Here is a 143,450-nt window from a genome sequence, read left to right as displayed (position 1 = left end):
TGTGAAAAAAGCACAGATCCTAAAAAAATATTGCGTGGCTTACGGCCCGATCCCAAAGTCAGGGAATTTTCTGCTTTTCAACATTTAATCAAGAGAGTGAATGTAAAACTGTGAACATTACTACCAGTGTTGCCACCTGGCAACCTAAACATACCTGTGCAAGTTCATGCAACTTAGTGCAAGGCTCTGTTTTCAGTGTACACTTTTTCGCACATATGTACGTAAAACCTACATAGTGCACAACTTGTCACACAGAATACAAACAACGTTGTGCACCACTTTGTAGTTTTATAACACAGTGTACCTGCTACAGAAAGTGCAAAAGTTGCAAGGCCAAAATCAGCAAGACTCGTTTTGATTTGTGATTCTGAGAACAACACAAAAACAACATAAATAATTCATTAAAGCCCTTGAGTTTAATTACTGAAGAAAATTTGTTCAGGAGAGAACGATCCTCACACGGCCAAGGTCCGTGTTTATCGGAAAATAGTAGGACCAGAGCTACTCAGGAAACTGTCGAACGCGTCTTATCAATAAAAGGCATATACCTAACTTAAATTAAATTCCTATATTAGTTAATTATTTAAAATAAAAACATCTAACAAGAATTTAAAGTAAATTATCCAAATCCTAGTGTAATCAAAAAAATTGTTATGCAATAAGCAAATCTCGACATGCCAGCAAGTGTTTAAGCCCTTGGAAGTGTTTTCCCCAATTTATATCTACCCACAGTCTTTCTTAATTTATAAACAATATTACAGCCAAAAATAAAACATATTGAATGCGCTTTCAACGTTGGATATGGTGGGTAAGTGATCGGCTCCGGTCGTTATGCTACACGTTTTGATTGACTGTATACAATAATATTCCAATAATCTTTATATTATAAAAAGAAATCCCCCATGACTAAAATACTTGGTCAGTGATTAAATTAAATTTAATACTTGAAATTAATATTTTAATTCTAATTAGCTTGCTTTGATTTAAATATACCTCCTAAATATGAGCTTAGCGAAAACTTTATATGATACCCAACTTTGTAACTTTAATGGTCACCTTTGTTAGTATTTATTTATTTATTTATTTATTTATTCTCAGGTTATAAGGCAGTTGAGAAATTGCCTATAACCTATTATTGCAGCTATAGCTACTGTGGCCTTAAGCTACGTTTGTTATATTACAATTTACATTTTTACATTTAGACTATGTCTAGGTTTTAAATTGCATGGTATAATTTAATTGCCTTTAGAAAATTCATGGAAGCTTTGATATTTAGGGTGTTGGGGGTAAGGAGTTCAGATGGGTTTGAGGGTAGGAACTTGTTTCTTTCCGATAGAAAGAGAGGACATTCTAGAAGAATGTGTTTGATTGTGATCGTTGTGTTGCAGCGCTCACATTGCGGGGCTGCTTGTTTGTTTATTATGTGTTCGTGCGTGAGCTTGTAGTGTCCCAGCCTTAGTCTTGAAAACTTAACCAAGTCTTGGCGGTTAAAGTTGTTTTCTTTTATGTTGTAATTTTTTAAGGATAGTTTGTTGGGGTTGATAAGTTTATAGTGGTCTGAAGTGTTTTCCCATAGGGATGCGAATTGTTTTTTGAATTTTTGTTTGATGAATAGTTGTGTGTCCTTGTAGTTGTAATTGTTTTCGTAGAAGTGTGGAAATAAGTGAGCTTCCTTCGCAGCTGCGTCAGCTGTGTCGTTTCCAGTTATGTTTGTGTGTCCTGGGATCCACAATAATTTTATATACGATTGATTGCTGTTGAGGGTATCTCTAATTCGAGCGGTATAGAAGGATTGATTGCTTATGTTGGCTATTGATTGCAGTGACGATAGTGAGTCCGAGCAAATGATGAATCTCTTCTTTTGTGATACAGCGTATTCGCACGCTGCATAAATAGCTGCCACTTCTGCCGTGAAGATAGAGCTATATGCTGGTAGGAGTGCTGTTTTAATGATGCGTGTGTCTGTAGTGATGCTATAAGATACTCCGTGCCCGGACTTGGATCCATCTGTGTATATGAATGCGTAGTTATTGTAGTGTTCTTTAAGGGAGCGGAATTTTGTTTGGAACACAGTTGCTGGAGTGTTCGATTTGGTTGTGTAATGTAATGTTAAGTCTATTTTATCTTCAGAGAAGGACCATGGTGGACTTTTCTGTTTCCTTAATTTGGCTGAAGTGCTGTTGATTCCATTTTTGATAACGAATTCTGACGCTTTATGTATGATTGAAAGGATTCTGGGTTTTCTTTTAGCGTTCTTTATCTTTTGAAGGACAGTTTGAAGTGGCGTATTTTTGGCGAATGAGAAAACCTTACAAACCCTTGCAGTGGTCAGCTCAAGTCTAATCTCGATAGGCGTAATCTCGGCTTCAAATAAAAGGTTATTGATAGTATTACTTTTCATACATTAACCATTTCATAAACATGAGTTGCTAAATTTTTTCCAATGGAAGCTTGCATCAATGAAGATGATTAGGAGTTAGGCGTGTGTCGAAGCTCATTTAGGCAGGACCCTTCTTTTCAGGTGTTCTCTCCCTCTTTACCCCATTCTTAGTTTTGTCCCCCTGCAGTTAACCTCATAGTCAATTCGCAGGCGAATTTAAATACGAATGTTTTATATACATATGCGAGCAAGTAGCTCTGTGCATCAAATTGGAAACTCACTCCCTTTACCGACAAAAACTAAAGCCGGAACCAGTGCGTGCCCCACTTAAAGATACACCCAATATCTTTCGTTGCTGTTTAAATCATTCCTGATATGCTACAACTTTTACTTAATTTACGTTCGCAAGAAATAAAAGAAAAAAATTATGTTGTGAGGAAAAATGAGGAAAATCGTTCCAACATTTATACTTGAACTTTAAGCATAACAAAGCTAGTGTTTTCCAAATTATTACTCTAGTATTTTGAAATTAGGTTTCTGCAGAAAATTGAAACCACTTCATATGCAATTTTTGCTTAACATTTTTGACACTTAACGTGTTAAAGTCCAAGCTAGAGCCATGTTGATTTTAACATTTTACGCCATTAGAGCTATAAAACAGAAGGGGGAGTTTTCCTTTTAACACCCACGTTTACAGAAAATACCGAATAAAGGGGGAATTTCCCATGTTTATCACTTACATTTAAAGAGAAAATCATGTTTAATTGTAACATAACAGTAAGGATAACAGGATACGCTTACATTTTAAGAGAAATCAGTGTTAAGTTGTAACACATGTTTCCGACAGCAAGGATAACGACATTGAAAAACACGACAGCCGACTGTTAGAACTTAACATTGGCTAGATGCTCACTGCTAGTGCTAGCCTACCACTTTGTGGAGCTATCTTAAAGTTTCCTTTAATCGTAAAATGTGGGAGCATCTTGCGTGATTTTTATGGGCCAATTAGTGCACAAGTTTATTTATTACTGGATAATAATAGGCTACATAACCTGTGAACAAATTGCCCTATCAAGTGCATTTTGTCCCACATGTGAGCCAAGAATCACTGGCGCCTGATGTATGCAGCCTTTACGCCCTTTGCCATTTGTTAGCAATTAAATGTATTCACTTGACGAAGCAATTTTCCATTCACAGTTTCCAAAAGGCGGTGCTTGCAAAGGTTTCCTTTAACAATGAAAAGACTTGGCCAAGTTTTTATATGACCAACAATGCCACCAACTAAAAGTCAGCGGCTTCAGTGAGAAAGGCGCTTAAAATTCTATAGGAATGAAATATATAGCCTTGGATTTTTAAAAGTTTTCAAAAAGTATAAAAATTACGCTCTTTTTTTTGTCAATTAATTTTGTCAATTAAAAGAATCGCTTGAAAAATATGTCTTTAACTTATTAAGTGAACTTGAATTTCTCGCTAACACTTTGAAGGTTCACGAAGGGCGTCTTCTTCGGCAGTTTATGTACGAAAGGACCCGAACTGTCATCCTCACTCTAATCATGTGGCTCCTGAACTCTCAGGAAAGAACTGTAGCTAATCGATATAGATACGGATTAACAGACAGGTATGAAGCTGGTTATTTAAAGAAGGTACCTTCCTTGAAAGTCGCCTTTTAAAGCTAAGAGGTAGTAGGAATGGGTTAAGAGGCAGCTGATTGTATATAACATTTGGCAAGGTCAGCTCGTTTTAAATGTTTCCTTATAAAGCTAACAAGTATTAGAAATCAACCAGATATTTAATATTCCAAGTAATCCGTTCAACCCTTTCATATCTGTTTGTATATGTAAATATGGATGAATCAAAGACCAGGGAGTCCTTTCCTAAGCTCATTATTAATAGGAACTGTTTGGAAATACAATATCAAAGTAAATGTAATATCAGATGTTATATCAAAAATACTATGTCCGTTTAAGCCAAAGACCTTAAAGACGTAAATCAAATTTAATATTCCAAAGGAAATCGTTCCTCGCTTGCTTTTCTTCATCCAACTGATTCCTGTGGCAACCGACACTTTATGAAGTATTTATCTTACTTTACCCAATGCCCAATGTGTTTGTTCTCATTCATGTTTCCCAGCTTGTTTACACTTTTCTCCCCGCTCAACTGTCACCCAAGCTCGAGCTGAAACTCAAACTCAAACATAAGCCAACACCTCACCACCTTGGACTCGACTTGCCATTTAAGTGCCATATAAATTCATTTTCCCCGCACACAGAGAGTCGTCGTGTCTTTGCACCTAGTTTTTATGCATTTTCCCTGGCATTTCCGCTGCGAATGCATTTTAAAGGACCTGCACGCATCCCCTTGTGGTCCTCGTTGGCCCCCATAAGTATGCAATAATTTCGACTTGGCTTAGGCAGGCGACTCCTGGCAATTGTTGCTCCTTTCTGGCCCTGAGTTATGTGGCCACGACGGACGGACTCTGCGACACTCTGTAAATTATCCTGGAGCCGGTGTCCTGGGGGCGGCACAAGATGCAATGGCCGCTTAATTGCTGTCCCGATGCCATTAGACCGATAAGACACAAAAATGACCGGAAAAACGATGTCCGGAAGCGATCGATGCCAAGTAGGTTGGCTAAGAATGCGGCTCAAAGGAGGATACTGTTTTCAGTCAGCCACTTGAAATATAGATTGCTTGTCCGCCATTGGGCAAAAAAATAAGGTAATTTAGTTTGGCTATTAAAAGATTTTTAGGATTATTCCTGCAAACATCGTTTTTTATACAGCTTATTAAATTTTTGTGTTGTTTATTAATGCCATAAGATCGTATTGTTAGATTGTAAATCTGCCAATCTAAAATCGATCCCATAAAGTAGCAGATTTTTGCCCCCTGCCGAGATATCCTTTGTTTAGTGAGAGCTCTTCAATGGCCCCTGGCTTGCCTCCTTCCTGTTGCCAAACTGCAGCTGTGTTTACCTTGAAATTTTGGTTTTCAATAATATTTGGCTTCAGCTTTTGTGTGTGCGTGTGTGTGTGTGTGCTAGTCTACATGTCTTTTGCAAAAATAGCAAATGCATAAATGTGGTTACGCAGCGGAAAAGGGAAAAGCCAAGCAGGAGAAAGGAAAAGAAAAGCGAGGCCCTGCGGAAAATCAGGGGGGGGGGGGGGGGTTGTGGTGCAGGTTCGGCGGTGTTAGCGTTATCTGTGCAGCGACAGCCATATTTACCTGCCAACCTAAAAAAAAATATATATATGTGGGCATGATAGCTACTTGAGTTCAACGGCAGAATTTCTTGCATTTATTTTGTCTGTGTTTGTCTGTGCTTAGGGAACTGGCTCGTGTGTGCGGGTTCCGCAACCAAATTCACCTTTATGCCACTTCAAAAATGCGGGGTAATCGAAAAAAGGGAAGCGTACGGAAAATGCTCTAATATAGTAGAAAGTTGCAGGAACCACACGGGCCTGGCTCTGAAGCACATAAAGTTACCGCTTAAAAAATAAACTAAAAATTTATCCAGCTATTAAATTCGAGCACTAAACTTCTATGATTTAAATCTACCGAAATTCTCATTTATTTCTCACCGCAACAAATGTTTTTGTAGCTTTTCATGCAGACCATAACAACCCCTATACCAACTGCCAAAACAATTTATTATATTTGCCTTTCCTCTTTTTTGGCAGGAAACTTAATGTTTAATGTGCCAAAGGATTTAAAGTAAGTGGAAGAAGAGAAAGTAAACAAAGTTATGCCTTTAAAGAAACACTTTAAGGGCTCATGGAAACCGGACTACTTCCAGAATCAGTTTACCAAGTTTAACTAACACCAATTTTGATCTCTCTTTTCCCGAGGTCCTTCTGTAAGCCAAATTGAATGGTCTTCCAATTATCGGCTTTTGCTTACAGATTGGAGCTGTTTACTTTCCCCACCCACATGCGACACCTTTTTCCCTTGGTCCCCGGTTCCCTTGGAGCTCCATTAGTTGAGCCTGTTGGCTGTTTTGGCTGCATTCGGCGCTTCCTGCCGAAATGCCACATTAGCTGATGTTGTTGCGATTCGTATCCTTGTCCCGGTTGGTCTACTCAACCCAATTCCACTCTATTTTGGGTACACTGTTGCAAAACGTTTGAGGATCTTAAAATTACAGCATAAAATTATTTTATTGAAATATGATAAATACAAGTCGAGTTTTTATGTGAAAAAGTTTTAATACCCATTACTTAAAATGGGTATATTGTATTTGTTGGAAAGTATGTAAAAGGTTGAAGTAAGAGAATAGTATATATAAAGTATAGATATTCTTTATCAGGATCACATGATCTAACCTTGTCCGTACGCCCGTCTGTCCGTATAAACGCTGTTATCTCGGAAACTAAACTACACAGTTTGGATTATGCAAGCAGATTCTAGAGATTCTTGTGCAGCGCATTTAATTTTGCTTGTCAATACGTACCGAAACGCCCAAAGCTGTTAGGATTGGACCCTATGTTAATAAGTTTCTAGTGGATGTCCGATTTCCAGCGATCCTTTATAATTATTTTATTATTATTTTTTTTAAATCTAAATATTTTTAGCCCAAGACTAACTATTGTTTTTATAAAAAAATGGTGACTAATCAAATATGGTTGAAAACAGTATTTTAAGTAAACTATTTCACATACAATTTGACATCCAATGATAAGGATTTGAGGATTTATTTATAAACAAATAAGTCATTTATCATGGCACCCCCATTTATGATTATTATAAGGGGAAAACAGCTCAAAGTATATAGCTTATCTGTTATTTTCACGGATTCGCTTTGATGCTGGGAAAACTTTTTGTGGTGTACTCTTCTCACTTTTGCACCCGTCTTCACTTTTCTGAAGCATTCGGAGTTTTAAGCGTTTGTCTGCGTGTCTGTTTCAGCTATTTTTATACGATTTGCTATTTTTTCCGGACTTTTGTTTGCCATTGTTGCTGCCCCCCATCAAGATCTAACCCCATACCGACCTCTCCGTTCCGCCGAGAGCATCACCTTATTTTTTGCCCCTCACTTCGCATAAAACTGACGCCAAATTTCTTTGGCGTCAACCAATGCACAGGACTCTCCGCACACCCACACATTCGTAGTAGTAGTTGTGGTGGTGGTAGTAACCAGGAATCAGAAAAATGCAAAAAAATAAAGAAAATTGTTGGTTTAGTTGGTGGCTCTGACTTTTCGCGTTGTGTCTCTAACTTTTTTTTTTCATAGTTCGATTTTTCAGGTTTCATGGTGTGTGTGTGCAGGATAAAAAAAATATCCAAAAATAATAAATGCGTTTGCCCATATGTGTGTGCTGTGTGCAGTTTGTCAGTTTTACTGGAACTTCTTTGCCTTATAAATATACGTATGCATGTGCATTTGTCCCTTTTCCACCTGCGTGTGGTGGCAACAAAAGTTTTGCCTTGCATATTGGTAATTTATTAGCATAAAATGGCAGCAACGCGTAAATAATGCACAAACATTTTGTTGTTTTTCTAACATTTAGCTAGCATTTTGGTAACCTCGAGGTAGCTCCGGCCCTCAATAACATTTGATTGCATACCCAAAAACTATGTATGCACATACATATTTTTGTTTATAGATGGATTTTATTGGTTTTGCCGGCTCTGGCTCCCAACTGAGCATAAAATTCATTTCCGCCACATTTCCACGTCGCTCACTTGTCAACGGACCTGTACGAACCCGATTCTGGATGGTTTTTCTTTTGGGTCTCCGATTTTTAACACAACTTCATTACAACCACAACGCCACGCCACGCCCACTCCGCCCGAGCAGCGCCCACAATTTTCCATTGTGAAGTTCAATATTTCCGCTTAAAGTGTGACATTTTATTCGACTTTCGGGCTGAAGACTCTTTCCGGGTCGGGTTTTCGACACTGGGTTCGGTCGAGTGATTTCTCCTCGCCATATCGCCATTGACATATGACAAGTTTGTTTTTCTCCAGCCAGTTGCACCATGGCTTAAAGTTAGTTATGACTTCCTGGGGCAGTAGGTAAATATTTGTATTTTCATAGGATTCGAATCAGATTCCTAAAATTACTCTGTCGAGAGACCAGTTTAAATCAGTGAGGATTTCTGTGTGTGTTCACATATACTGGTGCATATTTGTTCAGTTGTGCAAAAAATACAGTGAATGCCTGGTTTTAATAAATATTAAATTTGTCACGAAGTGCCTAGTGGATGAATTAGGAATAAAAAAGAAGCTCTGCCAAAAATATATAGTTTTACGACCCCAAAAAGTAAACAAGTTGTTTGCTTGCCTAATTTTATGAAACTAGAAATATTAAACAGAAAAATTATTCCAACAAACTGGACAAATAAGCACTTTACATGTTTATATTCGTACAAATGGTTTAAAGTGTGGCTGGTAATGTATATTGTTGTTTTGTTGATTTCTAAATATGTTTGTATGCTTTTGGATGGTTTTATTTAGTAAAGAAGATCGAATATCAATTATACGGAGTTGCTAAATTATTAAAATAATTTTACCTCAAAGCACACAAATTCCTGAATTTAATATTACATTTTTAAACAATCTTTACAAAGCAAGCAAAGTAAGTTACCATCCCTGCGCTGCTGCAGGGTTTTCTTTGCTTTTTTTTTGGCCAGAAGGTTCTCTTGTGACACCCCCACATCACAGGCATTATGCAATGAAAATATAAAATGCATAAATATCCTTGGGCGGCTAAAAAAAAATCTTAAAAAAATGTTGGCCATAAAGTGGGTCGCATGTCATTCACTTGCAGATGGTGCCTTCTGGCCCAAAGACACTTTGACATGCATGATAAGGCCAATAGTGGTTGGAACTCCAGGCTCGTTGCAAGCAGAGACAATGATGCTAGTGCCTTTAGAATCCCAGAAATGAAATTCAACTAAATCAGCGAACCGAATCGAAAGCCGAATTTGTTGTTAATCAGACAAATGACTGGGAGACAAACGGCGCTAGGAGCGACGACCTTAATTTGGCGGCTCTGCATACCTTTTGGCCATAAATAATTAGTCATTTGGGCTGCGGCACACTTAACAGGCCATTTGCATGCAGCGAAAAAAGGGGAAGCACACAAAGCACACACACACACACACACAAGCACACAGACTGGAGAGCATACACATTCCATACACACACAATGTCACTCAGGATATGGGAGCAAACATGTAGCCTACTTAATGGCGCCAAATGTTCGTTAAATGGTTCGCCGTTGCGGTAGTCGAATTGTTTTAATTGAAATGGAAAACGCGTAAATTTAAGTGAAATGCTTATGTGCCCATGCTCTGTTTGTAACAATGTTTGTTTTTCTATTTGCATTCAAATTCACTTTGCAACAAACACACCCAAACACAGACACTCCAAATTGCCATGGACACTAAAAATGGACAAAAGAGCTGGATGCTGGGCTAAAAAAGGGGGGGTGGCAAAGGGGGGCAAGTGTTTATTAACTTTGGCTGTTTGATCCACTTTGCTGCCTGGCAGTTGTTCTCTGTTGTCTGTTGTCTGTTCCCGGCTCCCAAGGATGATGCCCATGTGGCGGGACAGGATGCTGTTGGATGGTGTTGGCCATACACAAAAAGTGCTCCTCCATACAAACGGTCCTACAAACGCACCAAATGAACGAGCCAGCAGCGAGTAAATGAATGAATGCAGTGCAGGGGCGGCTAAAAAGGGGTTACCAAGGGGGTCACACAGAAAGCGGATAATTCAAATGTAATTTACAAAAGCACTCGTTTGATTTGTTACTTGTGCCGTCCTCAACCGAACCCATCCTCATCACCCATCGCCTTTTCCAGCTGCATCTGCATCCGACTGGGTTTGGGTTTGGGATCCACATCCACTGACTACTACTGGCAAAAGGAGCAGTTGTTGCCTGGTGGTTCAGTAAATTAGTTGGTCCTGGCTTTTGGCTAGGGGGTGAAGCCAAAGAAATGAGGGAGAGATCTGGCTAACAAGCACAAAAACACCAAAACCGAATGCCCAAATAAAAACAGAAAGCACTAAAAACCAAAGGAAATACTGCCCTCTGGCTGGTTGAAACTTGGATACCCATGCCTCCGGCATTAAACGGGTAATTGTTAGCCAGTTTGGAAAGAAGTCGAGCTGCAAAACTGTTTATTCTATTTAAATGATTCGAATAGTTTTCCAACTTCTTTTATTTGAAAACATACAAAAGTTGTAAAGTGATTGAAAGAGCAATGATACCCCAGTTGAGCACTATCTTTTTGAAGGTAAAAAAGGCGCTTCATCACTCCCCTTTTATTTATTTTTAACCCCTCCGTTCGGTTGCAATGGATAAACAAATACTTGACCAGAGCATTCAATCTTTGTTTGGCATTCTATTATTTGAATTAAATTATCTAACTAATTGGATCCGGTCGTCCAACGGTGAAATTCAACTAATTAGCCGCACACGAATTATAACAACATTTATGCCAGATATATTCCCGCTGATATATCCATGGATCCCCAAAGTCAGAGCCATCGCATCCCTGACACGCCCGCCTTTAATTGCTGTCAGATTAAATTAATGCAAAGACAAATGGAGATAGTATATCAATGGACGGTATAACTGGCTGTAGATGGAACTTTAGTTGGGTTCCCAGGCGGAGCTCCGGGACCTTTAGCTCCAGCATACCCCTAACATACCCCCCAAAGATTTGGGACCAAAGTTGGGTAAACCTTTTGGCCAAGTGACACGTACAACAAATTAACTAAATTAATGCAATTTGTTATTCCCAATAGAAACGAAATGAAAGATAACTACACCCAGACTGAGATTAATGCGGCTGGGGATGAGCAGTTAGAGTGTTAAAGAATGATGTTGCATGAGTTTAATTTTGATCCATAAATTGATGAAAATTGTGATTAATGAAATACAACCGAAAGGAAGTAATTGGCAGCTCAAACAATTGATTTAATAATTATCATTTTTATAATTTCTCTGCTTGCAAACTCTTTGTTAAATGTTGGTTATGCATTTATTATATCTTATTCACACTTTAGTTATATATTATAATTAAGCACAAGTATGTTTCAGCAAAGTGCCACACCACCTTTAACGTTATTAATACTTACCAACAAATTTTACAAATTGGGTCATGGTCATTCATTAAGAAACCATGACCAAATATTGTAATCGCCGGTAGGTTGCGCTCTTTAGCTTAGTACCGTGTATCTGATAGTCGAGGCACTCTACCTTGCTTCATAATAATAATTTTTAAATATCTTTAATATTAAATAAGCTCAAGCAACACAAATAGTGAGAAATTAAATGAACATCCAATAAAGTTCAATATTAAGTGGTTCTCGGCATCTTTAAAAGGAAAAACAGGGATAATTAAAAGAATCAACTTTATTAAAGATTTCAAATTTTTTCCCTCTTCCCCAAGTTTAAAAGATTCCTGCAACTCGGCAATTTAACTTTCTCTGCTTAGTATTTACCTGTGGACGAAGGGGTCCCTTTTGATTAGTATGCGTCAAACCACTTTTCCCATCGCCAAGTCTAGTGACTTTGAAATTAATTGAATATTTACTCACAAAATTGGTTTTGGCTCTCAGGGGGAACCATAAAGGTTTTTTATTTCAGCAAATACTCTGGCGCTGGCATCTTAAAACTTGGCCAAAACCTCAGCACGTAATTCAAGTTGAAATTTGATCCATTGCCGGATGCTGAAACTCGGCAAGGACTTAACATGAATGAAATTTGATTTGTCCAAGATTCCCCAATTACACAACTCGCTGGGGAATTGTCTGGAACATTGTTAACCGGCAATTTGGGGGCCATAAATGTGACAAGTTGCTATATATATTTGTAGACACAAAATCAAGTGCCAAATTGGGGAATTTGATTCATTTGTCATTTATTTAAATTCTCCACAATTTGCCAGCTAATTTTATTGTCACACACGAATGTGGGCCATATTCCGGTTGCTATTGGCATTGGGTCGATTGTTATGTCTGACAGCGACAAATGTCAGAATGCCAAATCACGGAGCATATACCGAAAAATAAGGGAAAAAATGCTGAAGGCAAACAATTTGTTTTATTTGCATTTTACACATTCCCATGCGATACCGGCCGAGAGCCTAAAAATATGCTTTCCCATAAACGCCTGTTGTTGCTGTTGGCCGACAAAAGGAAAAGTGCCGCGTATGCAAACACACATATGTTTGGAAAACAAAAGAGCAGAGGCAAAGGAAAGCGTTGAAAAATACTTTTTTGCCTAGCCATTTTAATCCACTTTTCAAAATTTATTATGCAGAAACGTTCGAAAATTTCCCGCCAAACTTTTCCACTAAAAAGGGACCGAAAATCGTCTCTTTTGGGTTTTTCCGATTTCTGTTTTTTTTTTTTGGGGGGCAGCGGCGGCAGACTAGAGAGCTGTCCACATGTTTTGGGGGTCATAAATCTGCAATTACCAGTCATGCCGGTCCAGCACCATTGTCCTGCAATGGCCAACGCATTTCGCAGGACGCCGCCAACTTGCCGGGCCGAAAAGTTGAAATATTCGCTTGATGAATCGCTTTTTGCCATCGGTATGATTTTCGAATTAAATCCGCAACTTAAAGCGGCACCGATGTGACATCTAAATTATGCTTAGACTCTCTGTTTGCCTGCAATTTGATTGGAGGGTCCCGGTTCCCTCCGGGAAAGTTACCCAGTTAGTTTGCCGGCCGGGGCCGAAAAATAAATAAACAAAACAAAACAGTTGAAAAGAAGAAACTTGAAGTTGACTAGTTTCCCTGGCCTCTCGGGCACTTTTCCCCTGCTGCCCTCCTGTCTTTATTTCGTCATGGATTTTCTTTCTCTCTCTCTCTGTCGCCATCTCTGTCTCTGTCTCTGTTTTTTTATTTTTTTAGCCGGTAATTTTTGCCATTTTCTTGGCCGAGTCCTGGCTGCTCGACTAACTTGTATGCGTTCATGCTTGGCAGCCAATTCAAGTCGTGTCATTTTGTTGAGTTTGTGTTGAGAGTTCGTTGAGATACCCATACCCCGTATATCTGGCATTTTCATACCCACCTCCTCATTTCCACAGCTTTCACCGCTTGTAATTCAAATGTCAGTCAGTCAGTCGGTTCTTCGTTGGCTCAGTCGGCACGTCAATGTGGGCCAAAGTTGCTGCCAACAGCTCCCCCAACCACTTGAGCCTTGGCAACACAGAGTCTCTGGTTGCTTTACCTTTTACCTTTGCCATCTTTACCATCTCCACATTCAGGATCTGGATCTCCCAGACAGGTGTTGTCTCATTTGTACCATTGCATGTGCGTGTGCGGTCTCCTAGTTTTTCCTCGACTTTTCCGTCTATCCAGTTTGCGGCTAGCAGGTTGAAACCGTATGCTCGTTCGGAGCTCTCTTACGTTTGCCTTGCGTGAGCCTGGGAAAAATAAATTATTTATTGAACTCGGTTCGTCAGGCACACGAAAATACCAAACACAATAAACTACATACATGGATAAATTGATTCTTGTTTAGTTTCTGGGTAATCAACTGAAATCTTTTGCAGCCATCGATCAAAGAGCAGAAAGCACTTTGCAAAAGTTGCATTTTAAACTCTATGGAAAATTCTTTTGGCCAGTGATTCAAATTATTTGTTTATTTAAAATACTATATATATTTTAAAGCATTATTGAAACGAAAGTGTCATTAAATATTATTTTAAATCAACTGAACAACAACTTAAAGATTTTCAAACTCATTCAATCTTTCTTTCTTCTTTTTGCAGGTGAAAAACTTTAGCAGACCACGAAAAAATCAGACAGCTAATAGTTTTATATCACGGTTTGTTTGAAAGAATCAGGGACCGTAAATAAAAGTTGTTTGTGATTTTTATTTGGTAGGACTGCGATTTCTATCTTTAAACGTCAGACATAACGCTCTATTTACTCTTGTCCACAGCGAATAAATAATTCAGCAAATTGGGAAAACAAATACACGTTTGATTACTCTTGTATACAAAGGGTACAAAAATTGGGTAATTGGTTAAAAAATAAATTTAAAATCCTATGGACCTTTTAAAAAAAACTCCAGCAACCACAAATATTCATTATACCCGGTACTCGCAGACTAAAAGGGTATATTAGATTCGTCGGAAAGTATCAAACAGGTAGAAGGAAAAGTTTCCAACCCTATAAAGTATATATATTCTTTATCAGGATCACTAGCCGACGCGATCTAGGCATGTCCGTCTATCCGTACGAAAGCTGAGAGCTCGGAAATTATAAGAGCTAGAATGTTGGGATTAGGCATGCAAATTCTTGGGCTTCCTGCGCAGCGCTGAGTGTAACGGCCATTCTAACACCCATAACGCAAAATCTGTCTGTCTGGCAACCCCATTTTGTAATATTCTGTAAAAGTGAAAGTGGGATTCTTATTATCAATACCCATCTACATGGTTTAAATATGAACACTCATTAAAAAGTTATAAGCAAATAGAGGAATAGACGCTAGGTGGCGTGTTAGTGTGGTGTGTAATCTTGGAAACAGCCGATTTGCTGCATGCATATCTCAATCTCCCTCGCACTGCCTTTAGCTGAGTAACGGTTGTCTCACTATCGAGGTCAACGACTTTAGCGTTGTCTCTTCTTTTTATTTTCTGCAAAAGTTCTTGTAAATATTTTGTAAAATAAATGCCTGGCGTACTGTTTAATTTATATTTTCTTGTTTTCTTTTGATAGTGTTAAATATTTCAAAGGTTTTAAGGCATATTAATTTGGGCAGCTTTAAGGCTGTAAACACAGCCGCATGGAAAAGGAAAAATTCACACTTTTATTTTGTGCTTTATGTCTTTCTAAATATTGTGGTAGAAACGACTGGCTTAAACTTTATCCCCCTTTTTTATGTTTTTTGACACAGGGTTATTTCAGGGTAAATATTTCAAAGGTTTTGGGGCATATTAACTTAATAGAGCGGCTTTGAGGCTGCAAACTCAGCCGCATAAAAACACTCTTAAATATTTACCGCACTAGTTTTTGACTTTCCATCACGAGTGAATTCATGGCGTTGTCAACTGGCTAAAATATTCGCCGGCATTGTGGCGTCCTGCCATTGTTCGTCCGATTCGTCCTTGCGTATTTGCACGCCGCCGGCTGAAGTTCGCACTCCGCACGCAGGACTCTTGGACTAAAGGACTCCAGGACTTGGGGACTCCACAACTCACGGCTTATGAATTTCGGGCCTTAGGAGCATCAGCTTCAGTTCCAACTTGGCGCGAATAAATTTCATGAGCTGGCCAGAACTGGAGACTGGAGACTGGAGAAGGGTGAGGGGTGAGGGGTGAGGGGTGGGAAGGTCGTGGTATCTCGGTGCCATAAAACGCTGGCTAAGTGTAGCTCAAAACGGGTTAAATTGCAATTACGTGCCGGCCACTTGCCCCAGAGCATTACTGGGCCGCAACATGTTGATTGTCTGGGCGCCGGAAGGGTTGAGCCGAGGTCGCCTGGTGGTTGACTGGGTGGTCCTGGTCCTGGCCTGGCTGCACCTAACTACGTGTTTTCTACCTTGGACTCTGACTGGGCATAAATTCAGCTGGAACCAGAGGAGCAGGATGGCCGGAGACGTGCCGGTTATCTACGACCCTGCTGCGTCTGCGGGTCTACAAAGTTTTTAATTAAAAAATGCAGCCAAGTATTTTTTGTAATTTTTTGTATTTCTGTTTTGCCTGCGACGGCAAATTGAAAGGAAGCGTAAATAGGCGTATATACATATTCGTAAAATCGATTCCTATTGCCAAATCAATCTGCATATTAACAAAAGTGCACATCTCATTCCTCTCTTCCCGATTCTGATAAATATGTACATAACTTAGGAGGAGCCTGCCCAGCCTGTTCCTGTCGTTTCTCTGTGCGAAAGTTTTTGGTCACGGCTCTTGCACTTTGGCAGCTTTTTTAGGCAGCCTTCGACTTGCCGTCCCCCAAAGGGAAAATTGAAAAACTAATTTTCAACAACAAAATCAAAGCAAAAAGCATCTGTGAAAGGAAAAATTCGGTTTGCATAAAATTACCATAATACAATTTCGATAATTTCCACAAACTACGCAGTTGACAGGGCGAGGCGGATGCGGATGAAACTTGAGTCGAGTTGAGCTGCAACTTGACTCGACTTGACTACTGCCTGACATTTCCTCCGAGGAGTCATGAAGGTCCTGCCGCCGCCGGGAAAACAGTGTGAGTAGAGCAACAACGTGTTAACAAGTATTTGCCCTGGCTTGACAATTTTTGGCACCTAGTGGAAGTCAGTGTGACAGCGGCAGCGACGGTGACAGCGTGAGGGGCCATCAATCATGGTCCACCATCGTGCGGCCTGACATGCGGGTTAAGACCACGTTAAACCGTAGTGGGTTCAAGGCTGACGACGTGACGTGAAGGTCAAACTGAGATTTATGAGGGGATTTACTGCAACCCGGAATAAGTTTAAATTACCGTATTCATCTAAAGAGATTTATATGTAATTTAAAAACAATATATTCTTTCAGAAAGTTATGTTAAAATATGTATAAGAATGCCACAAGCAAGAGGGACAAGCGTCTATGAGATTACCCTACACTCAGAAAAATTGAGATCGGAAAAAAGTCAAGATCAAACCTTCTCTGCATTTTGACATCGTACTTTTTCGAGAAAAAGAATTCTTGATACTAAGACGAGCATGTTTTGTGAGATGCAGCGACTTTGAAATAGAGATCAAAAGAATAGTTTTGAGATCATTTATTTTCCTGAGTATAAATGAATGAGTATGGCATGAGTCCAACGTGTGTTTCTATAATCATATAAACCTAAAAAATTAATATCCTATAATTATAATCTAGAAAAATCAAATGCTTTTAACAATATTTAATCATAAAATATGTTTATAAAACTAGACTAGATAAGAAACACATAATAATTTATTAACTAAAGAATGTATCTTTCGAGATTAAAACAGATCTACACACTAAGAATATGTAGATCAATTAAAAACAAATAAAATAAAAAAAGCTTTTTAACTGGTACGAGTATTTTTCTAGAAACTCAAATTTTCTTATTTTGCTTTAAAATTTTAAACATCTTTACGAAAATAGCAAATAATTACAATTAAATGTGTTTAGGAGAGAAGGAAACTCAAATCACTTTACATCAAAAAGTGTTTTTACAACCAATGTCCTCCTATAAAGAATTCGCGGTTAAATAAATTGTGATCGTTCTGTCGAATTTGCCTAACACTGCTTCTTGGTAAATGGGGAAAGTAAAAATTTGAAATGATAGTTGCAATTAATTTTAAACTATTTAAACTTCACAAAATTGATACCAGTACTAGTACAATAAAAAGGTACATAAGATTCGAAATAGCCATGTCCTTCTGTCCGTCCGTATGAACGCTGAGACATCGAAAACTATTAAATGTTGGGATTAGGAATACAGATCCTACACAGAGAAAACCGAAAAAATACCCTTTTGATATTGTCTCCTCAATTTTCACATATCCTTTTACTCATATAGAAATTATCAATTGTATTAATATGATACGAATCATGTGAATTACAAGTGTTGATATCCGAATCATAGTGACATGAATACTTGACAAATTTAAAGTTTTTACATCAAAAGTAACATCGAAACGTCTTCCAAAAAAGTATGACTGTGAATTATTTTTTTTTGTATTTGGTATAATATTAAAAATGTCTTTGGACGGTGAATTCTGTGTCTGAAATAAAACGAAAAATTTTCATATAAAAGTGAAACATTTTACTGTATTTGGGGAAAAGTATGTAACAGGTCGAAGGAAGCGTTTCCGACCCAATAAATTATATATATTCTTTATCAGAACCACTAGCCGAGTCGATCGATCCATGTCCGTCTGTAGGAGTGAAAGCTGCGATCTCTGAAACCTTAAGTGCTAGAGAGTTGGGATTTCAGATTTAGATTACTTGGTTTCGTACGCAGCCCAATTTTTTCACTCCTATGTGCAAAGCCCACTCTAATGCCCACAAGCCGACTACGGTTTTAGTGCTAGAAAAAAAAAATCCTAATTTATATTGGTTTCGTCACGCCCTCTATAACGCCCACAAGCCAGCCAAAAAAAATCACTGTTTTGATTCCTAGAAAAAATTTTAACTGTGTTGGTCTTGTCAATACCTTCGTTGTTATACCCGTTACTCGTTGAGGTAAAGTGTATACTAGATTTGTCGGAAAGTATGTGACAGGTGTGGGGAGAAAGCTGTTCATAAATTATGAAGTTTATATGTTCTTGATCAGGATCACTAGCCGAGTTATGTCCGTCTAGCCATGTCCGTCTGTTTGTCCGTCCGTATGAACGCTAAGATCTCGGAAACTATAAAAGCTAGAAAGTTAAGATTTGGCCAAGTTTGTTTGAACAGGGTGCCAAGCCCCAATCCGTCCACAATTTTCATGCTAGATACAACATTTTAACATATTTATAACCATATGTATTTTGAGATCACGGGTAGGCGGCGCATTTCAATCTCGCTTTGCTGCTTGCATATCTCTATTTCCCTTTGGTCCCATTAGCTGAGTAACGGCTATCTGATGGTCGAGCTACTCGACTATAGCGTTTATCCTTGAATTATCCTTGAATATAGAGATCCGGTCCGGCTAGTTCCGACAAATACAAGTATACTACCTGAAAAGAATTGAGACTTTTGGGAAAGTTTTTTTTTTAGCTTTAAAACTTAGAGACTAGCTTGCGTAGAAACGGACAGACGGTGGGATAGACGGACGGTCAAACGGACTGACGGACAGACAGATGGATAGACGAACATGGCTAGATCGACTTCTCTAGTGATGCTGATCAAAATATATATACTTTATGGGGTCGAAAACGTATCTTTAACTACGATGCAAACTTCTAACAAGGGTATAAAAAACTAAATTTATTTTTGAATTTTGAACTATATAGCCCATAAGATTCTTTAGTTTTGATATATCATTCAAAAACATCTCTTAAAGATTAAAACGTAGTGGCGATCGCACCTGATGCGTACAAAAGTTACCAAATCAACTTTTTTGACAAAAAAATAATTTTAAATTCGACTAAATAAATACAGTATCTTGAATTTATTCATTCCCCTCGCTAAAAAAGAAAAAAAAAAGAAACGCTAGCGGTAGAGGTACTACTGACATTGCCAAAGCCAGTTTAAATTAGTTTAAAATAACAATGGGATTTAAACAACTCTCACCATTTAGGCAGGTATTGATCAATAAAATCAATTTCAATTTAAACGGAAAAAATTTTTAAAAATGTGGGCTCCAATAGACCTTAGCGTTATGGGTGTTTCGCGCTGCCCCTAGAATCTGTATGCTTAATCAGAATATTTTAGCTTTTATAGTTATGATATCTAAGCGTTCAAACGGATTAATAGACAGATGGTCAGACGGAAATGGCTAGATCGATTCGGCTGGCTAGATCAAAAATATATATATACATAACAAGGTCGGCAATGCTTCCTTCTGCCTGTTACATACTTTCCGACGAACACAATAAACCCCTTTACTCTACCAGTAAAGGGTATAAAAATGACGCATGTTTGTTTTGCTCAGTTTAGATCATCCTTTAAAATGTTTTTACAATGTGAAGCAAAGCTTGCGGAAAAAGATTTAAGAAAACTAAGAGGAAAACAAGAAAAATGAACTGTCGTGCAGGACAGGACACTAATCACAAACTTTTAGAAAATAAACATTATTATTACACATCGTCCGTATATACTCGTATTTTGTGGCAGCCAACCGCCCGTGCAGGGAGTCACAATCTTTCGGATTTATTCGCTTTATCTCGGGTATCATCACACCTCACTGATATGTCACACCATATCACATTATATCGTGGGCGTATCTGCAGCCCAAGTGTTTATCCAAGAAGATGTCGTTGTGTTTTTTGTGCGAAGAGCGACGGCGAAGACTGAAAACCACAGGGCTGACAAACTTTAGCTTATGCACAATTCAGATTGCATTGTCAGCAATTTTTCCATTTTTGACTTTTTCCACATGCCAACTTTTCTACGAGCTATTGTTTTTCAACCATTCTTTCTGTTTTTTCTGCCTTACGCGTTTCTCCCGCACCACGCAGACATGACAAATGATGTCAGCGCTCGTGCATAGTTTTCCGGAAAGGAAAGCAGGAACTGGAAAAAGGGGGAGGGGGGGATTTCGAGTACGGCGGAGAGGGGTCCTGACAGTGTTGAAAAATGTACGCTACAAAATCAACACAAACATTTGCAGCGGCACCAAGTTGGCCGCACTCGGGCGTGACATGTCTCGCTAAAAGTTTTTCCAATGCAAAGAATCCCAGTGGAAAAGTCCGGACTTAAGGGTGAAACTTTGGAATCCATATGAGAGGGCATTGATTATCATAATTGAAATAAGCTGAGCTCAGAAAGTCAAATACCAACTAATGTGGGAAGTCAAAGGGATCAGTATGAAAGGGCAAACATTGAGGGAAACACTAAATCCTGAAAGGCTTTGGGCGCAGAGCATTATAATACTTTTCTTGTATTCTAACAAATATTTGGGCATTTATTTAAAAAGCGCCTTGACTTAATTTTAAAGTGAGATTCAAATTTGTGAAACTAATTTTTAATGGGCGAAGACTTTAAGGCCTTATGACATTTGCTTTATTTTCCCCTAACTGAAAAAAGCCTAACCAAAATGTATGAATTTTATATATAAAATAATTTTTAGATTTCCAAACCTTCTAAATAAAAACCTGCCAGTCAAAAATCAAGCAAGTGTCATAAGGCTATTAATACTGTTGTGACTTCTTATGAATCCTAGCATTTTATGGCAATGTAGGGTGAGAGAACCTCCGGCAAGGAACTCCTACCGAATTTTAATGAACTTTCGGTTGAAAGCCATTGCTGTAGCCATCAATTTTGGCAAATAACTTAAGATAAGTGGAAAGGTGCTTTTAGTTTAACCTGGCAAAATACACGAATTTCCATTTTATAAATATTTTTGTTCAAACACACAAGCCGAAACGAGCTTTCTAAGACAACACAAATGAATTCAAAATATCCCTGAGACATATTCATCGCCCAGGACTGCGAGAAATCTCAGTGGCTCAAGCAATCGTAGTTGCTCTTTGCCGTTGCGCATCTTAAATGTAATTTGCATTTGAGGCAAGGCAGGACTGGGGAAGGCAAGGCAAAGCTAGGACACCCGAACCCTTTGGATTAAGGACTCAAACTCAATGCTCTCTCCCCTGGCTAATTATATTTGTCTGTCTGCCGGGGACGTCGTCCAAAATCTGAGTGTTGTGGCCTGCTGCGCTTAATTTGAGTAGCCGCAAAACGATTTCGAAAGCGCTTAAATTGTAATTAAGTTTTGACATCATTGACCAGAACTCCGATTAACAGCCATGACGGGTGCCGTGCAGCGGAGGACCTGTGAATGATTATCTGGTTTGGAAGTCTGGCTGCCGCTCTGCAAGAAGATTTTAACAAGCATAAAGTTTCGCCGGGAAAAGCCTTTCCCCACACACAGTTTGTCTTCACTTTGTTCAACTATTTACGCTCCGCGGCAGATGTGTGTCAATAAGCCGCGCTCAATGCTGGCCCAGGCGTTTTAAAACTTTCATCTCGAGTGGCACTCATCTCCATTTGAGCCATAAAGCTAAGTAACTTAGGCACAATGCAGTTGCAATGTGGCCCCGGTGCACGCGGGGAAAGTTGCGATAAAGGCGAGTCAGAGCGTCTGATGCGGGCAATTGGCCAAGTTATCATAGAAATGAGTTATTTGTTAGATCCATCATCCTGAATGCATAAAGCCGAGAACACAGACATCCCATCCACTTCCACAAAGAAGCGACGACTGACCGCGTCCACATAATCAAAAAGCAAATTGCATGGCACGAAAAAATAAACATAAATTTCATCTGCAGACTATAAAGCAGCTAAAAAGCGAGGAGAACAAATACCGAGAAGGTCCAGTTGAGAAGCGTTTGGGCGGAAACCAGAAAACTTGTTAACAAAATTGCTCCGAGTTCATTGACAGTTGATTGCGATGCAAGTGCAAGTTTCGGCATTCAGACTGCACTGTACAAATTGGGTTTACATTCTCAGAGACTAAGTAAAAAATCGAATAACTTAAATGGTTACTCGCGCTTCATATTCAGCTTTTGTGCACTCGAGCATTTTTCTTTTGATTTCTTTAGCGATGGTAAAACCTTTTAGCTCAACACATTGACTTTTCTTTATTTTCAAAGTTTTCGCCAGCTCTTTTCAATCAGCTTCTAAAATATTTATGGTAGCCTTTGACATTTTTTTCGGTAATAGAGAAATGTCGAAAGTTGTGCGGCATTCTTTTTGTTACGTGTGCGAGTGTTTTTCTCGATCATATGGCTGGAAGCCACATAACATTTTCGTCCTGCCTTCCGGTTTGTTTAAAAACCGTAGTCTACTTAAAAGGGCACCGGTCGCGCCAGCCAAACGAAATTCATTATCAAAAATGGCTCGAGGCAGCTGGTCAACAAACGACGGGGTTTCTAGGGTCGAGGAGGGTCTACTGCCCACCTTTAAGTTGAGACCCTCGGCTAATGAATGTGTAAGGGGCGGTGCGGCGGAAGAAGTGACGCGGGTCGCCACCGAAATGTCAACTGGCGCATGCCTTTTGGCCAAGTAATTATGTTTGATGACCCGACGGTCGCTTGCCTGTCTCCATCTCCTTCTCCATCCATCCATCCCCCTCTAACTCACTTATCCCCACTTTTCTAGCCGGGCAATGGAGCATAAAGAAAGTCACCAGAAGCAGCAGCGGCAGCGGCAAGATTATAATGCAAATGTTGAATAGCTTGGCCATCTATTTTGGCCAAAGTAATAGGACGAACTTTGCAATCAGTTCATAGTTTGGATTGCTTAATTTGTTGGCTTATCGTTTTGCCATCGGAATAAAGTTAATGCTGAATTTTATTGTTTGTTTAATTTGGCGTTTAATTACAACCATCTGTCATTTTCTGCACAGGTTTCGTAAGCCTGGGCGAACAGTATTTAATTAGGTTTTTAAGGAAATTATTAAATAGTCCTAGAAAAGAGAAAAATTGTTGGGGATGTCACAGATATAATCGATGAGTTGGCTATTGTCAGCACAATTGATTGTTTTTGGCAGTGCCAAAAAATGTCTTTTTGGTTTTTCAGTTTTCGTGCTTAAGAAGCTCTTTACAGTTTAAATGGAATGTGACAGGAATGCAATTTTTCATAAAGAATTTCAGTTCAAGAACGAAAATAAATTTTTTTTTTAGGAATTCCCTTTCTGTCATATTTATTTTGCATTGTGATTAGGCCTCAACTGTGCTTAGAGTTTGGAAGAATTTATTTTTATTGCTAAGAGGTTAAAATGCTTGATAGAATATTAGAAATTAAAGAAATACGATTATGAAAAAAATTAAAACTAAAGTAATCACAGCCTTCTTTAATTCACATATTTTTCCCCGCTCATAAATCTAAAAATATGGTAAATATAAAACAGAGCTGAGTATTTTATCTTATCGCAAATAATATTTTAGAAGTTGAGCTGATTTACATGAAACAGCAGAGAGTATTCATATGCATTTATCAAAATATTTAACCAGGCCAATGAAACCCCCAATGGAATGTGGGAGTACTTATGGTTTTTCTAAGTTGTACATTTAAGCTAACCTGTCTGGGAATTATAATTATAAAAAGTTTATAAACGGATATATTAAACCTGTGAAAAGCCATTTAAAAGGCTGTTTCTGCAAATTGAGGTCGTGTGTCCGGATGTGCTGTCCCCGACAGAATATGTTGGCCGATAAAAGGTGTAATTATAATTTGAAGAGGGGATTAGTCTAATCTTACCTTAACGGAAGCCTATATAAAGAATGTAACTAACTCTTTAAAAAAAGAACAATACTGCTTCCATTCCCAGTTTCATTCGGACTTTTTAAAGTCCTATGGGCTGTAGGAAAAGTGCTAGAAAAAATGACTGCCAGCGAAATTCGAAAGTATAGTAAGTCCTTTTCTTCATTGATAACTTTCACTTTCGTTTCTTTATCTTCACTCTCTGTTTTTATACTTCCAGTTTGGGTGATAACAGTTATATGAATTCTCACAACTTCTGTGTGTCTGTTAAAAACTCAGCAATGTCGTGGGCCAAGTTGTAATCTGCGGTTTATTCAGTATTTTTGTTTATAAAGGTCTAAATGAATCATCACAAAATCAAGAAATATATTTAAAAACTAATCTAAAACAAAAAGATTTTAAAACACTTTCACTCGTCAGAGCAGTAACAGGTTGTTTGAATTACATGTTAATGTTAACAAGGAAACTGTTTGGTATCTTTTTAAAAATAAATATTAAAATAGAGGGAATTTTTCGTTGTTGGTGTGTTTTATAAATAAATGTATTAAATATAGAGACTTAAAGAAAACCACAATAAATCCCAAAAACCATAGAAAAATCATCGAAATAAAATCGAAATCATAGCAAACTCAGTGACATAAAGGAAAATGTAGGGAGCTCTCCGCCATAGTAAAAACTCAAAAACATAGAAAAAATCTACATAGAAATTTCATTGACTAGCAAACATCGCAGAAAATATAGACACATTATCGAAACAGAAAATAAATAGAAATAATATTGATGTCAAAGGAAAACATAGAATGAGTAAAGTTTACTTATTTATTTACATACTGCTTGCTTAAAGTTAAAACTAAATTTACATTGGGGTGAATTCCGTTGTAGACAGGGCGAAAAGAACGATACGAAGCGAATTAGAACTAGACCAGACTGAGTTCGGGGCGAATTGAAGGACGGCGGCCCTGGCAGCTGAACAAGCGAAGAAACTGGTTTTAAAAGTTATGAAAAGGATTTAATTCAATTTTGACTTTATAAAATTTGGAAAATTGTCTTAATGTTACAAAAAAAATGGACAACTTATTTTTTAATTCCGCGGGTTATAGGGTATCTTACTTCTGAAACGGTATCTAATAACTCTAGTTATGAAATCTAAAAGTTCCCATTCTAAAACCAAAAATTGAACATAAAAACGGGTACAATTTTGACCGTCGATAAAAGAAAATTTTTAATGTAAATTACGCACATTTGTTTACTCGCATTCCAAAGCTTGTCATGACTTATCTTAAATTTGACAACATAGAGGAGCAGAAAATGAACAAAATAAAAAGGATTTAATGCTAAAAAAAAATCCAATAAAATATCCTCATGAAATCGCTTTAAGCCGAAATTAAAGCATATAGTGGACAATATTTTCGAAGATAAAAATATTACTACCTTTTATTATTATTATTATTATTATTATTTTTTAGGGGCGGTTTTCCATTAGAGAAATTGTGAAAAACTAAGAAAATTTAACTTTGCCGTCAGATTTAAAAGGCATGGTCAACGGTTCAAGATAGGGACTACTTTTTTGCAATGCCGTTATGTATTGAGAGTGTGCTTCCGCGAAAATTTTTAAGACAAGTCGAATTATGTCGGCCAAATAATTCAATATTTCGGCTAACGTCGGTTTTTTGTGTTCTTAGCTATATTGCGGATCCTGTAGGTGATGACACAAAAGTTTGTATGAAACTTTTACTCAGAAGGCTCCAATTATCATGGAAAAGTAGAAATAGCTTCTGAAAATTTAACAAAGTTTGTGGTGGTGTGGTATTAGAGATTTCAACCACAAACTCAATCCACGTCCAAAACAGGGTCCAATAACTCATGTTATGGAATCTAGAAATGCCGATATAGTGCCGAAATACGATAATTTTAAACATGAAAAAGGTATAAAACTTAACCCTCGGTTAAAAAAAAGTTTTTATGTAGATTTATAGAGAATTCGACTACAAACTCATTGCGGTATCCCACGCTCAAATCAGGTCCAATACTCTAGTTATGAAATCTAGAAGTTTAGGGTTCCCATTACGGAAAAATCGAACATGGAAATGGGTTTAAATTTGACCCTCGCTTAAAAGAAAAGTTTTAATGTAGATTAACAGAGAACTTAACCACAAACTCATAGAGGTATCCCACGCTTAAATCAGGGTCCAATAACTCTAGTTACGGAATCTAGAATTGCAGTTTTGGGTTCCCATTCTAAAAGTCATTGGAATTACGGAGAAATCCATCATGCAAATGGGTTAAAATTTCACCTTTAAACGAAAATGTGGTTTATTAGAGAATTCATGGAAGTAAGCTTAAATTTTACCCTCGTTAAAAAAAAATTGAATGTACAACATTAGAGAATTCAAATTCAAACTCATTGAGAAACCCCACTTTCAAATTGGGATCCAATAACTGAAGTTATGAAACCAGGAAATTCTGTCTTGGCTCCCCATTTTCATTTGACAAAATCGAACATAAAAATGTGCTTAAAAATTAAACCTTCGCCTTAAAGAATATTTTGAATGTAGATTACTAGAGAGTCCAGAAACTGATGGAGGTATTCCACATCCAAACCAAGTTATAAAATATAGAAATGCCTTTTCGGGTTCCCATTACGAGGACCGTTGGAAATACGGAAAAATAGAACAAGACCTATGCAGGTCGTTTTCATGTTATTCTTCTACAAACAGAGATTTCTTGATTTCGTAATATTCGTAATTCTGAAATATTTAAAAAGTTATATATACCGAAGTAGAAGAAAATATGATGAAAATCAAGGAAGAACGCTATAGTCGAGTACCTCGACTATCAGATACCCGTTACTCAGCTAAAGGGACCAAAGGGAAATAGAGATATGCAAGCAGCAAAGCGAGATTAAAATACGCCACCTACCGGCGGTAGACAGATTTAAGCGTTATGGGCATGGCAATTTTTTTTTGATCAATCGATAGGTATACATTTACGTTTTAGTTTTAGTTTTTGTGAAATCAAGCAATAACGACCCTTAACGAAGTAAAACAAGAAGAAACGCTTTAGTCCAATGAAGCGACTATCAGATACCTGTTACCCTGTTCCAAAAACACCGATGCAAGAGAACTAGGGGGACTAAAAATTTAATAATTTTTAGAACATCTATATCTTAAGCTGTAGCAGTAGAATCGTTTCTTTTGTATTTATTTACCTTAAGCCTCCTCTTTCAAAATAAATTATTTTAAAGACACATTTTTCTATATTTCTTTAAAATAAAAACAATTGCTTTTTTTGTATACCCGTTACTCGTATAGTAAAGGGCTGTATAAGATTTGTCGAAAATAAAGTAAAAGGTATATATTTCCGACCCTATAAAGTATATATTCTTGATCAGGGTCACTAGCCGAGTTGAATTAGCCATGTCCGTCTGTCTGTCCGTCCATATGAAGGCTTAGATCTAGTTAAGCAAATAAAGTGTGCCATCTTGGAAACAGTATTTAATAGTCGATGACTTCTTTGTTTATGATATCGATTTATTTCTAGCATGCCCTCTGATTTCTTCTGCGAACTCACGCTGCAGCAAGTTTCTGCGTCGTTTAAAAACACGAAAAATAGTGACGGTTCTAAAATTAAGCAAGAAAATAAGCAAATTATTAAAGCTTCTACAAATATGAGCATTTTCTATTCTAGCGTTCCGAATAATTATACCCGTTACTCGTAGAGTAAAAGGGTATACTAGATTCGTCGGAAAGTATGTAACAGGCAGAAGGAAGCGTTTCCGACCCCATAAAGTATATATATTCTTGATCAGGATCACTAGCCGAGTCGATCTAGCCATGTCCGTCTGTCCGTCTGTCTGTCCGGATGAACGCTGAGATCTCGGAAACTATGAGAGCTAGGCTATTGAGATTTGGCGTACAGATTCCTGAGCTTCCTACGCAGCGCAAGTTTGTTTCAGTAGACTGCCACGCCCACTCTAACGCCCACAAACCGCCCAAAACTGTAACTCCAACAGTTTTGATGCTAGATAAAAAATTTTAACTGAAATGTATTGTTCTCATCAATACCTATCGATTGACCTAAAAAAAAGTTTGCCACGCCCACTTAAACGCCCACAAACCGCGAAAACCTGTGACGCCCACAATTTGCATGCTACATAAAAAATTTTAACTGAAATGTATTGGTGTCGTCAATACCTATCGATTTATCCAAAAATAAATTTGCCACGCCCACTCTAACGCCCATAACGCTTAAATCTGTCTACCGCCGGTAGGTGGCGCATTTTAATCTCGCTTTGCTGCTTGCATGTCTCCATTTAGCTGAGTAACGGGTATCTGATAGTCGAGGTACTCGACTATAGCGTTCTTCCTTGTTACATTTTACTTTTTAGTATGTAAGATATTTTTTCTTCACAAAAGTTGATATGAAAACTTTTGTATGTTGACAATCGCACCGTCACTATTTTTTAACTCCCTAAGACGTGTTATTGCTTGATATCAGAAGTTTTTAAAAAGACAATTGATTTCTTGAGTAATTGGTTTGCTTCAAATTAAATTACGATGGTGGAATTCGTTACTACGTGGACCATTAACATAAATTGGTGGCATCGTCATTAGAGGCCGCTTTTGGTACTCGACATGTCGAATATAAGCATGCGCCCTCTGTTGGCGGTACATTGTCATTTCGCCCAAAATCCAAGCCTAGACGCAAACCATTTTTTAAAATTTGTCAGAAATTAAAAGAATCAGGCGCCACTGAAATGTTAAGATGTATCAAAATCTAACAGAAATGTTAGACAAATCTTAACATTTCTGTTTGAAAACGTTGCATCCTAACATTTAATGGAAGAGGAAGAACACTTTGCGCCTTTATTCAAAATTATTGACTTCTTTTAGCCTTGTAAAAGTGACAGAGAAGGACGAAAAGGGATAAAAGAATAATAGTAAAAAATAATCCTTTTTTAAAAGTATTATACAGGTAGCCGATTGCATTTCTATTTTTTGGTATTATTTTGAAACCCATTTCCCATTGCATCCAAATCTAAAGAAAAGGTTATAAATAGTTATAAATATTATATTTAACTCAAAACACAAATCAAGATTCCCAGCCGAAAAGAAATCCATATAGCCAACTAAGTAGGATGTTTTCGTAGTGCTTAGTTTTTTTTTGGATTGTCTAGGCCTAAATGTTGTTGGAATTATTTCTGTTGTTGCAGTTGTCGTCGTGATGTCGCTATCTTTGCGCGCACAATTAAATTTTTGTGAAATTAATGGAAGTCCTTCAAAATCTTCTGTAAATTCGAGACAGCATTTTTTTCTTAACAACTTTTTCGTTAGAAATTCCCACACAAGACTATTGTTAAAAAAGTAGTTTCGTGAATAAAACTGCGATAGTCAACACCATTGTGACTACTTGTGTTTATTTTCATAGCGTTTATTTAACTTTCAACTGAATGACCGATCAATACTTCACAATATTTTAATATCCATTTACGACCTTTTGATCGACATTTTTGTCACATAAATAAACATAATATCTCAGATAATAGGTGGCATCTCTTAATATGTCATTCTAACTTTACTCCCAAATATATACTTAAATAATAGGGTAGTTAAAAAACATAGCTACGGAGTTTTTCAATCGGAATATCAACGTCATATTAAATAAGTGCAGACATACACGAAACAATTTAAAAAGGTCATATTGATACAAAGAAGTTTACTATTTGAAAGTATCAGTATGATGCTAATGAATATATATTTTTTACCTCCGCAGCTTTTATTTCCCACTACCTTATTATTAAAGGATTTTCTTTTAGGTATAGGTATATGTGTGCATGTCAATTTTACTAAACGTCAAACGAAACGATATGCATTTAATATTTAACTATGATAATAAATATGTATATTCCAATTTTTCGATTTCGTGTATATGAGCCTAATTAAATATATATATTTTGCCTTTATGGTTGCTTACCGATTTTTTTTTTAATTTAGTGACAAAATTTGTCACGAATCAATCAGATCCATATAAATTAATATTTTCTTTAGAGTAGTCCTTATGTTACTTTAGTGCCCTTGTAAATATATAGAAAAGTTCTGAGGTTTATCTTAAAAGCAGTAACATGTCAAAATGAAGCCAGGTGACATTTTGCAAGGCAAATTAATTCATAAATAATTCAACTTGTTTTTATATACACAAAGACTGTGAAATAGGTTTGAGGGAGTATTTATACATGCGTGATGTAAATACAGAATTCCGTATGTGTCTTAGGAACAATGACTTTGTTTACTTTTGTAGTTGATTCTATCTAGGGATTGATTAATGGGCTTATCAACATTAAGTAACATTGGTGCATTGGTTAGGTGACCTTTTATTCTTCCAAAGCAAATTGGAATTTCTAAAAACATTCCGCAAAATAAAACAAATAAATCGTATAAGCACACAAATCGAATGTATTTCTCATCTTTGCCGAATTGGGCTGTGTCTTTTACAATATATGTATGTAATAGGTTTCAATATAACTTTATTTATTTCAGTATTTCTATATCGTCTTCATTAGTTGCATTGTATTTAGCTGATTTATTTGTAGGTTTAAATAACTTGAAGTTTATTTATGTTTTTGTTTCATTTTCTTTTTGTTTATTTTTAAATAATATTTTTAATTTAAGTATAATACATTTTGTACACATTTAAAAATTAAATTAAATAATAAAAGATTTGATATAAAACGGTGTACCGCACACTGACACTGACAAAATAATAATTGGATCTAAGACATAGTGTTTCCTACATATCAACATTTATAAATCTGAATTTTATCATTATTCTTAGTGGGATCAATCAACAAGTAGTGGAAGGGGCATTACCAAAGTATAATACAGATGTTGCATTTAAGATTAAAGGGTGCCATTTTTTCTCTTTGTTTTATGGTGGACTTTCGTGGGTAACTTGGTAGCTTGGTCAATTCATGGGTGACTAAGGGATCTTAACCTGTATCAGTCTAGACACTAAAAACGGCCTTTAAATATACGAAAAATGATTGAAGTACAATCAAGTCTTTTGAAAGTTACAAGTCGTAGAACGTTAACTCCTTAATTTCAATTTTTACAAGACCCCTCTAAGACTGATATTCGGTATAAGATCTCTTATGATCTAATGATTTCTGATACTCGAAGCACTTTAAGTTTTGGCCTAGTGCTAAGCGCCATTTATGGGTTTCTTTACTGTACTTGATGCGTTTTGCGTGTAAGTAACTGTATTTCAGGTTTCCTATATGCATATTTCAACATTAGTTATGTTTGCGTTAAGTATCTCCGTCAACCTCCATCCCATCCAGCCATCCATCCATCTTAGTTCCAATTTCTGTGTTTGGCCTGATCCTGCCCCTTTTAACTAAGTTACGTTTTTTTCAAGCGAACCACACTTTGTCCCCCTGGTGACCCCGGATTCGCTGCCTAGAGCTGCACCTGGAATGTCTGCGCCGGCGCCTTGGGCGGTGAGATGAACGGATTGGTGCTGTGCCTGGCAAGAGGCGATCGGGCGGTGCTCGAAACCGGCAAGTCCGGCGACAATTGCTTGGCCGCCGCCACATTGGCCACCCACTCAGCGTCGAATGGATCGTCTGGGCCACCTCCTGCACCTACGACTCCGGTTCCACTGGCCATCGTCTGAGCTCGACCAACGTTGGCCAGATAAGTGGGCCGCTTCGGAGCAGCCGGTGAGGTACTGCGCACTACATGTCCCAACCACTGCTCGGCATTTGGCAGCTCCGTTGTGGTTTCGATGCTCTGCTCCGATCGCGTGGGCGACTGCGAGTGGAGCGTCTGATAAGTGGGCGTGGTGCTGGCCACCCGCGGCGTCACCTGCGCCGTTGGCGTGGCGCTGTACGAGATTACATGCTGCACCTGCTTCTCGGCGGCAATGATGTTCTGATTAATGCTGCGATTGTTGTTGAAGTTCAGATCCTCGCCGGCTGCCAACAGGGCGTCCGTTTGGGTCAACAGGGAGAGACCCTGGCTGAGTTCCTGGCACAGTTGGCTCACGGAATCGGCGGCATTAGCAGCTGCCGACGACGGATCCGCGCCAGCTGACTTGGCCGGCGAGACCTCGGCAATGGGCGAAACACTGCGCAGAGGCGTCTGCAGCGGATTACCAGCGGCGGCGGCCAGGAATGCCCTTTGTCGGTCGGCGTTGGACGGAAGATCGTTGACACGCAGTGACATCTGGCGCTTGAACGGCGACTGGCTGCCAATGGTGCTCAAGCGGAAGGAGCTCTGGCGCTCCAGCATGTTGGGCGTGGCATGGGGCCGTTCGATGGCGAAGGGATTGTAAGGCTTGACGGTGGCCGCCGGAGGACCCGGCATTGCTGATCCCGGCCCATCCACGCTCCGCTCATTTGTGCCCACCGTGGCCATGGCCAGACGCTCCGTCAGCGTCTGCTGGCGGAAGGATCCGGTCCTCGTGAACGTCGAGTTCTTCGTGTCGAAGGTCATCGTCACGCCGCACTCCTTGTCGCGTCGCTGCTTCCGCTCCAGACAAACGGCAAAGGCACAGCCCACGGCATGGGACAACCGCTCGCCGGAGTCCTTGCAGGCCAGGAAGCCGTGGCACATCCAACGCCGAGTGGTTCCATCACGGCAAATGTAGCTGAAGCCACGCTCGTGGTTGCGATCCGGTGCACAGAAGCTGACCTTCTCGATGGTCTGGTCCACAATCAGGCCCTTGGTCTCGTCATCCACGACTCGCAGGCCGTCTCCACTGACATGGAGTAATCCGCGGACAGGACGACGACGGGATTGCTAAAAATGGGAGTAAATATTTAGTAAATGATGTCATTTAAACGGGATTTTTAAGAAGGACTTGGAGACACTGAAGTGCGCGGATTATCTTCAAGGGTAAAGAATTAAAATATAATTTTTTTAACATATAAAATACTATAAGGGTTTGATTAACATCATGGTATAACATTTTTTAAATACCAACGTATTAGGTTAAACAAAAAAATCTTTAAAAAAGTCATAAAATCCTTTTATCCTTCTGTATCTCTATGACCTCCTTTACTACATATGTATATGATTTTGAATACTTACCCTCAGGACCTTTAGGGCCTCCTCGCAGACCTGCATGCCGCGCGACTCGAAGACCTCGACACATCCCAGATACTTAACGGAGAAGGAGCAGGTGGCCGATCTTACGGCCTCCTCATCCGCCTGCCACTGATGCGGCTTCGAAGACTCGGGAACACGATCCTTGCGACGCCTGAAGGAATCGCGAAAGGAGCGACGCAGACGATCCATTTTCTTCGGCGATTTCTTGCTAAACCGGAAGGAAGCGGATTTCTATGGGAAACAGGATAAGTTAACATTATAAGAAATTAGTTATGTAAGCTATATTTAATTAATTCAGCGAGCGAGATCGAAACAAGTGCGAGTTCTAGCAGTTCAACCCTCTTTGGAAGTGGAACTGGGGATCATATCGAACTGGAGTTTAGAAAGAAACCTACCCCATTTTTAACGTCACCGAATTTTCCGCGTGTGAAGCCGCGCTCGAGTGGTTCGTGCGTGTGTGACGAGGAGTTTCCCATGCCTGTTCGCTAGCCTCTCCTCTCGCTCGCACTCACAGTACTCCTTCCTTTCGGGGCGTGAGTAAATTGTCGTGAATAACCGTTACACCTAACAGCGTTGCCAGATGTCTGAGGGCTTTTCTTATATCAATTTATTGATCCGTTTATTGGCTCGTTGGACTGCGCAAATTCATTTGTTCATTGAATTTGAGTTACTGATTTTGATTAAATTAAATTGATGGGCGATCTGGAAAATGTTTAAAGAGTGTTGGGGTTATAGTTTTGGGGGGGTACGAGGCGTTATCAGTGCCTGACGTCTCCAATATGCGTGAGTCACACACCCTCTTTATCGCTATCGACACATTAAAGCACTTTGGTTTATCGGCTTTTGAGTTTGATTCAACGCCCCCTTTCGTTTGTCATTGAGTGGAGATCAAATGTGTTTTTCGGATAGATGGTACATGATTTTTTCCCCCTACCAGCTATGATCCGCTAAAAGCTTTTCGGTACGAGAGATACCGATACCAAACCTCCACGGCTTGGCCCGAACTAGAACTGAAGTCAAGAGGAGCAATTAATGCCAACGGCCTCCAGTCGCTTATCGCCCTCGTGGGCGGCGGGGCAGTGGGCGTGGCGACCAGTCGGGTGTCTCACGTAATTGTTTACACACATTTAATATTTCATTCTCATCTTTTTTTTATTTTTTAGCATTTATTTGCTTTGACTTCGCCCGAGGCTTTTGTTTTCCCAGCGCTGCGGCGACAAGTTCTGACATTTTTGTGACTTTATCACATGCCTCGTATTGCGGTAAACTGTTGATAAACTAAGCGTCCGTAATAATCGCAAAATCATAACAAAACTTTGTATATTTTCTTTGGTTTTCACAAAAAAACAATGTGTCCGATTTGTAGTCATTTGACTCGGCTGGAGATCTACAAACGCACATTGTACGGTGATATTTTTGGGCCTCTACCAGTATTATTTTATTTTTTATAAATATACTCAAGTGGGCACCAGATAAACCCACTCATATATCAAAACCTAACGTGTTTTTTTTCAAATATTATCTAATATTTATGTGAATTAAATAAGGGTAATCTGTTGGCTGTCCCCTGGCTGTTTGCATGTCTAGGTCTCTGAGAATCTGAAAACCAAAGTCGTCATATTAAAAGGCCTCCACCTCAGTCTTCCCACCACTGCATTTTCCCAAAGCTTTTCCACGTTTCAACCAGATATCTCACGTTCTTCGACCATTAGCCTTTTCATGTTAATTGACCAGCCCCAGCTAATTGGGCTTATTTGTCCAACTTGTTTCGAGCAATAAATGTTGAACACAGAATTGTGAAGTTCCATTCTTAAATCCAATGCAACTTGGGGAAGAGACTTTCTTTCTGGGCACTTAAGCCGTTAACTGTAAATGTTACGAAACCAGTTTTTAAACATTTGATTTACTCCCGAAGGCCAGAAGTTCGGTTCTTGGTTACTTGGCTTACCAAAAAAGCAGGCAAGGGCGATCCCACAATTGGTAGCTTTGCTTTGACTTTGGTTTGAAATTTGGCTTTTGGTTTTCTGGCTTCATTAGAAGGCGTTCGAAGAAGGGCGTTGACTCTGTGGGATGCTGTTTGACTGCATTTTTCCCATCCCAGCTAATCGAATTGTTAGCAAGAAAAGTGGGTCAGGGGTTTATTAGAAAATCCGATGGTGGGGGGTTAGGAATGAGATACACAAGCTCTAGGCTTATGGCTTAAAAGTTTTCAGAGTGGGTGCACTTGCTAAGAGGGCAACCAATAGCAATAAAAAATAAATAAATTCAAAAACCAGAGGGCGACATCTTGGCGACTGGTCTGAAGGACATTTATTTAAATGGGCTCGAATTGGCAACGGATAATATTCTTTTAGTAAACCAGTTGAGATTCCAGTCAAGGAACACATTAGTTATAAGCAATGACTATTATAGTAAATATTAGCCCATAAATTCCACCAAATGCCTCTTGAAAATATTTAACCAGCCACTTTAAAGACCCATAAAAAAAGAACTTAACTTTGGCGAAAGTTTTATATCTATGATTCATGGCTTAAACATGCCATAGACAGAAGGGCAGAAATAACCAAAATAAAAACCAAATCACGCACTAAAAGTAAACATGATTTCAGAAATGACAACAATCGGTTATGGCTTATTGAAGAAGAAGGGTTTCGAGATCGGGGTGTGGGGCCGCCAACCGGAAGGGTTCATTCAACCAATAACGCAGACACGAAACAGGTTCCAGCCGTAAAATCTGTGTACGTGTTTGCCAGAGAATCAGATCCGACTGCAGTTTGCTTTGATAAAAATGAAAAAATAATATAAAATATGGGGAGCGAGAGATATTTCTTCTTTATCAATGTTTGCCTGATACGAACATATTTATTTTCTCTTTTGTGATATGGTAATTAATATGGGGCGCTAGATCGGGGTATTTTCCATGACTAAAGCAAACAAAAAATCACTGGCCTCTGGGTAAGTAATTTCAAACAAATCATATCGATGGAAGATTACTTCTTTGAAAAGTAACCGACTTTGCTGAGGGCTTAATTCAAAAAGTCGATGAATAATTACACCCGTCGCAAATTAAATTTCGTCTGCCACTTCGTTGACCCTTGACCATTCTTGTGGGTCTGGTTCAGCATGATCCACCCTAATTAATTCATTAAACTCTTTCACAGCTGCCCAGTGGACCACAGACACCATCATTATAAATCATACGCCACATGGACGTCGCTCCACTGGGTGACGAAATGCCGTGCTAGAACATGGCGATTTTTTCCAGTTCGTTTTTAATTTAGCATTAAACAATTAACCCTGGCATGACAAAACAAGCGCAGTCAATGACACTTTTATACATCGGATCGGTGTATATCTATATGGGCGAGAACATATAGAAATTTGTATTGCATAACCACAATCAAGCCTCGATGTAGAGTGGGAGCACATTCAGTGTAATTAAATTTTACAGTGCCCTCAAAAGGCCATCGACACTTGTTGCATTCTGTTCGAAATGCCGATGACTTCTCCAACAGTCTAGCCTTTCAGTGTGTGTGACACCTCGGAAATCCCATTACGAAAGTTTCATCCTTTCATCCAACAGAAAGAACACCCTCAACACCCCCAATCCCATTACCCATCATCGATAGTTCCATATTTCTATGCCAAAATGTAGGCTAGACTTGCATTTCCATCACTCATATGGATTGTGCTTTCAGGATATGGATGGTGGCAGTCATATGTTGTATATGGTTGATGGGGGAGTCGTTATGACGAGAGATTGCATCGAAATGACGGCTGGGGACGAGCTTGCCTTAAAATAATAATTGGATTTTTCATTCGTAGTTGGCTTTCCGGGGGAAAATTGCACACTGTGGGAAGACCTCGGAAAAATCCATTTAAATGTAGGCTTACTCCAACTTCCATTGCAATTGGTTATGCTTTTCTAGTTAAATTTAAATATATATTTATTTTCACCTCCGACTGCAGTAAATTCTAAACCTTTTCTCATCAGTTAACCTCACTTTTAGGTATTCATTCAATGGTTTCCCTGAGTTAAGAACACCAATGTGAAAACTAGCATTACAAAATGCATTTTATAAGAGTTCACACGCTGCAGTAATGGTCAGAAAAGGATACACGTTTTATGGCTTCCTTTTTTTTTGCTAGTACTTGATATAAAGTTATAATTATTCCCGCCATACGCTTCTGTCTGTCTGCTGTCCTTCTTCTTTTTTTTTGGCTGGGCTAGGGGTCTTATCAACCACCACACCGCTGCCATCGAGTTCCTCTGCCCCTCGATCCTCTCCGCATCCTCGTCCTTCGAGGGTTGCCCTTCAGTGCTGGAATTTATAATTTTTAATGCTCTTCCTTGTGTCGGTGGTCGTGGGAACTTTTCGCTTTTTTGTAAAATAAATTTGAAATATATCAGCCAACGTTTTGTGTGAATATTTAGTGAAGCAATTAAACGTTGTGTGCCTGTGTTTGTTTGGGTATTTTACATTTTTTATGGCTAGTGGGAGCCCAACGATAATGACTCCAATTAGGCAGCATAATAAGGTGCAATGAAGCATGACTTCAAGGATTTTTTAACCGGAAATGAGGGATATTGTTTATCCAGGGAGATTTTTGAAGGATTTTTGAAATATTTATGATTAACCTGGGAAATAATTAAAAATATGAATATGTTAATTTTAAACATTTATATCACTAGTTCAGCTGAATTTGTTTTTCCAAAGAATGTTTATACCGAACTCTTTTCCTGGCAATAAAATTTGTCGCATCAGGGCCCATAAATAACTGCCTAACCCCTTTGAAGCCACATAAGCTAATTCCACATAAGTTAATTCTAAATAGTATCCAGAGCCCCCAGCTAACCAACGGAGGAGAAAAGTGCAGAGGTATTAAGTCAGGCCAACATCTGGGCAAACCAAAAAGTTCGCTGGATAATAAATCTTCAGAGAAAACAGCTAACTCCCGCTACGCTTTGCTTTTCCCTCTATCAGTGTTGGTTACTTTAAAGGAAGTGCGCAAAGAATTCGCAACCAAAAAAGCCAAAAAGAAAAAGGTTTAACGTAAATAATGAGACAGCAACAAAAGATCTCACAGCATCTGGCAAAGACTTGTGGAATATTAAGGGAAGCATGCGATTTTTTTTTCCGATGACGCAATTTAACTGTTCAAACACAGCTACTTCTTCTTATAGTAAATCCAAAACAATGACAATGGGAATAGAAGCCGAGAAAGGGTAGAAAATAATTGCCACGAAAAAGAGTTTCTTGAACTCCGTGGGATTTCGCATAAAGAATCCTTCGATCCTTAGAATCCTGAATCGCTCGCTTGGGTTACTTCATGCACGGATGCTTAGGAATTTCACACGCTGACCCAAATGCACCCCCAAAACGGCTAAAACGCCAGGATTGGGGGGAGGGAATACCTATGCACCCACAGGGGTGTCGGGCGCAGGGGTTTTGTCACTAAGGGAATGCATTATACGAGTGGGTATTGTTGAAACGGCGCATAATTATTAGCTGTCAATTGGGCGTTGATCTGACCATTATGTGCCTGCCATGTATGGTATACCTGGTTCTATTTGGGAATACACGCGGAATACACAGGGGGTGTGGGAAAAGCTAGGTGTGAGAATTAAAATAGAGGACTAGGGTTGCTGGGAAGATGCGAAAATAATGAAAAGTGCAGCACGCTGAAACGCATCTTATAAAGAGACCTTGAATTTTTAATATTAATATTAATATTTAGGGGTTTGAAAATATAAATTGAGAGAAGTCGGAACGGTTCATTAATAAAGCAAAAGGCCTTCTTTCTGAGAACTATACAGTTATTAAAAATAGTATGTTACTAGAACTGTTCAATACTTGAATACCCTTACAGTTTGGTTGAATGTTGTAATATTACCATGTTATTTGTATTAGTTTATGCAGATGTATCCTTAAAACCGAGCAACTGAGTAAAATATCCCGAAAAAACATCCAGATCCTAACTGTCCCACCACATCCTTTAACAAAACAAACTCCAATACGTGTATTTCCAGCAGAAAACACTTGAGAGAAACCTCAAAAACCCGACGAACGGAAGTAGAAATGCAGGCACGGAAAAATGAAAACAATAGGCACGCCTGCGAGCCATACACATGTGAATGTTGTGAGTGCAGAGGTATATGGATGGTACATATACCACATATACCTTATAAGAAGTGTTCTGTCCTGGCGAACACGAGACATGCAAACGGGGAAAACGTTTTCAGCGGGTCACAATACGAAAAACATCGGAATTGTTTGCATCTGTCGTTTGAAACGAATGCAGCCGCTGCCAGCAGTTGTTGTTCGACTTCCCGTCTCTTTTCCTCTTTCTTTCACCAGGATCCTGCCATATGTTCAGTGCACGTGGCTAAGGATTCTCGAAGGATTCTCCCGAGTCCTGCGCAGTTAAGTGGGGAATCGCTCTCACACATGCCGCCGTCTGTTCTCGACATAGTAACTTCGATTTGCCACGATATTCAGGTAGACGGATTCTTTTGGTTCGTGTCTCAACAGGATGATCACAGATCCTTGTTATCCTTTGTTTTTGCATCTGCTGGTTAATTACGTTCAATCTCTTTTCTTTTCGTATCTGTAAGATACTTTTCTGCGAACTTGTCTTACGAGTCTTGTTTACACTCATTATGCAAATGAATATTGCGATGACTCAACTTGCTTTGGCATACTTAACACAAGTTGTACGAAATTTTTGGAGAACCTGTTTCTGAGCGGGACAGCTCGTTAATGCCATTAAAATATGCCATTGAATAGACCCGGGAAAAACAAAAAGAAATTTTCAACAACCAATCATTTATCCAAAGCACATTTACTATTATGCATTCATAACTCATAATGCGAGGGAAAACAAGAGAGGGAAAATCACTGGGGATTTCCAAGAACTACTTTGATATGCACAAGAATTTGTAATGCGTTGAAAACAAATTCCACAGGCAACAACTTCCACTTGAAATTTCATTTGAATTTATTCAATGCTCATACTGAATTTATAATGACCCTTGAAACTGGATACAAACGCTTAAATATGGCAGAAAAATATTAAGTTACGAAACAAGCGTCATAGGCTGGTTTTTTGAGGCACAATATTTTTTTGAGCACCTATCCTACTGCTGATCTCCAGAAAACCTCGTGTAATCAAAGTATACAAGATGTAATATTTCTCCTGCTCAGACAGAAGCAAACGAAAGACTGGCTAAAGAGCTCTTTTATCTGACAGTTTTAATATGGGAAAGGGATTTTTCAAAATGTGACTATGCGATAAGACAGAATTTGTTTGCTTATAAGTTTCGTGGAAAGCTACGTGACATCACCAGCAACTATGTTTAGATAACTGCCAGGTTTAGATGATTATCCAACCGATTTATGGCGCTAAAGGTCGTCAAATAACGACTTTTTGGCATTAAAAAGTCAACCAAGCATGGCGATTTTCCAAACTACTATCTACTACTACTATTTTCCCATGTCATTCTCTGCTCTGATTGCGATAGTTGGTTGGTTGTTAGGAGGCAAATCAATTTTATGGCCCACAGTAGTGTGTAACCACGTTAGTTTTCCCTGTTCCATTTGTCAACGCTTTGCTGTTGATTCCCGGTAAATAGACATCATAACAGCTGTTGGCCAATTGCTTTAGCAATTTCCGGGTGCCAGCGCCCAAAAGTAGGCAGTGCAAACACCCAACGAGAATAATCGATAAGAAACTAAACAAACAATCCATATACTCTCGCCAAAAGAAGCCATCCTAGTGTTGTGTGGGCGAAGTAACATCGGGGCAAATATTACCCTATTTCCTCATTAAGCCAGCTGAACAGGTGTGCCAACTGTATTCGGGGATATGAAAGAATTTGGCGTAGGTAAATAAACATTCTATTTAGGTATTGCGATGGCACGATAGAAGGGTATAACAAAGATAAAGTAATTACATTTGCGAGAGCTTATACTGACCTAAAATAAGATGGCTTTTCCGGAAAATCAATAGACTATATTTGGACTACACGAAAATCAGTGCTTCCTAATTATCACATATATAAACTTGTAAATTCCCTTAAACCTAATCAAACATTATGGCCTAACTACTTGTAAAAGTTTGTCAAATTTGTTATAACATCACTTACAGCTATTAATAAACTTTGATCAAGGGTTGACAGAATGATTATTAATTAAATGGCGTACTGAAACTGATAAATAAGTTTAATCCCTCGACAAAGCTGAGCCAACTGACAGACCGGAAATTGAACTTATACCTCGGTGGTTATAAAAAAAAGAGGAAAGGAGTATGAAATCTCGTAATCATATTCAGCAATGCCCTTTGACATTCCAAAGGCCCTGCGGTTTTGGCCAACTAACCGAACCAAAAGCCAAGGCCAAGTTATTACCAACTTGGCGTGTCGATTTAGTCGGGACTCTCGAGAGGCGAGAAAACTTTTTGGCATTAATGCGAAGTATTTGCTGTTCAGGTTCACGGCTAGTTAGCTATTGGCAGGCCAAGAAAATGTCAAGAATGAATACTTAAAAGTTGGCAAACTTCCAATACCCTTTGAAGTTCATAATCGCAATTTGTTGCCTACTTTCAGGGCAATTGCCAATGGTCCTCAAGAAAGAAAGATAGAAGAACCCCCGTGTCTGCCAAAGCACTTTAATTGCGAAATTTCGCTATAAAAATGTGCCTGATAATCGCAGCCGCATTTAAGTATCAACTTAATGACAAAACGTTTACATGCATAATTATCCAATTTTTTGCATTTTTAATTTCCTGCCTTAGATGCAAAGTGTCTGGGCCCCCAATGGAGGATAGAAAGAAGGAGGGTCCCCCAGTCCAGAGCCAAGTTAATGGCCCAGAAGTTGCAACTAGCTGGCAACCATGACTTGGACTTGCTCTTGGACTTGTTCCCGTGTTCTTGACTTCTCTTTGTTGGCTAGCTGCCTGCCTGCCTGCTGCTGTTGTTAATCATCTGCGTGGCTGCATAAAAATAGAAAGGAAATTCCATGAAATTAAAGTTTTATGCAGCCGCAGCAGCAGCAGATCAAGTTGAAGTTGAAGTTGAGGTCTCTCTTCGAAACTGGGGTCTTTGGGATGGAGCTTGGAGCTTGGAGAGCTGACTGGGGTCTTAGCCAAACGTTTAGCGAAAGCCGCGTCTCGAAGAATGCAGTCGGCTCGGCATAATCGAAAGGCATGTGAGAAAAGTTGGACTCGGCTGGCAGCCAGCCACCAAACCGGTTCAGCTCGACTCCATCCCAAAGTTGGCTTAACTCAGGTCCAACTGCACCCAGGTAACATTATGTTCTTACTTTTTGCCTTGGCTTGTTACCAGTTTTTTTTGTTGTGCTGGCTTTTCTTGGAATGTTTCTGAATGGTTTTTGCTGGAGCTTTTGCTCGAAGTTTTTAATAACTGCTGAGATTTATAATCTGCTCAGGCTGAGGCGGCTGAGGTAGCAAAAATGCAGCATAAATCAGGAAGCCCTTTTCTTAGTTGAAACCTCAAGATCTCGAAGAACATTCCATGTAAATCAACTCCCTCTGCATAATTATGCAAAGCAAAAGTATCTCATAGTTTGCGGCTGAAAAAAACTGTCTTCTGGCGAAAGCCGGGGCCAAGTTGGCATTTAATTACATTGTAATTATAATATATTTTCACCCACTCTCAGTTGGTTCCGTTCTCACCCGCCCCCAAAACCAATTCATTACTCATTTCAATGGGAAATTTTCCCCATTTTCCATTTTCCACTTTTCTTTTTTTTTTTGTTTGTTATCATAGTAATTTATGCAGTTGACAGTCAAATAATTTGGCACACAGCATACATTAAAATAAAATACCTTTACAAAAGAGCTGGGGAAACGTTTGTGGTAAGAATTCCACTTCGGAAAGTCATTGGATTTTCAAAAGTATTTTAAGCTTTGGGACGATATTCCAAATATATATTCCCAAAAAAATCAAAATGAGCAATAATTTAACACTATCAGTTTTTAATTTGTATTCAGTTTTAGTCATGCCAAATGATTCATCGTCACAGACGTGAGAGACTGGAGACGAGTAGAATCCAGTCAATCGTAACTTTTTGTATACAATATACTATATGCGTTCATGTGATGTAGCCAAAAGCAGCTAATTGCAAATTGTATCTATTTATTTCCTTTGTTAACCCTCTCAAGTGCAAAATGCAAAGATTTATTGACTTTTTAGCTGAGTAAATTATTCTAAATTGCTGGTAACTCCATGATTATTATCTGTAAATGCTGTGAGAGGTTTTTTAGTACATGTTTGCTCAATACAAAAAAAAACCAAAAAACTTTTATGGAATTTGAGTTATCTATGTCAGTTTGAACAGCTGTAAACCATATTCTGTACAATGGTGTTAAACTAATGCATATTGAGGACGTCAGAAACTGAAAGTTTTACAAAAAGTGTATTTAATGTTTTTACAAATGTCAAAGCAGCAACAACAACACAGCCATGGAAGAACTATATGCAAATCTGATTTTGCACAACAAAAAACTCGTTTTGACTTGGCCTAAGCTTCAAAGCTTAAATCAAGCTCAACTTGGGCTGTTGTTACTGGTTTTTGTGTTTAAACATTTACCATTTATATATCGGGATCGGATTGTGTTGAGTGGTTTTCGGGTATATCCCAAAGCGGAGATTTGTTGTCAGTCTGTTTTTGTTTTGGTCATATTTGTATGTATAATTAATAAATAAATCCGGTTCGGGCCTTATATAATTTTCTTGCTCATTCAGTGGATTTTTGCCAACGTTTCGGTTTTAACGATTTCTTGATTCCAAGAACACCGCACAAGAACAGCACACAGCACACGGAATTTGGGGAAAATCGCGAAAAAACCGAAAAAAGTGACAGCGGTATACCGATAAAAACGATCCCCCAAAAAGACCCCGGTAAATGGTGGATGGACGTATGGATGGTGGTTGGGATCGGTTCGGCCCAAAGAACTAATTAAGTTAACGTTACTACTGTTGTAACCCCCCCGGTATTGGAAAAGGTTTCTCTGTCTTCACGCGGACATTTGGACAACCGACGACGACAGTGGCCAAAATCGAATGGAAGCGGAGGGAAAACGGAACGCGTTTGTCCGGCAAGCGGTAAGCGGTTAGCTCGATTCGACGACTCAAATTGCTCTACTGTACTGGGCTGACTGGCGGCTCACCCGCTCAGCGATGTTCGAGTGAGCAGAGTGAGCGTGCAAAGAGCGGAAGAGAGCGACAGCTGTTACAGGGGTGCTTGACTGTGTGTGTGTGCACTGGGAAAAAATCTGCACAAAAGTTGATGTTGAATTGGTTGCCCTATAAACTGATGTGATGATCTCCGATTCACAGCTCCTCTTTGGACCTACAGTGGTCCTCGTTTAATCCAAAATGCCAATTATGATTATGTTAATCAGTGCATGAGGTCCTAAAATCCTTTCTTGGTTACGGTCACGGTTATGGTCACGGAAAAATAAATGTCCCCACTCATTGGTAAAGTAAACGGAAATGTGGTATTCAAAAAGTATGCAACAAAAAATTTGTTTTAAAAACTCTCACAACTAGTCCTGTATCCCCCCGCACCTTATCATCTATTTATCAAAAAGTATGCAAAATGAAATTTGTTTTGAAAACCCCCACAACTAGACCTGTATCCCCCGCACCCTATCATATATTAATAAAATTTTTGAAAACGTATTTTTCATATTTCAACAGAGTATTACTTTACCTTGAATTTATTTTGTTCAAAGTCCTGAAATCATCCTCTTTAAAATACTAAATAATCTAAAAACCGTTGTATTTATTGCAGTGTAAGAGTACGTTTGTGGATTTGCTCAGTTCCATTGTGTTTGTTTATTACCAACAACGACGTCGACCGTTCTGCTTCTTCCATCTCACCTCCGCTCTGCTGTATTTGTATTTGTTGTGATAATGATAAAACGTAGCTTGTAGGTTTTCTAGAGTGGGAGCGAGACAGTCAGAGTGGAAAGAGCGAGAGAGGGTTAAAATGTATCTAGGCTAGGTACAATCTCAGATGCGCTGCATTTTGAAGATCGGGGCATGGGCATGGCTTAAAAGATATGCGGTCAGGCTTAGTATAGGAGTGTTCTAGAAAAACACGAGCCTACTTCCATTCTTTAAGTCTGGGGATTTCCCGAAAGGGCAAGCGTTAGAGATTACTGAGCTAGGCGGCTTAGAATGGATTTGTAATTATGTTCTAATAGCTTAACCAAACGGATTTATCACAAGAAGATGCCCAGATGTACCGCCTTAAAAGTAATGTAACAAAAATCTTTGAAAAAATGTTCAATTACATAAATCGTGGAGTTTTAAAATATGTTGAGTGGAAAATATTTAATTTATTTTCAGATTTGCGAAAAATTGAAATGTAGAACTAGTTTTTATTTTTAAAGAATTTAATTATATATTAATATGATTACATAAATAACATTCATGACTCATAACAATTTTGTAAAATAAAAATCCCAATTTTTTTTAGTTTTTTTATTATTTTACAAGTAAGATTGTGGTTATATTTCGTAATTGCCTCACTAATATTTAAGTCATTAAAATGCTTGATTTTCTATAACAAAGTTTCAAATCAAACATATGGATTTAAAAACATATTTTTTGCAAAATCTAAACTTCAGATACCCCAATCGAGCGATAGAAGGGCACTCAAAACCAGTTGTTGGTTTCGTTGGTTCTGCAGCTGCCAGTTTTTTCACATGGAGAATGGAGAGCGAGTGGCCGTTCAGAAGTGATTATGGCGCTCAAGAGAGTCATTAAAGAGAGTTACCACCAAATAACCGAAGTTGAACTCAACGCAAATGATGGCCAAGTGGTTATGAAATGCCAACGGACAAAAGGAAAATAAATGAAAAGAATAAAAAACTGATTAACCGAACAGTAATCAAGGCTCGGTAATCAATGTATTGAACTTATCGATTTGAATTAGTTGCCCAACCTAAATTCCGTGACAACAATGGCAAAATGATCGATCGAAATGCGAGAGCGGAAAGCGGAGACTCGAAGAGCAAGAGGCAAGGTCGTTGTTTGCTCACTAAGAGAAAAAATTCCGGCCTAAGAGAAGATTAGATAAATCCAAATGACAGATAAATTTCCATGTGTGTGCGTGAGAGAGAAGTAAATAGAAAATAAGACAGTTTTCAGTACTGAAACGTGCGAAAAATGGCAATGCAGCAGCGGCTTTAATCCAGGTAGCACATAAAATCAGGTAGTAAAAAAAATGCTATCAAGACTATTGGGAGCAAACCATTGCTACCCACACATGCCACCCAATCACGCCAACATTATCGCTTAAATGCATAAAAAAAACAAATTGGTGCAATCGGTTCAAGAAACAGAAATACACTGGGGGAAAAGAGGTAAACATAGCAAAAATATAGAAATATTACTTTTTACTATTATATTAGTACTATAAATATTATTTTACCTGAAAAAATTTCTATACAAAAGCTGCAAACAAAAAAACCTAATGAACCATTTCTTCTATGGAGATTTTTATTTGGAAGGTTTTTTGATTAAAGTAAGTACTAGGGTTAGAACAGAGAAATATTTTATAAAAAGGAGTATTATCTTTTTTGAAAACTATTTAAAGTATTTAGTCAAAACAAATATATATTATTTAATATAATATAAATATGTACATTTTCCTTCGTGTATAATGTGTTTAAGCCATTACAGCAAATGCTAGACACTTTTAGATAAACCATAATGAAAACAGCTACCACTGAATGGCGTATACCCCGGATCCCAGACACGCCCACCCACCTTCCGCCGCCCACCGCTAACGAAGAACTCCAGACAAAAGATAATGCCAGACAATGGGAAAGGTGAAAACGGAAGAGGGAGCTACGGGATATAGTGAAATGGCCACAAGCTGAGAAATCAATGTCAGTCAATGGGGTTGAGGGGCAAACAAAAGCCACATGTGCAACCTAATCAAAATTTCAATCAAAATGCGCAAAATGCTGCATTGAAAGGCTCAGACAAATGGCAACAAATGCCGCTCAAACACACACTAAAAGGTTGGCATGAGTAATCCAAACCAATACAATCCAATTCACTCAAGTTAAATTGTAATTGCGATTAGGAAGCCAATTACCGGTATAAATTGTTAGGTCAATTGTTTTGGATTTCCATTTCGAGACAAGAAGATTAACAAATCAATTGTTAGGCAATAATTGAAATAATTTGGCGACATTTCGATTAGGGTGATAAATAATGGAATATTGAGCGAGGCTTACGTTTCGATCATCATCGTTGAACCGAATTGTATTTCAATCCCAGCTCTAGTTTATTTGTAAATTACAACTTGCTTTAACTTTCTTTCGTTCTTAGGTTGGTATCTTCATAATTAAATTATAATTTTTTTTGCTGAAAATTTTATTTTTGGGAAATTAGAAATGGCACTTGTTTCTTTTACTCTCTCTCTTACAGAAAATATAATGTTAAGAAATCACTTACCCTTTAATTATAGAAATGAGGTTCCAAAAGCTGAAAAAAGAAAAGAAATCAAGTTAGAACCAAATCTATTTAAAATCTTCAACGTTTAAAGGTCTTAATATCATAAATATTTTAAGAAACATGTGTATTAATATATTAGCAAAATCTAATTTGTTCAATCTTTATAATCATCTTCAAAGTTCAATTACCGTTAAACATTTTTCAAAATTATTTTTAAGTTGGCAATGCTTGAACTCAAGCCTCTCTTAAAAAAAAACTTAAGAGCTTGCTCAGAAGAACGCACATTCACATATGGGCACTCAGCTGACAATGTCAGTGACGTTTGCAAAAAGTTCCCACGGTCATTAGGGTCAAGATGTCTCTAACATGCTTGGTCTCGTGTTCACAATTTGTTTTTAATTTAAAACTGCATGTGCAGGAATGTACTCTTGTGTGTACACTGTAAGTTTGTATAAGGCCATCAGATTTACGAGTCGTTACATTTGGCCAAGTAAATGTTAGCATGTGTGTTTTAGGTCTGGGCTTATGAGAATTTCTTGAGTGGGTTCTTGAGACGTCGGCGAGCTGAGCCGCAAAGCTTGAGTGGCTCGAGGGCTTAAAAGCTTTGTCGGGCAGGTGAAAGAGCTTTTTAAGTATAAGCTTGGCTTGTGGTTGAATGAACTCAAGCTTAAAGTGGCTTAAAGTTATTGTACTAAGAAAATCACGAACAAGATTAAGAGGCAAATTAAGAATAATTTTCATAAAAATGTTCTGGTAGCAAATTTGAAATATTTAAATATTTGAAATATTTATTAACTTTAAGATATTCAAAACATTAAAAACCCGTATAATCTGTAAAGATCATCTCTAAAGATCTATATTTTGATAGAGCGATAAGGAAATTAAGCTCAAACCGTAAGAGGTAGAGCACCCAAGTTTTTACTCAACATTTCAAAGGGGACCAGGTGCCGACTAAGATTCGATATATAATATATGATATATGATATAAAGAAATCATTACCCATTGTTTAAGCCCCCATATTTTGGAAAAAAAAACAAAATTTGTAACTAAATATGATGGATTTGCCTTCGACTTTCGCCGAGGTAATGACAGACGGGCAAAAATAAGTGTAATATTTTGGACCATGTATAGTTATAATTTTGATTTTCATAAAATTATGTGGAATTGAAAATGATGTGTTCTGAAAATTTGGGTAAACAATTTAAATATTTCTAACTATATCGTCATTACTTCTTATCAAAATAAAAATAAAACCAAATTGTTAAAAACGCCAGTGCTTAAAAACCTTACATTCACCTAAAAAAAAACTCTGACTCAAATAATTACTTAAATATATTATTTTAGGCCAATGCATTAATGGCTAGCTTATCTTATTAATAGATTTCCCTTTCAATGTTAGCTTTAGCAGATTTGTAACCAATGTTATTTTAATCCGATAAAAAGTGGTTTGCTTTGGCCGATTGCATCTCCATTCTTTACTAATTTCGTCTCCCACAGTGTTTCAATTGTAGGGGTCCTTTGCGTTAAGGGTTGACAACTTTTCCGAGTTCTAAAAAATGAAACGCACACATTTCACGCCCAACCAATTAGCCTGGGGTCGCTCACGCCTTCCCAACCCTCCTGCCACCCCCTTTGCAAGCATATTTTTTCAGCGTCCAAACTCACCCACTTCCCTTGCGATGCGAACAGAATTTTCAAGTGTCCCTGGTATAAGGTTGCAGATGCAATTAAAAAGCATTTAACGGATTAGAGGCAATAAAAAGAAGATTGCCGTAGAATATAAAATAAATACCAGCATTAGAGGACACCGAAACCTTGAAGGGGTGAGGTGAGTATCGTGTGAACCAAACACGATTTTACTGGAATTTAATTTAATAACGCTTGTGCAACTAGGGCAAAGTCAGTTGAGAATGCCAGTGAAAATATTTCAGGCTAAACTGGGGCTGAAATAAATTGCGAGCAATTTTCCCCGCATACTTCTATGGCCAGTAATTAATTTGCCTCAATAAATTGTTTAACAAACCTGTCGAAGGGCTTAGGTAGCCCCGTATCAGGTGATTAAGACCTTAAAAATTTCAGTTTCAAGTCCAGTGAATATTTGGGAGCTTAGCTTAATGCCTTTGAAAACTGGCTAACTTTCGCCCATTACGTTGGGAGTGAAATTTCATCTGAGGGTTCCGCCAAGTCTCTATTGGCCATAACTATAAATATCTCAATTGTGGCCCGGCTCTCGCGTAACCATTACGCATCCAATTTGTTGGCGCATCATCAACTTCATGGCTTTGCCTCCAGGTTTTCCCACTTCCCCTCCAAAACACAAATGGCACCTAAAGTGTGTGTAATGCAATTCCATTTTACAACGTTTCTTCATCAGATACTTTTCTCGTTTTTTTTTCTTTATTTTCTACAATAGCCGGAGTCATGCGCCGGCAATTTGGAACGTTTCCAGTGGACTCCGGGCTCCCATGTCTGGTGTCCATTTGTCCTCCTTTCCACTGCCATTCGAGGGGCCCAGAGCTCGCTGGATCCAGATGCAGATCCAGATGCAGACACAGAACGCTGACAACGACCGCGGACACCAATTGGAACGTGCCCGTTTAGTTTTTCCTCAGCACGGTTTCAGATGCTAAAATTGCATTAATGCAATTCGTTTTTCTGTCTAGCACTCCCCTTCATGACGTCCATTTCCCTTTTGGGGGAAGGGAAAATAGTGCAAAGTGAATGTCAAATTGTATGCATTTTCAGACAGGAGACTTGAGTTCTAGGGAACTTTGCACACTTATACTTTAAGGGGAATTATAAAAAATGTCAAATTGTTTTAAAGCATTATGACACTTAATTGTTGTTAAAGTAATTAAAGGCAACTTAAAGACGAAATTCTATCCATAGGTGGCCGTACCATTTTCAAATAAATCAAGTCAAGTTAGTCGCTAGATTCATATGGTCATACAAATCAATTTATGAGACACGCATATCAACACTTTGATATTAATATTAAGCCTCCAATCTATGTAGTTTTCTATGCAATTCGTGCATTAAGTCAAAGTAGTTATGTTTTTATTAAGAAAAATATTCATATCCCAGGAAGTCACTGACCAATCTTAGTAAAGTATACCTAATTTTGTTTGGCTTTTAATAAGCTAACAAATACTCGGTCCGGAGATTTTTAGACCATTTGAAAGGGTTAGAAAATCAGGATCTTCCAGAAATGTCATTCAAGGTGAATTTATTGACCTTGGTGAATATTAACATTGCTCTACGTATTAATGTACCAGGGTTCTTGGAATATACTTAGAAACTTCGTATCTTTAATTTTTTACCTTATTTAAGTTCACTAGTTAAAATAAAAAATTAAAAGTCGGAGAAAATCATCAGAAGTGTGAAAAAAAGTATAAACGAGCTAAAATTTGCTATTTGATAGACAAGTTCGCGAAGAAACGGACAGAAGGCCATGGTTAGATCGAATCGTCCAGTGATGCTGATCAAGAACATATATACTTTGTAGCATGCGCGGATCCACGGGGGGTATGGGGAATAAATACCCCCACTCGGATTAGAAAGTAAAAAGTTTGCGATGCACACATCTGATTGAAATCGTATTACCCTCTGGCAGGGATAAAAAAACCGTTTGAAAATAGAAAAGAAAGTTAGTTCTTAATATATCTTAGGTTATTGGAATTGCAATTCTTTAGTTCTTCAGTTCCATTTCCGGTGCTGCACCTACTGCCGTTTAATTGCCGCTAAAATTAATCAGCTTATCACCTATTCCGATTAACGGCGGAAACATGTATCCGCTAAATTTACACTCGACAGTTGTACAATGGATGGTGGTAGATTTCGAGCCCCCGCAAGTGAATCAATAAAGGAAATGGTATCCAAGTGGGGCGCCTCAAGGCGTGGCTCTGTTGATTGGTGTTCTATGTTTTCGTGGGGCATGCCACAAGATTAATGATGGCCGTAAAGGCGCCTAAACTTGTTTAGACCACGCCAAAATCGACACCCCCGCAAAAGTGCCAGAGACACCAGCATAGTACATAGTATACGCGTATAGTTGTGCAATTGCTAATCCTCCATCTAGTTGGAGACCATAAACCAAAGGCCGTCAGACACTTAATGAGGCAGAGTGCCCGACACATTCGCCTCCTCTGGTCCCTTCCCATTCTAAGAACCATATCTACTGTCTTCTGGATTTTCCTTCTCGACCACGCCAAAGACGACGACGTTTCCTTTGCCAACGCAAATATCAACATCGTACATTCGCAGTGGCTTTTGTTGGTTTTAATGCTTTTATTATTGTTGTTTCTTGTGGTTTTGGCTTTTTCAATTGCACTTGAGGTGCTTCTTCCTCTTCGTCATCAGCACACACCTTCAAGGTGGAAAACAATAATAATAAGACTAAGCATAATAAAAGCCGGATGTCCATTAAACTTCTTCTCTGCTGAAATTCTATATTTTTTTTCATATTGCCTGTGGGTTGATTGGGCCCAGAGTCTATTTTGTTTTCATACATATATACAGTGTGTGGGTGTTGGCCTTTAAATTTGTGCTTCCTCTCATCTGTGGAATTGGTTTCTGTGGCATGAACAACTCAAGGTTCGGGCCAGGAGTTCAATTCCGCCCAAGGACTGAAGGTAAGGAATAAGATGAAATTGATTGAAATTGATTGCCCGGATAAAGTTGAGAAAAGTTTCGTTATTCAGGGGGCTAAACAAATCAAAAAGGAGGTATTTAGAAATGGGATTTGTTTGATTTGCTAGATATTAAGGTGGTTTATGGTTAAATCTTCGAAATTTATGTTTACTTAAAAACTCTGTAGCATTATGGTTTTATTTAAATCGATTATTTTGGTTACTTAGTTACAAAACATGTAACCAATTGATTTTGTTGGTTCTTTTCAGTACTGAAACTTGTAAAAATAGTCTTATTTATGGGTGTGTCAGGACTTGTTGCCAATCCCAGTTCTCTAACTCTTAATTCCAATTATAAGCCATTGCAATGCACAATGGCAAAATAGCTTCGGATTAAATCAACCCCATTAAACCCGGTTGACATTTGCCAAAGGAGTCAGGCCACAGGAAATGGGTACAGAAATATGTTCGCACGCCCACGATATGAGATTCTTGGGAATTCCCACGGGAACTGTGGGCAGAACACGCGCCGCTTTCTTTACTCTTTCTCTGGAGAAACGATAGTGGCGGAGAAAAAGCTATTCTCAGCATTTTGCACTTGTAGCTTGGGACTTTATAAAGACAAGCGCCTGCCGCGGCGACGCTTAAGGATAATGTGCCACACGCTCGAGGCGGCCTACAAATGCCAGGGAGTGTCCTTGTTACCCCCGCCGCAGTCCAGTCAGTCGGGGAAAATCGGCGAGGGTGCGCCGGAAATCATGCAAAAACGTGCCGAACACGAGCCGTTGAGGCAGGAAAATGAAGGAAAACTTTCCAAGTTACTGGCAGTTCGTGCCTGCCGTTGACAGTTCCCCATCTAATTGTTCTGGTTTGCTTACGATTTCGGCTTGGACCGAGCCAACAACCCCATCAATCTGTCCAAGCCACTAACTGACATATTAATTGCTTATAAAGCATAAGCAGTCACCACCGAAAATTTAATCCCCCTGATTGGGCGCCAGGGGTTGCTCGAAATTGTGCAAAACATGCAAATTTCCCAGGCTGGGGTAACATTTTCTCGGTCTCCGTATGGTTGGACTGGCTTTTGACCTAAGCACATCCCAGCTCAAGTGTCTGTGGCATTATCCTTGCCCGCCAGAGAGTCTAGCTTAACGCTTCGCTGCCTTTTTGGGAGCGAAAGGATGGCGGTCGAGGATGTGAGAGCTCCAGCTAAATTGCTCATTAGCTGGATCATGAACTAGAGAAGTGGGAAAATAAGGAAGGAAGTTGAGTTCGAGTTCTAGGACGTGAGAACCGAAGAAACTGTTTTGACTTCGAGGCTAAACTTCTTAGGTAGGTCAGTTCCTTAAAGGTTAGGTCTCATGTAGCCGCGTATAGTGTAAAACATGAGAACTGTATTATTACTAGACTTAATAAGAAGAAAAAGGTTTTTTTTACTAATTTAAGTAACGGAATATAAAAAATACTAAAAATAAATATAAATCCTAACAATATAGTAAAATTCAATCAGGGTATTCCCTAAACTGTTAAATTGCTGAATTGTTGAAAATTCAACAGAAAATTTCAGCAATTAGGGGAAAGACTCTAAAAGTTCCCTGTTGAATTTTCAATTTAAAGATGTCAGCTGTTTGTCAGATTGTCAAATTGCCAGGCTGTGTTTACTTTAGGGAGTATCCTGAATATCGAAAGGTCTTATTACCTTTTTAAATTTAAAAAAAAAACAAGATTCTTATAAGTTTAATGATGTTTATTGCGATAATTTACATTTATAAAGCATACAGTACGCAATATCAAAAGAACTTATACCTTTAAAAATATTTGCAAATGGAATAAGACCCCTCCCTATATAGTAATCTTCATAACTCATTTCTCTCAATTTATCTTGAACATCTTCACCCACAACCGCAGAGCTCTTCATGCCCATCATCATCAGGCACTACGCTTTGCAGCTTTAATTAGTAAATTGTTCAGCTGATATCACAATTTAATTATCACACATTAATTGGCCGGCGAACGAAACTGCACCCAGGCACTCCGTCACCGGCAGAAGAAGTAATGGACGAAGAGCCATCTGGGAACTGCCTACAATCGAATTAAAGTTAATTTTTCATGCTCTACTAAAAGTTATGCACACTTTGCGTTTGTCAACCGACGTTAAATATCGGCTCTGTATCCGTGGGTGATATTTAACGGGGGCAAGAAGTGCTGGGGATGCAGTTTACGGGTGGAGCACATCCCATCTCTAAGTGGGATGTCAGTCGATGCCGCGCTGCTGTCGTGCTTGGTCGCTCATTTATGACCATGGAGCTCTGGGGTCTGGCAGTATCTGCCAGATACTACGGCACTCACACAGAATGCAATTGCGGGATGGCGTAGAATGGTGTTGTATGGTGTGGAGTGGATTCGGAAGTTGTTGATTCAAGGCTCCCGGGTAGCAGCTTTAAGTCACCTTCTGGTCGTTTGATGCTTCAGTGAGCTGCGACTGCAGTCGCTTCCCATTTCCTCCACTCGCGGCGATTGCAGTTCATTGTGCCCCATGCAACTGGGTTACCTTTTCACTGGGACAGAGGGCACTGATTTTATTTGGTTCGGTACCCTGAACATGGTTAAGGAAGGGTCAGTCCGGTCATGCTTGGGGAGCAGGTAATTAATGTAAAGCTAACTTTAAGTTTCCGCTTTAAAAAGTTGATGCAAGCGTACGTTTGAAAACTTTTTCCTTAAGCGGAGGTATCTACTCCGTTGTGTTAATTCTTTTGGAATGTTTCTAACTAGATTAATATATTTTTAACATTTTTAAAAGTCTTATAAATAGGTGTAAATATATATACAACTCAGATATATGATTGACTTTATGGCATTCTGTTATTCCAAGCTCCCGCTGGTTAACGAGATAAAATATATGCATATCGATCAGCCGATAGAATAATGTTACATTATCCTTGGCTGACATTTGCCTCATGGCTTTTCTGCATTCCCAATGACAGATGACATTTGGATGGTGGCGCAAGAAGCATCTGTAATATTTATGCACATTATGCGCGCACTGCGAATGTATCTTTGTATCTCACAGATGCCATTAGATTTACGAGCGTGCCGCATGACAAAGAAGCTTGTTCCTGCCTGCCTTTCTATCTGTATACTATGTGTTTGCCTGTGCTTCCGATGGCAGCCACGTCGTCGAAATCTTGATAAATTTCTAGACAAACAGTCGCAGCTTAGGAGCCAAGAGTGGGGGTTCGGTCAACCACTATATGATGTGTTCTTTGGCGATAATAAATCATAGGCACATCCTCAACTTTTTCCTTAATTCTCTGAAGTGTTTTGGCTTGGCTTTCCTTGCTGGGTAAAAAATGCATTCCCATATTTCCTTGATTAATATTTTTAAAACGAAAACTCGATCACAACACAATTGTTGCCATTGTGATATTTGATTGATTCTAATCTTAATATACACATCCATTTGTGATCCAGTGCTCTCCTATTCGCCTCAAAAAAGCTGCAATTATTTATCAATTAAGCCCAAATTCAAAATTATATTAAATAATCAATGTAATTAGGCCCGTAAATGGAATTTAGTCTCCCGGGGACCATCGATATAATATGATGTTTGCAAAGCACACTTTTTGCTTTCGCTTACTAGTGCTTTTTTTGATAACAGAAGAGGTTAGGGATTCAAAAATGTCTAATATTTTTAAAACCAACGTTGTTATAGATTACTTCCCGAGTGGAGTTCACTAACCTCAAGTGTATGGCTGTGGATAAGGACATGGCCGAAATTGAATATTGCACTTTAAAAGCCGTAAATCGTACCTACAAATACGTTTCGGGAAAGCTTAAGCTGTATAAAATTCCAATTACCAAGATCAAGGTACATTCGTATGTACTTAACTCTAAAACGTAATACATAATTCCAAAAAAAATGTTGTCATTTCAGGTTAATTTTGGACTGTTCAAGCGGTTTAATGGTTACAGACCTTTCCTATATAATCAAACCATAGATGCCTGCTATTTCATAAACCATCAAAAGTCCAATCCTGTCGCTAAGTATTTTTTCGACTTTATTAGGGGGATTACGAACTTAAATCATTCTTGTCCATATAATGTATGTATAGAAATTGGTTGAAGTGGAAATATCCAGCATATTAATTGTTCTGCGTTTTTAGCACGATATTCTTGTGGACAGACTTTCCACCGAGATAGTAAACCATCATCTTACGAAAGTGCTTCCCTACCCGGATGGAGATTACATGTTAGAGACACGATGGATACTCAATGACATACCATCCGCAGTTACCCAAGTCTATTTATCTCTTTCCTAATAAACTGTCAAACGCATACCCCTTTTAACTAGTTGAGAAAGTATATAACATTTCGGATATCAAATTTTTATTCAAAAAATTACAATACATTCGAAATCATCCAAAAATTTCTTATTTTCCCGCTGTAGGACCTTAATTTTTTCTATTTAGAAAAATAAACAAAGCTTATCGATCATGTGACATATGTAAGTCAAATCTGTACCTTTGGTATTTTTTAATCTTGAGATTATTAAAGCAATTTTAATAATTCCAGGGTCCTTAAACTGACTGAAAACTAAAATAATTAATTTATTAAACATCTTTACCTGAATTCTCTTAATATATTTATAATTGTCATGAACAAACAGTTTAAATAAACAATCAGTGGGTTTCAGCCAATAAAAATAATTATAGAGTAGGCTAATTGGACTACTTTGTATAACATTTGGCATTTACTAAAAATGTGTAACCAAATTTGTTAGATCAGTTAGATAAGCAAATCACTTACAAGTCTGATAAACTGATAATCATCATATGATATCGGACCTAATTTCATTAAATTTGATAAGGATTTTATGCGGAAATAAAATGTTATCAGTTAAACATATTGGCATTAGGATAACATATTTACTTATATAAGATAGCTTAATTGTTTTTTTTATTTCGACAAAAATGCTTATGTCTGTTACGTTTTCAATAGGTATGATTATTACCAGTTAATCTTTATATACCCTGTACAATTGTTTAATCTTTCCTGTGTCTCAATTGGAATCATGAGATAAACTGTTATGCAAATTGTATCTTCGTCTTTGCAAGATCTTTTTCGCTTCCCACCCTACCCTACCCCAATCGCATCTCAGTTGCCAGGCAGGCAAAAAGGGAAGTAATTCGTTCCGCGACAAATTGCCATCTTAAATTATATTTGACATTTAATAAATGTTGATTGCGCTCTGAACTGATCGCACCCACACTTATTTTTTTCTTACTCCGACTGCTTCATAAAATTTGATTGCCTGATCTTCACTTCACACTTTTTTTGAGTGCCATTTGTCATCCAGTGTTTATTATATTTTTTTGCTTGAAATTCCAGTTTTGCTGCTTTAATTAGCAGATTTCTTTTTAAAGCATTTTTCGTGTGGATGTGCCAAGTTCTAATTTACACGCTCTTTCATGGTTCAATTAACATTTTCGAGTGCAAGTCATTGGCCATGCTTTATCTGTACTAATGAATATGTATATTTATATGAAGTAAGGTCGTTGTGTTTGCCGAAAGGCTTTTCGAAAGTAACCAATGCCAAAATGAACATAAGCCAAGTTACTGAAAGGAGCTTTACTGTTACCAACCGCCAGTGCCGACAGCGTGGTTTAAGGGGTCTTAATACAAATTATTATGATTAATCATCGCACACAAATACAGGCAAGTGACTAAGGTACATTTATAGATACATATACCTATAGAGATACGCTTTGGTTTCCACGCCCTGGGGTCAAAGGTATAAAAAATTGAACATTTTCAAGTATTTTATTTGCTTTGTTCTTTTTAGCCAAAATTATAACGCTTCGGGGCAATCCGAGTGTGTATTCCCCTGATTCCAATTCTAAGCGTGGGCATATCCAAATAAGGCAAATTAAGTCGGGTTTCTGAAGTCATAACTTCAATAATTTATTAACGAACGAGGCTGATGTGTTGAAATGAATGTTCGTTATGGAGAATCCAACACATATGTCGTTGTTTGGGGATCAAAACAAGGCGAAATGGGATTGGGGTCAAAGGATGCAATAAAGAACGAAGAAACAGAAAAGCGTGCCAGTAATGAAAACACCAAACAAGGGAACAACAATAAACAGAGTGCCAGAAAGAAATCCCAATAATGCAAGCGTCGCAAGTCCAACGTACATAAACATCAAGAAAGAAAATAAAACAGAGTAAAAGAAACCACAAACATTAGAGGGCAACCAATAAATACCCTTACGATTGGATTAAAACATCAATCTGGAATGATTCCTTTGGAGCTAATTAATTAAATAATGATGGTTATATTTTGGACAATGTTAAGTTAAATTATTAATATTCCGGGTAATATTTTAAATCTAAAATGTTTCCAATTCATTTTAAACCCACTTTTATAGATCAAGATTCTTGAGAATCTTGAAAGCTGAATTCTTTTGTATAGTATGGTAAGTAGTATTTAAAAGTTGTATAAGAAAAATGTAAAGTTAATATTTCTAAGGTAGTACAAAACACGTAAAAATATAAGATTCTAAAGAATCTGCCGAATTTGTTTTTGTATTATTTGTAAACCCAAATTGTTTAGAAGTTTTGTTTATTAAGAAATCTAATAATTGAATCTAGGAATAAGTAAGAGAATTTTATTAACTAAAATGTACTATAAAGAGGTGATTGTAAATCTTTAGTGGCCCCAACTGGCAAAAAGTTGACCCATCAGGATTTGATACTGTTAATTGCTTTCGTTATACGATCTCTTGAGATCGCCTCAGGAAGTAGTTAAAAACTTTTGATAAGGATGTCGCCAAGTTTATGGGACTGTGGTAACGCCTCTAGTATAAGCAAATCTGGATAGGGTTCCGTTGCATAAGGAAGAGAATTATTATATTTAGAAAAAATTAAAGAAAGTTGATAACCTACAATTTACTAAAAAGATTTTTTAAGGAGAATAATTATTGAATCTTGGAATAAATAACAGAATTTTAGCACGCACACTTACGTAGAGGCAAAAAGCTGACCCAACCAGGTTTTGATACTATTAATTGCTTTTTTTATGCGACTTCTTGAGATAGCATTAGGAAGTATTAAAAAACCCTTAATAAGGAGGTCGCCTAGTCCATGGGACTGTAGTAAACCCTCAATTAGATGCAAAGCGGTATAGGGTTCCATTACTTAGAAAAGAGAATTATAATATTTAAAATAAAAAATATTATTATCTAAATTGTACTATTAAGAGATGATTGTACATCTTTAGTGCCAAAAAGCTGACCCAACCAGATTTTTATACTGTTAATTACTCTCGCTATACATTCGATCTCTTGAGATGGCCTGAGGAAGTAATAAAAAACCCTCGATAAGGAAGTCGCCAAGCCCATGGGACTGTGGTGAAACCCCGAGAAGAACAAATCGGGATAGGGTATCAGATCGCGACCATATGGCGCTTGGGTCGCGTTGCCTTGGCAATGTGACAAAATGCAAATGCGGTTGCTCGGCTCGGCTAACGGTAAGCTGCAGGAAAATAACAGTTTCTGTTCTTGATTAAATACACACACAACCACACCGAGCACGCACACTTACGTAGAGGAATAAAATCGCAGGAAAATATACATATATGTATAAAAAAGAGCGCCAGAAATGGAGCTCTAAAAGAAAATCGATAATTTGGTGTTTTGGGGTTTGCTAGTTGAGTTTTTTATACCGTGACCTACCAAAAAAAAATGGAGCACAGCAGTTTTGCTCGGCTTTCGTTTGCGCGTGTGTGTGTGTACGTGTGAAATGTATTATTCCAACTCACCTGTGTTGATTTATTTGTCAAGTTTTGAAGTTTCCCAGAGCTTTTGCCCCAAAACTCCGCAAGCTTAAAGCAATTTAAAAATTATTTTTGTTGTTGCCGAAAATAAAGCCGAGAAAAACAAACAAAGCGAGAAACTCCGTTTCGGACTGATTACACAACGCAGCAACTTTACGGTGCGAAGTTGGGGGCTTTTTCCTTTCTGGCGGGGTTTTAATTACAGTGTTTCAGGGCCGCAGAGCTTCTCATGTTTCTTGGTTTGGCCACTATTCATAATTTTCCGTAGAACTCGCAGCGGAGTTTTTATTTTGCCAAAAAATCCGAACCAAACAAATTCGCACACACCCGCGCGTGCACGCACACACACGACCGCCGAGGAAAGAGCGCGGAGAGAGCTCCGCCACGCGAGAGCAGTTGACAGCGACTGAGCGACTGAGCTGGAAAGCCAACTGAAACCCCAAGCGAATCCAAACCGAAACGCCGGCGGCGCAGTCGGCGTCGCTGCCAGCGTCCGCTTGGAGCCCAAGCTCCACAAAAGTGCGAGCGAGATGGAGAGAGAGCAGAGAGCGTGAGTGGTGCGCTCCTTTATAACGGTAATTCAAGCCGACACGTGATTGGCAAATTCCTTTTTCGCATCCCTGGATTGGCGTTGCCGTACTTGTGCAATTATCCCATATTTCATTACAAAATTATCTTGTTTTCAATTCGGAAAATCTAAACTTGTTTATTGTTCGAATCGAACAATTTTATTAGTTTTGGAAAGGAACAATAAATATAGTTTATCTGGTTGATGAGTGGACCTTTAGGGTAATTTTAAGACCATTATGAGTAGCTTTTTTAATTGTAACTTTTTCGTCTCTATATTCTGTTACAGTACCAACGATCTTTTGATGTGCTTAGCAAATATCACCGAAGTTGCTGTTGCTCCTGCTCGAAGCTTGCCAAGTTATTTCGGTGTCCTCAAAATCCACAATGTCCCCAAGACGCACAGGACCCTTAACAGTTCTCATAAATTGCATCCTGGGTTGATCGACCAGCTGCACTCGGACTTCAGTTAGTATGCCACGGGCTCCAATGCGGTTGAGGATCTTAATGACACGAGCCTTCGATGCGACAGGTTGAGACATTTTTCAAATTTAAAGAAATCAATCAAACTTTAAATACTGTTTATATATTACAATTCTTGATTTTGAACCCTTGAAGCCAAATCAAAACTGACAATTTTTGCTATGCTTCCTAAACAAATTTTTTGGTAATTTAAAAAAATAAAGATAATTTCCTTATTATTATAATTTTATTTTGATACTCTTTAATACTTTGAGGTACACATCATAGATTAATCCCAGTATTGTTGCTAATTTTGAACACTCTCGAACTTTCCGCGGAGCAAGGCATCTCTCATTAAACCAGCGAGCTCCTCGTTCTTCTGCGATCTCATCTCATCGATGAGGGATTCTTTGAAACCAGGATCCTTAGCTGGATCTGATGTTTCCTGTAGCTTCTGCTTTTCCAGCTGCAACTGCGGCACTTCCACCCCGAACGTGGCTCCAATCCGCTCCACACTTTGGACACCAGTATCTCCAATTTTTGACCAACTGTCTGTTCCGAACCAAATGCAAAGTGGTTCATTGAAATCCTCAACATGGGAGCGGAATGGATGTGCAGGACTTCCGAATCCCATGTGGCTAATGGTGTCCCTCAGGACCTTGGCCAGTTTGGGCATCCGGTGGGAGTAGAATAGCAGTGCTCCTCCAATTAGGTGAGCCATAGAGCGGAGGCAGCGACAGGTGTGTTTCTTAATAGCTGGATCAAAACTAGAAAAGATATCGTACTTTCCACCCACAATTACCACTGGAAAGGGAAGCGGTTCGAGGTTCTCCTTACTCTGCTGACCCACCCGCTCTGTTGTTCGTTGTTCAAGGATTTCCCTGAGATCTGGTGTCAATTTCTGCATCATCTGATGCGCCGTATCCCTTAATCCCTTGTAGACACACTCCAAATCCGTCCAAAATCGTTGTGGTTGGGAGAGATCCAACATTATGAAGACGGCTAGTTGCTGCAGACCATGTGTTTTAATGGGAACCTCCAGCAGTTGCTCGGCATTGTCCAGGGATCCCAGTTCCCAAACGTTCATCACTTGGGGTGTCTTTCCACTACCAATTCTGCGACCGAAGCTATACTCCAGTGCCAAAGTTGGACGCGTGGCATGCTCCTCGCGATCGAAGAACTTATTGATAGCAGTCGTCTTTCCCTGGTGAAATTATACGGATTAATTAAAATGAAATTCAGTATACTTGTATAATAGGTAATACGTATATTATTTGTATATTAATATTTATCGTTTTTATCGAAGTCAAATTAATGTTAAAATTAAATGTTCTTTCTGAAGGCATGCAAATGGAGCACATTTTTGTATAGGCTCGCTCTACACCATCTGATTACGCGGTCCTTAATTATTAAACATTAACCAGAAGCATATATTTTTATCGACTTTTCTAATAGTTTATATTATGGATGATAATTAAGAATCATTTTTAAGGCGAGTGCCTAAAAGGTCTATCTAACATTTATGTATTTTACTTTTGAATAGCTTACCACACACTTGCTACCCAGGACCAAAAGGGTCCGCTCCTTGGGCATTGTGGTGGCCTCCAGTTGGCGAAGACGCTGCTGCTCCTCCGCCAGTCGACCGGCGATATCCTGAATACTGGGCGTGGCACTCTCGCCGCCCTCGCTGCTCTTTTCAAACATTCTTTGGAGACGCTTGTGCAGACTGTGAAAGATTTGCGGCAAGCGCATCGCATTGAAAGTGAAAATAAATTAAGCTACTGCGTTATGTTTGGCATTTTTAACGGTTGCCACTGGCAACTTCGGCAGTCTGGCAACGATAGAAACAAAAAACCGTTACATTTACTGTGAATGACAAATTTAAAATGGAATTTCTTTAACAAATATGGTAAAACATTTTAATTATAATTTTAATAAAATACATCTCCCGCCATTATTTTATTCTCATTTTTACGATTTTTATTATTTACTATTCTTTAATCATAAGCCTTTTCAGTGACTTTAAGCTTAAATGTTATAAAAAGTGCGCAACAAAAGAGATACATTTCCCATTTCCTTTTGTTATAGGGCGGAACATAAAAGTACAAGCAATGTACAGTGGCAAACAAATTAGACGCGTCGATCGAAATGGTATAAATAAAACAAGGATAACAAACAATGAAGACGAACTCGGCTGGGCGGTCGGAGGATTTCCGCGTCAACCTTTTGGAATACTTCGAGATGCTCAGTAAAGCCAGATCTCCTCCAGAATACCGTTGTCCAGCTGCTCGGCGGGCAGGGCTTTCAGTGTGCGCAGCGTCTCCATGTAGAAGGTCAACTCCGAAGTCACCACTCCATGCTGCGGACCCCCATTGTTGTTCACATTCAACTTGAGCAGTTGTTCCCGCATCTTGTCCTTGAAGTTTCGGTGCACGACGCCGTAGATCTCGTGGATCTGTGCCTCCGGCAGCACTCCGGCGATGGCCTCGTGGAGTTTCACTAGATGACGGGAGATGTGACGGAAGGTCTGAGAAGGTATTGGTGGTCGTGCATCCCAGGCTTCCAGCTGAGCTGCTAACCTCTCGGATACTATCCCGTGTATCTTGTTTTCGATCTCTTTGATGTGACCATGGTAGTCTCGCTCGATGGCCTCGTATCCACTCATCGCCTGGAAGTGCTCCCTCAGCTTGGGCAGCAGCCAAAGAACCAGTTGGAGTGCTCGAGAAACGAGTGCCAGGTTGGTGCTAGTAATGGTCTTCAGGCCAGCCACCCGCATGGCGCCTGCTCCGATAATGAGTTGGCAGCTTCGTGAGTTGAAACACCGCAGCAGGTCCACCACATTCCGGGCATGATAGCTGGCTAGCAATGGCAGCCTGTGGGCACTTCCTCCGTATTCATACAGCATTCGGATGAGCATCAGCGAAGCGCTAACCAAAGTGTACGGCTGTTTACCATCCACCAGTAGCACGGGGTTGCCTGTGCCATTGCTAATCAGATTACTCATCTCCGGTTTTGCATAGTCTCCGGCGGCCATACGTTCGATAATCCTTTGAAATTCGTGGGGAATATCAACCTGGCGCCAGCGCTCCTGATCCAGAAGTAAAGACAACTTCTGTTTCCGTTCTGAATGGAATCTTTGAGCGTATCGCGATGCCTGGACTTTTAAGGCTAACTGAAGAGGCACACTGGCCACTCCACAAATGCTCCTTGTGGTCTCGCCAAACTGTTCCACAATCTCAGAGAGTTGGGAGAGCTCCTGCTCACTCGCCGAACTCTTTTCCAGGCTCTGAGGGGAAACAATATTGGCACAACGCTCATGGCAGTAATGGCAGACGGCCTGAAGGAGCTGCTGCAGCTGGGACTTCAATTGCTCGTGGTGCCCAGGACTCAGAAAGGCTTCCGAATCTATCAGATTCACTGCATCCTGGGCTCCCACAGCTGCATCCGCTGTTTGCTGCATTATACCCACTACAGTTTTAATGCGTTCGAGAATAGAAACCAAGGCCTGACTGGAGCGTTGCAGGAGGGCAATCCATTCGGGCAGGGTGAGCTCCAAGGCCTGCTCCCCGTGCCCAGTTAAGCTGATTTCTTGATCGCTGTCACTGCGCGCCAAAACCTCAATCAACAGTTGTTTTATGATGGCTCGAATGGTGGCAATGGCTTCTTGCTGGTAGGCCTGGACAAAAGAGAAGTTCTGCTTCCGCAGCAGACCCATCACGATGGCAACCAGTTTATCCTCCTCGGCGCAAACGCTGTCCGTCTCACGGAGGGCATCCGTCAGCGGTCGATTGAGATCCGCGGCAGCATAGCGTTCGAATTCCGTGGTTAGCATCTTGTCAATTAGCTTCTCCATCTCGCTTAGCTGCATGGGCAGGTGCTTGAAGCAGTGAATGCCGAGGAGTTCGGCGGAAAGGATCTCCTGGGTGGTTCCTATCAAATCCAAAGCAGCCACATAGTCCTGGGTGCCCAGGAGAAGCTGCAGCATCGGTTGGGTCTTGTGCACGGTGGCCATCAGTCGGAGCTTGTCTAGTGTGAGGTTGTAGTGCTGTCTTCGTTGGGCAAAACGCAGCACTTTGAAGCTATCCACAACCGAATGGCTGTGGAGTTGGGCCAGGGCTGCCCTTAACTGACGCACTTGGTCCGCTGCCTGTTCCATTTCAGCCAAAATAGCATGCTGTGTGGTCATGGCGTGAAAGAATGCAGCCGATTTCTGCGAAACCTGCTGTGCAATTTTCACCTCCACCATGTCCAGATACTGACTCAGCTGTTCCTGCAGCTGGCGCCCAGTTTGCTGATGGGATTCCGGACTTGAAGCAGAGGTTTGCATGTAATTAGGAAACACCTGTTTGAAGGTGACCGGGTTATGTAGCTGAAGCTGCGATTTAAGAAAAATCTCAGGCACCGAACTCAAGTGCGTGGGTGTCTGACCACCACTTCCCGGTCCAGGTGTTCCTTGTGCTCCATTCTCCAGCGGTTTATCGCGCTCCAGCTGCTGCTGACGGCGCTCGTGCCAGCGATATCGCTTTCCAATGCTGCCCAGATATACGGAAAAGTCCGCATGGGTTATATCCGGCAAACGGGGCGATGCTGGGACATGACTACGCTCCACAAAGTGCTCGCCCCACTTTTTGGTGAACAGGTTGCTCTGCTTGCCGCGCGAGGGATCGTTAAGCACTGCTGGCAGGTTCTGGGCGGCCGAGTAGACTCCCCATTCGGGAGGCATCTCGCGCGTGTGCTGGTTGACATGATACTTGGCCACATGGGCGTCATAGTCGCGGTCTGAGACTCCGTCCAGTGGCAGGGAGGCGCATACTCCATTGAAGCCATAGCGACACACGAAGGAGCCGCCCTCCCGGGTGCAGTGGCGATTGCGTAGGTGACTGAAATGGGTAATGGGAGTGCTTATTTTAGATTTTATCTATAAAACTTATAGTTCTAATAGTTCATTATTAAATTAGTAATTACGATGTACTTTCAAATGCGTCACTTTCGATTTTAAACCTTTTTAAGTACGATTTGGGGTGGTTAAACTTTCTCCCGAACTAGGCTATAAATTGAGTACTACTTATCTATACTCATTTATTATGAGTGTATGATGTCAATTGTATGTTACCATACAATATTGGGATTAAATATTTTTAAACCAGGTGGATTGTAAAACAGTTGAGCTACCAGGTTTTAAATCACTATCTTGACAGAGCAAAAATCGAGGTATGAAGGTTCATAGTTTCATATACTCTATTACAACCCAAGAAATCTGATTTTCTAAAGTTTCAGCTGTGCCAGCAATGTTTATTATCTTTTCTCCAAAAAAAACCGAGGCTTGGCTTCCGGTTGATATGTGGTCGAAATATATTTCTGGGATGCCCCTATAGACTTCGAGTAATGAAAGCTCGACTGTAGCTACCCAAATTACGTTGCTTTTACCTGCTGCCTGTTCAGTTTTAGCTGCTGTTTATCATTGAAACTCATACATATGAATGTACTTTATCGTACAGTTAAGATAAAATCGGTTTAAGGTACATAAAATGAGTTGTAAAATATGTATATGGAATGAAGGCAATGACTTCGCGGTCGCCACTCACTTGACAAAGTCGCTGATGGTCTTGAATTGCTCCCGGGTGCAGTAGTAGCAGCTCTGCCAGCTGGGCGCCGCTCCTCCGGCGATTCCACCGCCACTGGCCGTGGACAGTTTCCTGAATCCGGCACTTCCCGGTCCCGATCCGGACTCAACGGACGTGGCGGCATCTCCGGCGGACCTTGTCGTGGCCATAACACATGCTCTGCGATTAGAGTGCCGCGCCGTATGGTTTCCCCGGTGGTTCGACTGCTGCTCCCAACCGTTGACGTGTTATGTCAATGTTTGTTTTCTACCTTCGCTCGACGCTCTTTTCGGCCAGATGTTGCATGTTGCTTGCCCCGCGATGACTCCACTCTCGTTGGCCGTTTACTGGAGGCGGAACGGGCGCATTTCGTCCAATTAATGGGTGTTTCTGTTGCTGCGGTCGCTTAATTGAGCAGTTGTAAGTGGAACAATATTATGACGAACTGCAGTGTTGCGAAGCGACGACGCACTGAATGACAGCTGGCGAGGGATGGAAACGGTCAAGCACGCATGTCGAAATCTGCATGATGAAGGTACAAAAAAAAATTTAAAGAGTTATTTAAACAAAATAAAAAAATAACATATTGGTTATTATTTTGAAAAAAGTTATAGTTTCACATCTTTTTCAAGGACTTGAGAGACTTATTCGGAATTTACATAAAAATACATAATATAATAAAATTATGAATGTCGATTATAAGAATACATTTTATAAGCATTGTATTTCCTGGCTGCATAGCAACTCAACAAGTGAGAAAATTAGTTAATCATTTGGTTGCTTCAAAGTATATTTTAAAACATTGACTTAGAAACAGAATAATTTTAGAGGGAGACTCTTTCGCGAAAATATATTTGTGAACGTTATAATCCAGGGTTCTAAATGCTGTGCTATATTTGAAGTTTCTACTTTTGCCATTGCCATGGGACTAATTTGTTTCAAGCCTGGAACAAAGCATTTTTAAAATATTTCAAGCAGAATGCTACAGGAAGCCGTAACAATATTTAAAACTATAGTTTTTTTTTCAAAATTATTCCACAATAACGACGGCTCCTGCTCTCAGCAGTGCTATAGTAAATATGCTATAACATAATATTAATACATAATCTTTTTATAGGTATATATATAAATATGTAAATATATAGGTAAATATAAAACCTAAATAAATATTTTTGAACACATCATGCAATCCATTACAGGTCGTATCGTGTAGAGTGGGATTTAAACGAAGAGGCGTTTTCCAACACTGTGTCTCGCAAAAATCAGCTGACGGCTGCAGTCGAAATTAAGCCGCTCTAGTGAAATTGCGGCGCACCGGCTTTTTGAATCGTAAACAAAGTGCGCGGAATTACCTTTAACATCCTGTAAGCGCGGACTTTAAGGACAGCCATGCGGCTGGCACGACGCTACCTGGCAGTAGCGCTCGGCATTTGGCTGACCATTCTGTTCTTCTGCTACGACAAAATCAACTTCGACAATTCCAAGCACGATAGTCCCGTGGAGCTGGTTTGGTGGTCCAGGGACATGTCCTGGAGCCACGACGAGGTGCGGCAGTGCGGCATCCACACTTGCCGCATCTCCAACAAGCGCAGCCGCCTTCCGATGTCCCGGGTGTGTGAACATTGTCTAGAGTCTTAAATTCCTACTCCACATCCGGCTTGATAAGAATAACACAAAAAGATTGTCCGAAACCCTGTTCCACAGCATAGAGACTATAATTATGGATTATACTAAGTATAGTCCACTTTCTTTTGCTTAAACACAGAAGACTTTAGTTAAATATAAACATAGGCTCTCTAGGTTTTTAATATCTTCGATACATCAGCGGTGGAAGTGTATTTTATCAAAGATTTCAAAAAGTTTTAAAAAAGAAAGATCTGAGTACTTTTTTAAAAACATATCATAATTAGATATCATATATCATATTTAGATATCATATATTATATTTAGATATCATATACCATCTTTAGATTGTTACTAATATATTTCGTATAATTAGCTTTGAAAATACTTTTCCTTCTTAATTTTGTCTAAGACTATACTAGAAATTAATGTAAAAAGTTAATTGGTTTGCTCATCGAAACATTCTTAAAGGAAACACTGATTGTAAGTGTTGTTGTCTTTCTTAATAGATAATGTAGAATCACAGGATTTAAGGCCTAAAGGACTGAAATAACTTTTAAATTATAAAACAAACCATATTTATTTTATATTATTTTAACAGGGCGTTCTGTTCTACGGCTCGAATGTGAAGACAGGCGACTTTCCACTTCCCCGTAGCAAGCATCAAGTATGGGCCCTACTGCATGAAGAATCTCCCAGGAATGCTCCGTTCGTGTCCAATGTTGAGTTCCTCCGCCACTTTCACTTCACCTCGACCTTCAGCCGCTTCAGCAACTTTCCACTGACCACGCAGTACTTGCCCAGTGGCCAGGCACTCACCTCGAAGGACTACTATGTTCCGTTTGCTGGGAAGTCCAAATATGCATATCGTCCGTCCCCATCGGTGGTGTTCCTCCAAAGCGACTGCGATACGATGTCTGGAAGGGAGGACTACGTGAAGGAACTGATGAAGCACCTTTCGATCGATTCATACGGCAGCTGCCTGCGAAACAAAGATCTGCCTGAAAGGCAAGTAGGCTACTCCTTTTGTGACCCATTCAAACTCGACTATATCTCACTCACTGATAACTGCCACACGGTCTACATCACATATATACAACAACCTAATACGGAAAACCCTAGACATAGACAATCATGACATCGCCAGGACCGGCCGAGCTCCCCAAGATCTGCTGCACGGAGTGCTGGGTGCGGTTGTTCGGATCGTTGCCGTGCCACCATTGCCGTACGCAGATGGGCAACGTTTCGACAACCCATTGCAATTGCCAACAGGACCCTCGTTTATTGGAGGAAGGGGCCTTAAATGAGGCAACTCTGTTGCCCGACAATAATGCGATCCTGGAGCTAGAACGCCAGAGAAACGAAGACAATGAGACGCCTTTCAATGGGCGAAATATAACTGGAAGAGCATCCAAAAAATAATTACAATTTTAGTTCATAGAAGAAAACCTTCTACAATAATCAAAAACAATATAAGATGTACGTTCGTTTTGTTGCAGCCTGCAGAAGGACTACTTGAATAATCTCTATTCACCGGAGTTGCTGCGTTTCCTGTCCGAGTACAAGTTCATGATTGCTTTTGAGAATGCTGCCTGTCCTGACTACATTACCGAAAAGTTCTGGCGCCCTTTGATAATGGGAGTGGTTCCCATTTACTTTGGCTCACCCACAATTAAGGTAAGTGCATTTTGTTATACAGGTTTCCACAATTCCTAATTATTTGCCACAAATATTGTAGGACTGGCAGCCGAATAAGAAGTCTGCTGTTTTTGTAAACGACTTTCCCAACCCGAGAGAGTTGGCCAAGTTTTTGACTGAATTGGGGGAAAATCAAGTCAAGTACGATTCGTATCGCCAGCATAAACTGAATTGGCGCAATCCCATCTCCAACAAGAATTTGCTCCACAACCTTGTCACGCGTCGGTACCATATTAGCGATTCGTCTCCGGGAGCATCACTCTTTGAAAAGTTTGAGTGTGCTGTCTGCTACCATGTGATCAACACCGCCAGGGACGTAATGGCCGACCGTCGTCACTACAACTGCCCCCTGGAACCGGAGTATGCTCATCTGGAGGATGGAAAAATGCCACAGAATGTCGCCGACTGGCGATCCATGATGGAGGTGGGCCAGTGCCAAGCAAAGATACTCGACGAGTTCTTCCACCGAAACCACAGCTTCAATGAAGCTGACTTTGAGGCTGAACTTAACCGGAGGATGGAGAGTAATCAATGCAAATAGATCTAAAATGTAAAAGCTTACATCAATAACTCTCTGGCTGTAACAACTAGATTTTACCATGTGATAATATATTTACTTACTCAAAATAATCTTCCACTTTTGGAATTAAAAATCTGAATTAAAATAAATATACCTCGTTGAGGTATAAGGTATCCAAAGAACTGTTTTTGAACTGGTATGGACTTTATTTTATGAATAAGTGACTAAGATATGATTAGATATTAATTATTTATTAATATAATCACTGCTTATGTAGAAATGTTATGTTGACTGCTCATGGAGGATTTGATTTCGTTGGAATTATTGTCTGATGCTGAATCCGATTCTTCCAAAACATAGTGTGGTGCCGTCCCTGACAACTTTTCGTCTACTTGATCATCAACAACCTCGGCGTCATCTAAATCCAACAAAGACGGCTCAAATTCAGAATTTGCCGAGCCTAAGTTTTCCAATTGTTGCGGATAGTCTTGATTATGCACCTGGACCTCGTGCTCGAGAGGTGTTCTTGGCACCTCATTCGAGATAAATGAGTTGAATGATTCAAATTCCACGACATTTTCAATTGCATTTCCCTGAGTTCCAAACAGCATTTCCCTAGAAGGATTTAATGTTGGTTAAGGGAAGATTATTGTTTTGCACAAGCTGGTTCTTTATTTTACTTACATTAGATTCGCAGGATTCTCTGACAGATTCTCAGCTTTACACGATCTTTTTGGGGCGCATTTTCTACTAGACCGAGCGCTCTCTGCAACCTTTCCAAACGTTGTTTTTGGTTGTCTTCCAAGCCTTATCATCTCTCTCAAAATAACAGCTTTAAAAAGAGGCTCTGGTGAACAACTCTCCGATTCTTTGTTAAGCTTTCTTTTCTCCTTCAAGGCTTTTTTAATGGACGGATTTGGTCGTTGTTTTTGACATTTCGAAGGCTTTTTAAAGGTAGAACATTTAAGAGTACTTTTGGGCTTCTTCGATTGACGTGACCTTTGACTGGGGCAAGCTCTTTTTGAGGAGGCGTTTTCAGTACCCGAATCTTCGGAACTGCAAGAGATCGACCTGGCCAATGACTTGTCGACAGGAATTCTGGACCGATATCCCAGGAAAGAGCATACCGACACCTCATCACTACAGTAAATGCAACTACTTTTGAATGGACTCGACATTGCCCAAAAAGTTTTAAGCCAAAAGTTTGTAAATTTAAAAAAATGTGGTTGATGTTAACGACAATTTTGTAAAATTCTAGTTATTCTTTCTGCACTTTGTGTGTAGCCGTGTGTGTAGCTAAAAGTACAAGACTGACTGATGAGAAATGTTTCTGAATGATTGCTAAGTTCTATGTTTTGGGAGGTACGATCTCAGAATTGGGAAAAGGTAATGTGATTTTATGTTTCCAGCCAAGCTCCCAATTATTTTTTTCGTAAACACATAATTTATAATCTCTCAAACGTGGCACTCTTTTTTGCCACTCTTTATTAGCTAAGCAATTTACATCTGCCAGTGCATCGTGGGCATGACCTCCTTGAGCTGGCCCATGTTGACGATCCACATGCTGCCGTTCTTCATCATCTCCATCGCGTTGATCATCTGAAGGGCAGCCTCTTCCGGCATTTGGCGCTTGGCGCTCTCGATGGCCTCCACCATGGACTCGGAATGGTGCCAGGTGATGTTGTCGCGCAGGTTCATCATCATCTCGCTGTTGGTGAGTCCCGGGCACATGGCCATGAACATGACACCGGTCTTCTGGTAGATCATCTTATCGCCCATGGAGCGGGTGAATCCCAGGATGCCGTGCATGGCGGCGGCATAAACGGCAAAGGCGGGAGAGGGTTCCAATCCATAAACGGAGGACATCATGACCACCATGCCGCCCATGCCCATCTGGGTCTTGTCCATGTAGGGCATCGCCATCATCGTCGATTGGATCATGCCAGTCTGATAGAAAAGATTGGAAAATCAATTGGAAATTCTTGAAGAAACCTAAGGACACCTTACCAGGTTCATGCCCATCGTCGTCTCCACATCCTTGTCGAGCAGCACACTCTCGCCATTGATCATCACATCGATGTGGCCCATCAGCTGGCCCATTTTCTTCATCGCCTGATCGATCGACATCTTCTCCATGAGGTTCATTTGCATGAAAACCACCTTAACGGAGGGGTTCATGGCCTGCAGCTTCTTCATCATCTCGACGTTCTCCATGCGATTCATGATGCCCATCATCTTGATGTCCTTCTGCATCAGCTGCATCATCATCTGCCAGCCAATGCCGCTGAAGCTGCCAACGTAGACAACATTCTTACCGGTCCAGTCGAACATTTTTGCTTGAGGTTAGGTGCTTTTTGGGATTAACTAAAGCTGGATTGTGATGGGATGAGTGACTGACTCTGACTGATTTAGCCTTAGTAGGTGACTGCTCTTATATAACACCCCAGATGCACCGAGTCCAGATGTTCAGCCCAGCTTTTCTGATAACTTTGTTTCAGAATGCAATAACAGCGCCATAATTTCAGCTATCTTCGTGGGGTCAAGGGATTAAAGATCAGGTCCCTGCCCATTGCTGATACTTTCGGCTGGAAAAGACGACAACAAGCCCGTCACCAGCTGTTGCCAGTGGGGACCAGATAAGACCGCTATCGACATCGAGGGCGTTGGCGTCCCAACACCACCTGACAACATATCAATTCCTCATTATAAACTTTCAGAATTCGCTAAAGACAATGTTGCAATGATTATAAATATTTGCATCAGAACTTTTTAAAGAAATATCGTATTCACTTGTATATATTACAAGATTAGCTTTCTGATACAAGACAACATATCCGCAATTCTAATAATTATAATAAACTTGCTTCCCATTACAAACATTTAGATTCCTTATAAAAACATTAATTTATATTTATTACAATTTCTTAGACAATCACAGATGTTTAGGCTACAACGATGCGGGCTATGGAATATATACAAATGCTAGATAACAAATATTTTCTATATCATTCAAAATCAAAATCAACTTGATCTCCACGTACTTCCCTCGTCGTCAATAAATAATCTCTGAATTTCGCTTGGCAAGTTTGGGTTGTGCTCTCCTTTTCCAAAGTATTTTCTTATCGTTAAAGTTTCACGAGCATAAAGCTAATCATCAGAGTAATCAAAGTGGGTGCCAAGCCCGATACTCCGCCTCCAGCATTTGGGGGAGTTCCTGTTGTTGGCTTGCTAGTTCCCAAATCTTCTGTACTGTCCCCATCAGATTTTAAATCGGGGTTATAATCGCCGCAGGTGGGGAAATTCTCAGGCACTGGGACCATCTCATCGTCGTCACCCACTTTGAAGACCAGGGCCATGCCAATCTCCGCATGAAACTCGATGTGGCAGTGGAATAGCCAATAGCCGGGATTGGAGGCCTCGAATCTAATGATGGTATAACCACCATCTGGAACAGTGACTGTGTCCTTGACGGGTGGATTGTCCAGATTCCTTTTGAGTAAATTGAATTGATCCAATTGTTTGATCTAAATGGAAAAGGTTTTTAAAAATTAAATATAGAACCATTTTGAATTACTCACCATTTCGATGGTAACATTCTCCCCCAATCGCTCCAATCCCATCACTCTGAAGGCGTTTCCGTGCAAATGGAAGGGATGGTTGGCGTAGTACTGGAATCCCTCATCCACGATTATCATTTCGACTACGGCGCCCAACGGAACCTGGAGAACATGGTGGCATTTGCAGAACTCCTTGCGACAATCGATACCTTGTTCCATCAGACTTGTTTCGTTACAGAAGTCGGAATCCTTAAGCCTACTCCTTGACGGAAGAAGTGCCATCGATGGAAAGTCCAGGGTAATGTGATTCAATTGAGGGGTGTAAAGTCGATTCTGTTGGGTCATCTCCATTTCCATGGCATAGAGATCCTTGTCGTGGAAGTCTGGATTGTTCTTGGTATAGAAGTCATAGTAGATAAAGAACTTGTAGTCTGCCTCCGGTTTGAGGGTATCGTGATCAATGCCCGACACATGATCATAGATGGGCAGAGCCCTCATTTCCGCCACGGTTTTGGTGTCCGGATATCCAGGACCGCGATTCATTACATTCAATTCGATACCCTCTGCTTTGTGGCCATAGCTCAACTCCGCAGTAGGCTCTTCATCTGGAGCTCCCTCATAACGCAGGATGGCCACTTGAAAGGCGGAGGTGAAGACTTCGCTGCAATCCATCAGACCCTTTAGCCGAATCCAATAATTTCCCACTTCCAGATTGGCATTCAGCACAAAATCGAAACGTTCACCGGAATAGGTAACTATTGAGCCCACATCCATTGCCTCGATATCGTATCCATCTGAGTTGATTGCTGTTAGGTTATGACCATCTACAGAAACCACAATGGGGCAGTTAAGGTACTCTGCATTTATAATCCTGAAGCGATAACGGAAGCCTCTTCTAACTGAGTACACCTGGTGGGGCACTAGTTCAAGGGGTATTTCATTGAGATTACCCCTTTTTTGCCTCGAATTCACCGGAAAGAGCTTTGTGGTATTGGCTTTGGCCAGGCGAGCTTGTCTTGGTAGGGTTTGAACAAAATCCACCTGCGATTTGGGCAGTGGTTCCACGGGCTGCGTGGTCCTCTCCTCAGCTCTGCGATGAGTTTGCTTGGCCTCCGCCCAAATGCGGTTGTAATAGCGACCTTTGCCATTTATAAGCAGATTGTGGGGCTTGTTATCGCCCCGCGAGTGATGATGATAGGAAAAGATACTGGCACCCGTATCGTGTATCCAATCCTGGACAACCATGACATGTTCGCTGAGGTCAAAGTCATAGAGCCCTCCATGTGGTTCAGCAGTCTTGGGTTTTCGAATGATCAGTGCCCCGAAAACACCATCTCCTCTCTGCATTCCAGTGTGCGAATGCCAGAAATGAGTTCCCGAGAGATCAGCTGGAAAGGAATATCTAAAGGTTGCATGGGGAGTGATTGGACACTGGGTGATGTGCGGAACACCATCCATATAGGGGGTCTTCTTCTGGTGCAGACCATGCCAGTGTATGGAGGTGCTCTCGCCCAGCAGGTGATTCTTCACATCCACCACAATCTGATCACCCTCGCAGACTTCAATCGATGGTCCAGGCATCATGCGATTCACCACAGTGATACTTCGTTCTAGACCATCACCCATGACGCAATGGGGTCTGGAGCAATCCGTAAGATTACGGGGGCAATCGTAGCAGGCCTTCGAAAAGGTCTGATACCATTCAACCACAAAGTTATAACGACAGGTCATGGGTTCGGCTCCCACCTGACAATCCCGGTTGCAGGGATGGTTGCGATACCATTCAGCGGTCCAAATATCATCTGTGGCCTCCTCTCCGATATCCTGAAGTTCCTCAATCCTGGCAGTTTGGAGAGGTCTGCAGTAGGGACAACAGTTTCGCTCCTCTAATCTCGAAGGTGGACATTCTTCAGTCAGTTCTGGACAATTTCTTTGGTATGTATTCATGACAATCTGTCCATTATCCAGACGTCCGCATTCGATAAGAGTGCAATCGGCGTCATTGTGCCAGGATTCACCCACTGCATATAGGGTGTGGTTGTGCTGACAGTGGGTCCTCACACACTCCCCACAACAGCTGCCCTCGACACTACGCAGCTCCGAGCCCTGTAATATAAGAAAACATTGATAAGAAAGAAATACTTTAGAGATAGAGTTTATTGCCTACTAACCACTTCGCAATAGAACTCATTGCAATCGACCTGAGTCACGACAATATGAGCCTGAGGATCCTTGGCCACGCCAGCTGCACAGGAATACACCACACAAGGATCATTGGAGGCAAACCACACAGCTCCGATCTCCTTGCGGTGAGTGGTATTGTGCTCTTGGTACAGACAGATGGTGTTATCAACTATAAAAATAGAATAGAATACTATTGATTAAAAACAACGTAAATTCCAGAGGGTAAAAACTTCCCCTCAATCAATATTATCTATTTATTAATAGTAACAAACGCCTTAGGAAAATTTTTCTTCAAGCAATTATTCGGCTTTGTTCTTTTTTCAGCCTAATAAACAATCGCAACACAAAACCTCTGGCAAATATGTATAATTCTCTGTGTCGTAAACAAAAAAGACCGAAAACAAAAGACAAATACAAACAATTTGAGACCAAAACACTCTTTGTTGTATTTTTGGCGGCATATCACGCGCCTGAGATTCGTAATTTATAGCTAATTTAATTGAATGCATGGCTTAGTTTCACACTTGGGAATTCTTATAAATTTCAGAGTGCTATTATTAGTTCATAAATGTTCATTACTCGTGCTAATTGTTTGGAACCAGGTGCCTTGAACTCTGAGTCACAAATTGATAGACATGTGTGAACTATTATGAAAGTGAGAATTACTATGGGTACTATTAATTGGTTTTCACCATTTAAATCAGAACCAGTTCTGCATACAATAATTGCGTATAAAAAGGAATTAATGTTCCTTGCAAGCTATAAAATTCTATATTACAAATTTTAATCTATTAAAAGGCAGTAAGTGCATTTTGAAATCTGATCCAATTACTAATAAATCTATTTTTCAACAGTTTAGTATGAAATTAGATCCACATTCTTTAGTTATTTTATCTGGATAGCCGATTTGCTCACGTAAAAGGCGACAAGTGTCGACACTCGTATGTTAATTACTGCCCACATTCAAAAAGGCGATAAAATGCAAATTAAAATCCCATCAAGATCCGGATCAACTGGGGTAACCCGAACCGCTAAACGTTAATATATCATTTAAACGGATAATTCAAGTTCAGTGTTTGCCCTTAGCCAACGTGGAATGAGTAAGCATGAGATTGCCTTCGGAAATTGCCGGCGGATCTATGGGAAATTCAAGTGCTTTACTAATCTTCATAGACCCTACCATAAACACGGCCTATAAACATTTGTGGTCATGAAAACAGCTTAGTTAAGCCCAACAAAAGTATTCTATTTCGCAATTTTAATCAACACCACGTGAAAATAGAAACAATAACCACTGGCAATCGGAAAATCACTGTTAAAAAATACACTCTCATTAAGAAACAATTAACTTTACGATAGAATGAAATTGTGATTAAGAATTCGATAAGCTGATAACAAGGTTTTGTTTAGCTACCAAGAAAAACAATAAAATTGGAAAGTTACACGTTTCCTAAAAGTTATAAAATCCATACAAGTAGTCCAATTGAACTAAAAAAAAAACTTGAGCTTAAGGCCCCGTAGCTATAGGTAAAGTTCTCCTGTAAGCTGTACATCATGGAAACATTTTATAAAAATAATATTTTAAAAAATATTTTAAGAAAACAAATCATTAATGTTTGTTTTGTTTTAATGTTAATGTTTTTAATTTCTATGTTGGTTTTGTTAGGTTTTACAGTCTAGGCAAGATCCCAATAACTTGTTCCCAACAAAATATATTTTTTTAGTATAGTACATTCTGAAGTACGTAAGCTATCAATCTAAAGCAACAAATCATACCCAACATTGCTTATTTGACTGCCCATTTTTAACAGTTTGGTTTAATGATTTATAGCTTTAATTTATAAGATATGCATATAAGTCATTTTTGACACAGCTTTGCTAAGATCAGAAGTTTTTGGAATTTCTTTCAAGATCCTGAAGACAGACTTTAAAAACCTCTTCAATATCAAAACACATTATTCATGAATGAATCAACAGTTTTGTCGTGGAGTGATATATAGGCTTGAGGCACATGGGACTCAGCTCATCCTGGTTGGGTTTTCTTTTATTCCTCCCTTTTTTAAGGGAGACTGGGCGATGTCAGCAGCTGCTTGGCATATAAATTATACTATATGCGAGTGCTGCACGTACATCGTACATATGTACATACTTATAGCCAACTCCGTTAGGCGGATATCTGTGAGTTAAGCGTTAAGGCCGCGTTTATTGACTGTTTTTCGGTGAGTGTGTGAGTGCGAGTGGGTCGGGGGCTTTCAGCGCTGGGCTGCATCGTTTATTGGCTCGTTATGGCCATTATTATGATTGCCTGCTCGCCGACTACCGACGTTTGTTTTAACCATCAAGCACTTGCTTGATTATTTGCCGGACTTACGCAAATTCACATGCCAGGTGGGCAGATACTTATTTTTCGCATGCGAGTGTCAATCGCTGTTTACATTGTCCAAAGAAAATATATATGTAAGTGTATATTTTTACGCGATGCTAATGTTTATGCCGGCATTAATTTGGCCAAGGTCGCTGGGCGTTAATTGCCACGTGAAGCTTCTGACGGATTACACAGGTCTTGGGTTTAATGGGCACATCAAAATAGTATATGTACATGGGAATTTAAGTATTAAAGTCGTGAAAAACCAATACAACTTATTCAAAAAAGATTGAGTATTACTTTATTTTAAAATGCATATTTTATTTCATTTGCTTAAAAGATTCATACCAAGAATGTTTTCCAAAACCTCGTTTTTGGTTCAAATTTGTAATTATTATTTAAGTGAAAAGGGTTTTATGTGTCTTATCTGTAGAACTATATTAATATTCAAATAAATATGTTATGTTAAAAAAAATTTATTTAAAATTTAATTGCCTACTTATATTTTAAATAATTGTTTTCGATGCACTCACCTGCTGATTGGCTTACAGTTTGCAAGCCATTGGCGTGACTCACAAACTGCAGCAGCGCTGTTAAGACGACTGTTAGCCGAGATAATTCTGTTAATCTGCTGTTGTCAACCCTCATTTTGTTGTTGGTTTTTCTTGTTGTTGTTTTTGTTATTGTGGGCCGGCTCATTTGGTCATAATAATGGCTTACGCTTATTCAATTTGAGGTTATTGTTTTGGTTAGTATCCCAATTGTTGCTGGGTGGCTGATTTTTTTTTGGCAATGATTGTCTCTTTTTGAATAAATTTTGGGAGTTATTTTATATGGTTATGCGGAAGTTGCTGTTGATTTTAGCCACAAATTGCCTGCAAAGGGGATACATAAAATGAACATCGACTATTATTAATACAAGTTGGGGGTTCAATTACACTTAATATTGTTATAATATGTATTTATTCAACTGCTGATTGCAGCATTTAATTTCGAATTTTATTGGAATATTTTTCTTATTGCACCAATTATATTTGACTTGCTTGGCAGATGGTCTTGTTGATTGTTAATAAAACGAGTTGCTCGTGCCTTAATGAAGTTATATTATTTTTTATTGGAGACCATTCTGATGCATGTCGCGATAGGAAAGTCGTTGCCCTAACTCACGGTCAGGTAAAATTCTAAGATTTCACAAAATCTTTAGATAAACATTTAAAATTGAATAAAGTGTTATATATACTTACAAAGATTTTTCAACAATGCATTTTTAGTAATCTTTGAATACATATAAACTTTTTGAATGGAAATTATAATAAGTACGATTATGGTTTATGTGGTTATTTTGGTAAAAGCGTGTTATTCTCTCAGTAATCAATTCATGTATCTTGTAGCGCTACTTCTATTCAATCCCTTTTTATACTCTTCACCATGCCAAACTCTTTTGCCTAATCGAGTTTCATCCAATAAACAATAACAATTACACAAATTGTTTTTCTCTCCTGCTATTGGCAAACTCAATCAATGGGAATATCCCCTATCCCTTTAACCACATTATCCCAGCATCCAGTATTGACCTCGTAGGGAGCACGCACATGGCCGAAAAGGGCCAACATATGAGGGTATATATTGTATATTAAGTTAAGTATGATTTACGGCCCGGCTGTAAATATCACTCATACGCTCCGTGGTGTTGGGCTCCAGAGTGTTCGTGTGCGACTGTGTGGCTTTGCTTTTGGTCCTATCAGCACATGGCCAGCAAGTTGATTCGCCGGCTCAACTCAAGACAGTCGCACACCCATACACTCACACACCCACTCACACTCACACACAAGGCACGTACGAATTTAATTAATTAGCACGCTGTTCCTTAAACACACACGCACACACAGACACAAGCTCACGTCCGCCAATGGGTCCACTGTCCATAAGCCAAAGTCCGGTGGAGTCCCCACATAAAGAAAACTGCGCATAAATTATGAAAAAAGCTGGGAGGAAAATACGAAAGAAATGGCCCAAGACATTTTTCATATACATCAAGTTGTGTTTATGCTCCCATTTTCTTGGCAGGCTGCTCAACGTTAAGTTATCCTTCAAAATAGGGTTTATTGCAACGGTCAACAGGTTTGACTTAAGCTAGGAATGATGGTCTTATAAAAACAGTTTTGTTCTCATTTAAAAGTTATAGAAAAAAATAGAAGAACAAAATAGGAAACGTCTTCTTAAATTACTTAATATTTAATAACAAATATTATTTATGTTAAAGAGTATTTCTTCATTTGTAATTTTTAGCAGATGTCTTCCTTTGTCCATCCCCCTGATTTCCACTTTTATTTGGCATAAGTGTTGCATCTTAAAGATTTATGTACTGCAAGTACCTCAAGGGCTAACCGGACCTAAACAAAAAATATTTTATTCTAATTTAAAAGCTATCGATAAAGTAGATAATAAAAAATATATAGAGAAAATCGAAAGAAAATAATTTTTTATCTGTTTAAATATTTAATAACAAAATTATTTATATTAAAGAGTATTCCGCCATCGCTCAAAATATTTTTAACTTTTAGCAGACAGCTTCCATTGTCTATCCCCCTGATTTCGAATTTTATTTGGCCACACTTAAAGCATCTTAAAGATTTATGTACTGCGAGTACCTTAAGGGTCAACCGGAACTAAACAAAAAATAATTTATTCTTATTTAAAAGTTTAAAAAAAAAAAGATAATAAAATATATATAGACAAAATCGAAAAAAAATAATTTTGTATCTGTTTAAATATTTAATAACAGATATTAATAATATTAAAGAGTATTTCGCCATCGCTCAAAATATGTTTTTCATTTCTAGCAGACAGCTTCCTTTGTCTATCCCCCTAATTTCGACTTTTATTTGGCAACACTTAAAGCATTTTAAAGATTTATGTACTGCGAGTACCTTAAGGGTCAACATGACCTAACGCACTTCAGTTAATTAGAAATTAAGTACCCGGCTACGTGGCACTTAATTTAATTACAAAAATACCCGAAATTGAAAACCTACTAATATGATCTAATCATTTAATGAGCAATATAATTTGTAAATACTTTGTGCTGCAAGCCGGAACTAAAAAATGAGTTAATGATATAGCCTTGGCTCAGCTAAAATGATTAATCACTCAAAGTTCAAATATTTGATCGATGCTCGATGCTACCCTTAGGTGACTTTTAGCTCAATAAATTCTGTTCGTCTTTTACAAAAGTGGTTCTGACCGGTATTTTTTGCCGGCATGAGTAAACGCTTTGGATACTTGTTTAATACTTTTTGACACACAATCACTTTAATTAATATGCCTCTTGGATTCTGAACTGCAAAAGTCACGTGGACTGACCGCTTACTCATTGTCTATATGGGCTAAGAGGTGAGATTTGATTGCAGCTGTCACTGGAATCCCACCAGGGAATTCCCTTCTAGAAACGTAATTTTGTGATTTCCTTTTGCGGTGACCTAATGAATATGTATTTATACCTTCTTTAAATTTTATTTAAGCCTAGGTAAGGTTTCTGTTCCCCTTGAATGACTACAGTAGCTGGAGATACCTACTTAATTTACATACTAAATCTTGAGAATCTAGAACAATGGAAAAATTTGATGATCGAACCAGAACAAAGAATTCCCCTCAACTTTATAGTTAGGGTTTTTTATAAATTTAATATCATACATATTTCTCTGAGGGCTTACTATTTTTTTGATGTGTAGCTTTAAGTCCGCTTGATACAATTTCGAATTAAAAATCATTCTCTTGAGTGGAATTCAAAGTGAGCACTTGACAAATTTCCACAGTTTCAACCAATAAACAATCGAGCTCGATATTATTCAATCATGCTTTTTATTTTTAAAAGCATTCTGGAGTGCCCTTTTCACCTTTCATTGATGGAACTTAATCAGATTACATTTCGTTGTTGATTCGTTTGTTGGCCAATTTCTTTCTGCCAGCACTAAATTTCTCTGACAACCAATCAGCTGTTATGCAAAGTTGGCTTTTATAATATTTTTTTTCTCGGAATTTTGTGTATTTTTTTTCGTATGTAGGTACTACCAAAACACACGTTCGTAAAAAGTTGCATAATGCCCAAAGTGTTTTCCGGTTCACGTTTTTACATATAATTATCAAGCTTGTTTATTGTAATTTGATTTATTTAAGACCTTTTTTATACGAGCATCTTCCCCGCCTGTCCACTTATTTTGACAACAATTAGCCGATGCTGTGGCTAATGCTTGACCGCATTTTTGATCTTTTTGATGGCTCGGCCATATAAACAGCATGTTGAGGTAGGCGGGTGAAGAGTGAAATGCGATAAAAAAACATGGCAAAAGCGGAGATGGAGTGGAAGGTTTTTAAGCGGCTTATCGCAGGTCCGGCGTTACGATGGCCAATTGGGGTTCCCGTTTTCTCCCTGGGAAATCCCTGCCACATCACGCATCCCGCACTTTGAGCCAGGTTCTTGCCAATACACCCATTCGATAGCCATGGTCAGCCGGTTTTCTCACCGAACCAGTCTTCGCCGAGTTATTTTTACAAGCCGCTACCAAAACAAAAAATCCAAAATCAAAACAAACTTTGGGTCATGCTTGAATTGAGTTACGTGCCGATGTGAAAAAAGCAACAAAGTGAAGAGAACAAAAACCCAAACATTTTCGTATTTGCTTAGGATTATTCAAAAAAATTCGACAGTAATTTATGAATTGTGAATCATGTATTTTAAAGATTAATCTTGAGGGCCCTTTCTTGTCGCTGATTAGAATCTCTGGGGGTAAATGGATGGAGCAATTATTTTTCGTGTCGCTGTGCTTGGCCAGTCAAGAAACAATTTATGGGATTTTTCTCAATGTCAAGGCCTTTTGTAAATGGTCAAGAGGTGGGTCGAAGTGGAACTGCCGAAGCGTCGAATGGAAGTTTCCCATCATGGGTATTAATTTATTCACATTTGTGGCTAAAAATAATTTTCATATTTCATTTATGAATATATTTGTTTTGATTTTTAATAATTCAAGGTCCAAAGGCAAATCCGATTACCCCAAATTTTGGAATCGAAATTTTTGATATTTTACCAAAAGTATATAAGACTTTTACTTATTTTTTACATTTTACGAATTTTTAACTCAACGATTTATACTTAAATAAATTACTAAGCAAAGATTTTATATTTATTATAAGGATCTATGTTTTCTACAAGTATTTTAAAGACATTGGAGGGAAATTTAATTATTTCATAAAATGAATATTATTTTAAAGGATCAATAATTTCTACAAATGTGTACAAAGCACTTTAGTAAAATTCAATTATTTCATATTCCAAAAGCTATATTTCGCCACAATTATCATCACAATGACAGTATTATAACAAAGTTTCTGTTCATGAAATGATTATGGAACACAGCAGTTAAAGCATTTATGGCCTACGTGAATTGTGTGATTCGGTGTGCGAAGAAATTCGCGCTCTCCTGGTTTTTTATCCCAGCGAGTTAATTCACTTATCACACGACTCTGGGCATTATGATATCACAAAATACTATTTGCTTAGCACCGACGCGACCGAATTTTATTGCCTTCAGATTAAGATGTGGTTTGAAATTCGTTCGGAACCCAATCACTTAAATGCGAATCGGGTGCAAAAGTCCTTAAAAGTTAGGAATATCTTCATGGACCGTTTACTAACTATTGTAACACTCGTATACTATAGATGCGCACCGTTCGCCGCTTAAACCGCTACTAACTCGCGTCGAATGCAACTTAGGCGCTTTTGAAGATAGCCAACGGAACGGCGCGCCGAAGAAAACGCGCTAAAACTGAGTGTGATTTCAGCCCAGTTCATGAACGACCCTTTTGGCCCGCTCGTTTCGACTGCTTCGGCAGGTGATAACGGCCCGAAACGATCGGCTAAGAGAGAGGTGATCGCGAGAGAGAGAGAGAAAGAGTACTCGTAATTAACCCGCACTTGTTGGCCATGTTAACATCGGTACACGGTTAACAGAGATCTCGTGCGGTTATCTCCGTTGATTGGTCGAATGTTAAGAGCTCCCCTCAGAAGCTGCCGACGTCTTGCTTCCGTCTTCTGATTAGAACTCCCCGTCTTTCTACAGCTGCTGTGTCACTCGGTGCTACTCCCCATCCATATTGATAATGCCGATCTCCCGATCTTTGCATTTATTAAAAGCTGTTCCAGCATATTTGCATTGATATTTTAATTTTAACCAAGGCGCGACTCGAATGCTCTGGGCTTGTTCGTTTTGATTGGTTTTTTCTTATTTTTCAATAAGAGCCTCAACTATTATTGGAATGTAGTTGCCATGATGAGGAAACTGGATTTTTTTTTCCAGATTGCTACTTGAATTCGACTTGATTGCTACTTGATATTGCCAGCGCCGTTAAATAGAATATTAATTAATCGATTGGTGTCAACGATATTTTCAGCACTAGAACGCACAGTTTATTGAACTAGGCATACATTTAAAGGCACGTACATATGGATTAAAATTTATATACTTTATAGGCTTTTAAAATGTAAGCTTTTTAGTACTACAATATTACTAAAACGTTAGTCTGACGGAACCATAATAGTAAACTTATGAATTAAAGGTCGTGACTATTAATTCTTTTTTATCTACTTGGTGAATTTCTAAACATTTCATAGAATATAGGTAATGCAATAAAAAAGAATATACAATCGAATTAAAAGATTCCCAAATTTTCTTAGAATATAGGTAATGCGAGAATATAGGTATACAACGTATATCAAAGACTCTGAGCTCCCAAATTTATTTTTAAAATTTATTATTTATAACCGGTTGTAGGGTTGTCTTGTTCTGAGCTCCAGCATGTCTTCTTAAAAACTGTGTTGTATAACATGATTTAGGGGTTGTTCCAGTAAAAGCAACCACCTAAATGTTAAATGTTAAAATATGTTATAATTCACAAATTTTGATAAGACATTTTGGAACTCAAAATCTTTAAATTATTTTGCTTTAATTTAAAAGGGTGGTGCATTAAAAAAATATGATATCAATATAAATCACTAAATAATGTTTATAATATTTTCAAGATAATTTTCTTTTTAGGAGATAATTATATAAAATTTCAATATATCAAAGTTTTTATTGCAAACCAAGTTTTGGTGATAAATTATGCTCAGTGTAGCACCGAACTTTATTCACCACGCATGGCCCACAGATTGAGAGGTGAAAGCTCCGCTCTCCGAGATTCGGCAACTTCATCCGGCAGCATCCTGTTAATGGTCCTCTCCACGCGAAGGCTCCCCGAACTCGTGGGACCCGAGGGCCCGAAAGCAAGGAGTCCACGCGGCGTACTACGGATAGTAGTACGGCATGTCCTTTTGGCAGGCTGCGCGCTGCGTTCAATTTTCCGTATTGGTTTCGGTTTCAGTTCGCTTGTGGACGTGCGTGCGGCAAGAACCTGCTGGAAAAGCCTCGGATCGGACCTGGTTAATGGTTAATGGCCAATGGTCACTGGTTAGTGTGGCACCAATCGAACGGCTATCGCCCGGATGGGCAAACGGATAGACGGAAGGATCTGTGGAATGCTGAGAATGTGCCAATATGTTAGTGCCGTGTCTGAGTTAGAGTGGGAGTGTGAGTGAGTGGGTGTGAGACAGGTTCCTTGGAAGGACTAACAGGTTCCCCGTCTTTCCAAAGTGTTAAAGTGCGGCCAAAAGTATTTCCGAAAGAATACGATAAAAAGTCACAAATCTGCTGTCGCCTCTGATTTAAGTCAAAAGTTTGCCTAAAGGATTAAAAAAACGGACACAGACTTGTTATAGGTAAGTTTTCAAGTTTGTTTTGGGTTTTTTACTGGGCTCCAAATCTTTTTTTTGTGTACTATCGCCTTTGTTTTCCGGCCCGACCTTTAATGTCATCCCTTGGAATTCTTTTAGTGACTGCTGTTTGTGTTTTTCCCACTACCCTGGGAGCCATAAAATAAATCAGCCAAAATGTAGGTGGCCCTTTGTGCCGACTTCAATTTATTTTGGTCTCCGATGAGGCCAACTTTCCATGCGGAGATAATCTATAGTAATGGCTTCTGTGGTGCGCTAGTTATGGCAGGTTGAAATTGGCACAACATTTATGAAACTACAACATGTTTGCTGGTAGGAATTAAGAGATTAAATAAATTTATTAGGGTATTGATACAAAAATGGAAAGTGATTTACATATTTGAAATAAAAAAGCATAAGGAAGGGGTAATATTTTTGAAAATACATATAGCAAACAAATTTAATGATTTTATTTTTACACATCGTTTGAAAAGAGCCCAATTTATATGGCCACCTTAATTTTAAATATTTTTTTTTTGGCTTTAGGTCTCAGTTGGGGAATTCGCCCTTTCTCTGTTCCGTTTTATTTTCACTTTTTATTGTAGTTTTTCGGTGTTGGCCAGCGGCAAAAAGGTTTAATTTATGGTCTTTTCAGATTGGCCCAATGCCCACGATACATTTGCGAGACACTTTTGCAGAGCCGAAAACTTTTTTGTTTACTGTCAACTTTGGTGACATTTTATGTGGACCATGCCGGCAGACACCAAGCCCAATAAACATAAACACAAAATAGTAGTCGCAAGTGTCGGCGAAGAAAGCTGTAAAAAGCCGCCAAGAATTGCCAGTTAACTTGCCTCACATTCATCAAGGTTTTCGTCTTTATGCGAGATGCGTGCGAGCAATGAAAATCCTTTGTGCTTTGTAATTGAGTTATGAGGCGCTGCCGAGAACAGAGATGAAAAGCATTCACTACTTAACTACCAGTTTACCCACACTCGCAGATAAACAAACACGCATAGTATTGGTTGCAATTATACACGTTAAAAATCTTATGATATCGTATGAGCTATAAAAATTCTTGGTTGAAACGAATGTTTTTAATAAAGCTTTATTGAATGGTTATGAACTTGATTTCAGATATGAAATATGATTAGAGATATGAAATTGCTAAACTCTTATTTAATTAATTCGATTTAAATATTTTTATTTTTGATCACAAACTTTTATAACATTACAATTTTGAAAAAGGCTTAGGACTTGTAATAAATATCAAGAGGTGATCTATTCAGAAAAAATATCTATACCCAAAGCTTGGTACAAAAATAATGATTATTCCAAAAGACTGCCAAATAAATTCGCATTTCTGTTCCGGATTTTACTTTCGGGTGTTTTACTTAAATTCAATTTGAACAAATGTTCATACTTAGTTGATTTAAGAGTAATTTGCTTAGAGAAAGATATTTTAATAAATATCCTATTTCTTTAACAGTTCAGATGATAAAACAAACTGACATAAAAACTGATATGAAGTCAAGTTGAGTTCGACAATATTTCTCAAAAGGACAACTTGAGACTGTCGTGAATATTTTATTTAAAACTGAGATATCAAAAAAATATTTAGATACAATTTTATAAAATAACCAACTTCTTGCTGTGTAAAACAGACGTCACTGGCATCCAAACGGGGAGAGTAAATTACTGAAAAAGGATATAAAACAAAGCAGGAGACAGCCACGAGAGAGTGGAGCAGACACGAGAAAAGTAATTAAGGCGACAGAGGGGGGTGGCGAAAAGCGGGTACGAGCCGGATGGGATTTGGCCATAAAACATGTACGCAAACAAAAATTAAGGCATAAACTACAATTGTTCAGATTATTGCACGTCGTGAGCTTAATGCAGCGGACAATGGGGATTTGAGGACTCGTTTCGCCAACGACTTGGAGAACTGGAAATGCGATGTCCTTTAATGGCTTTTCGCCTGCTTTATAATTTCGCAATTGTCATTGTCGTCACTGGCGTGTAATTTTGCTTTATCGAACTGCCATTTGCCTTTTCCTTCGCCCTTTCTCTTTTTCGCCTCTGGTGTGCCAGCTGAAGTGTTGGTCTACGGCAAACGGGGCGTATACACAATATGAATAATTTATGTTTAAATTGGAAAATGACTCGCAAACAAATGAAATTCTAATTGCAGGGAAAGCTGAAAAGGGGTTGCATTGGTTTTGAGCACATGCAAAGTGCTAACTGAGGTTTTTGACCCAAAAATAGATCTAGAAATCCAATATTTAATCGATGGTATATGAAATAATTTACTCTTTAATTTTTAAAATCCCCAACCTTTGGTGATCCATTTTGATTTCCAATTTTATAGATTTCACTGCGAATATTATTTTAATGATTATTGACAAACTCCATTAACTTTTCAACTCACGTCGTGCTCGATGTCACTCACTCTATCCATTAAGTTTTGCTCTTATTTTATTCACAGCATAAAACAATGGCAATGCAAACATTTGCTTTGATGGAAAAATGCAAAAATCACTCGTTACCTTAATTAAAACAGATGATATTATGCTTAACTCGATTTTAACTTTTGCATTTACTAACCAGTTCATAATTCCGCATTTTTATTAAAATATAAACTTTTAACTTTGGCTTTGTGTTGTTATATCCACTTTTTAATGTATTACCTAATTGGAAAGTAACTTTGGCTCAAAAAAAGTAAGTTTTGCCAATTAATTTATGCCAAAAGGAATTTTTGAAGTATAGTCCAAGCCGCAAAAACTTTCAAGCCCTTTATTGATAAAAAAGGGGATAAAGTTGCCTAAATGAAAAAGTTCAGTCCGCCTTGATTTCAGCTAACGGCATAAACTCAAGATATTGGACAACAGGTTTTTGAAAAATGCCACTAAAGGTAAAGTTTTTCCACGCCATCGAAAGTGGTTGGGAAAATGCGCCCAAAAGCGTTTGCAATGAAATTCCGAGAAAATGCCTGGGAAGAGTGGCTAGAAAAATGTTTCCTTTGGCTGCCTGCGGGGACATTCGGCCGTCAACTGGGGAACTTCCCCTTTTCATGTGGGTGGGGAATGGGAAGGGTAACTAGGACCTCGACCCCTCGGGCATCGAAAAAGGAGTTGGGGGCCTGTCATCGACAACAGCTGGTGCTTTCATGTCTGTGACCTACTGACTTGTGTAGCCTACTTTCCGGGGCTCAACCCACTCCTTTTTCCACGTTCCTGCGGAAGCTGCGCTTAATGACATCGCCGGCCTTGCTGCATTTTTCCCACTCACCCCTCCCTTGGATTCCCTGGCACTGACGTTGACACAATTAAGAGCATGAAAAATACTTTGAAATTTTAATTAAACAGCCCGCCATTGACGTCACCACATAACCGAGTTCATCTTAAGTATGTGGACTCCTTGTCGCCCCGAGTGAAATGCGTTTTCACGCATCCAACTTCGACTCCATTTGTCATGTGCTCGTGATCTCATCGGTGTCTTTGGCGGTTTGATTGCCATTCCACATGACTTAATGTCGTCTCGATAAGAATTCCCAGGTTTCGAATGCTATTTGCACGAGTAGTTATAGAAAATATGTCGGAAAATGATAGGGCTGATAGCAATTGACAAGCAGCAATCATTTCGCAGATCATTTCTGGGGGAGTTACGTAAAATTCGTTTCATGCAGGTGATTAAGAAATATGACTAATTAAATATTACTCTTAGCCATAACTTTTCTTGCACAATTAAACATGAAATGAAATTGGCATAATTGTGCTCTACTAATTGCTCTAACAATCAATTGAACCTTGACATGGAATTACCCCAGTTTCAATCAAGCTCTGTGGTTTATTCCGAATTTAAATGTTTGTCTAAGCCATAAAACGTGTGTTTTACATAAAACACACTAGCAAAACAAGGCTTTTTGTGTAAACATTTTAACAAAATCCAATACATGAGTTTCGGCCGAAAGCAAATAATTTAAACTGAAATCTGAACACGTGATGCAAACACACGTGGCTCCATCAGGTGGAGAAATGGGCTGGGAAAGTCCCTGCCAAAATGTAATTTAAGTCTATAAAACATTTACTTTATGGCAAATAAAATGTACTGCCATGGGTAGATGGGTGTGTTTGCCTTGGGTTTGCAGGCAAACATGTTTGCTTTTAATTAAAGGCCAGCAGGGACATTCGCCGAACCAGAAACTGAGGCGAAAACTAAGCAAAGCAAAGCTTTTGCCAGCCGAGCAAATTGCGATATCCGATGGGAATGTAATGAAATATTTTTCAATATTCCAGTGGCACATACTTGCCATACATAAACAGGGCGGTTGAAGTGGACGCATATCTGTGCATATTGCAACATTCACATTATTTATGTGCAGGTCCGTGCTCTATTATATATCATAAGTGCTGTGCCGGCAACGGAGAATGAAAAGAAAATAGTCCCTCAGACAGCGCCCTTCCACTTTTGGCTGGCTTAGTTCAAATATTTCTGCATGTCAAACATCAAAAAAGGAAAAATTTTCTAGTTTTACGTTTGCATTCAAACTGGGAATCACTGAGGAGAGGATTTTCCGGGAAAAACGAGCACTAAAATAAGTTATTCGTGTATAGTATGTAGGTGCATGTTGAAGAACTCCCAGGCAGTTAAAGAGATTTTCAAAAGTTATGCAAAAATGAAAACAGTGCCAAGTGGAGACGGGGCATAACTGCCAATGAGAGTTGACTGATGCGATGGTTTTCCGCAGAAAAATAGCAAAGTAACGCTAGGCAACGGCAGGGAAATCAAAAGGAAAACATAAATCCCACTCTGTGCTGACAGCTGCTGCGGATGTCGATAATAAATCTTAATGCTATGATTTTCGTTTTCCTAGTTTTTTTTCAAAGTATTTATCGATGAGTGGCCTGGACGAAAATGTTTAACAACTGAATTTTCATGAGAGAAATTGCTGCAAAAAGTGTTATTCAATTGAAACATTTGTCATTGTGAGTAGAGGGCTTTATATATTTTTTGATAAACGATTTTAGTATTTTGTGTTTAAATAAATTATTAATTATGATTGTTGGTTTTCCAGAATCGTATTTATTGAAAAATATATTTTTCATTTCAGAATGAATCTTTTTTATTTGATTTATTATAGCAATTATTTATAAAAATTGTTTTTTTTTTGATTTGTTGAAACCATTGTTGGGAACTCCTAAAAAAATGAAATGAGTCATATAGCTATTAAACAGAAAAATGTTTATTGTTTAAAAATATTAAGTATGAGCAGCCACATTACATTTTGTTTTCCTTTTTGCCTAATTTTAATGGAACATTATATACATTTTCATAAAATCTTTGGTATACCAATGCTTTTTGTTATACAACAAGAATTAAATTTCTAAATATGTATATCAGAAAACTTCTTTCATTGCTTTGCTGCTGTAATTATTTATGCATCTGTCAACCGTATTTCATATGCATAAGAAACGGCTTGCCTGGGGGCAAAAATAAATGGCATAAATTACAATTCAATTTCTTATGGTCTATTATTTAACGCCTGACAGGGGGAGGGGATTCCCCTGGAAGTCGCCACGCCCACGCCACTCCTCCCGTTTGGGGGCGTGGTCTTGGAGGAGCCATAAAGTGGGAGCTGCTGCCAAATAGTAATCATATTTTCGGGCTAAAAGCAAGCAGCGCAACAAAACATACTAAGGATAATCCCATTCGGCACAGGCCAATGATTTCGAATGCGCTGCATGACGTTGCCACCCCCTTTTCGCCGCCCCTGTCTCGGCGTATTCATAATTCGATTTTTCACGATTTTCCCCGTACATCTACTTAGGCGCCCCATTTGCTGAGTTGCTTTTTGCCTCGGCCAATGTTTTTGCGATTACGTTGGGTCCTTCCCTTTGTCCTTTCCAGGATGTTGTGGAGTTGGTCAGACAAACGAATTATGGATTCCTTGCTTTTATCATGGGCCAATGCTCTTTTTGCTCCCACATCGGATTACTGAGGATGTGTTTTATTGTTCTGAGGCAGTCCTTGAACCGACTTTATGTACACAGAAAAACGAGACTATTTGGAAGGAAGTCTAATATAAAAATTTTCTGTAAGTTGTGTGATTTTCCCTTAACATCCTTTTCTATCTATCAATTAAATACTGTATTTATTGAATACCTTTTTATTGAAAGATATATTAGATAGTAAAGTGCAAATTTTGCCTTGAGCTCAATTGTCTTCTTTGATTTTCTTGCTTGTCTATTTTTGTTTGCAAACTTTTTCAAAATATTTTTACTTGAGGAACTTTTGTTTGAAACTGATAAATAATGCATTTCAAGGCAGACAGTCACAAACAATAAACTGAAGCTGGATGGTTTGTCATTTGGCAGAATTTTGCCTGCGAGCAAACAAGTCAGAAAGAGTTTTTCTTCTCATTTACTACGAGCCAAGCAATCAGTTTACATTGTATACACTGAAATGGGAATTTTTGGTAGAAACTAACTTAACTGTGTAATAAAATATTTATTTAAATTGACTACAAGATATTGAAATTACATTTTTTAATAAAATTTGTCCCTTGCAAGGGTATTCAAATTCTTAATCCGATGTAAGGCAGGGAAATGGGTCCCCTGTCCTTCGCAGAACTTTACACCCTTCAACTTCCCCTCAGATTTACCCCATTTTTGGCTCTTGGCTCTGCTTGTTTCCGCTCTGGACAATTGGACAATGGCCGTGCTGACCTTGTCCGCAGTGGTTTTCCCGCGACGCCCAAGGAGCCCGCTTCCTGGCCATTGATTTTCGCCATCATTGTCGGCCCCTTGCAATCCTAATTTGCAAGGAAAACGCAACTCGATTTATGGGTCTGTGTGTTGCAATTTGCTTGACTCTTCATTTGCACATTATTCCGCTGCAGCGAAAGGGAAACGTTTTGTTTGACCCGAAACTTTTTCTATTTAGTTTTGCCGTAGTTTTGTTTTCAGCCAAACTTTTTCCTTTGGCCTCCCCATTTCGGTATGACTTTGCTGCTCCTTTTTTCGATAGCATTGTTTCGGATTTTCCTTTCTTTTTTGCCCCCGGTGGCACTAACCCACACCGGGAATCTGATTCGGATACCAACTCGAAGTCAGCGTTATCCGTGTCCATTTCCATTGCTCCATTTTAGTTGGTCTTTCATTGTTTTTTTTTTATTTTTCGATGGGGCTGCTTTAACCACTGGGATTAATGTGGCATATGAGTGACGTGGCGTTTATGCAATTAAAATGGGTATTTCGTGTAGTGCAAACTTTCAATTTATTCAGGCCATTTATTTATACTTGCAAGATAAACATTGAGGGCAAGAGCAAAATGAAATTTTCACCAATATATAAAATTATTTAAGACTTTGGGGTAATGTGCTGATGTGTGAAATTTGTTATTATTTATGAATAATGTCAAGTTAGCTAGAATTCTCTCTAACAAAATAAAGGTCGTATATGAAGCCAATCTTTTGGTAAATATTTTTTTAAATATTGTATTTTTTTAAGAAGAGATAGTAGATTGCCAAAATAATCGTGTTCTTAGATGAACTCTGGTTCCTATTTAAACATTCCAAATGAATAACAAATGATGTTGGGCTGTTGAATTGCTAAATTGTAGAACGTTTATCAGCTGCTCCATTTTTAGAGTTGTCACCCTCATGCGCGGATGCACTTGGAAATGTGCGAGATAAATCCTCCCCCCACTCGGGTTACAAAATATATGTAAAACGTAATTTATTCCAAATTTTTGGTTTCTACTCAACAAATTCTTTTTAAACCCCCCACCCCGCAAACCAAATTCTGGATCCGCCACTCCAGTGGCTCCAACCATACTATATTAATAAGCCATGGCAACTTTGTAACATTTTAGTCTATCCACAATGCGTTATTCACTTTTAAGTTTAGGAAAAAGCATACTTTTAGTTCTTCTTACCTTGTTAATACTTTAAAACATAAACATAAAAAACCTTTTAATGTTTTTACTTTTGAAAAATTCGACAAATGGCTTAAGCTGTTTCATAATTAAACAAAAACCAACAGCTTTGTTCCCTTAATCGCTGAAATTGTCTGTTGAACTTTCAACAACACAACAGTTAAGGTAACACCCAGATTAAATATTAAAGAAACCTAAAAATTTTTGAAAAGGCACTTAAAGATAATTTAAAATTAAAAGCTTATTATTTAACCAGGCAATCCTTTAGCTTTGTCGATTGTTTGTCAATACCCAGGCAAACAACATTTGACATCCCCGAAGGCAGTTAAACAAATCGCCTCCATCACAACACAAAATTGGCAAAAACTTATTATTCAGTTTAACACACATTTGAGAACGAGGCTCCAAGGGAAACGAGCAAAGGACTTGATAGGAGCCATCCTCGAACATGCTGGGCCTCACTGAGCAAGTGATTGATTTCGGGGGAGTCGGCGGATCCTTGGTCCTTAGAGGCGGAGACTGGGGACTGAGAAGTGCCACTAACAGGCGGTGCAGCTGTGAAGTGGGGGGTATTTAAGGATGGAAGGGTAGGGGATGGATGACGGAGCAGGAGGAGGCCAAAGCCCAAAGACAAAGCGCGAACTGAAAGCACTCAACGATGAGGACCTGCTCCTGTCAATCCTCGGCGGCGGCAGCCACTTAATGAATGGAAAGTCTCTCTAAACGCCGCCGAGATTGATGACGCACTTGATGCTGGCCCAGCTGCTCACTCGGAATCTCATTCCGACTGCAGGCGAAGGACTGTCGAGTGTCCTTTTTATATAGTCAGACAGTCAGTCAGTCAGTCAGTCAGCTGATCGGTGGAGTGGTCGTGTCGCTACCTCTTCTCAGTTTTCCCTTCCCATCTTTTCTGGCCTTACTTAACCAACATTTTGTCATTTTGACAGCGAACACATGGCCCCGCCTCACTCCCCACTATTTCTGGTCCTTTCCCAAATGCTGCTAAAGTGCGGCCAAGTAAAAAATTTGCATACTCAGCCAAAGCGACCGAAAAAAGGAAAACCTTCTATATATATATATATAGGAAACGCCAATGCAAGTCTCCTCCATATCTGGCCACATCATTGGGCCATAAAACTGCCGCAGTGATGAGGCACAGCGATTTTCTCTGCTTCCCTGAACGTTAACTTTCACTTTCACTTTTCTTTTTGTATTGTGTTTTCGCGTCATTCGTAATTTTGAAAATTTCCTGAGGCTTTTTCGTGGCGTATACGTTATTTATTTCGGGCTTTTCAGCTGCCTCTACTCGCAATTTGATTGGACAAAGTGAAACGATGAGTTGCTTCTTTCAATGTTATATGTATTTTATTCAAGGTTTTAAAATTTAAGATTTTGTTATCTTATTTTCTTCAATGACAAATGGGAAGTAAAAAGGTTTTGACTTAAACCAGTCCGAATTTTATTTTACGGTTTAAGGAAATGATGAAACTCATAGAATAAACATAGTAAAAATAGTGAAAATATGAGTTTCGTCTTTCAATGTAATATGTGTATTTGTTTATTATTTTCCATTCATGATTTTAAATTTAGAGGTTATGTTATCGTATTTTCTTTAAGGAAATGTGGAAAGTATAAAGTGTTGTGATTTGAAAATCAAATGAAAAGGCCTAAAAATTCATTTTTTATTTAAGCGTTTAAAATTTGTATATACTTTTACCATTTAAATATTTAAAAACAAAATTTAATTTGGACAGTTTTGCATTCAGTTATGTTAAACTTACTAACCGACAGGTTGATAAAAATGTTGTCAAGAGATTTGAAAATATCTTTCTAACCAAAACCTTTTAAGATGACAAGAATGTCAACCACTTGGCAACTAAAATTCCAATTAAAGTTTAACTCAGATCTTGCCTTAGCGAAATACTTAAGAAATTCCTTCCGCTAAAAATCTCTAATTAAATTTGCATTTGTCAAAGGAAAATAGTTTCGACGCTGGCGCACTTTTGCGCAACTGGGATTATGCCTCAAGCATTTGCATACACATATAATGTACTTTATACATAAGCATGAGCGTGTGTCTTCAGGGCACATAACGCATTACTGCACAGATATTAACCCAATCTCGGTGTGCATATAACTCTACTAAAGTCCTTGGAATCCATTTTGTTTCCATTTTATTTTCAGTCAAAGGACAAACGAGACGCCGAGGGCCAAAAGTGAAAAAGAAGGATGGCAGGGGAAGAGATGCAGAGCTAAAACCATAAACCCAAAGCCACCAAATGCGAGTGCAGAGCCAACTTAGCTGCGAGTGCTGAGGAACCAAGGACCAAGAGCAGGAGGAAGTGCATCCTGCGCCCAAGTCTAATTAGAAAGAAAGATTGCTCATACGCCGCGTGGAACGAGAGTGCCAGAGTGTCCGAATATATATGTGGATAGTATCTGCTGGATACATATGTGTGCGGCAGCTTTTGGTCAAATTTAAAGGTTACAACCCGTGAAAGCCAATCAAAGGGGGTGTCGAAGTTTTTGTTCGATTTGCTGGCGGGCCATCAGAGAATTAGTTTGGCATGCGGCTGCTGTTGCCACAACTGTTGCATGCAACATGGATGGCGAAAATCGGATTATACTCAATGTGGGCGGAATAAGGTGAGTTTGATAACAAAACAATTGTTTAATTTTAAAGCAAAATATATATAGGTAATAGAAAAGATTTGAGATTCATTTATATGTGTGTTATTTTAATTTATAAGTGGAAAATTTTGTATAAACAAAATGAAAACAAGCTTAAAAAGGAAGCAAAATCTGATCTTGGCTAAAAAATACAAAGACTTGTTTGATTACCTCCCTTATTAGAAATTTATTTCGTTTCATTTTATTGCTATCCCAATGATATTTATTTCAAGTTTTCACGTATATGCGGCATAATATGGGCTCTTGTTTGTATTTATCTTCGGCACTGCCAAATCACGTAGCACATCCTGTTGATTTGATATGTTCGCCATATTTGTGTAGCCATAGAAACACTCACTTGGGCTATCGACACTGTGTTTTTGTTGGACAGGATATTGGCACAGGATAGTTCCCATGTATTTCCGCCATTATTTGGGCATTGTTGTGATTACGCCTGGCAAAACAATGGAAGTGATACGGAGTCAGCTATCCTTGCCAACAATATGAAAAGGAGCAAAAAATAAGAAAAACAAAATAGAACTAGTGAAATTGTTACAACAGGATGTGCTGACTGTATGTGAGTTTCTGTATGTACTTTCATGTAAATAACTGTGCCCTGGCTTTGAGTTGTAAGCTCCATTATCAGCATCGTCATCGGGCCCATCATCATCATCAACATCATGGGTCGTATGTGGCTGTGCCTTTTTTTTTTGGGATATATGTTGATATATGTATAATATTCATTGTATGTACAGATGAAAGCCTCCCTCGACTTGGGGCCCTTGTCTGCTTGAGCGCACTTTTCTGGCTGAGAGCATTTATCCAGCTGCAGATTTTCGGGCCTAGTTAATAATTTATGATTCCGTTAATGGGCAATGTGAGAGGGGCGATTAAGAGAAAAGTCCCACGATATTTTTCGGTTGCCCTTCCCGGTATTTGTATTTTTTCAGCTCATTGTATACAAATTAACAGCGTAACTCCCCCTCAGTATAAGGAATTTTTTCAGATTTTCAATTACATTTAAAATAAATTTTTAAACCACTTTTTGTCAGTCACTGAACACCAGTCTTCGGGTCCACTTTGACCCTTACAAAGCGGGTTAATTTTATTGCTGCCAACATATTTTGTCCGCTCGGTTAACCGCACTTTGCAAAATTAACAATGAAATTGCAATTGCATCATCATAGTACAAATGCTATTTTACTGCGTTTTTTATCTACCGCAGCAAGGACCGCAAAAAAGAGAATGAAATATCAACAAAATGTAGAAAACTGTGGTAAAATGCATTCTTGCGTGGGCCGACAACCACCCCTTTTCAAATCCACCAAGCCCATAAAGCAAAGCCATTAAATTGACACATTTCTTTAAATAAAAATAAAATATTGTGGCATTCAAAGAATCACTTGAATGTGGCGTCATCAAACGGTTTTGAGGGTGGAACACTGAAATGCTGCAGTTATGTAAACATTTAGTGACTAGCAGGAAAATGCCAATGGAAAATATATAATGATTTAGAGAAAGAGGTTGAGAAAAAATACCATTTAATAGGAGAATAAATATTCAGAATAGAAGCAAAGCTAATTGTAAATTAAAAGTGGAAATGTTTGCCAACACAAAGAAAATACTGACGCTCTCATCTGAGCTGACAATGTTCTTAAAAATAGAAAAACATTTTTGAAGTCTAAAATTTTTTCATTTTGCTCGATTGAAGTTTAATTGGCGGTAATTACGTTGCATATCTCAACAAGTTGTTAAATAAACTCATTTAAACTTTTCTACTTTCACCATTTCGTTTTAATATTGAGAACATTGATACCAAAATGTACTTACACGGATTTTAAGAACGAATGTTCTCAATTCAAGAACAGTGTACTTGAATGTATCTCACTGTGAAGCTATTTTATTTTTTTCCAGTAGGAAAAACCGCCCATTAGTTTCCACAAAAATATATATATAAATCTCTCACCGACATTTGCCATCTAAATGGATGAAAGCTTCGGTTTCAGTTCCGCTTAAAGGTCTGTGGACTGCAACAGAGGGGAAATGGGTGGAGCAGGGGGTGTTGTAATATGTCGCACTACTCGAATGCTTGTTTAAGTCCTGTCTGTGCTGGGATGCTAGTGTGTGTGCTCGCTGGCATATACTAAGGATATCCTTCCAGACTACACACACTTTTGTAGCATACTTATGCGGGCCATCGCTGGCTGACTGGCATCCCGCTGTCAGCCCGCCGACGTTTTTAGCACAAATAATACATGCACACAGTGTGAGCATTGAACACAGAATACATTGCAGTGCGAGTATATTCTGCTGTAAGTTGTTTGCTATTTTCCCAAGCTCCCACATTCGAACCAAAAACCAAAAGTGTCGCCTTTAAGGGAACACCAAGAAAATGCGCTTAAAATACTTGCGGCCCAGCGAAGCGGGTAAGCAGGTTAAGTTCTGTTGGGCTATACAAAACCAGTTGAGCTCGAAACATTGTTTAGAAACTTGCCAAAGGGGAATGGCATATGCTCCCTATTATGCACTAGTTATCCACGGTCCACATTCGATGTTATGGGTGTGGAGTTCACATATGAGCGTAGTGGATTTGGAATCCAATTAGTGATTTCATTCAAATGAGGCACCTCCTGTTTGATAACCAATGGATTAGCAAATATTATACATTCAGCATCACATGCTGCTCAATTGGATTCGGAAAGAGCAAATTGCACATGTTTTGATAAATTCAGTTATACTGCAAGAGAAATGGAATTTTAATCAGCATCCGAACTCGCCAAAGGCAATAGATTATGCCATTGATGGAAAAATAACAAATTAATAACATGTGACACTATATTTTATTAAAATAATATATTATTATGTTATTTAGTTATTTCTACACGAAAGGAACTTTCTCTACATCACATTTATATTTCGCAATTGCAGCAATCTTTAGCTAAATTGATATATTTAATGAGGTGATGCGTAATTAATTTGCAGCAGAGAGGGATTTATTTAAAATCTGGTTAAAGCGAATTTCCTGAAACGGATAGGTAATAAGTTTTCAATTTTGACTGGGAATTTTCCTTTAAATTTGATTTTCACTGAATGTGTGCTTCTGACTTTGAGGCCATATTGGCAAAGCACATAAATGTTGAAATGCTGATATCTATTAAATGCTTTGCCTTCCTTCTGCTTTAAGTAAAATCTCAATCATGACGGGCATGAAACGCTCTTTATTCAGCCCAATAATAATAGGAATTACGTGTTTTTCGTCAAGTTCCCTTTGGTATTTGGATGATGTGCGATGATTATCATTGTGATTACGGGGCATTTTTTTGCCATACAAAAAGAGCCAAGAGAAGAGCAGAGCAAATATTGTATGGCCAATGGCTTGGGAATTGGTCGGCTTGAGGATGGGCGACTCCCAGATCCTGCTGCTCATCAACGCAGACAATTGCGCACTGATTGTATCTTTGATTCACGCACACACGCACACTCTCACAGGCACTAACACCCATGCGTCCACTCTCACACTCTGGCAATAAAGCTGCCACTGTGGTTGTCTTTCAGCACAAATACATTATACTTAGTGCCGCTGTTTGTTTGTTTGTGATGCTGCGTATTTCCGCTGCCATTTTCTCCTCGCCATTGTTGGCATTTTCCCCGCTTTTCCCCATTTTCCCCGCTTTCCCAGGGCCCACAGTGCCCTCTTCAATCTCACGCCATTGTGTGCGAATTAAACGAAATGGCTAATGAAAAGTTTAACAGTCAATAAATAAAGCGGGCTGCGACATCAACCATCAAAGGTTCTCTGCTCGTCCTCATAATAGAAGATGAATGCTGATTCCCCTTCATTCAATTTGATATCAAAAGCTTTAATTTGCTTATTGTTCTAAGTGGTTTGGCGTTGGTTTCTTTTATCACACTAATGGGAAATGGCGTAAACAAATCACAAACACTTATATAAAATCTTAAATTTGATCTCATGAAAATGCACATCTATCTAAAATTATAACATCGAATACAGTTTTAATGTAAAATATGTGACGAACTCCTTTTGGTACATTTATATTGTGAAATATTTATTCATTTATGCTAAGTTCAACATTAAATTAAATTAATTAAAAAATTAAAAGGTTTTTCATTATTTTTAAATAAGTATTAAAAAAAGAAGTTCCAAAAATGTATATTAAAACGTACTCTTTTGATGGAAATGATAATTAAAAGTGATAAAAATTAAAAAACAATGAAAAGTGATTAGAACCAATACACCATGCATAAAATTGTAATCAATTTATTATAAATAAACAAAATCTAACAAGTTTTAAAGACGATTATACCAATGCTTTTACTTAAGAATGAGTTCCATCAAAATGTTTTCAATGGACGTTATCACATCTAAATTATTTCGCATAATTAACAAGTAAACTTCTTTATCGACTTGCTTGAACTGCTCTATAATTGGTAAATTTTTTTTTAAATATTTATTCAATTATCCATATTTAAAAATTGTATTAGAGTAGCATTGGTTTTTAAACAATTATTGAAGAAGTTACTTTCAAATAATTATTTTTGAACTTACTCTTGTGATAGAAATGGTAGTTTAAAGTGGTAAAAATAAAAAAAATCAATGAGAATGGTAATTAAAAAAAATTAAACCCAAAAAAACCATGCTTTAAGTTGTAATCAATTTGTTATAAATAAACAATATCATTTAAGAATTAATGACGAGAATAGCGATGTTTATACTTAAGAATAAGTTCCATCAAAATGCTTTTAGTGGACTTTATCACATCAAATTTATTTCACATAATTAACAAGTAAACTTGTTTATCGACTTGCTTGAACTGCTTTATAATTGGTATTTTTTAATATTTATTCATTTGTCTATAGTTAAAAATTGTATTAGAGTAGCATTGGTTTTTTAAAAAAGTATTGAAGAAGTTACATTCAAATAATTATTTTGAAACTAACTCTTGTGATAAAAATGGTAGTTTAAAGTGGTAAAAATTAAAAAAAAAATGAAAATGGTATTTTAAAAAGCTTATACCCAAAAAAACATTCTTAAAATTGTAATCAATTTGTTATAAATAAACAAAATCATTTAAGTTTTAAAGAAGATAATACCAGTGTTAATACTAAAGAATGAGTTCCATTAAAATACTTTCATAATTAACAAGTTAACTTGTTTATGGACTTGCTTGAACTGCTCTATAATTGCAATTCAACTTTGGGCCAGGACGCCAGCCAAAACGGCTCATTGTCCTGCTGCTGCAAAGCGGAACGGAACAAATAAGTGGGAGGACTCAGTGGAGGATGACAAATTGCTGACAAGCATTCTGCGGCATTTGCTGCAGCACAAATAAAAAAGAAAGCCAACACCCGAACAAGAATAAAAAAAAAGTAGCGTTGAAAAGGAATAAGTGAAAGCAGAAGTAAAATGCAAATGCTCGTGCCGGTTTCACTGCTCAAGTAGCCGCTTAGAGGCAAGTGCCAAAGACAATGGCCCAAAGCGAGTCCTCCCGCCTCACACACACACACACACACACACTCATAGTCACACTCACACTCAGGAAAACAAAGGACTCTCCAACCGGCGGTGCGAGAAAAGCGGGAAAGCTGGGAAAGCTGACAAAACCACAGCCAACAAGGAGAACAACAATTTAAAATCAACAGCTGCGCGTGTCCTGACAGAAGGAGCACGAAAAAAGTTGAAGTAGCGACTTGAAACGCTTCTCGTTTTGTGGCCTGTGTTTCGCTTTTGTTTTTGTTTAAATAGCCAAGTTAGGGGACGTGGCTGGGCGGAAATAGCAAAGTAATAAATAAATTTCCTGCTCTTTTGCTGTTTTATGTTTGGACCGCTTTATTGCGGCTTCGTCTGCAGCGCCTAACGCTTCATTAACTTTTCGGCTTTTAATATACTTGGCCAGACCCGGAATTTCCTTCCGCCGCCTTCTGCCCCCTTAACCCCTATGCTGTTCTTTAACCCTCCCTTCGCTGTTGTTGTCACTCAGTCAGGCGTTCATCGAGGTCTCTCCTGTCTGCCAGAGCCACGTAATTGGAAAACATTTTCGGTTTCTTTTTTTGCTTGTTTTTGGCATTTTCATTTTTTTTTTAAACTTTAGCAGGAAAAAAGGGGCCATAAAATAAATAAACACTGAAAACGAAACGAAAACGAATACCGCCTATGGCCTAAAAAAAAAGAAAAGAAAAACCGCCAAAAAAATTGGCCCACTTTAACCCTTCTGGGTGTCGAGGTGTGAGATTTAGTGACACTTTAGCTGGCGGATATCTTTTGAGGCCCAGGCGCATTAGCAGAAGGTTAAAGGCATGCTGGGTCATAAAGCTTATATTTCCTGGTATTTTTTGTGGGCCGAAATGTTTGGCATTGTTTCGATTTTTGTTTTAGTCTTTAGTCCTAAAAAAGCTTCTGGAAATTCTTTATAAAATAAAGTAAGAGCTTTTTCAAAGAACAAGTAACACAAAAGATACATTTAGTTGTATTATTATTTTATTTATTGAATGGGCATATTCGAATTGAATTTTGTTTATATACAAGTTTCTGTGATTTTCAATTTGCGTATAATAACAGCAACATTTGTATAGGTTTTAGTTCCACAATAAAGGCTTGCACTTTAATAAAGTTACAGAACACAATCCATTCAAATTTGAACCATCTGTTTCTTCAGTTGGTTATCTGAAGAAAGATTTAAAACTCACTTCAACTGTTCCCATTAATTTGCCTAACTTTCTGTGTGAGATTCAGCCATCTCATAGTTTCAAAAGTTGCGGATATGTATGCTGTAGTTAAGTAAACCCTATAAACTAGCTGGATGGCACTGAGTTCAGAGCCTCAATTCAAGAACTAAAAAAGAGAAAAGAATCCAACTCAACTCATGGGTTAACTCCACCGCTCTAAAATTCGTATGCGTGTGCTCGAGTGCGTTGAATAGTGTGTTTATATGCGGAGAACCATTTTTTTAAACCCAGAACAGAATAACAACAGCAACAAGCAGGACCAAGCTCAAAAAATGAACAGAACCACAAAATCATATTGTAAGCCTTGTCAGCTGGCACACACAGTTCTTTACAGTGAAAAAAACAAGACAAAATAAAATAAAATTCAAACTTATTAGAATTTGATTTTTCCTTTTTTTTAATTTCAGAAAACCATATATAAAAACCACACAATTTTATATTATTATATCTATTTTTTTATAAATCTATAACACTTATTTTTTGTGTGTTAATTTGCTTAAGACAAGAAAACATTTAAAAGCGGCTCAATATCTCTATATGTCACTTAGAAAATATTGGAAAATATTGCTTGATATAAAAATATTATCATTTTTATTGTAATATTTTTTCTTCGTGCACACATGCGAGTATTTGTAGCTATTTCTATGCGTCCTTGTGCAAGGACTTCCACTTCCTTTCCCCGCGTGTGCGTGTGTTATTTTAACAGCAATTTTAATGAAGCGCGAAACCGTTGAAATACAATTTGTAAAGCTGAGGGGCTGTGGATAAGGCTGAGGATGCGGGGTTCCGCCGGGGCTTCTCGGGAAAAACAAACTCAGAAATGTTTGGCAAAGTGAAGATCGGGGGGAGGGGCCGGGGCCCATGGAATATCTGTTCGGGCCAGGTCTTTTTCTGCCTCTGGTAACGCCAAATAAAAATGGCTTGCAAACGCGCTTTGGCTTGGGCGCTTGTGTTACTTTGTGACTCGCGAACGCGTTTTGTTCGCGAGTTTGTGCGAGTTAATTAAAAAGGGTTTTACAATCAGCGCACAAAGGTCTCCTCGGGGTAGGAGCCCCGTTGCCAAAGTAGAAAGTCTTCATATATTTCAATGTAATTTCGTCTAGGTCATGGGGCGCATTAGGACTTATGACTAAATTTGTTTTGTCGGGAGTTCCTCGTAAAGAACGCTTTAAGCTTTTTAAAAATATTTCAGGCTGTTTTATTAGGCAGAGGAAAATAAGACATCTTAATGCTATTTCGCTGTTGTGCCTAAACGAGCCTGGGCAATAGAATCCACATAAAATTGCCATATAATTATTTCCAGCAGACTGGTGTTTAAATAGAACTTAGTTCATCTTACTTCAAAACCCTTAGTAAAATGTACAAATTAGGCCATGTTGATTTCTTACTTTAAAACTGGTTTTAAAACATACCAAAATGTAATGTAAAAATGGATTGCATTACAGTCTTACTTAACATTTCTTTCCAGAATGCACCAATGAGTGTAAAAATGCAGAAACCTTAAGTGTACTGCGGTCAAATAAAAAATTTGTATTTTTTCTAATTTCGTGGTGTAAGGGACTATTTGGCATGTTTCGAGGATTGGAAAAAAACGTTGGCATAAGTGTATTTCATCGGGAGGAGACAACTTTAAAGGGGATGTAACTGATTTAGAAGAAAAATAAAGATTTTACATTTTACAAACTAATTTACCATACTTTTGCCCACAGTAGTGTGTTCTAAATTCTATAACAAGGATTCCCTAATTCCTAAGTTATATTTTTATGACTAAATTATGAAACCTATCTGCAGAGCTGTATAAAATAACATGCAAATTGTGCTTGGGTAATTTTAGTTAAACTTTAATGCTTGCCATAAACGCTTTTTCGGATTCTAAGTGGTTACTGCTTGTATTCAGCAAACAAAAAAGTGTTGTCCTTTGAAGCTCAGCTGCTTGTTGTTGGGTTACAACAGCTACAAAAGGACATTTTCCTACCATGTTATCGCTCATTTTGGCCTTCTTTTTAGAGACCCATAGTTGTTTGCTTTGTGTTGGCCATGTTTGCTGTTTTTGCGTCTAGTGCATCGCGGCTGCCTGAGCAAATATTTGAGCAAGTTAATAGCCAAGAGCGATGGCGATGGCGATGCAATGCCTGGCAACTCATCAACCTCGCCAGCGTCTGCGTCTGGCTTTTGTGGCGCCTCCGGCATGCCCAGAAGATTCCAAATGGAACTGGAATGGGGATGGCCCACATGGGCTACATTCACGTTCTCGGAGGCGGGAGACCCATCCTCCCATCAATGGCTCTTCTCACGTTAATGCGCAATACACTTCCACTTTATGCACATTTCCGGACTAGCGCGGCAAACAAAAAATGGGTGACGGGGCCACAAGCAGAGCGAACCAGCCCCAAGGCATTAATCCAGTTCTACGACACCCAGAGATACCTGGTATATGTTTATTTCCCCTGATGTAATCTATATAAATATAAGAAATTGTCTCAGAATTTATTGCGACCATTAAAGGAAAATAGCTTTAATCCATTAGCTTTCTATAAAATAAGCTTCATAAGCCAGATACGGTCTAGATACATCTATTTTCTCTGATAGTATATTGCCAATCACGTTAGAAAATTTATGAAAAATAGTTAGGTTTAACATGCCAGATAAGCTTTTCCAAGAAAGGCGTTTTAAATGTACACAGAGAAAACTATCTAAGAACATTGTTCTTGAATTGAGAACATTGTTTTTAAATTAAGAACATTCATTCTTAAAAACCGTGTAAGTACCTTTTGGTATCAATATAAGAACGAAATGGGCAGAAGAGAAAAGTTTAATTGAGTTTATTTAACAACTTTTTGATAAGTATACACTAAGGACTGAACTAATAGTTTATTAGTACATACAATGTACTTAAATACCGACAATTCAACTTGATTCGAGCAAAATAAAAACATTTCAACTTAAAAATGTCGTTCTATTATCAAGAACATTTTCAACTCAGATGAGAACGTCAGAATTTTCTCTGTGTACGTATATTTTCTTTCTAAAAATATTCCGACTTATCTAGGCTCATTGAATACTCTAATTAAATTTATTGCCAAAAGCAAGCTTCAAGATAAATAATAATGTTGAGATTATTTTTAATTTTACCACATATTTTCCTTATATTGCTGGATTTTCATGTCCATCATCATCATGTCCACCTTAAAGTATCTGGATTTATTTAAAAACTTAAAGAAATGTACATTGAATATTTAGAGAAGTCTTTACTATTTCAAAAATTAACTTGTCCAAAAGAGCCAGAGAAACCATGTCAATTTGCGACTACAGGGTACATTGATGTTGCCGCTTTCGTGTGCGACATGTGTAACTGGGGGCGTGGCCCAAGGGGGGGCGGACTCGGAAATGCCATTGCATTCGGCAAACAACAAAAGGCCCGCAACAGTCGGCGGGTTCTTAGAGCCAGACGAGCTGTGGCATGATGTATGGGAACGTTTCCATTTGAAGTGGCACATCAAAGCCATCATCGTTTTCACTATTGTTGCAGCAGAATGTTGCTGGTGTGGCAGGACTACAAAGTTCCACCTTATTGACTGCAACTGCATTTTTGCGCATTTTCACGCTATTGACGTTGATGGCGTGAAAATCGATGGCATATGCGGTGACCAAATCCAGCGAATGCGGGTTATGTTGAAATTTTAATTACTGGCTTGATTTGGGCCAGTGGCTGCGGTCAATTAAGGAGCTTAAAATAAAATAATCCATCGATATTGAAGCGGGCGTGGCTTAGTTATTTTTAACTAATTGTCACGCTTTGTTTCCCGGAATTCGAGTTGGAAAGGTTACCATTAGCATTTCATTTGTCTCGGTTATTTAAGATATTTGTCAATACAAATTTAATGGGTAAGGCAAATGTTGAAAGAGCAGTATAATAAAAAATAAAAATTCAAATAAATTCTATGAAATTCATTTATATTTTACAATACAATATATTTTACAATTTAACATTCCTAGTTTCTAAATTAAATAGATTATCACAATTTTAATGGGTTACGTAAAAGTTCAGAGAACCAAACAGTATAAAAACAGGTTAATAGTAACATTAAATGCATTTTGTCTGTATCACGGGAAATAAAGTGGCTTTTGCAAACTGCATAAGTTTTTCTTAATGTCTTAAACAAAATAAATATCGCACTTTGAATTCAATATTTGCCTGGGTGACCTATATTATGATCCCACGTACAAAACGTTCCTTCATCATTATCGGATTTTTCCTCTTGTTATCCCTTTGAACCCACTGTGCGTAAATCGCATTACGGCCATAAAACGACGATGTGTCTGTGTGAGAGCATTTAGCCTGCTTAACGGAGGTAATAGGCCAACAGCGAGGGGAAATCGAGGGACTTAACGAGGGGGGGACGAGGGGTAGGGCAATATGCTGACACATCTGGTCTGAAACTGGATCGTAGGCACTTTATTGGGTTAAGTGCGATGCAATTGCGTGGGTGAGTGTGTTGAACCCAATTTGATTTTTCACTTATGGGTACTTGCGTTTTCGCAGCGTTTCCCGCGCGATTTTAAACGCTCGAAAAGACGCAATCATCGTTGCATAATTTTGGGCTGGGCGAAAAATTAAGTTGCTTCATCTGCCATTAGGAATTTTGTAATCTAGGTTACATTGCTAATCCTTGTTAAGCCTTTTGTTTACCCTCCTCTTGATTGTAGTCCCTCTTTTTTGGGGTAGCCCTGACTTGGAATTTTTTCTTTATTCGCCCCGTTGGCTTATCTGCGCCGTGTCCATGGCCATTTTCCGGCTAATGATCAAAGTGCTGGGCATCCTGATGTCCCAATGGGAGAAGTTACTTTTCTTCACAACTTTTTTCATCCATTTTTGGCAGCCTTTGGTGGCTGAACATAACAATGTAATCGAGTGTAGACACTGAGATAAAGTTGAATTGCCGCTGTGGAAAAAAGAGTGACTGCAAATTGGCCAACGTGGCGGATACTTGTTTTTTTTTTGGCCTCGCTCTTTTGGCCGCTTTTGCAGAGTGGAGTGCAAATGCTGAATTATAGTTTTGGTGTGGCAGGATAATTAAAGTATGGCCGGCAGTTAATAACATTTTCTGGCTGCACATTAAGTCCGGTGAAAAATGATTTTCAATTATGCCCCGCATTCGAGCCTGAACTAAGAACTACAACGCTCGAGCGCACCTGTGCACGCGCCTCAATGCGCACGGCTGCGCTTTTGGCAATCATCATTCCGTTCTTCATATCCCTCCAGCCCTCCATCCCTATGAATATAACACCCCAACCCCCTCCTAACTGAAGTCCTGTGCCCTGTTAGTCGCCTTTTTTCGAGTTGGCCACCTGCCATTTGGGGTATTAAAATTGCCCATGGATCATTTGCAATTTTAACAGTTTTTCCAGACTTTTGTTCGCATGCCATTTTCATTTTTCGCTGTATTCTTGAATATGTATGAATGGCTGCCATCAAGCGAAAATCAATTTAAAATAACTGGTCTCAAAAAAATAGAAATGGCTAAAATACTGAATACTGAATGGAAAATAAAATAATTGTGTGTACATCGCGGGGGGCTTAGTGAACTCTGCTTTTCCCTTTGTTCAATTGGGAAAGCTAGCAAAAATCGAATTAAGTGTATAGCGCGAAATTCATAAAAAATACCTTTTAGTTTCGGATAAGTGAGCACTGTGCGGGGTATGATAAACTATTAATGGTCTTTTATACTCCTGCTGCTCATATATCAAATTTAATGTTAAAAGTTCACAAACAACGTTAAAAAGAATGCCAAAAAATTTAGCTATTAATCACTTAATTCAATTCACAGTAAAAAGCACATAAAATAATATTTTTATATAAACAGTAGAGTTCTTTACGACGATATACAAGTTGAAATATGTAAATTCATTAATAATATATTCATTTTAAATCTATTAGAAATATTCAGTGCAAAAATGTGTTTAGAATATTTAATTCCTGCACTTTTGCAGCAATGCAAGTGACGTTTCCAATGCCAGGCAATAAATAAAACAAATAACCATTTGCACTTTGGCCTTCGGTCATCGTGAAAATTGAAATACAAATTTTAAATAAATTGCATACAAATGCGCTTATTCAATTTCGAAAACAACAAAGTGGAAAATAAGAGAAAAAGTTGTGCACTAACCGCAAAGCACTTGACACGCTCAGCTGCTGTCCAATCTAATGGACAACTTTTCTCTTTTTGCCATGATGTCGGATGAAAGACGACCTGCCGTGTCTGTGTGAGTGTCCTGGGCATGTCCTGGATATGTGTGTCTTAGTAGCCCAGATATGCACACACAGATACAAACCCACACAGGCATTCTGGGCTAAAACAAAACGATGGAAAATGCCAATAAATGCAAATAAATGTAAGCTTATTTCTCCTAGATGGACGAGCAGCTAGTTCCCCGAGCTCCGTGCTGCTCACTTTTTCCGTTTGCTTTCGGCTCCATGCTGAAGCAATCAATGTTTCGTGCAGTGTAAGCTGCGGGGAAGTATCTGGGCGTTTGTTTGCTTTATCTCGGTGTTGTTGGATAAGCAAAATAATGACATTCAGTTCGGAGTGCGCCATAAACAAAGCCAGGAATCTATCGGCAAACACTGGGATCACACATAAAAACATCGTAGTACAAGAGTGTGTTAAAGGGAATGAAAGAAAACCTGCATTCACTTGCCAAAGAAAATTCCTAAAATACTTTATAGCTGACTTTTAATCAAAGATGGCCCTTCTGAGTATGCGCATCAGTATTTTGTTGAGAATTCACACATTTTTCGAATTCAAATGTTAAATAAGTAATTGTTAAGGCCTACAAATTATATTTTTACATTTTACCCATAAACTGGTTTCTTATGTATATAAACCATTTAATAAATATTTAAAGGCTTGCATTTAAAAACTACAATTTTCTCAAAAACTTTATTTCAAAATGGACTTAAACAGAATTAAACGAATGGAAAGAATACAGAAACTGACCGTAGACAAGAACTATCCAACAGATGTGTCTATACCTATGTGCATATAGAGATGTTGATCGCAGATCGTAAAGCAACAGATTAGCGCCGGAATTTAGAGAATCTAAACGGGGCGAACCACTTAAAGCTTCCCTCTTGGAGGAAATAGGGCCTCCTTCTTAGGAGTTCTTCTGGGGCACCTTGACGATGACGCTCTTGACCTCCGTGTAGTTGGACAGGGCGTACTCTCCATTCTCGCGTCCATGGCCGGACATCTTGTAGCCACCGAATGGAGCCTGGGCGGCGAGGGCGTTGTAGGTATTGACCCACACGGTTCCGGCGCGCAGACCGCCCACAATGTAGTTGGCCTTGTCCAGATCCTTGGTGAAAACGGCGGCGGCCAGTCCATAGTCCGAATTATTGGCACGCTCGATGACCTCATCCAGCTTCTTGAAGCGGATCAGCTGCTGAACGGGTCCGAAGATCTCCTCCTTGGCAATGGTCATGTTGTCCTGGACATCGGCAAACACCGTTGGCTGGACAAAGTAGCCGGGCAGACCCTCAGGACGACTGCCACCGGCGACCAGCTTGGCGCCCTGCTGCTTGCCCGTTTGGATCAGGCCGAGGATCTTCTCCATCTGCTCCTCGTTGACCTGGGGACCCTGCTCCGTGTTCAGGTCAAAGGGATTGCCGATGGTGCGCTTCTTGGCCCGCTCCGCGCTGCGCTCCACGAATTCATCGTAGATCTTGTCCTCCACAAAGGTACGGGATCCGGCACAGCAGCACTGACCCATATTAAAGAACAGGCCAAAGTGAGCCGTCTCCACGGCATAGTCCAGATCGGAATCGGCCAGGATAATGTTGGGCGACTTGCCACCCAACTCCAGGGTGACTCGCTTCAGGTTCGTGTTGCCCGAAGCCAGTTGGATGAGCTTGCCCACTTCGGTGGAGCCGGTAAAAGCCACCTTGTCCACATCACTGTGGTTGGCCAGAGCAGCACCAGCTCCTCCGAATCCGGGCACCACATTGACCACACCCTCCGGGAAGCCAGCCTCCTTCACCAGCTGGGCAATGTACAGGGCAGTCAGACTGGTCTGCTCCGCGGGCTTCAACACAATGGTGTTGCCGGTGGCCAGGGCGGGTCCCAGTTTCCAGGCCATCATCAGGATGGGGAAGTTCCAGGGGATGATCTGGCCACACACGCCCACGGGCTCGTGACGGGTGTAGGTGAAGAAGTCGCCGTCCATGGGAATGGTCTTGCCGTGGTTCTTGTCCGCCCATCCGGCGAAGTACCGCAGGTTCTTGATCGCGGTCGGGAGATCCACGTTGTAGGACATGCTGTAGGGCTTGCCATTGTCCAGGGTTTCCAAGCTCTGTCGAAAATAGGAATATTATATTAATATATTAAATAAAATGTATATCCATCTAAGTACCAATGAGTTAATAGGAAAGTGTTTAAAAAGTATACAAACATGCAATTAATTCTTAATACTATTTTCAGAACTATACTTTAATGCTTTCCTTTTGATATTTACTATATACTTGCTATTTAAATTGAGTTTAATTTTGCAAATAGAAATTATAGTATCATTCCTTAGATTTTAAAAGTGTTTTGTATTGTAAAAAGATATAATAAATAACTAATATAATTAATATATATAATTATATAATATAATTAATTAATTAAAATATACAAACATAAAATAAATTGATAATAATACTTTATAATGCGCGTATAAGGTAATGCTCTTCTACTAAAAGTGATGGTTGAGTAATAAATGTTAGATTAAATTATAATCTTGCATTTTAAACTGAGTTTAATTTAGCGAATATGAATTAAATTGGCGTTCCTAAGATCTTAAAATGGAATTAATAAATAATAATTGAAAAAAAAGACTAAGTGACAAAGCGTGTCAGCAAGAAAAAACATTAAAAAAATTCGCATATCTCTCTTCAAAATCTTAGTTACATAGTACTTAATACTTACGGCCAGGTAGACCTGATCGCGCTCCATGAGATCAGCCAGGCGGTAGAGCAGACGACCACGTTCGGAGGCATCCATACGACGCCATGGGGATCCCAATCTAACGGTTATGAAACGGTCATAAATAAACCACTCTATTGAAATCTGCGCTTCACACTCACTTGAATGCACTGCGGGCAGCTTGCACGGCAATATCGATATCTTCCTTATCGCCACCCTGGATTTCGGCGATGGTCTGCTCTGTGGTTGGGTTAATGGTGGCAAAGGTTTTCCCCGACTTGCTCTTGTGCCATTCGTTGTTGATAAACAGCTGCAATAAAGGGTTAATAGCTTCGTTTAGTGCCATATCATTTTCATAATATCACATATTGAGTTCCGTTTAATTTACAAAGTTTGGTTGGAGTGTCAAACAAGCCGCTCCTCTATATGATAAGCCCCTTGACTGCTGTTATTTGTTATTATTAGCTGCTGCTGCCTGAGCGTGTTTTTTTCTATCGCGATCTCACTGGCTGATTTATCAGTTAGCATGTGTACCTGACAATCCCCCAACCCCTGTAATCTGAAACGTTTACGGGCTAACTGATTAGAATTGAAATGAAGTGAGCCCTCAACCCCTCACGTCATCCCAATTCAATTCTGTTTATATTCATGTTTTATTACTTTTTTATTTTTGCATACATCTACTTTTGAATTTCACAATGTGCTTGCGAATATAAAACTTTCCACCAGACACAGGCAAACATAAATATATACTATATACCGACGGAGGCGCGTGTATAAAATTTCGGGGGTCTGGCCAGACGATTGAACTTGTTTGATGAAGGAGCTCGACTTTATAAAGTGTGCCATACTATCTACATAGCAGACCCCACAAAAATATTCACGCTACTGCTGATAAGGAGTGGAAACTGCCAATAGCAACGAATACAATTGATGAATGAAAAGATAAGAAAGTTTATGAAAGTGTGAGATCATGATTTAATGTGCTGTGCTGGAAAAACTAATTTTCGGATTCCACAAGATAGGAAAAATTGTACAACGTGTAATCCTTAAAAAAAAATTTAATTAATATTTTTTTGTGTGAGATCATGGTCTGATATGCTGTGTTAGAAAAACTAATTATCGGATTCGACATGATAGGAAATATTGTACAACGTGTAATCCTTGAAAAAAATGTAATTAATATATTTTTGGGTGAGATCATGGTTTGATATGCAGTGTTGGAAAAACTCATTATCAAACAAGATTGTACCTGCAATCCTTGAAAAAAAAAATGTTATACATTTTTTTTTGGTTTTTCTTAGTTAAAATTGGACATATTATAAGCTTATCAAAGTATGACATGCTTTTTAATGAATGGTCAGATGGTTTTGCGTTATGGGCATTTGTGAGCGTTAGAGTGGGCACCCTGCTAAAATAAACTTGCGCTGCGCAAGAACCTCAGGAATCTGCTTTCCAGCTTCTATGGTTTCAGAGATCTCAGCGTTCATAGGGACGGACAGACGGGCATGCCTAGTTCGATTCGGCTAGTGATCCTGATCAAGGATATATGTACTTTATAGGGTCGGAAACGCTTACTTCTACCTGTTACATACTTTCCGACAAATATAGTGATCCCTTTTACTCTACGAGAAACTGCTCCCAAAAGTATGAAGTATGTAGTATATTTTCTGATTGATATATTATTTATGATATATATTATATATTATTCAATAGTTGATTCTCCCTAATATTTTTTCCAAAGTAAAAAAAGCTCTATCGCAAATGCTCAACTTTTTGTGTGATCTCTGGCACATCTGGCCACAAAAAACGAATTTGCCTAACCGCAAATCCCCCTCAATTAAATCTAACGAATGCCAGTTCTAATTGGTGACACTAAAGATAACGAATAGAGATGGCAAGTTCGTCGAATTTATGCAAATTTCCCTGGGGGCAGAATGAAACCGCGAAGCGCAGAGAAGAATAGAGAAGAGAATTCGCAGCAAACAAATATTTTTTTTTAGCAAACTGCTCTGACGTAACAAAGAAACCGGGAAAGACAAATAATGAAAATCAAAACCAAAAAATAACAACAAATATAGCCGGCGAACTTGTTTTTGTTTTTTTAGTACTTTCGATATCGTTTTGTCTGTTTTTTAGTCGCCGGTCTTTAGTTTCGCTTAGGCAGCCTAATCCCCTGCAATCCCCTACAGCTGCCGATAAATATTTGGTGTACGTGATCTGAATGTCGTGAAGCTCGCATTTCGATGTCTTGCCAATCTTTTTTCGTTAAACGCAAATGGAGGAACCTAAACCTAAACTGGAAGACCTAAAAACTTGATTTCGCATATGTAGGGCATTTGAGGAGGGGCTCTGTGCGATAACAGCTGCAGTAGAATGCCTCAAGGTCAGCTCAAAAACACGTTTAGTGCTTTCTTCCCTGTAGATTTTATTCTTTCGATTGCGTTTGCGATAACTGCCACCAATTAATAATAATAGTTTTCACTTTTGATTTTGTCGAACTTAGGTTTTGGACTTACCCCGGTGTAGAGGACTTCGGGCGTGGTCTGGGGCTGTGGGAGGGCGGAATAGTTCGCAACAGCAGCTGCGAAATTCTTGGTCTGGGCCCGCAGCAGGGCGCCGGTCTTCAAAACGCGCAGCATTCTGATCAGATCTAACTTTTCCGGGTAAAAATGGGGGGAAGAGAGTATCGAGTATCGCTGAACTAGAACTGCGTGTTAATTGCTCAGCGGTCGACGGGCAACTGAAACGCTGTCGTCGCGTTGCCGCTCGCGAAAACTACGGAGGAACTTTTCAAGAGTCTCGGGGAACTCACGCCACGCCACAAGTGCTGTCAGATGTGGGGCGTAAGCACCGGTCTAGCCAAAAGTAGCCAAAAGATTACTCGTTGCTATCGGCCTCAAGATAAACAAATGGGTTCAGGTACCCAAAATAATCATTATTTCTGATTTTTATCTTTAACGGCCTACTATGAATTTATTGTATTTCCTGTTCAAATTATAAGTAGTAAAAAGTGTCGAAATTTCGACGTATTATAATGGCAGTCTTAAAAAAAATAAAAAAAATCATATTTTCGGTCTCTTATAAAAATAAATAATTTGAGTATTTTTACAATTTTTAATTTGTAAATGTAAAAGGGTGTTCCCTTTGTTGTATATGTAATTTTATAAACCATACATTACAAAATATGGTAATATCTGCTCAGATATGGGCCCATATCATGTGGCCTTATGACACTTGCCTAACATTTGATTGACTTGCTGAATGTTATTTAAAAATTCAACATAGAAAACCAACTTTTTTGAAAAGAATAGATATTGGATAATAAAAATACCTTACAGTAATGTTATAGGTTGTTATGACATCAAATAAACTTAATGACTTTAAAATAAACACAGACAATAGTCTAAAATTTAGACTCTAAATTAGGCAAATGTTATATTGACTATGGTAAATTAAAGATATATGACGTGATTGACTATATTTAAAAAATCATTAATATATAATTTCAAGCACCGTCATTATGCTTTTAAAAAGCTAATTTGCCAACACCGAAATCCGTTGATAATGTCCGAGCGAGACGGAACTACCGATAGCTTCTGAACAATCTCTTGATTAAGGAGAGTCAGAATGAAGAAGAAAACAAAAACGAAGAGTATAAAAACAAAAACTAAAAATACTTAAATGAAATTGCATTTGCGTGGAGCTTATTTTGTATGCGAAAGAGGGATTATTATAATATTGTTTATCAAATTGCCATGCGTTGAAGTGAGCTATGGAGCTATAGATATGGGTAGATTAACTTAGCCACCGCGGTATAAATTATCATACGATTTTGCTTTAAAGAACAAACATTCTGGAATTTTATGATTTTCGGTCATAATGACTTGCTGTTTCTTAATACATAGGTGTGTATAGTATCTGCTTAGAATTTCATGACTAGAAGAAATTAATTTAAAGCATAGTGAAATACGACTACATCTAAAAGCTTATCAGCCTTCATCCACGCAAACCAATCAATCAATATATGTATTTTTGTACATTATACACACAAGAATATATTTAATAGATGTAATAAGATTATTAAGCTTGTTTACGGTAGGATTTTTATAAAAACAAAACGAAAACCATTTACGATTTATTAAATCTTAATTACTTGTATAATTATGTTTCTTTAAGTAATACAATGTAAATTAAATTGTTCGATTTGTAATTTTTTTTTGAGAATGAAACAATTTTAAGAATTTTTAATTCAGTGACTGTTGAGAAAAACTTAACATAAAGAGCTACATTTATTTCTGCAACAGAACCTTTCAGTTTGGTAAAGTATTGAGTAGGCATTTAATTCCAAATACAAATTGAGTGAAATTATAAAACATTAGTAAAATGCCCGATTTCAGCATGTGCGTTTTTATTGCTCATTACTTTGATGTTTATTTTGCTGTTCCACTCCATCATTTAGCTGACTCTTCAAACATTTATCATCCCTTCTCTTACCACTCGTATTATACAAATTGTTTTAGCATACTTTTCGGCTGTCAGCCGGATTACGAACACAAAATTGATGGGCGAAAAGAGGAAGAGATTTATTCCAACATAATTCATTAAATGCGATTTAGGCCAATTTGTCAAAATCTTTGGAAATTTATTCCAGTCGTAAATTGAAAGCTCAGCACAGCTGTCAAGTAAATCACGTATACGCATCGTTGGTCGAAATCAGGACGAAAAAACTAATTCAATTGCATGCAATTGAAACGGAGGCTGGGTAAACATTTGTTCGACTCCGGCTCCACTACCATTTCCGTCCATTCCATGGGTCCTCATCCTCCGGCGGGGCCAATTACCATCGCCGAACCGCCCGAATAAACTTTAATGGCGATTGTTATGCGGCGGACCCTGTTATTGATGATTCGGCTGTCGACTGTCGATGCGGTTGCTGTCCTCAGCTGCATGAAATATTTAATATCCGAGAGCAAACAGTTTGGCGTAAAAAATAAATTGCATATGGACAGCTCAGCTCAGCTCCTCCATTTGGCCCCCCCCTCCACTCCATTTTGGTCGCCAGGACACGCACTTAAATGCCATTGATTGCTGGGCCCGGGAATGTGCGGGTTATAAATGCGAAAATGAAATTTACAACAATTTGCTGGAAATTACTTTCAATTGAATTTAATTACGCCTGGTGGGAGTTGTTGTCGCTCCACGTGCTCGTATAATTTTATGGATGATTAAGTAAATTAAGTTTGGTTTGCGTGTGGTGGTATGATACCCATGTGTAGAGCAGTTCAGGTGAAGACAAGGTGGGAATATGATTAACACGAGTAATATTTGTGTTCCCTGGGAGCTGATATTGAATATCCCAATGGGAGAAGAACCAAGAACTGCTTGTAATTATTTACTAACAATAATTGCTGCTTTGATTTTGTGTGATGACAAAGAAATATATTATATATTTCTAGTTAAGGAAAGTTCTAATGACAGTTTGCTAATAGCATAAGAAGAAAGCCATTGAAATTCTATATTTAGAAGAAACCCTATACTTTCCCCCACACTAAATTATTAGCATATTCAAATCATTTGAATGTCAGAGAATTCACTAAATTGTCTTTTGTTTAGTCAGCAAATATCAACAACTGTCAAACAGGATAAATGGGAAATCCATCAATTTTGTGCGGCATTGATCTCTGTCAAAGGTCAAATCACACAAAAGAAATTCTACACCAAAATCTACGTGACCCACTTTGGACTTTGGCCAAAACCATAACCAAAAACCCTAATGCTTTATGCTTTTGGCACACAATAAAAAAAAGGGGGAATGGAGTGAAAAGGGAAAAATCGCGTAGAGCTGTGGGAAAAAATACGGCGAAATATATGCAAATGGCTTATGGTCTGGTTTTGCTTACACTTGCTTGACCCGCCCTGTTATTTTTACTCCACCCTTTATTTATTGCTCACTTTTTCAGGGACTCGGGTTTCATGGCTCGATATTATAGAATTTGGTCGCAAAAGGGTCAAGCGTTAGAAGAGTAGTTATGGTGAAGGTAATTTGTTGGGTTATTAACCATTTCGGAAAGTAAAATTCTCCTTGGAACTCATAGTGGCAACTCTCAACTAACTAACCCTCTATTGTTACCATTGCAGATATGAAACCTACAAGGCCACGCTCAAGAAAATCCCCGCAACACGTCTCTCCCGACTGACCGAAGCCCTGGCCAACTACGATCCGGTACTCAATGAATACTTTTTCGATCGCCATCCCGGGGTCTTCACCCAAATCCTCAACTATTACAGGTGAGTGTCCAAGTCCGGTGATGGGCTAATTAAGCTTCCGAAAGCTATTTATACGTGCAACGACTGTGAATATTTGTTGAGAGCCTTGGGCATTGTAATTACATCTTAAGAAATGAAAATGGGAGGAAAAAGACACCATTTTCTTGGAAAATTCCACTGGAGATGTTTTCGCTACTTTTGCATTTTCAATTTATGCTCTTACCCGTAATGATTTCCCTGATTAATGGCGCCCAGGAAAACATATCAAGAGTCAGTATTCGTTATAGATTGCTTGATGTATAAACAAACTAATATTTTAATTGCTGCCCCAGGAGCAGAACGAACTTGGCTCGGCCATTAATCTAAAGTTTTTGAGCTGCAAAAGTTTATCCAGCGTTTTTCGGGGTCATTAGCGGGCTCATTTATCTTTGCCGTGAGCTGAGCTGCGCTGAGTTGAGGTGTTGTCTGCCCCGTTGCGATGACTTAACTTGTTTAAAATTAATGAAAGTTTGTTTAGCTCATCACCCGTTTACTGTACCCACCTGCAACTGCAGATGGAGTTGTTTTCGGATGAGGCAAGGCTGCCGGCATTTTACGCTCCTTCATCTTCATCGATTGGGCAGGAGCGTCCGTTATATTTACCGGATTTTCCCGAACACCCACCCATGGCTCCAGGGACTTTGGCCAAACAGTTTTCCAACTCAATTAACCAGGCACCGTTGGCCAGGAAAATGGTGTCAAAGAAGGGCAACAGCGGAAAAAATACTGCAACATCCCGCGTTGATTGGAAATGAAACGGAGACCCCCCGAGGGGTGTGGTTGAAACTAGGGGTCTGTCGGAAAACCTCCCTCCTCTGGGAATATTCATATAATCAAATTATGCACGCACCAAATGCCCCAGACAATTTGTGTGAAGAGATTTCATATAGATAAGCTGTAGGGGCAGCAAAAGTGCAGCAAAATAACAAAGGAAATGCGCGTTGGAATGGTTATTTATTGATTATTTACAGATTGGAATTTATGCTATTTCTATGGGAGATGCAATGTTTTTCTGAGAGAAAAACCATGTATGGATTTACATATTTTAGTACATTTTACAGATGTTTTTCCAAAGAAAGTTATTTAATTAAACTTTGATTGTGGCAAATACCTTTTAATTTGTAACGGAATGTAACTTTAATTCTTTTGCAAGTTCCCCAAGAAAATTTCTCATAAATATTTCATGATTATTTTATGAGTTAAATTCATTAACGAAGACCGTTAAACCATAAACCCCTTGTATCACATCTCCATATTAAATGTAAATATCTGAGGCCAAGTGTGTCAGAGCCAATCGATATAATTATTTATGCACATTTAAACGCAGAGACTCTTTATGCGCCTGATCGGCTCACGTGCTTGTTGAGGTCAGCTATAAATATTGATTGCATCGGTTGCACGCTGCGTATGCGTTATATTTGTTATGCACACTTTATGAAGGAAAAAGGCGAAGAAATGCAAGGGTAGAGGATTAAGAGAGAATGAAAGTGATTTCACCAAAATGAAATTTGGCGGACTCGGAAAATATTTATATGTTGGGACAGGGGCACAAAAAGTTGGCCGAATTGCGGGTTTTATGGAGAATACCAATTAACGATCCACGTGAATGTGTGTCGAGAGCAATATCGAAAAGCCATGACAATGACTGCAGCGCGCTTAAAAAGATTAAAAATGGGGTGGACGTGACATGAAGTATATGATTGCAAAAGACGGATACCCTAGATTTGGATAAAAAAAAATCCTTGGAAAAATTAAATTATTATTTTAAGAACTTTAAACGGTCTTCCATTTCCATTAATAAATAAAATTTTTAGTATTTTTTATTTTTAACGGTATTTAAAAAAGTTAAACGCGAAAACTTTTAATAAATTTAAGACGGATATGCGGAAATGTCGAAGTCTGTTGTGAAGGCTATAGTCAGTATCGTGAAGCTGAATCCGGATCGGGAAATGAGAGCGTCAATTTGCAAGTCCACAAAAAATTGTGAAGCACTGGAAAATCTACCTTTATTTTATTTAATTTCATAATATTTTTTCAAGGAATTCATGGCATGAAATGATTTTTAAGCAGCACAAAAGTACGGTCAGCGCTATAGAGCGAAAAAGTTGCACCAAATATGTTGGGAGCCGGCACAAAAAGGACATTCAGGATGTGCACACGTGTGTGTGGGGTGGTGTGGGGTTGGGTGGGGTTGGGTGGTAAGGGTGGTAAGTGAAGATATCATCCAAAAATAAAACCATGCAAGGACTCACCCCTCCACTCGGCGACTGTCCGGCAGCTGATATGGCATTACAAGTTGGCCAACAACTGTGGACAAGGACGAGCCCCCCCCTCCCCAATCCTTCATCCTTTTTTTGGAACTCCCCCGCAGCCATTTACTGCAATTTGAGCTCACACACATATAGAGCAGTGAAAGCATCACAAATTGTTGTTGGCCAAGAGAATGGAACAATGGCCAAGGCAGCATTATGAATATGCCAAGTGTTGGAGAAGGGGGTCAAGAGGTGGGTGTGGAATGACCATGTCTGTTTTTTTTTTCGTTTTTTACCTGGTGCATGCAATGCATATATCCACATCCACACATTTGCCCACCATGCATATGCAAGTGATACCATCCCATCCTGCCAGACTTTCAGTTGCGCAATTTGCAGCCACAATTTCAGACGTGCCGTTTTGGCCATAACATTATTCGGTCTGATGTCTAAGCCCTCTGCATGCTTGGCCAAGTCCATGAATTTGTTTTGACCGGTTGAAAGGGTCGAAAAGGAGACTCGTTGATAGAGAGTGAGAGAGGGCATTTAGTCAAACCTTACTTATGGCATAATTGCTGTGTCTTAATGGGATGCTATGCATCTCCGGCTTGAATAATTTGCGAACAAAGACTTGTGGATTTTTGCTGAACAGGGTGGTATTCAAATTTGTGAAGAAGTTTCTTAGAGTGGGGCTAAGCAACTTATTCCACTTTGGTGGATAAAAGATAAGCCCAAGGTGAAGCACCAGGTAATTTAGGAGTTTATTTATATTTTCAGAACTGGAAAACTGCACTATCCAACCGACGTGTGTGGACCGCTCTTCGAGGAGGAGCTGGAATTCTGGGGATTGGACTCTAACCAGGTAGAACCTTGCTGTTGGTCAACCTATAGCATACATCGCGATACGCAAGTAAGTTATGCTTCCTTTTGATCACATAACTTTTACATTAAATGTGGATCTTCCCATAGAACACCTTAGCCATATTAGATAAGCTAGATATTGAAAATGAGAAGCCCACGGAGGAGCAGATAGCTCGCCTATTTGGCTTTGAGGAGGCACTGAGCAACGGCGAGCTTAACTGCTGGCAACGTATAAAACCCAAGATCTGGGCCATGTTCGATGAGCCCTCCAGCTCTACGGGTGCCAAGGTGGGTTGTTATCTTTAAAAATATAAGATCCTAAGTAAAGATCTGTTATTATATATCTTACTTTTTTTAATATTAGCACATATATTTATTTTAATTTGTTTACCTGCCATAATAATATTATTTTGGTACATTCTATAATATGTTGCCTTCTTTAAATATTACAATATATGTTTGTAATGATGTGTCAATTTAATATTATATTGTTAAGTTAATAGAGGTTTTTTTTCTTTAACATTTTTGTGTGGCTTAATTTTGTTGTATTTTGATGTGAAAACCCTAAAAAGTAATCCTTTTTATATTTACTTAATGCTTACTTATGCAATATATATTTCTTCTGCAGATCGTTGCTGGCATGTCGGTTTTCTTTATATTTGTTTCTGTGATATCATTCTGCCTGAAGACCCACCCCGGCTTCCGCGTGGACCTGCCCTCTTCCCCCGACGATGGAACAGGGGCGGGCGGACCTCCACACGGACACGATCCCTTGGGCGAACCGCCGCAGACCCATCAGTACCATCAGCACAGCATCACGCCGCCCAGCGGCAGCATCGGACCCACCTTTCGTGTCACGAACTACACGAGCTACAGCAGCGGCAACTTTACCGCTCCCGGCCAGGCCACGCCCATTGCCACCATCAAGGGCGGCCAGCGGCAGCGACTGAAACGGAATATCAACGGGAGCAGTCTGAACGAGTTCATCGAGCAGAAGATATTGGGCCAAAACGGGAGGAGAAAGCACGGATGGATCGAGACCTACGGCCAGCCTCACGAGGCCTTCTTCTACGTGGAGCTGGTGTGCAACGTCTGGTTCTTCATCGAGGTCCTCATCAGGCTGATAGTGAGTACTCAAACAATAAGCTAAGCATTTATTCCAAGATAATCTTTATAGTTCATCCTATAGAACCATACTGATAAAGAAATTTATAAAAAATTGTACTTGATTTAATAAAGTTTCGTTTCGATTTTACATGATTTATCATTTCAAGTTGATTCTAGAACTTTTTTCTTCGTATAGGTCTAAACATCATATTTTAAAAACAAGAATCTATTTATTGGAAACACTAAGACTGGGTCCTTTATTTATTTTTTTTCCAGGTCTCCCCCAATTTATGGCAGTTCATCAAGTCGCCGGTTAATATCATTGACTTTACGGCCACTTTGAGCTTCTATACGGACGTGATGCAGCGCATGGGGGAATATACGGGTCTCCTGGAGGCCTTCTCCATCGTGCGGATAATGCGGCTGTTTAAGCTGACACGCCATTCACCGGGCTTAAGGATCCTCATCCATACGTTCAAGGCCTCGGCCAAGGAGCTCACTCTGCTGGTATTCTTCCTTGTCCTGGGCATTGTTTTCTTCGCCAGTCTGGCTTACTATGCGGAGAAGTTGCAGGTGAGACTTCTTCAAAAATTTAAATTTTATTTTAAAATATTCTTAAGGGGCCGTCCATAAACCACGTGGAAAAATTTTAAGCACTTCTTGACCCCCCTCCCCCCTCGTGGAAAATCGTGGAATTTTGACGAACTCCCCCCTCACCACAAAACTGTCCACGTGGTTTATGGACGGCCCCTAAAGAGGTTTACAATATAAAAGGATATTATTAGCCAATATAATATGTTATCCATAAAGAATAAAAAAAATTTCCATAAACGGATTAGATTGTATCAACCTAAATTAATTTTCAATGGATGCTAACTTAAATGTCCTATTTTAAACTTATAGATACGTATAACCCATTATTGATATCGAAAACAATTTTATGTGTTTAGAAGTGTGCAACCAATTTAAAAGTTCAATGAATTCATTCGGAAAGGCGACTATCCTTTAATCCCCGCACACTTCAAGACACCTAAATGGACATTTGAAAATTATTTTAAAACCCTTGTGATTTGTGTAGCACCCATGGGAGGTTAATTTTAAATGGGACTAAAAAGTGTTCTATTTTTCCGGCAGGACAATCCGGACAACCAGTTTAAGAGCATCCCATTGGGACTGTGGTGGGCGATTGTGACCATGACCACCGTGGGATACGGCGATGTGGCGCCCAAGACCTATCCGGGCATGTTTGTGGGCGCTCTGTGTGCCCTGGCCGGAGTGCTGACCATCGCCCTGCCCGTTCCGGTCATCGTCAGTAACTTCTCCATGTTCTACTCCCACACTCAGGTTAGTTGGCGGTTCGGAGGCTTTGTGTGTCCACGTTGTTTACCCGCTTTGCGTTTCCATTGCCAGGCTCGCTCCAAGCTGCCCAAGAAGCGACGACGTGTCCTGCCCGTGGAGCAGCCGCGTCGCAAGAGGGAGCCAACTGCTCCGCACCGCGGAAGGACGAATGCCATTAAACAGACGGGGCCCACTGGGCCGGGATTGGTGGCCGGGGGCGTGGGTCCAGCGGGAGCAGGGGGGCCGGGACTCGGTGGCCACGCAGTGGGTCACCCCGCCCATGCCGGGACGCCCATGTTCAAGGATGCATTTGGCGGTGCCAAAATCGGTGAGTCTTGCAGCAGTTCTTTTGTGTACCCTGTACTCGAAAAAAAACCTATCTGTCAGAATGGACAACTTATAACCATAAATCATTTTAAATAAATAATGCATAGGTTTTTTTTTGTAAAAACAGACTTAGAAATTTTAGTAAATTACGAATTTTTTTAATTTTGCAGCTGTTAATTTTTTTTTAAATATTTTTTTTTGAAAAAATGTTGTTTTTGAGTAGTACTTTCTTTCCAAATTTCAAAGTTGTTAGGTGTAGAAAATAAAATTGTACTGGTTTAAAGCAAATAATAAGAATCACATCAATATAAAATGAGAAAGCATCAATACGTAGTTATACAAAATGTCTATACTTTTGCGTATATGCAATACTTTTAATAAAATTAAGCTCAAAAATTCGAGTACAGGGTAGCAATAAAGTCGTGATTTTCGGCTTTAGTTCTCTTGTCTTTCTCCTTCTGTCACTTTGAAGTTGTATTGAATTTAATTTTCTTTTTTGTTGCTTTTTCGGCCTGCAGATATTTAGAGCAGACTCAGTCCTACAGACTAACACACGACACATGCAGCATACATCACACAGATACTCTCACACACACACACACACTGAGATACTCGCTCTTGCTTTTTCCTCGCTGTTGGGGCCTGAATTAATTTCATTCAATTTCTTGTTTAATTATTTTATTATTTATGCACCCTTCCCTGGGCAAGTCAGCTGTTATTTAGCATTTAGCATTCCCTGGGGGGGCTGCCTGCCCCCAGAGATTTGCCCCCTCCTACGCCACTGGGGGAGTTTCATGTGGTAAATTTCCATTTTACTGATTATTCAAAAGCATTGAAGGCAGGACTTTCACCACATGTGAGTGGCTTGGCTGCTGATGAGGCTGCAGACCCCGGGGGCCGAAGGACTTAAGTGGATATATGCACTCAACCGAGGACAGTATTTCCCACATTTCTCTGCCGCCCCCAGCAGCTGCAATTGCGGAGCGATTTCGCAATTTCACCAAGGGTTATAAATTTAGTGTCGTACGAGGATTTATAATCGCTTCGGTTTTGCTTAATGCTCCCAATTCCGGCTTGTGGACATCTTAGCCTTGCATTTCTCGGCCGCACTGCCAAGTTCATTAATGTTGATTTGAGATAATCCCGATTATTTATGGTCCTAATAGGGGAAAGCCTCTTAAACATTTGACTAAAGAAAGTATATTCTCAAGGACATATTTAAGGAGAGATAACAAACATCTAAGATAAATTCAATCGTTTCATTTAATTCAAACTATCAATGCTGTTTCTGAGTTTTAATGTTCTGCTGGCTTTGTATTCTATTATTTTAGTTGACAAGTTGAAATTGATTTTTTTTTTTAATATTACATTGTTTAATAAATATGTCTGTATGTATTAACCCATTCGAACTTACATTTTTTAGTGCTTTTGGGGTATTTTCAAAATTTGAAATTTAAACCATATTCCCCTGCCTTTCACACCTGTAATCCGCTAAATTTGATGTTTCTGCATATTGTTCTTTAATTACATTTATTTATTTTTTGTTCCTCAATGTTGGTCTATTGTATTTGTATTTGTACTTGTTACTTTTTGTGTGTGTTGGTGTAACGACATGTAAACGAATGCGTGTGTTGTATATGTGTATCCGAATGTAAACGCATCCGTCCGCCGCATCCGGTCGGTAATCCAGGCACCGTGAACGTGAACGGCGTCAATGTCATTGGCCTGCATCCTGCGCAAAGGACGACGACGACGACCATGGCGAGTGCGGCTGATCCGACGCCCATGTCGGCAATGACCTACCAAGTGCCTATGCTCCAGCCACCGCCCGCCCACCACAGCCATGGCCACGCCCATGCCCATGCCCACGCCCACGCCCACGCCCATGGCCTTGGCCCCGCTTCGTCGGCGGCGGCGGCGATGACGTCACCGGCATCGCTCACTGGCTCAGCCGCTTCGGCAGCCGTTGCCACAGCCGCCGCAGCCGCCCCCGCCGGTCCCTCCTTCATCAGTTGTAAGTGTTGTCTTGTCTTGTGCCTATCTGTCTTTCAGTCTCTCTTCATCCCTCTCTACTTTCTCCTTTCACCACCCCTTTTCTCTACGCCCCTCCCCCGTCTCTGTCTTGGCATGCTGCACGTGTACAAATGTTTATTAACCATTTACAGAAAAATTCCTTTTTATGCCTGGTAAAAGCACTGAGAAAAATAAGCACCGGTATATATATCTATAATAAATATTTATGTTCTAAGAAAAAATTTCAAATATCCTAAAAAAGAGCTGGGGGTTCATTACATCTTAGCTTGTTAGGAATATTGGTTTATACATATTTGTACGTACGATGTATATTATACAATGTCGAAATTAAGATGAATTATATTAAGTAGGTAAAGTAAGGCTTGTTTATTTTGGATATTTTAGAATAATGAACGGGTAAGGTTAGTAAATATTACAGGGAGGCCCAATGTTGAGAATCTACTCAACATTAAAATAGAAAAATGTTGTAACATCAGTTCTATTCTAAAATAAGAACCATATGAATTTTGTGAAGAAAACATATAAAACGAATTCGGCAAAATCAACTAATTTGTTATATTATACTTTATATACTTTATTATACTTTAAAAATTAATTGTGGACGACATTTTTTTATTGGATTCCAAAAATGTAAAATGGTATGTGTAGATTACTAACAATAAAATAATATTGATTTGTATAGTTTACAATGAAAAACTTTTTTGCATTAAACACCTTTGTAAATTTTAAATAATTATAAATATGTCGATACTACCCATGTTTAGTCACTATTTATAGATCATTTAAATTATAAATGTTAAATTCATATTACACCTTCTCGTTTAGCCCTAAGTGTACATTTTCTTTAATGCCATGGTAAAATCTTCTTATGGGTTTCCGACAATTAGTCCTCTGGGTGGGGCAAACCCCACTGTCATTGCCCCGAGCTTGTTAGGATTTATCGCATGCTATAAATTTCCCCCGAATGCCATAACTTTGTCACTCAGTCAATAAAAGAGGTTGCAGCAAACACAAAGCGGCAAAGGGAAAACTTTTTATGTTTATTTGCATATTAAAAGCTTTTTGCAACTTCTTTTTTGTTTTCGGCATTTAACTTTAATTACAATTTTATTATGCTAGGCGAAAATCCTTTTTATGTCATATTTCAAAAAGGCCAAACCGGCGCAAACATTCTATATGCTGCTGCCCGCACTTAGCCACTCAAACATATATAGAAATAAAGTTCATTTATCGTCAAACAAATTGAAAAACTTTTTCCATTTGCCTGGCCGTCCAACGAAGCGCTGGAAAATAGCCCTGCTCAAAAAAAAAATACAAAAAGTGTAAAAATATGGAGGAGGAAAACCTGTCGAAAAAAAATATATAATGCGAGGAACCTGGTCAGGAAAATTTCTGCATGATGTGCATTTTAATTAAAGCCACAAAAGCTCAAGTGTGCAGGCTGAAATCTCTACTTTTTTTTTCCTTTTGTCCAGGAAAAGTGTGGTGGTACTCAAATAGGGAAACGGAAGGCAGTTTGCGGCTCTCAAGGCGATTAATTTCTTGAGCCAGTTGTGAGCCCGTGAAAAGCAAAGAAAAAGGAAAGAAATTCAGTCAAAAGTTCAGAGTTGCTTAGCTGAACTTACTCGGATGTTGTATAGTGAGAAAGTGTTATAAAGAAAAAGGACCATAAATGCTAATTCGAAAAGGCGAGGAAAGTTTTGAGCTGTAGTTATACAAGGAAAGTGTCAGGGGTTAAAAGTTTTATAAAAAACGATTTAATTGTAGGGCTTGCATAAAATAACTACATGGAATATTACTTGTATTTCAGAGAAGAAAAAGTTTGGTTTTTCTGCTTTAGTTGTATTCAAGGAAATCTTTCAATAACTATAAATTTAGTTTTTATCCTAACGATCTTTAGTGTTATTTATGTACCGATTCGTCGAGCCACCGTTTATAAATACTCTGAGAAATGTAATTACTAAATGTTTTCTTCTTGGCCGCATTGTTGTTATTTAAAGAACGGTTCACACGTAGCAAAAACTGTTTATAAGCTGCTTAGGAGACGCAGTTGGCCCCGTTTTCTCGCTAAAAAAGGAAACGAGAAAAGTGTTGCATACTTTGGCACGTTCTGAGCCGGGGCAAATGACATTTCTCTGTTCGCCGGAAATGCAGGAGCGGTGACATTTGGCACGGTTCCTGTTGGCCCCCCATCTTTTCCGCCTCTGAGCTGCTTTTGCATTATGGCAAAGTGTGGCAACTGGAGGGCAGAAGCTTTTGCTACCACTTTTGGATGCAAATTGCGGAGCACACAAAAATAGCAACTAAATCACTAGCGGGCCAAGTGGAGGAGCTACTGGTTTATTTCTGCGATCTTGTAGTGGTCATTTACCAAACGCACACCCATACATATACAACGAGCAAAGGCCTGAACAATTTATGGCCACAGTGGGCCAAGAACGAATGCCAACGGCAGGCCGATGGTCAGGAATTTCAATTAAGGCAGATCCACCTAAGGGCATGTCTGTGAAAAAATCCCAACCCATTCTTCACCGTGTTTCACTTGCTGTTGATTTTTTGCCCTTCGCACCACCAAGCGCTCTGAGAATTCTCGGAAATTAATTTTAATATTTAAGTTGTTGCACTAGCTCAAATACACACTGTGAAAGTAAACCAATTTTCACGGTAAAAACTTCTCAACAACTGTCAATTATAGTTAAAAGTTTGTCGGAAAAGACGGTCCTTTGATGGATTGCCTTGTTAAGTAGAGGAACTACCATTGAGAAGATTTTTTTGGTTAACATAATGTTGACATTGAGTAAATATGTTTACTGGAGCAGTGACAACTGTGATGTATTATAAACTATAGATTGTAATATGTGTATGAATATTTATTTAATTTTTTGTGTCGAATGATTGTCTGTATTTGTATTATTTTTGTCCATATGCATTTGCTTGCTAGTAAACCTTTCCAAATGCTACATCTTTAATTTATTCAGATACTTTATCCCATTTAAACTTAGAAAATTCAAATAGATTTTCCCCCACTTGCCATTATAGCAATTTAAAAGTTTTTCACGTCTGCTCTTCAAGTGCCTGTTGATAAAGATGTATATTTTATGCGAGTGTATTTAGCTATATAAATATTAAAAATGATTTCGCAACTTTTCACTTTTTTTCCGTATGTCTTGCCGCCAACTTTTTATCAGAATGCTATGTAGAAGACATTTTTAGCTGCGTGCCTTTTTTAAAGTTTTGTAAACCATTCAACCACTCCCGCTTTTCTTTTTTCCCGCTTTCCGTGTTTGTTTTCTTTTTCGGTTGTTTTGGGGGAAACTTTTGCCTTGGCCCCGGCCACCGTTACATTGTTTGCTCCGACGCCACTAACGCATTTCCCCGGCTTTTCCGGGCCGCCTCCTCTGACTTTGCAGCGGACTACTTGAGCGTGCCGGCGGTGCAGAGCCTTCAGCCGCGGGCGGCGACGACTGGCCACGACTTCATGCTGCCGCTCCAGCCGAAACTTCTGGGCCCCCTGGGTGAGTTGATGATGGGCTTCCTCATGCAGGTCCTCCTGGTCCTTCTACTCCTTTTCCTCCTCCTCTGCCAGCCGGGGATTTTCCCCTTCAGTCCACGTTAGTTGAAAGTTTTGCGGACAGATAATTGTGTGGCGGGGGCGGGGGCGGCGGAAAAGGTGAGGCCACGCAGTTGAACCCACTTGTAACCACACACACAGTTTGAGAGCCATTGTACGGCCGGGACAATGGTTCTTGTCAGGTCGAGGGCAGGGTGTCACCGGAAAGTTTTCACACCCCTGCAGAGTACTGCACTCCGAGAATATTCCCCAACCCGTTGATTAATTTTAGGAATAACGAGTTTCGTTTGCTTTAATTTCAGGCTTGAATTTCTAGGAACTTTTACCATACAGTTTGCGAAAAAGAACTCAATATTTCTAGTTTTAAAGTCTGTGAGCCATTAGCAATAAGTAAATTTAATTTATTCTTCAAAACGGAAAATGAATCAATTCCTTTTTATGTTGTTTGACTCTTTGCTAAAAGCCCAAGGCCAATAATGCAGAGCATTCTGATAAAATTCTCAAACCTTTTAATTCATATTAGAAGAGCAAATTTTTTGTTAGCAAATAATTTACGTTCATTTTATTAAACCCAGAAACTCAGTCATTTTCGTTTTAAAGTCTGTGAGCCATGAGCATAAAATATATTAAATTGATATTAGAAAATTGAAATGATATAAATTCTTCCTATGATTACTTTTTCGTTATAAGACTGCACTGGTATACATTTTCTTAAGTTTATAGAATAACTTGCCGAAAACCAATTAAATCCAAAATTATAAGAATGCACAAGCCATATCCAAAAATTGTCCCCATAAATACAGGGGATTTGCAGGCCGACGAACACTACTTCAAACCAATTTTAATCAGCTTATATTTCAACTAAATTAATTTAAGGACAGGGTTCTGAGTGCTTCTACTCCCGCATATTTCTCACTCACAAAACACCGGAGCCGGAAGTGCTGGAGGACGCGAAGTGCTGGCTCATTCACTTGAGGCCCTCACAGATGCCTGCACAATGTGGTGGCGATAAACCAATCGCCGACATGTCCTCGAATGCACTTCCGCTTCCGCGTTCGCATCCTTCAGATACTTTGCAAGCCGAAGTGTTTATTGTTGCCATCTCTTCTGCTTTCTCCACTCGACAGAACGCAAGGATCAGCATCCGCTGCAGCTGACCGCCCACAATTTGGCCTCCGATACGCACCAGCTGATGTACTCGAGCCACGCCCATCCCCACGCCCACAAGGGGGCGGCACCGGGGGGCGGTGGGCCGGCAGTGCTGAGTGTACCGCCCACATTGAGTATGTCGCACACACAGATGCCACCCGGAATGGCCAGTATGGGTCAGCGAACCCCCAATCTGAGTTTCCGGGCCGCTCACGGAGTGGGTTCCTCCCAGGTGGCCACCATTCAGCAGCCCATCCCGCACGCCCACGCCTGCCACGCCTCCTCGAATTGCAACATCAAGATTTCGGTTGCCTCCGCCGGAGTCTCGGTGGGATGTCCGGATGAGTTTCGGGCTCCCAAGGTGACGCTGCTGGACGATCTCAGCGACGAGGTCAACTCCTCGACGGACGAGTGCGGGGACTGCTGCCTGGTGGAGGACAGCGATACCTACGAGGGAGCCACTATCAACAATGGCCAGAGTGGCCAGGAGAACATAACGGATGCCATTGGGATGGATAATGGTCTTTTGGATAACGACGAGGAGGAGGAGGACGAGGATGACGAGGACGGTGAGGGCAGTGGTGTGGGCGGGGACGATAGTCTCGGTGGGATCTACATAGGTCCACGGCATTGATTGCCAGACATAAACTGGGATTTTCCCCGCTAAAACGGACTTACCAACTTCTCAAAAGTACTGCCCAAAACTGCAACTCGGTGAAAGTTTAAAAAGAGGTTACAATCTTTAAGAAATCAAGTGTATGTGTAAGGTGAATGAGTCGTTAGGTGTTATGTGCCACTCTAAACGCGATGCTGAATGCAACTTTATCTGGTTAAGAAAGCGCACAAAGTCTTAGGAGTTGCAAAACCAAGGTCAATCATACTCAAACTTTTGCCCAGTTCTAAGGTGAATTTAAAATAGGAGAATGTCTTAATAACTTCTCAATGTTCAGCAAATGTTTTAAATATAACTAAACTGACTAGCTAAAGTTTTAAATTTTACCAACTTTTAAAAATCTATAAAACATTTATGGTCTAGCAGAGACTTAGCTAAGTGTTCCTAAACTTCCACTAAATAGATGCTCTAAAAACCGTCGTGTGCTCAATGGATAAACATAAACAGTGATTTTAATGTTTTCGAGATCATAAAGCTGCCTTGCAAGAGTGGTTATTTAATAGTTTCCCAAGAAACAACTAGATAGTGCTTACAAAAAATAGTAAGTCGCTGGATCACTGCCTCTCCATCTGTAAACTTTCCAATTTCAAGCTTAAAAGCATTGCGGTAGCGTTTCCATTAATTTTAAGACGGGACATTTAACGTTTCACAACCATTTATCAGCAGTTTTAATCAATCTTTGCACTCCACTCACGGCCGGCGACAAACAGCATTTCTTGTCTGGCCAAGACAAACATCCGTAACATTTGTATCAGTGTCCTTATAACTGTCATGTTGACAACTGTCATTGGCAGCGTGCATGTGGGATTGTTTGCCTGTGTGGGTGGCCGAGCACGTCCTGGCCAAGTCCTGCAAACAAGGAGTGGTGGTCAAATAGGAAGCTGCCCGCATACAAGGCAAACATATCGTCCATATAAATGTGACCACTTGTGTGCAGCCAGCCAGCGATACGAGTATATGTATGTGTGTAAAGGACCTCCCCCACTTTCCGGCACGTCAAGGTGTTTATTGTGCAAATCTTCGGGACAAAAATTGCATGGCCAACTATAAATTCCCACACTTGACTCGCACGCTTCGTTTCCCGGATCACAGACCCTGAATCATGGCCAAAAGTGTCACAGGGCTGGCTTGTTTATCTGACACATTGACTGCCACCATTTCAATGAACTGGCGAGCAAAAACTGTGTCGACAAGGGGCACAAAAGGCCAAGACAGCCAAAAACTAAAACGGCGACGACATTCGTGTCCTTCGAGTCCTTGATGTCCCCTCCCATCCCCCATTTCCATTTTCACTCACACAATTCCTTTTCGATGGCGGTTTGTGTGGTTGACCTTGTAAATAGTATCTCTTGGGGTCGCTGTGTTGGGTTTTCATTCTTCGACATTTATACCCATAAATGTTAATTGATTTATTCATAAAAGCTGGATGAAAGAGCAAAGCTAAACGCATGGAACTGTAAATATTTGAGTATGACGGTCAAGGACTAACCGAAAGAAAATGAAACTGAACATGAAAACAAAAAGAAGACAGTAGAAAACATATTTGACTTTACATAAGGTTCAATGGTAATTTTTGGTCCAATATTTATAGTTTTTGATGTGCTAAAAACGATTAACAAAAAGACGAACAATTTTGATTCCAATTCTTGTGTAAGGAAGAGTTTAAAAAGTCGACCGCTTTTTAAAACAAAGCTCGTTGTAAGTGTATGTGGAAATTAGTTGGACGTATAGATTTAAATAGGTATCACGCCCAAGCAATGATGTGAGGGAAGTGATTCCAATTAGTCAGTATAATCAAATCAGTTGGTCTGAATGTGCGTCGTTCTAAATTTACTCTTTATTACTAATCTCTGATTAAATGTTAAATAATTGCCTAATTGTTGTGTAAGGATATTCCTCGTTTCGGCTTGCCGACTGCACTCCTTTTTTCTCGTTCAAATTTAGATTCCTTACTTTAAAATGTACAAGGAAAATGTTGCTTTTAAAACTGTTCAATTTAAAACAAAAACACACACAGTTTTCCTATATTACCAAGAAATTCAAAATTAGGAAAAATCTGAAAAGAATATAAATATTTATTGTTAATTCGTAAACAAACTTTTTAACTAAAGTTAAATTTAAATAATTTTACATAATCTTAAAAGAAAACGGAAATGAGTCTTTTGATATAAGAGATGCTGCAGCGAACCAGTGCTAATTGAAATAAACATTGTTTCAATAGGAATATAGTTAGTTTAAAAAACACAAGTGAGATACTAAACTAATATTAAACTTTTGCCTAGCAAATAACTAAGTTTAGTCTGGTCGATGCAGAAAAAATCCATTGCATACAGAAATCAATTCAAAAAATAAATCCTTTTGAAAGAAATCACCCACCACAGACAGGAAGCGAAAACCCGGCTGAACGTAAATTACGAGAATTTTGCAAGTATAATTCTGTGTGTACATAGGTAATCTCAAGAACAACTGAAAATTCATTAGTTAAATGTCGAGAGTGGAAAAACATTTCTACAATATTTATTGTAAGTAAAGTGTCAAGAACAGGAGTACATAAAACCAAAACTGTTTACAAACAAAGCGAATTTTTAAATGTTGAAAAAAATGAGATCCGAAAAAGTAAATAATAAATAAAAAACAAAATGTGGTGTGCTAAAAAGAAATTAAATTTTAACGGAAATAAAAATTCTTTGAAAAAGCATTCAATATTTCAATGATTTCTACACAAGCCCATCATCACAACCTCACGTTTTTCAGCCAAACCAAGACACGTACCGCATTTTATGCTAATCAAAACGGGACGGAGGAAATTCAATTTCAGGGCCGCCCAAACAGAAGCCACGGGCAGGATTTTTAATTTAAAAGGGCCAACACGAGGCACTTCCACACCTACGCCCGTTCCAAATGCGAATACGACTCCCACTCACATTTCATTTGGCCAGGCCATAAACAGAGGATCAGCTTCGAGGCCGCCCTCATAAGGCCATTTAGAGGGAAATTTATGCTTGCCACCTCTGCAGTAAAATGGACCAAAAAACACGGCAAAAAAATACCATCGGGCCCTTGGAAATGGGAAACTGCAAGTGATGGCGTCTAATATAGACACTTAACCACTTACAACCAGGCCAACACACACACACACACCGCCACATAGGCACTTCCCAGGACGATTTTGATACACGTACACGCAGTTGGCACATCAAAGCGCAAATCCATTAAGCATTAAGCGGAGTCAGGTGCGGAACTATGCGGGTCGACTCACAAAAGCCATGTTTGTATAAGATATCTGGATACTCTGCCTTGTTTTTTGGAAAAGAAGTAGATAGAAAGATAAATAGATGGATAGATGGATAGATGGATAGATGGATAGATGGATAGATGGATAGATGGAAAGATAGTGGAATATTTAGAAATATAGATAGATAGATAGATAGATAGATAGATAGATAGATAGATAGATAGATGGATAGATAGATAGATAGATAGGTAGATAGATAGATAGATAGATAGATAGATAGATAGATAGATAGATAGATAGATAGATAGATAGATAGATAGATAGATAGATAGATAGAAAAATAGATAGGTAGATAGATAGGGATAGGAATTTCTTAAAAAACCAGTTTTACTTTCATAGCTCCAAAGACCAACTGCCAATTACAAAATTGAGTTACGAAGACTTCGATTAAGTGTAAATATATTTATTTCTTGTTTGATTTATTTAAAGTTTTTATAGGATTATAAATATTTTTGCTGCTTAAGCATAGCATTATAATATAAATTTGAGTAAAGGAAGCTCGTCTTACAAAGAGAGTTGTATAAAATAGAGTTTTCTTGAGTTAAGAATTTCGTAGTTATGGAAGTTTGCCAATATTTTTAAAGTAACAAATAAATAAGTAGCTTTTTATAAGGATAATTTTAATCAGACATCACTTAACATACACAGATGCTTCATCACCCATAACAAAAATAAATAAAATTTCTAAATTATATATCATGTCATTCTTTCAGAGCAGTAAGTGTTGTATATTGGGCGTTATATTTCTTTGTTTGGTGTGGAATTGTTTTTCCCTGTAAGCCGCAAACCATTATTATAGTTTATTTCCTCCATCCAGAAAGGGGATCGTGGAAAATCCCCTGCCTGGCATTGAAGCGGGCAAAGGAAATCACAAAACCCGCTACGTGAGCCGGGCTGCAAAGGCGAGGAGCTTATCTGCGGCCCAGGATCCAGAATTCCAGGATCCCACGAGTGTGCTACAGAGGTACGGCAAGAAAAACAGACGGAGACAGGAGAGCCGCTCATAAGCGAGGTAAGATTAATGAGCACCACCTGCCTGCAGACAAATTAGATGGCATAATTCAGCGTGACCCGCACACAGAACGTATTCCTCGCGCTTGTTCTTTGGCATGGGATAGGAATTCTCTTACATGCATAGGTGTGGCGTAGATCCCCATCGTTAAGTGCTGGCAAATTTATGCAAAATAAATTATTTGCCAGCTTCAAACAGGCAGGGACAACGAAAGTAAGTGAAACCCGAGTTAAAGCGTGGGAATGGAACTCCAGCCATCCAACCCACCTCTCCGCGGGAATCCAGCATAAGCTGCTGATTTATGCCTGAGTTGATAAAATGTCGCATATCCGGTTCCGTCTTTTTCAGGCCCAGGAAAATGAAATACAATTTCTTCGCCTTTCCCTGTCTGCCTCGCCTACATTTCTGGGAAATGGCAGGGAAGTTTGGGAATGGGTTGATGCGATAAAAGCCAGAAGAAGTAATCAAAGTTAGCATATGGCGGCTATGGCTGCCTAGAAATGCATGGCAATCTCTAAATGTGTTCTCTGATTGTCTGCAACTCGTCTGACACGCCCATTTTTATTCATTTTCAGCTGCCTTTTTGTGTGTGTACTTGAGCGTGTTTTTTCCTTCTGTGTGTGTTTGTTATGGCCACACTTCTAGAGGGTGTGGCTGACAGGGCGTATGAGTAATGCTCCTTTCGATGAATAATCGGGACATCTTATTCTGTTCTTTTTCGGGGGGTGGCTATGAGCTTTTCATCAACACAATGTTCGTATTACAACTGTAATAACTTGAATTAAATGGATTCAATTTGTTTTCACTTTGTAGGAAGAATTAAAACGGCCTGTGAGAAATTTATTTTAAACTTTTAATAATTAAAGTGACAGGATATTAACAAGCTTATATAAAATATTTGAGTATAATATTTCTTACTGGTTGTCGAAATCTTACATTTGCAGCTGTTCTCCATTGCTCTGAGGCCCTTAGAAATTGACAATCTGATGACCCACTTTTGGCTTCTTGAATGCCAACTGTGTGTGACTGTAAAAAAAACCAAGGAAAGGAACTTTCTTTTTCCTTTTGCATCCTTTCTGCCAAAAGAGTTATTGCTCTAGATTGCCAGATGAAAAATTAATTTTAAAAGGGAAACAAAACACATTTAATAGAAAAAATATATAGAAGCAGGTCAGTCACAACTATCTCCATCCGGTTGGCAACATCTGCGAGACGATGACCGGCGGTTGGGCGTTTTTCTGGCCAATTGGCACACCTTCAATGCCCGACGTCTATCCCGGTTGTTCATATTGATATAGCAGCTCAGCATTCCCCAGGTGTCCATCGTGGTGGTGCCCAACTCCCTGGCGAACTTCATTAGGTAGTACATGCCATCGGTGGCTTCCAGGACGTACCACAACACCGCCAAAGCCACCAAGCTGGTAATCAGCCCCGACAGCCAATATCCATACGGCGAGGATTGGCAGCCGTTGTGCGTCAAATTCAGGAGCAGATCCGTCAGGCTGTAGAGGAACCTTTCCAGGCCGCACCAAATGATTATGGTGCCCACCTCGGCCAGGAAAATGCCAGCCACGATCTCGATGAGAATCCGCCAAAAGCGGGCCATGTGCATAAATCGACGGGGATAGATGGAGGTATCCCACAGGAAACACATAGTGGCCACCAGAAAGATCCAGCTGGCCAAGTCGGGAGCCTGCGAGCAGCGATCCTCCGGCTGGGCAAAGAAAAAGTAGCAGCCCATTAGTTGGAAAAAGGCCGCTAGGCACACGGCCAGGTTTTCCATTTTATTAAAATACCCCTTTTTTGGTATTTTAAGAAACCTCCCGAAAAGTGTACTTGTCAAATTTGTAAGATTTTATTGAAAACTAGATTTTATTTGCAGATAACTACTCAATTCTTTAAACATTATATAAAGAATTCAATTAAAACTGTGAAATACAGAACAAAGTCAGCATAACATATTATACATAGCCGTGATTATTGAGGTCTACTTTCTTATAATAATTTATAACAATAATTACCACATATTATAGAACACTTCACTTTATATAGAACCCAATAAAAAACCCTCAACTAATTAAAGCAAAAACCTTTGAGCACACAAAGTGTTCAATCACCTTTAAGTGCAGTTTCACCCACTTGCTTCATCGTGATTGACAGTCCCGGGATAATTAGCATGCTCCAATCAACAGCAGGAGCCGAAGCGTCTGAGGACACCCCCTTCATAGTGGAGCTCATTGCAATTAATTAGTGTTTGTCAACCCATACAAATCGGCACACACGCACGAGGGAAGACTCAAACACAATGTGTGACAGGCTTTGGCAGAAAATTAGTTTACCGACCCGCCCACTAATAGTATCGCATTAGCCGCTTATCTAAAATCGGTCGACAGACAACAGCCCAGGCAGCCATCCAAAAAAGTGGCAGCAAATTAACATAACATTTACCGCAATTAATCAAAATTAAATTGGGCCATCGCCCAGGTCCTTAGATGGCCATGTCAATGAACCGCATGAACAGCCCAGCTACACAGTTCCCCCCAAAAGTCAGCCAACAACCTCTGTCGCCGTCTCCGACGTTTGTGGAGTGGGTCGGTGATGAGTGGGTGGCTGGGAGATGAATGGCTACCTGGTGGCCCACTGTGAACTTGAATCTATCAAAGCCATTGGCATCGGGTAAGTGAAAGTGCCTGGATCTGACAGGGAGAAAGACCTTTTTGCCACGGGCTGGGGCACAGTGTTTCAACCTAAGTGGAAAACTTTTCCAGGAAATGTTCTAGGGATCCCATGATTGGCAACAAACTGCAAATTTTTTTGACATTCTAAAACTAAATAACAACGTTGTAAAATTAACTCACCTATTAATAAACATTTATTCTAAAAAATATTCGAACTGTTTAAAAAATTTTACATTCAAAAATAGTATTCGCCATGACCTTAAAAAATTTTGAGTCAATGTAAACTTTTAATTTAAATTAGAAAAATCATGTAATGCTAAAATAAATGTTCTTTTAATTAAGTATATTACCAAATAAAAAAAATTTTTTTTTAATTCAAAAAAAATTTAATATACTTTTAAAAGTGGGGGGCGAATACTTTTTTTTTATGTGTACAGTGTTTTTTATGGTATGGCTTGAATTAGGATACAGGAATTTCATGCATTGTTTAAAGTAAAAATCCTTTTTGGTTAAAAACTGCTAAACTGTTTTCCACCACTGTTGAAAAACATGCTTACACACATTAGGCCTACTGATGAAGAGGGTTCATTGCTGTCAGGAGTTGGGTCCTGTATTTTTGTTTGTGCGTGTTCGGGTTCATCTTGTCTATTTAAAAATTGATTTGTTGTTATTTACATGCGACATTATATATTTGGGATATCTTTTTAAGCGATTTTATGCCAGCACGCGATAATGGCGTGTCCTTCAGGCCTTGTTGCCGCTGTCGAAAATCCAATTTGTAAGTGTCACTGGCAGTTTTTGGCCAGGGAAAGCGAGAGAAAGAGCGAGACAGAGGTCCTTCGAAATTTTTTTATCACTGATTTCTCCAGTGAAGCGGGAATCACAGTTGATTTCGGATGCAACAAGTTGGCGTGGGTCAGAATCGGGCATGACTGGAGGTGTCACAGCATGACTTTGGTTATTGTATTCGGGGATAGGACACAGAAGGATGTGTTCATTTGCAGGGATAGTGATGGAGATGGCAGTAGAGAAAGTCAGATAGGGGCCAGTAATTGAAAGCATTCGTGTAGAAAAATCAATCAAAATTGTGCGCTTGACATTTGAACGGGTTGGGTGAGGCGTCACTTTGGTGCTTGGGGAATTGGCTTTAAAAAAGTAAATATTTTTAATATCATCCATGCGTGCGGTGATTTGCATAAGTATTTATGCAGGTCATTAACGCAAAGCATTTCTCGCTGATGGTTTAAACAAATTAATAATTACTTAATTTAAATTTGCGTTTATTGTGAAAGCACCGCCAAAAAAATTCACTCAACGGAAATACTTATTTTTCAGTTAAATAATGAATCACTTCAGGAAGAGGTAATGACTGCGATGGCGGCGGCAATTAAGCGTAAACAACTGCAAAATGTCTGGGGAAAATAATTTGCACTTCCACTTAGCCCTTGGGTTGTGGCAGGAAGCCAGGAGCAGTAGGGATCAGACACGCGGCCAAGTCATGCACTTAAAATTTTATATAATTTCGCACGTGAAACTTTAATGAACTTTTCACACTCGCTCACACAACACGCACGCAAATTAAGATAGGGCCAAACGAGAGGAATCGTGGGTCTGACATCGAGAACCCCTCTTATGTAGTACATATACATATGCTGCTAGGGTACCTATTATCCTTAAATCCCACTACGGTTTCCCCAAAGTTTAACTAAAGCTTAAAGTTTTTGAATTGCAGATTTGTCACGTTCCAAATGTCCATAAAGTTTAAATAAACCTGACAATAAAAGAGATTTGTTTGTTTTGCTGTAGCTTTATATTTGTTGCCTCAGTAGTTAAGTTGATTTATATTATTAATTTTCTAAAAACTGATTAAACAGATTCTCCTAATTTGTTTACCATAAAACAAGGTATTTGCTACCCCATAATAAACATACAAGAAAAACATTCAAATTTGACATCAAATTAAAAATTTAATCAAGTTTTACTTAATTCGAGCAATAAGAAAGCTATTCTTTTGTCATATTAAATATTCCTTTAGTACGTCCTAGGAGTATTCTATTTCTTTAATCACTGGGCCACCGTGTAAGCATTAAAAAGTGTTTAACATAAGGTAAATAGGAAGCAGGTGGGACCCCAAACTATTGGTTTTTGGGTGTGCCTTGGTAACCAAATGCACGGGGTGAAGTGTGTTAGGGGAAGTGGGTGCACCGGGGACCGGAAACATGTGGCAAGCAACTTCGGCTGAAGATGGCAGCAGCAACAACCAGCTTGACTTGTCAAATCGTGCGCGTAAAAGTTTTAGCCATGAAAAGTTTTCAGTTGCTACCTGGAAGGTTCCGTTTTTTTGCAGATTATATACTCTTTCCCCTTCCCTGATACTGACTCTGAAATTAAAATGTGAATAGTTGAGTATATAAAAAGTCGCTGTAAAAGGTTCCAGTACTGAGTGACTTTACTATATTCAAATAAAAAGGTTCTTCTTTTCTCAGAAAAATTAATACGTGACCCTGAAAAAGGTAAATGTTCTTGATTATTTGATTATTTTGAAATGTAAAGCCTCTTCTTTATTCAGTAAAACAACTAAACATTTTAAGTATTTCTCTTAAAAAGGGGAAGGATTTCTATAAAGCAATATTATATGCTGTAAGGCTTTTAATAGGTTCGCTACTTATGATACTATTATGGGTCTAGTCTAATATCTCCCACACACCCTGCAAAAATGAGCTGTGCCAGCAACAAAGTTGTCTGTCATGGGCTGCATGTTGCACACGTGTCAGGCGGGAACAAGGAGCCCAGGCCCAGGAAACGGAGCTGCATCCGGGGGCTTTTTACGTGACGCTGGCGGAGCGACTTGTCAAAGGCAGTTCCATCAGTTCCGCTTCACCTTCACCTCCTCTACGAACCCTGCCCTTCCCTGGAGACAAATTGAATTCGCTGGAATTGTTGCAACTCTGTGGCATTCGAAATACAGGCAGACATATGGACGGCACTGCGGCAGATGGCGATTTGTTTGTGTGTCGTTTTGGTGCAGGCATCGCTTGATTTGCATTTCGCTCCGGACAGCTTTTCCCACTTTCACTCGCCCGGCTCCCTCAGCCGTTGAAAATCACGCTAATTGTCGCAGGGCTTGCACTTAGGGAAAAACAAACACATTTCCAGAAAAACCCTGATTTGTAAACCAGAAGAACAACTTTATTTTTTTCAGTTTTTGCGAATATATTAATTGCATGTTAACTGGATTAATGTGTAATATGGCTAAAATTAAAGCTGTATAGTTCCATACTAGTAAGATAGAGCACAAAATAATTAAAGTAATGTAATACTATATTTCTTGTAAGCAACATTTTAAAAACAAATATCAGATCGGTTTTTTAATCCTTAAAGTTCAACCCATGTTTCAAGATCTGAGTCTTAAAGAAAGTTGGAGTAAAACTTAATAACTGTCAATCTTTTAAATTTCAGGGACCGAATTAAACATTTTATTGAAGAATTTTTTTGAGAAGATTTCAAAAAATCGTATCTCTTATTTTAGAAAAATTGTTTCTTCGCGTGCACTTGGGCGCAATGCAGTTGTTCGTGCATGGGGAGAACAATCTTTTAGATCGGTCTGCTCCGAATTTGCATTAATTGAAATGCAGAAAGTCAATGAGGCCTGAATGCAGAAGGAGTGCGCCAGCTGGGGTTTACCTAATTTGCAATATATTCTAAAATGGGACGCTTTAGCTTTAAGCAGTTTTAAGGCCAGCTGCCAAAAACCAGCCGCAGGATGCTTGCTTTGTGATGCAAATATGACAACTCTTTGCCAGCTGCCCCGCCACCGCCACCTTTCTACATCTGAGTCCTGCCAAAGATGAGGCTTTGGTCCTGTTTGGTGACAAGCCACAAACACAAACAAAA

General features: G+C 39.0%; 11 protein-coding genes across 15 annotated transcripts; 3 read left to right on the top strand and 8 right to left on the bottom strand.

Annotated features, from left to right (window-relative positions):
- Positions 1–30,623: 30,623 nt before the first annotated feature.
- Positions 30,624–60,673, bottom strand: numb (NUMB endocytic adaptor protein). 2 transcript variants are annotated; one of them, XM_017089436.4, is made up of 4 exons: positions 60,244–60,673; positions 47,796–47,825; positions 33,281–33,529; positions 30,624–32,989 (listed from the first exon to the last, which is right to left on the bottom strand). In XM_017089436.4, the coding sequence occupies exons 3-4, from the start codon at positions 33,485–33,487 to the stop codon at positions 31,646–31,648; spliced, it is 1,551 nt and encodes a 516-aa protein (XP_016944925.3). In that variant the 5' UTR covers positions 33,488–33,529; positions 47,796–47,825; positions 60,244–60,673; the 3' UTR covers positions 30,624–31,645. The 2 variants fall into 2 exon arrangements, with proteins under 2 accessions (XP_016944925.3, XP_070853623.1); XM_070997522.1 differs by lacking the exons at positions 47,796–47,825; positions 60,244–60,673 and adding exons at positions 33,694–34,000; positions 43,909–44,463.
- Positions 56,081–56,795, top strand: LOC108016521 (uncharacterized). The gene is made up of 3 exons (XM_065865109.2): positions 56,081–56,292; positions 56,359–56,526; positions 56,588–56,795. The coding sequence occupies exons 1-3, from the start codon at positions 56,173–56,175 to the stop codon at positions 56,741–56,743; spliced, it is 444 nt and encodes a 147-aa protein (XP_065721181.2). The 5' UTR covers positions 56,081–56,172; the 3' UTR covers positions 56,744–56,795.
- Positions 60,674–61,132: 459 nt separating the features above from the next.
- Positions 61,133–61,443, bottom strand: RpS28-like (Ribosomal protein S28-like). Its single transcript, XM_070997534.1, has one exon. The coding sequence runs from the start codon at positions 61,365–61,367 to the stop codon at positions 61,137–61,139; it is 231 nt and encodes a 76-aa protein (XP_070853635.1). The 5' UTR covers positions 61,368–61,443; the 3' UTR covers positions 61,133–61,136.
- Positions 61,444–61,512: 69 nt separating this feature from the next.
- On the bottom strand, positions 61,513–63,103 carry LOC108011848 (cytoplasmic dynein 2 light intermediate chain 1). Its single transcript, XM_017077091.4, has 2 exons — positions 62,836–63,103; positions 61,513–62,491 (listed from the first exon to the last, which is right to left on the bottom strand). Exons 1-2 carry the CDS (start codon positions 63,037–63,039, stop codon positions 61,595–61,597), a joined length of 1,101 nt encoding a protein of 366 aa, XP_016932580.3. The 5' UTR covers positions 63,040–63,103; the 3' UTR covers positions 61,513–61,594.
- Positions 63,104–63,241: 138 nt separating this feature from the next.
- On the bottom strand, positions 63,242–67,337 carry scat (VPS54 subunit of GARP complex scat). The gene is made up of 2 exons (XM_017090225.4): positions 66,873–67,337; positions 63,242–66,167 (listed from the first exon to the last, which is right to left on the bottom strand). Exons 1-2 carry the CDS (start codon positions 67,058–67,060, stop codon positions 63,533–63,535), a joined length of 2,823 nt encoding a protein of 940 aa, XP_016945714.3. The 5' UTR covers positions 67,061–67,337; the 3' UTR covers positions 63,242–63,532.
- An 817-nt stretch (positions 67,338–68,154) lies between these two features.
- On the top strand, positions 68,155–70,913 carry FucTB (alpha-(1,3)-fucosyltransferase 10). The gene is made up of 4 exons (XM_017069936.4): positions 68,155–68,501; positions 69,115–69,521; positions 70,013–70,190; positions 70,252–70,913. Exons 1-4 carry the CDS (start codon positions 68,280–68,282, stop codon positions 70,750–70,752), a joined length of 1,308 nt encoding a protein of 435 aa, XP_016925425.3. The 5' UTR covers positions 68,155–68,279; the 3' UTR covers positions 70,753–70,913.
- Positions 70,914–72,175: 1,262 nt separating this feature from the next.
- On the bottom strand, positions 72,176–73,124 carry Fbp2 (Fat body protein 2). The gene is made up of 2 exons (XM_017072532.4): positions 72,739–73,124; positions 72,176–72,678 (listed from the first exon to the last, which is right to left on the bottom strand). The coding sequence occupies exons 1-2, from the start codon at positions 73,060–73,062 to the stop codon at positions 72,232–72,234; spliced, it is 771 nt and encodes a 256-aa protein (XP_016928021.3). The 5' UTR covers positions 73,063–73,124; the 3' UTR covers positions 72,176–72,231.
- A 492-nt stretch (positions 73,125–73,616) lies between these two features.
- Positions 73,617–79,563, bottom strand: Mco1 (Multicopper oxidase 1; the record flags this gene model as incomplete). The annotated part of the gene is made up of 4 exons (XM_017090302.4): positions 73,617–74,255; positions 74,310–76,394; positions 76,460–76,641; positions 79,371–79,563. Coding segments are annotated over 4 exons (2,859 nt in total), but the record flags the coding sequence as incomplete, so codon positions are not given.
- Positions 79,564–86,139: 6,576 nt separating this feature from the next.
- Shawl (Shaw-like) lies at positions 86,140–135,269 on the top strand. 3 transcript variants are annotated; one of them, XM_036815317.3, is made up of 12 exons: positions 86,140–86,647; positions 96,761–97,222; positions 119,092–119,241; positions 122,289–122,421; positions 122,481–122,660; positions 123,001–123,498; positions 123,756–124,052; positions 124,614–124,823; positions 124,890–125,145; positions 126,835–127,158; positions 130,589–130,693; positions 131,877–135,269. In XM_036815317.3, exons 2-12 carry the CDS (start codon positions 97,179–97,181, stop codon positions 132,530–132,532), a joined length of 2,853 nt encoding a protein of 950 aa, XP_036671212.3. In that variant the 5' UTR covers positions 86,140–86,647; positions 96,761–97,178; the 3' UTR covers positions 132,533–135,269. The 3 variants fall into 3 exon arrangements, with proteins under 3 accessions (XP_036671212.3, XP_036671219.3, XP_036671217.3); XM_036815322.3 differs by lacking the exon at positions 126,835–127,158 and having other exon boundaries at positions 86,151–86,647; XM_036815324.3 differs by lacking the exons at positions 126,835–127,158; positions 130,589–130,693 and having other exon boundaries at positions 86,146–86,647.
- On the bottom strand, positions 110,904–115,702 carry Aldh (Aldehyde dehydrogenase). The gene is made up of 4 exons (XM_017087142.4): positions 115,470–115,702; positions 113,112–113,260; positions 112,954–113,050; positions 110,904–112,339 (listed from the first exon to the last, which is right to left on the bottom strand). Exons 1-4 carry the CDS (start codon positions 115,590–115,592, stop codon positions 111,146–111,148), a joined length of 1,563 nt encoding a protein of 520 aa, XP_016942631.3. The 5' UTR covers positions 115,593–115,702; the 3' UTR covers positions 110,904–111,145.
- A 2,545-nt stretch (positions 135,270–137,814) lies between the features above and the next one.
- Positions 137,815–138,692, bottom strand: LOC108012144 (uncharacterized). 2 transcript variants are annotated; one of them, XM_070994419.1, is made up of 2 exons: positions 138,273–138,692; positions 137,815–138,221 (listed from the first exon to the last, which is right to left on the bottom strand). In XM_070994419.1, exons 1-2 carry the CDS (start codon positions 138,659–138,661, stop codon positions 138,050–138,052), a joined length of 561 nt encoding a protein of 186 aa, XP_070850520.1. In that variant the 5' UTR covers positions 138,662–138,692; the 3' UTR covers positions 137,815–138,049. The 2 variants fall into 2 exon arrangements, with proteins under 2 accessions (XP_070850520.1, XP_016932928.3); XM_017077439.4 differs by having other exon boundaries at positions 137,819–138,692.
- Positions 138,693–143,450: the final 4,758 nt, after the last annotated feature.

This window comes from Drosophila suzukii, chromosome 2L (assembly GCF_043229965.1).
Source record: "Drosophila suzukii chromosome 2L, CBGP_Dsuzu_IsoJpt1.0, whole genome shotgun sequence".
NCBI lineage: Eukaryota > Metazoa > Arthropoda > Insecta > Diptera > Drosophilidae > Drosophila > Drosophila suzukii.
The sequence above is the reverse complement of the archived record's forward strand: the minus strand, read 5'-3'. Positions and strand labels throughout refer to the sequence as shown.

Coding starts and splice junctions, on each gene's coding strand:
- Shawl (XM_036815317.3), top strand. CDS start 97,179: ATGGATGGCGAAAATCGGATTATACTCAATGTGGGCGGAATAAG. Junction 124,824..124,889: donor TGTTCTACTCCCACACTCAG/GTTAGTTGGCGG, acceptor TTCCATTGCCAG/GCTCGCTCCAAGCTGCCCAA. Junction 130,694..131,876: donor GAAACTTCTGGGCCCCCTGG/GTGAGTTGATGA, acceptor TCCACTCGACAG/AACGCAAGGATCAGCATCCG.
- Fbp2 (XM_017072532.4), bottom strand. CDS start 73,062: ATGTTCGACTGGACCGGTAAGAATGTTGTCTACGTTGGCAGCTTCAGC. Junction 72,679..72,738: donor CGACGATGGGCATGAACCTG/GTAAGGTGTCCT, acceptor CTTTTCTATCAG/ACTGGCATGATCCAATCGAC.
- LOC108012144 (XM_017077439.4), bottom strand. CDS start 138,661: ATGGAAAACCTGGCCGTGTGCCTAGCGGCCTTTTTCCAACTAATGGGC.
- scat (XM_017090225.4), bottom strand. CDS start 67,060: ATGGCCACGACAAGGTCCGCCGGAGATGCCGCCACGTCCGTTGAGTCC. Junction 66,168..66,872: donor ACCATCAGCGACTTTGTCAA/GTGAGTGGCGAC, acceptor TACCCATTTCAG/TCACCTACGCAATCGCCACT.
- FucTB (XM_017069936.4), top strand. CDS start 68,280: ATGCGGCTGGCACGACGCTACCTGGCAGTAGCGCTCGGCATTTGGCTG. Junction 68,502..69,114: donor GCCGCCTTCCGATGTCCCGG/GTGTGTGAACAT, acceptor TTATTTTAACAG/GGCGTTCTGTTCTACGGCTC. Junction 70,191..70,251: donor TTGGCTCACCCACAATTAAG/GTAAGTGCATTT, acceptor CAAATATTGTAG/GACTGGCAGCCGAATAAGAA.
- LOC108011848 (XM_017077091.4), bottom strand. CDS start 63,039: ATGCGCTTGCCGCAAATCTTTCACAGTCTGCACAAGCGTCTCCAAAGA. Junction 62,492..62,835: donor TCCTGGGTAGCAAGTGTGTG/GTAAGCTATTCA, acceptor TAATTTCACCAG/GGAAAGACGACTGCTATCAA.
- RpS28-like (XM_070997534.1), bottom strand. CDS start 61,367: ATGTCTCAACCTGTCGCATCGAAGGCTCGTGTCATTAAGATCCTCAAC.
- LOC108016521 (XM_065865109.2), top strand. CDS start 56,173: ATGGCTGTGGATAAGGACATGGCCGAAATTGAATATTGCACTTTAAAA. Junction 56,293..56,358: donor TTCCAATTACCAAGATCAAG/GTACATTCGTAT, acceptor TTGTCATTTCAG/GTTAATTTTGGACTGTTCAA. Junction 56,527..56,587: donor ATCATTCTTGTCCATATAAT/GTATGTATAGAA, acceptor CTGCGTTTTTAG/CACGATATTCTTGTGGACAG.
- Aldh (XM_017087142.4), bottom strand. CDS start 115,592: ATGCTGCGCGTTTTGAAGACCGGCGCCCTGCTGCGGGCCCAGACCAAG. Junction 113,051..113,111: donor GCTGCCCGCAGTGCATTCAA/GTGAGTGTGAAG, acceptor CATAACCGTTAG/ATTGGGATCCCCATGGCGTC. Junction 112,340..112,953: donor GCGATCAGGTCTACCTGGCC/GTAAGTATTAAG, acceptor TATTTTCGACAG/AGCTTGGAAACCCTGGACAA.
- numb (XM_070997522.1), bottom strand. CDS start 33,774: ATGGGAAACTCCTCGTCACACACGCACGAACCACTCGAGCGCGGCTTC. Junction 33,530..33,693: donor TCGGTGACGTTAAAAATGGG/GTAGGTTTCTTT, acceptor TGTTTCCCATAG/AAATCCGCTTCCTTCCGGTT. Junction 32,990..33,280: donor AGGCCCTAAAGGTCCTGAGG/GTAAGTATTCAA, acceptor TCCCATTTTTAG/CAATCCCGTCGTCGTCCTGT.